Below are 121,725 nucleotides of genomic sequence, written 5' to 3' on the forward strand. Positions count from 1 at the left end.
TTTCATCGTTTTACGTTTTCATCGAAAGTCAAGAAAGGAAAATACAAGTGTGGCATTGTTCAGTACCATCTGTGCTTGGTTCTGTAATAGTCTCGATTGGGTACAGTAACTATTTGTACAGAATCAATGTCTGGGCAAACGGCTAACTTCTTATAACTACAGCCTACGTAAGTACGTATTAATATACGGTGGGCAAATATTAAAAAAAAAATTAAATATACGCAATTTAATAATAATACGAGAGAGAAAGAGAGTAAAACTAAATGAAAGAGCATGTGAGGTCTCATCATGATCCAACTTAGTGCATGCGCTTCGATTTTCTACAGGCAGATACACCCACGTAGCCCCCTATGTCTGTTTTTCGGTTCCTAGTTAAAACGTTTTTTTGTAATTAAAATGCAATCTGTCGAATACACCCAAACATATTCTTTTCAAGTTCTATTCTTTTCATAAAAACCACTTCACTCAATTAACTACACTACGATATTACGAGGTTTCTTCTCGCGCCACCACTCGAAACATATTTCTTTTGCATCACGATTAGGTAGTTCTACGACGCATGTATACATCATGCGTATATATGAATTACGGTACAAGCAAGTTTTTTCTGGAATTTGGTTTTGATTTTATCAGGGATAGTATCTCAAATCGATAATTCAAAGAAATCTTAAATAATATATAAAGAGTTACGGTTAATCTACTAAATCCATTAATATTAAGTTAGAATCCATAATAAATCAAATTTAATATAGTATCACTATCAGAGTTCAAATACTAAATACTCTAAATTTCTAGTTAATATAATCCTTTAGACCATTATAAAGATTATGATTAACCCTTCCGACCGAGTATAAAAATCGTGATTAATCATTCTGATCGACTTAGTTGTTTATCTGGTCAACACATGTATGTTAGTTATCTATTATATATCAACTTAGTTGTTTATCTGAAATGGACTCATATAATTTTCTAGTGGAGGGATATGAAAAAATGATTAATCTAACACTAAGCATTAATAAATACCACATTATGTAAAGTACTAGCCCTATGTAAACTAATGAATGGCATTTTATATTTGACTGTCCGGTATCTCCTTGGCTCGAATCCTCTGAAAGGAGAGAGTTCTAGGACCCATAAACATTATACATATGCAGTGCTCTTTCCTCAAAGGCTTTGGATGCTTTCATAATAAGGGAAGAATAAAAGTATAAATAGAGTTGGTAGTTTGGGTTGCTGAGAAAAAAGAATGTCAAACCTTTTAATTTGACAAATATCTATCTTTACAAAATATAATTGGCTTTATTAATAGTATATATTTTTATCTATTTGTGGTGCCAACTTTTGTTTTAGCAAGAGCATGGAGCAAAAGAGTACCCCACTGGGGCAAATCCACTTACTATGTGTCCCATGTCACACACTACATACATTGCTTGAATTCAAAATTTTGAATGTTTTTTCTTTTGAAAAAAAAATTATTTTCATTAGTTGGTCTCATTTTCCACCATTGATATACCTCCTTTTGGAGCTCCATATAACAGACATTGAGACAAATCATATAAAAATGCATACATACATACAAATGGGCATGTAGCTCTACGTTGTATTCCGTTTCATTTTTGCATGTCTTTTTTTACAGAAGATCATTTTCTTTTTATTTGTCAATGGTATTTTGACGTTCGAGGTTATAGATGCCACCAAGAAAACCCTAATTTCATGGGCCAAGGTTCGAAAAAACTTTGAAAATGATATAGATACTAATATGATATTTTTGAATAATTGATATAAGTACAATGAATCTAGCCTAGTGTATAATTGGGATTTAGACTGATCAGTGTTATTAATTAATTATGATCAGTTGAATTGAAACTTATCTCACAACCTCAACCCAACATTTGTGCCTATGGAATGGCCGCGTTCATCTAAATATATAAAGTCATCACTTAACAGATAACATCGAGTGGGAGAATGAAGTTGATTAGGTGATCGTACCATCGTTAATACTTAATTAATCTCATTATATTCTTAATAAGTACGATGCAAAGTATATAATGGTTGGTCAGAGTTGGATCGAAATCAGAGATCAATTTGCGCTGACACTACTTTTGCATTATATCACTACAAGATTTACATGGATTTGTACGTAACTTCAAAAATTGGTTTACATAATACTAAAATAAATCTCTATAATAATAAATGACGTTTTTAGTTACTGTAAATTAGCACGTATCAACTTATTCCGTTAGAATTATTGTTATATAGTTTATAAAATTATATACAACAACAATGCATCAATAATAGCTTATCAAAACTTTATATATAAGTAACTTGTAATGTAGCTTATAAACTAGAGAATTAACAACAATAAAGCATCATAATAATATATAGCTAATAAGGCTTTATTATGAACTCCATATATACAATACAAAGTAAACGGAAAAAAACATGAGTTTGCTCCATAAATGGAAATCGACGCAGCAATGATATTGAAATCACATAGTGGAAAGGAAAAGCACAAGTGTCTTTTACACCACTCTATGGATGAAATGAAAGTTAATGAAAAAAGTCAAATGAAAAGCCCTGTGTTTGACACAGTCACAATTGTGTTCTTCTTGCTTTGCTTCAATCTCACATCTTTCTCTCTCTCCTCCTGTTCCTATTGTTTCGGAGAGAGAGAGGTGGAGAGAGGGACCCATGCATGGGCATGATAGAGGTGTAAAGTCAGGCATGGATAGAAAGGAAGTCTCCAAGTTTGATAGGCTGCTCATGCATATATTGTATCCATAATATAATATCCATCATATTCGCCATATATACATACAACTATAAGTTGATCCAAAAAAATACTACACTATAAGTGGGATTAAAGGTTGTGGATATAACTCGCCATGAGGTTAACAATTGAGCTTACAAAAGACGTAGCACAAATATAATTTCTCCATTACGTCATATGACATCATCGAATTTGATTTGAAGAACCACGAAGAAGATTAGAAGAGGATCGTTTCCATCAAATAATGGATCCGTTAGTCAGAAGCTTTTAATATTCTATCAATCAAATAATGGAACCCTCATAGACTCATAATAATCACATAGCCATGCATTTATATCTACGAATCTAGTCTAACCGCTGATTAATGGTGTGATCTCACATCTCAGTAAATGATATATTGATATACCAAGAAAAATTGCGAGTTGGTTTCAGTTTCTACTAGTCTTAACTATGCTCTCTCTAATCTAACAAAAAGAGATTGCGAGTTGGCATCATCACATATATATCAAAACCAGAATGTTCTTAGCGCCACTAAAATGTGTTTTTATCAATATAACATAGAATCGAGATGCAGATTGTGCGAAATGGTATGCTGCTTGATGAATTTGGACAGGAATTGAGAGAAATGTATCTAAAGGAATAATATAGTAGACCTTCCATCGTACGTATAGATCCCACACCTCAAAACCAAAGAATATGACGAAAAATGCGTTATACTGTGCTCTCTTTACCTATATGAAACTTTCTTTGCAATCATTCCTATAATCTTGAGTTATATATCTTCATCCACACCAAACTTATGTACCATACTTTTCTACACACACATTGACACCACTTAATCGCATGGGTATGGGACCTAACTTAGAATGCATAGAGCATTAGAGCTTTTGATGCAGTCGACATTTGGAAACAATTCAAAAATATCTTGTATATTCTTGTTATTTATTTTCTGTTAATTAACATAATTTGCTTTCTTTTCTCTGATAAGAAAAAAACATTTTATTTTCATTTGTCTAATACTTTTCTTTTAAAAAGAATTATAGTACATATTTTTATGTCATGTATCTTAAGGTTTTCAATTTTACGGTTCACTAGTTTATATGAATTGTTTATGTCAACGCCAAATCTCTCAGTGAAGTATTACATATTTATGTCATATTTTGGATTTTTTTCTAAAGAACATCAATCATATCATAAGTTTGACATGATTAGTCAGCAAATTGATATATCTATTTATAACTTTAAGAGAACATTTCGTAATTGTCAATAATTTCCTTAACATAGAGACTCGAGAAGGAAACACATGTGTATACATTACACTAGATTACTTTAGTTTTGTTTAAAAGTCTTTTAAAATTGCAACTGTCTAACTTCAAAGAGAGTAGTAACTAAAAGCGCAATAAGCCAACAACCCAACCTTCAGTCAGAAGCTGTCTGAAAAACAAAGCAATGCTTTTAAGAAACCTGATTAAATCAGAATTTATAAATAAATACTACATAGAAAAGGAGCAAGACAACAAAACATGAGTTGAAAAATATAAACTGTCTGGAAATGAAATGATTATGCTTAGTGCACAGTGAAGTGACAAATTAAGGTAAAAATTCTACCTAACGGATATGGTAGAACAAAAGATTCAAATTAAGGGCAACCTCATAGCCGTGGATTTTTATTAAAAAAATTCTCTGAAATTAATATTAGTATTTAATGAACTTTTTTTTATTAAACTTTGTTTTTTACCGAGTACATCAATGAATGAGAAAATGACTGGTACACATCAAAGAGACAAAGAGTAGTAAAATGTTCTAAACACATCTCTTTAAAAAAAATTTATCTTCTTCTCTTTTCTAATTTTTCTGACGATTAATTATTTTTATTACTTAAATACTCAATAAAAAACGCTGTTAGCCTTGCTCTAAGAATGAATATTAAAGTCTTACTTGAACTAGTTTTATTATTTCCATCAACTAAATCAAATAATTGTTCTCAAAACTAGTAAATTTTATTTTAGAAAAAGTAAATTTTATTTTAAAAATCATTTAATCTTTGGTTTTTGATTTTTGATTTTAAAATACCATATTTGTATTGTGTTTAACTTTAGATTTTCTTAACTAATTTTGAAAGTTTAGTTTTTTAGTTTTTGAATCTTGAATAATAAAAATAGTTTAAACGGTACAGATCAAACAAATCAAACAAATTATTTCAGTTTTAAATAGTAAAAATAACTTAAATAAAACATGTTATACATTTAAATTATAAATTACAATTAAAAAACTAAACACGCACATAATATATATATATATATATATATATATATATATATATATATATATATGATAATAAATATTGCACTAAACCATATTATTATGATTTTAAAATCAAAATATGAAGAAAAACAATAGCAATTAACGAAATATATATCTCTTCTATTAGTATACATATTTAAAATACAATATTATAAATATTTACATAATACATATTATAATTAAAACACACATTAAATAAATATAATAGTTTAAGTAAATGTAAAAATTATATGATGAAAATAAAAAGGGAACTAAAAAGACAATAATAATTTTGTATTGTTAAGTTGTAAGTAAAATTTAATATAAATATTATAGTTGTAAAATCAGATAAATATATTTTAAATAATTATTTATAACATAATCATTTATTGACCAAGAAAAAAAAAACAGAAGAACAACATGAAAAAATGGAAAAATATTGAATACATGTAAATCTCTCACCAAATACATTTTAAAACAGAAAAAAAAAACCTTAATAGTGAGTTTAATACGGGAGGAATGTGCATATGGACTGCACTTCTCCCACTACACGATTCGAATCCTTAGGAACCATAAACTATTGCATATACCAAAAACTAAACCTGCAACGCTCATGTTTCCTTTTCTTTTGTGCCTGCAACGGATTAGTGCATAGTGACCATTCAAACTCTAAATTTAATCCTCAATCAAAGTAAAAAATCATAGTAAACAAAGCTAATAACATTGGTTAAGTTTTCCAAACATCATTCATTGCCAAAGAATATTTGTTTTGGCACAGACAATACATTCAATCACACTATTCATTTCCTGCTCAGTTTTATTTCTAAACACTAAAACAAAACCACCACCCTATCTGCTCCAAGCAATAATAAACCTATACACAGTCTACAGAGAGTGTCCAAAACATAAAAACAATATTCCCTGATACAAACATCCACCCAAAATACAAAACTAAACTTGTTGTTGTGCAGGAGCCTTTACTCAAGATCTACTGACATTAGGACCCATGGCTGCTTTCTCAGACCTGATGCTAGAACTTGCTTCTGAAGTGTTCTCATCAGAGGTTGCCTCCTCCTCCTCTTCCTTACGGTCTCCATTCTTCTTCTTAGCATTGAGAAACCGGCCTCCACATCCCCTTGGACGGTTTATCGCATGCAAATGCCGAGACTCATGCATATATGGCTGAAACACAAGTAGATAAGGACACATATCAGGGAAGTAACCAACCAACCAAACATATCAAAGGTTTTACTTCACCTTTTTTGACTTGATGGCTCTGTTCCGAGCCTCAAGTTTTGCCCTGGATTGCCTACGCCTGAGTATACCGTGGTATTGCTTTGCGTTAACAAACACAGGCTCCTCGACTGCATCACACTGTAATGGAACCACTTGTTGATGCATTCCCATTAACTGCATTTGAACCTGCAAAAAATAAAAACTTACAAAAGTGTAAAACAAAAGCTTCAGAAGGCAAGACATCGATGCTGAGGGGTACTAATACATACCCCAGGAAATGGATGTGGAAGATACGCTTGATGTGCAAAGACGCTTCTGTAGTAAGGATCTGGATACGGGTAGAGCCCATGCGCCTTCAAAACAAACACCTTAGCATCTCAAAATTCTCAGCTAGAAAAGGTTGAAAAGTTTAGCATGCTTGAGATTCAGTACTATTCATTGCATCTGAGGGCTGTAGTGTAAAGCAGTCAATGTTTACAACAGGACGAAAGAAATCAAAACATTCCTGTCTGTATTATTACCTCAATTTTTATTTATTTTTGACATTGCAAGTATCAAAATATTGCTTCTGTTGTTAACTGTGTTATATGACAAAGGCAGGAGAATCACTTGAAACTAAACCAAACAGCACATAACAGGAAGCAAAATGACACAAAAGACTAACCAAACATCACATAACAGAAGCAGTATCACACAAAAGACTAAACACAAACATCACATAGCAGAAGCAATATCACTTAGTCCGGCACAAGTACTTATAGGGATGAGGGAAATTACCATCGGCTCTGAGTAGACGGAGCTTGTATCTATAGATTCAGAACACGGTCCTGAAGGAACCGGTGGTGGAGTTTGGGAATCTGGACGTTCTTGCTTCTTATGACTTTCATTGTTATCTGGCAAATCAACATACCCCACCAAGAATCAGATCACGAAAAGAAACAAAACCAGAGCATAAGAGAACTAGGAAGAAATAAACAAAACCTGAGAGCTCATGCACTGAAGAAGTCATGTCTCATGAGACAAACTGTAACAACAACAATAACAACAAAGCACAACAAAGTCAGTACACGAATGAATCTCTTGGAAGCTAAAAGCTTGAGAATTTAATCGCAACCCATCAAGCTAAAACCAAAAAGGGTACCAATCTTAACCTCTATTTTCACAGCAAAAGCTTATCCAAGAAGCAGTACAAGAACACCAAAGCTAGAATTTTTAAAAAATCGTGGTTGGAAAACAACAAAAGAATTACCTGGATTTTATAATAAATGTTGAAGCTGATGCAATCTCTGGATCTTACCCTCACAAAATCGATAAAGGTCTCTCCTTTTTCTTTTGGCTCTTAAAGAAAGAGACGAAAATGACAAACAGATGGCCTGCCGTTTCACAGATTAACCTTTACACTTCAGAGCGTTCTTCTACACTACTTATAGACACCATGTCGTTTTGACACTCTCACTGGATAGGTCAACTCTGGAAACTACGAAACATATGGAGTGAGAGAGACGATACGTAACGCTGTGTAATAAAATAAACCCAAGGCAATTGCCATTAGGACAAGTGGCGAACGGAAGAGACAGCCACTAGTAGGTAATGACGGGCAGATCTTGAATAGTTGCCCGAATATCTTCTCATTTTGTTCATCTCCACTAGTTTCACTCGGCCCCATCTCTGCCCGTTGCCCTAGTCCCTAGCAATACACCTTTCGCTTTGTGTGAGTCATCCAATCATGGAAGCTTCCGGTACGGTTCGGTTTTTCATTTGTTCTAATTTGAGGTACATTAAAACCAGGTGTGGTGTTCAGTATATCGCTTTGATGTAGCGGAAACTTTATAAAATAGAATTAGAGATCTGTTGATTCTTAGAATATCTAAAAAACTAGAATAATCACAAAGATCTTATTTAGTCTAAGAATACCTAAGATCAATGTCTTCTTAAATTCGTTGAGATCATCTATGATCTACCGAAAACAAGGAACAAAAGAGAAATCTCTTAACTTTTATTAATAATCAATCATCAACTCAATACAAACTTAAGCCTAGACGGCTATATATAATAAAACCGTAAAACGCTAAAACAATAAAGATAATTATCTAAAATTAATATAACTAATAAAATAAGCAATAAGATATTTGAAAATATTTCAAATACTTATCTGCATCATTCTCTCCGGGTTAGAGAAGATTCGTCCTCGAATAACCGTAAATAAACAACTATATATAGTAGCATCATGGCTAACAGGTAGTAACATCTTAGATATTTGGTGTTTCTCCTGATAAATTTGCAATTCTAATCATAATTGTAAATTTAGTTAAAGGCTGGAATGATATTGTAACGCTCATGATATTATTTCTCATCTTTTATTTCTTAAATCATATGTACATTCTTGATATCTTGTTGCAGAATATTTTGTTATGGTCCTTGTCATAAACTGAAAACTATCACCGAGTCTTTTTCATCTTAGAATACTATTGGATTACACATTTCCTGATTCAAAAACATCTTCTAACCAAATGCAAATATATTGAACCGTAATCTTAGAATACAATTGTTTCCATATATTATAAATTCTTAAGTCTATTGGAATAACTGATAAATATTGCTACAAAATTGCATATAGAGACCCTATCCAACAAACTCAAAAGGATTGAGGACTAATGGAAGGTCTGATTACAGAAGGCATTTTCAAAAGCCTATCTCTTTCCATCTCGTTCATGAAAGAATGCTTAGGCGTTATGGACATCTTGTCCATGACATGATCAACATCATCTTCCTCCTCTTCATCACTCTCCTCATCCCCATTCACAATGATCTCAACATCTTCCTCATCATCTTCGTCATAGGTCGGTCTCACCATCGACCAGTAGATGAAATTCCGGGAGATAAAGCTTCAATATCATCCAAGACCACCATTTAAGACACATGATTCATTGGGAGAACGAGCAAAAGAATCAGAGAAAGTGTTCAAAACCTGTTAGAGCTTTTCAGCAAGCAAGGGTCAAAGGGGAAGAATGCATCAAGCTTCTTAGACCCACGGGAGAGCTCAGACTCAAGTAGCTTATCGAAAATGAAGGAGTCTGAGACGACAAACAGACCACCTGCTTTAGCTTGTTTAAGGAACTCTGCAACTACCCATGGAAGGCATTCCTATTCTCAAAAACAAAATCGGTTGCAAAGCTTATTATCATGCGTTTGATACTTAACAGTTGAGTTTAGGTGAAAAAAACAGATGGGACCAGAGTATATATAAAACTCACCTTTAACGGGTTTAGTCTGTGCATTAAAATTGACTCCAATGGTATAAGCTCAGACCGAAAGCGAGGAACAGCTACGATAGATCTCATCCGGAAGCAGAGCACATACATGATCGCCTGTGTTTACAGAACATGATCTAAGCAAATGATCAATGTGTAATTTTGTGACTGGTAGAACTTGGGATTGAAAGCAGTATATACCTGGCATCCGGAGTAGAAAATCTGATGCGCATCAGAGTTAATATCATCATTGCAAGTTCTACAGTGATCCGCACACTCATCTACCAACCTAAAAATTTTAGACAATAGACACAATTAAATCAATGTTGCAAACAGACTTAAGTTTTCAATTAGATCATACATTTATGTTTTGAGGTATTAGGAGTCGTTTCAAACCTTTTTAATATGCTAGCCACATAGGAAACATGCAAAAACTTCCCACGAGCCAAGTAGCTAGCTAGATAAGCCATTGCACTCATCCTGTTATTTAAAAAAAAGGAAGAAACAAAACCACAGACCAAGTTTGTCAGAATGAGATAATTTAGACCATAGAATGAGAAGGTGAAACTTGCCTTGTAACTGGCTTGTTGCTGAAGAGGAAAATGTCCATCAGCTTACTCGCAAATTTCACACCACAGTTTTCAGGATCCAGTGAACATGCATAGAACATCAGAAACTGCAGACGAATTGCAAAAAGTGAGTCTAAAACATGAGTCATCTGCATGTGAGGACCGTGATATAGCTGTGTAGCCTACCTGCGAAACTTTTGTTTTGTGTATATCCATAATGTAGTGCTCAAATGCCTCGAAGAGCTTTTCAAACACCTAGCCAAAAAGCATTTAAAACAGATCAGCAATGATAAATTCATGAGCACGTAAAGGCAAGGAAGTTATTATTTGGTGACATACCTGATCCAAACGACCAGCAAGTTTACAGGATTCAAGATGATCAAAAGATAAGACCATCAATTTATCCAAAGACTCAAAAATTACATTTCCATCCGATGTTAGAGATCCCACTTGAAACTGCAATAGATATTATATCAGATTCAGAGGCTAGCTTTATAGTCAAAACAAACACTGAGCCTACCTCGTCTCCTTCATTCATCGTATTGTCTTCAACTGCATCTTCAAGTTCCATATCAAACAGGCCTCTGCTTGAGTCATCTTGTGGAATACCATCCCAATCAATCTCCAACTAAATGAACACACCAGCACATCATTAATTTAAATGGCTTTATGTGTAATAAAACATATTATGTAACTTACATCCATATCTCGCAGCCTCTCCATCACCATCATAAAAATCTTGCTGCCATCATCTTGTCCCATTAGACTATTCTCCAGCTTTAATAAGTTCTCCACAAATATCTCTACCACCTGCATGACGGTAGCATTGTTTGTTTCCGCTGAGTTTTTCTTCAGCAAAAGCTAGCCACTAAATCAAATAAAAATAAAAACTCACTTGGCCCTTTTTGTTTATTTTGGGTAGCATGTCTAATATTCTCGAGGGAGCACGAGGAAACAAAATACAGATTTTCAGAAGGGCTTCATGAACACGAGAAAGAACTTCCATCTTCTGTTTCACTACACGGTGCTGCGAAAGTCTTCTAATCACCCAATCCGGTGGCAAAAAGTGGCGTACGAGCATATTCAGACAAGGGTCCAGATACTTTCCTGTAGTGACAGCCTGTGATGACAAAACAAAAACTTGGCTACCTCCTCATACATGTTAAATAAAAAAGTCCAGCGTGAGGGTGGTAAGTGTTGAGTTGTGTACCAGTGATATGAGTAGACCCACCAAAGCATCCATGACATGAGGTTTGAGATCCCACAATGACATTCTAAAAAACCTGTAACATAATAATACAATTATCTTAAACTAAATTTAATTAGAAAGCAACTGTAAGCTTATAAACTTACCAAAGAAAGAAGCTTTTCATGGTGAATGATATCTAAGTAAGCCACAGAGCTTGACAATGCTTTCAATGCTGTCTGCCAAACCAAAAAAAAAAAAACACTTAAGCAAAAAAGGGAAGACGAAGAAAATACTCTCGTTGAAAGAAAAAGGAACAACACCACAAGCTGTGCTTCAAGATCAGAGTTTTTGGTAGCTTGCATAGTTTTAACAAGCTCATCGTAACGGTAACATTCCCCCTAAAAGCATAAAACACAAAATAGCATCAACATATGTAAAAACACATAAGCACAAGAAAGAAGCATACATACACTCACGTTTTGGACAGAAGCAAGGGTGTTTCTCACGGTAATAACCATATCCGTGTCAGACAAATCACCGTTGCCCATATAGTTAGACTCACATAGGCTTGAGGGATCAGTTAGAGTCTCCGCTGCTCCCATACTCTGTGCTGCTACTTGGCCAAGATTATCTTTTTACAGTACCTACTCAATATTAAGACACTCTTATCAAAAAGACAAACTTCTCTTTAAATTTCTAAACTATGGAACGAGAAACATTCAGACACAGTCTACAGAAAGGTTTCACCGTGAAAATTTTCAAATTGCTAAAACAACCCTAGATAAGGATCCGTCAGACTACATAAAGGTTTCACCTTTACTAAACCTAAAATATCCATTTGATTATAGCTTTTCCGACAACAAACCACCGTAGAGACACGAAACTCAAAAGCTAAGGGAACTTCACCTGCTAGGCTGAGAGTGGGAAGAGACGGAGGGGAGGCCGGGAGGAGAAATATTTGTGTCTGTCGGCAAGAGCTTTATAACTTCTCAATCTTATTCTATTTGTTCATGTAGTCCTTTTAGTTTATAATTTTGTACATTTTGGGATTTATTTCCTATAAGTTTACTTAAAACTCCTTTTATATTCATTGCTTCAAAATTTGTCAACATAATAATATTTTCTATTAAAATCGGTTTTTAGACGGCGATTAATTGGTTATTTAAGCGATTAATTGGATTTTGTATAAATCCGTTTAATTATACCGATTAGTCGAAATCGCAGCGTTCACAACCGTCAAACGCTTAAGCAAACGTATATTCGGCTAGGCAGCCGCGTTTTTAAATAGAGGTAAAACAGAGCTTAAAATCAAACCTTAACAATATATATAAACCGAAACAAGAAAGATCAGGACCAAAACGGCAAAACCTCATCTTCTGTTTTACAGATTCACCCACAAATTAGTTTTCATTACAATTTACACCCAAAACAATAAAGATCAATCAAAGCCAGCGAAATACGAAAACAAACTTAACGATCTAAAGATCTCAAGCCTCGAGCTCTTCCTCTTCCTCTTCATACTCCTCCTCATCCGCTGTAGCATCCTGATACTGTTGATACTCAGCCACAAGGTCATTCATGTTGCTCTCCGCTTCAGTAAACTCCATCTCATCCATCCCTTCTCCTGTATACCAATGCAAGAAAGCCTTCCTCCTAAACATCGCCGTGAACTGCTCGCTCACCCTCCTAAACATCTCCTGGATCGAAGTCGAGTTACCAACAAAAGTCGACGCCATCGAGAGACCCTTGGGAGGAATGTCGCAGACGCTGGACTTGACGTTGTTGGGGATCCATTCAACGAAGTATGAAGAGTTCTTGTTCTGGACGTTGATCATCTGCTCGTCCACTTCTTTAGTGCTCATTTTGCCGCGGAACATCGCTGACGCGGTTAAGTAGCGTCCGTGTCTTGGGTCAGCTGCGCACATCATGTTCTTGGCGTCCCACATTTGTTGGGTCAGCTCGGGTACTGATAAGGCGCGGTATTGCTGGGAGCCGCGGGATGTGAGAGGTGCGAAACCGACCATGAAGAAGTGGAGACGAGGGAAGGGGATTAGGTTGACCGCTAGCTTGCGGAGGTCGGAGTTGAGCTGACCGGGGAAACGAAGACAGCATGTTACACCGCTCATGGTTGCAGAGATCAGGTGGTTTAAATCTCCAACTGAGAATGTCCAAAACAGAACACAAGTGTAATGTCACATGTAATAATTAAAGCTTGATGGTTAGAAAACCAAAGTATATGTTTTTGATTAATGTTTGTTTAATGATAAGACATGAGACCATTTGAGACTACTTATTATCTTACAAGAGACAAGAACAGGAGAGCAACCCAACTAATACCACTAATGAATGTGTAACGTCATATTATATAGTCAGTAACGTCATATTCCATCTTTAACATTAATTAACATTTTTAGTTTCAAAAAAAAAACATTAATTAACATTTTAATATATTAGACGCATGCTAGAGGTCATTTGATGGAAGATATGACTTACAAGTTGGAGTGGCAAGTTTCAGGGTGCGGAAACAGATGTCGTAGAGAGCTTCATTGTCCAAAACCATGCATTCATCGGCGTTCTCGACAAGCTGGTGGACAGAGAGAGTAGCGTTGTATGGCTCAACGACTGTGTCAGAGACTTTAGGAGATGGGAAGACAGAAAACGTGAGCATCATACGATCTGGATACTCTTCTCTGATCTTGGAGATGAGAAGCGTTCCCATGCCAGAACCAGTTCCTCCACCCAACGAGTGGCAAACTTGAAACCCTGTTCAAGAAAATCACGTCTACCTTTACAAATCATGTAACTATGAAAATACAAAGTTTTTTTAAATATTTACCAAAACAATAGGAAAAAAGAAACAAAATGTTTTCAAATTCATAATCTATCTCGGCACTGAACAGAGCGTAATAATAAAACATCCACCTTGGTAATTTAAAAAAAATAATATACATAAATATTATGATCACCAAATATATTACTATTTTATTATAATTTAAGTGTTATTGTCATCTAAATCTAATGCTTTTATTTACAAAAAATTAAAATATCTTCAAAGATCATAATTTTTAAAATCTTTGAAGAGAGAGCATTGCTTAGCTGATTCTGAGATTAGACGACTATAACACTTAAATTTAAATAAAAATATTATATTTTGGTGATCATAATATGTATAATTTACAAGAGTATGTTCATCAAAACCACTGCTCTAGACAAGCTTGATCGAGGAAGAAAGGGACAATCAGTTTACGTCTTACCTTGTAAGCAGTCACAATTCTCAGCTTCCTTTCTAACAACGTCGAGAACTGAATCAATCAGTTCAGCTCCCTCGGTGTAATGACCCTTGGCCCAGTTATTACCTGCACCGGATTGTCCGAAGACGAAGTTATCCGGTCGGAAAATCTGTCCGAAAGGACCGGATCTGATGGAGTCCATGGTTCCCGGCTCAAGATCCATCAGCACAGCGCGTGGTACGTACCTTCCCCCGCTTGCCTCGTTGTAATAGACGTTGATCCGCTCCAGCTGAAGATCGGAGTCGCCGTCGTACTTTCCCGACGGATCGATCCCGTGCTCGTTGCAGATCACCTCCCAGAACTTGGCTCCGATTTGGTTGCCGCATTGTCCGCCTTGTATGTGAAGGATCTCTCTCATTTTTCCCGGGAAAATTTGAAAATGGAATCTGCTTTGTGATAAATAATTTTTTCTGAATTGTTTCAAGACGGATGAGAAAATAATTTATGCAGAAAATTTGGAAGGGTACCGATTAAGTTCTGGATGGTTCCTGCTTATATAAGAAGAGGAGGACAAAGAAATAGGGGCACTTTTGGAAAATCCAATATTTGTCCATTATTGATTTTGTTTTTGTTTTAAAAACAAAAAATATGGTTGTTGTTCTGTCTTGGAATGAGCTGTAATAGTGACTGTTCATTATAGAAAGGATAAGATGGTTATTAGATTGCAATCAGTTGTTGTGATCTTGTCACACTAGCTTGAACAAACTTTAATTATTAGGTCATTTTCAATGGAGTATGTTAGTGTCTTAAACCATTTTTAAAATCAAATAACCAATTTTAGTTGTAAATGAGATAGTTTATAATTAGGCAATTCTCTCGAATAACATTTTTAAGTTTTTGTTACAAAATAACCCTAAAAACAAAAATAACAAAATTATCTTTTTTATTTTGAAAATTTTAATATTTATTTTTTATCTCCAAAGATCCACACTTTAGCTCTAAATCTTAAATCTAAATTAGTTAACTCTAGGGTAAAATGTATTTTTACGTTTTAATAAAAAAAATTGGTCATTTTTTTCATTGATAACTATTTTATGACAAAAACTTAAAAAATGACTATCCTAAAGAATTTCTCTTTATTATTAATTTGTTGGTGAGCATTTTGGTCTCTACTTTTATAGTTGGTTAAAATACATTCTTCACGCCCATAAACGTATTAGCAAAATCAGTTTTTATTGTCAACCTGTTTATTTATAGTTTTAGTATATATAAATGACAATAATTAGGTATGACATCATTATTGTTTGATATTTAAGATTTATCATGTTCTTATTGAAGAATGCAGCATATGAAGTGTTCCTCAAATGAAGAACTTATCTCTCAAGCTAGAATAGGCAGGCCATTGAAATAATGAAATGAAAATTGGCTTAGTTTTTTTCATTATCAGTTTTATTTGGTAAATCTTTGATCTTAAGCATTAGAGAATATCATTTGTTTTTCTAGCAAATAAAATAAAATAATTATAATAAAAAAACTTAGAGACAGCAGCAACGGAGGTTGTTCACGTGACAGTTGATACTGACAACCTATTAGTGGTGAATCATAAGCTTAATCAATTTTAAGAGGCCGCATCAAAGTCCTACAAAAGCTTAATCAAATTTTAATCATTACAAATAATGTGGATTTTACTCAACAAACCGTCAGAAGTATGATTACCATCTTTTTTTTTTTCCCGTCAAAGTTTTTAATATTAAAAAGATCGGGCCCAGCCCAGAAACCGATTACATAAAAGCCCAGAAAACATATACCAAACCGGCCCAATGATCCACAGAACCCGTTACACGGGCCAACGGCCCAAACCATCCCCGGTGTGACGACGACCGACTCGAGCGTCAAGAAGATTGGACGCCGGACACGTGGATGCATCTCCACCCATCAGAACTGCACGCGTCGCATCCGCCTCACCACCGGAATCACCTCACCACCACAAACTTCAAACGGAGCTCATAACCGAAGAGCCTCCGCCGAACCCATCCAATACTTTCCACTCTATCCACCCATCGGAGAGCCTCATCTCTCCTGGAGAGCTCCTCCGACAAAGCGAAAGCTTGAAAACTTTAAACCTAAAGCGACAACCAAGAACCAGACAATCCCCACTCAAACCCAGAACTAAGAAACCATAACTACAAAAAAAAAACCTAAAGCCGGCGGCGGGAAGCTGAGGAAGCCTTGACACCCCGGGGACTTGAGCCGACGACGGCGAAGCCAAAGACGCTTCCACCTCGCAGTAACAAAAGCCGGCGACGACGGATCTGTGGAAGCCTCCATCTCCCGGGAACGAGATCCATACTACGCGCGTCCTCACCGCACCATCAACTCACCACCAACCGCGTCTTCACTCCAAGATCCGATACATCACGGATGATGATGAAACCACAGCTCAGACAAGGCGGTCACTGAAAGGAGAGGAGGATGGGACAAGAGCCGGACGAATAAACTGAAAGACGACGAGCTCCGGCGCCGGCACGCGCGCTTACGCGCCGACCGGACACCGAAACTCCAAGATCTACTTTTTCTCTCTCTTTTTCTCTCTCTTTTTCTCTCTCTTTTTCTGTTGGAGTATGATTACCATCTAGCGGCCAATATTTGATTTTAATATTTAATCGTGAAGATATCTTTCTGATCTGGTCTAATGAAGTCGTGATTTTTTTTTTTTTTTTTTTAACTCAACATCAACTTATCATTAGCCAAATGTTTTGATACAAACAATTGTGACCACAATGCCTCAAGAGGCTTTAACCACAATGTGATATATGGAAGTAGATGTAGCATCATCTAAGATCACTTATTTGGATCCTACATTGCCTCATCTAACTACCTATCACTTTGACCACCATGGAAACAAATTCACTTTACCAAAATGGTGAAAATGAACTGTCCCTTAAACCACTAATTACACGAGCATTGACTAAAACTGAAAACTAGACTTAACAGATGAATTCCAAACTAAGACCTTGCTGGAGATCACCACTTAATTGACATTCAGAACTTGGATCATACCAACTCAACGCCAAGGCGCATACTTCACCCTCAAGTCCCGTCCAGATATCAGTCGTACTCCAGCCTTATTATATGGATTCCAAGCCAAAAGAACCACATAATGAGAAGATACCTTAGTTGCAGATTTCTTTTCAAACACAGAAACGGGTTCCCCACCAAACTGGTGCGTAAACTGCCACACAAGACCTTCCATCACGAGTTCCTAGTCTTGACTCCAAAACCGAGCCGCCGGAACAGAGCGAAACAACATCTCCAAGAGCATGAGTTTCAGTTCTTCCGGAATGAAGAAAAGACGGGTTCAGATGTCGAATCCAACCGGAGCTCATCCACTAACGCCTGCGAAAGAACACTGAAGCTCGGAGGAGAGCGACGACGGCACAGATTAGACATCTACGGAGGTACACGGAGCGACAAGGGGAAAATAGCTCCATCCAAAATCCAACCCTAAAAGCCGACCTCCGATAACGACACCTTCCTGACTCAACTCGCTGTGACTCCAGAAACTCGGAAACCGCACTACACGGCCAGATCTGAGATCTGAAGAGCCGAAGAAGCCAGAGTTCACACGCATCTCGCTGAGGGGAAGGGACGTTAACGAAGGCAAAAGGAAAAGGAGAAAAAAGAAGGTAAAGGGTGACTCTCCGGCGACGACACAGCGACAACGCCGCCGGAGAAACTCGGCGGGCTAGGGTTTCTACTGACTCTCTCTCTCTCTCTTTATCGTATTTTAATGAAGTCGTGATTTATCATCACCTTTCTCGTGGGTTCTATTAGAAAATGATTAAAGCTAGTTGCTTGGTATTAAATATACGAATGCACAAACCGGTTACCGCTTATCCTTTACTCTTTTGTGGCCATGCGACCGTTATGTACCTTACGGCCGATCCGCAGTGGACATGTTCAGCAAATTGATCATTACGATATATCATGTGTGAACTGTATTTTTTGTTAGAGAAAAGAAGACATGTGCTAAACGGTTTTTTTTAATTACTAGTTCAGATAACTATTTCCCATTACAATATACAGCAGTTCGATTACGTAACCCACTCACTACACCAAGTGGAAAATGACGACTAAGTTAAGTAATGAGAAAAAGACTAAGATAGCACCAAACCAAGTTTTTGTTTCCAAAGTAGCACTCAAAATTCAAAGTCACAAAAATATGTTTCATTAAAGAGGTAAATATACACTTATACCATTTGGGTTAATTAATCCAAACCTTAGGGTTTAGAGTTAAGGGGTGGGGTTTTGAAATTAGAGTTTAAAATTTTATAAAAAATAAATACTAAAATAAAAAATATAAAAATTTTATAAAACAGTTTCAAAAAGTATTTTTAAATTATAAAAAAAAAATTTGAAAAAAATAAAAAAAAAATTTTGAAAAAAAAATTTCAAAAAAAGTTATAAAAATTTCGAATCTGAAAACATATAATCTGAAACTATAAAAAAATTTCATTTTTTTTATTTTTATTTTAGTTATTTTTATTTGTTTATTTAATTTTAAACCAAGGGTATTAGAAATATTTTGCCCTTTAATGAATGTCATTTTTGTGACTTTCTCCTTCTAATACTATTTTTGAGACATAAACTTCAAAATGTGCTATTATTGACAATTGCCCTTAAGTAATCCACATGACATGCATTCTAATATCATAACAAATGACTTTTTTTGAGCAACTTACAATTAGAGAAGAAAAAAAAACTTACGTTTTTGGCTAACTTGTGCGTAGATGTGGAAACAAACAGCTAATAGTCTTTGGAAGGATCAAAAGAGAAACAACAACCTGGTACAGCCGTCGTTGGCTTTGACTCTCCAATTCAAGATTCGTTGGCTTTCAAGTCTTCACCGATATATACGGCGACTCTCCAAACCAACGGTCCAGATTCGATATATAGGGCCTGTTTGTTTCTCCATTTGGATGGATCATCCGGATGAAGATGAAAGTTTTGTTTGTTTAGGCACTAAAAGTGCAATTCATTCAAATGAATCATCCCGATGACTTTTGGAAATTTAGGCTTAATTTTAAAGTTCATTCAGCTGAACCAATTTGGATCATTTGAATGGAGATGGTTCATTCAAAATGGTATAAAGTCTATTATGCCCCTAATGTAATTCACAAATTACAAAAAAATGTTTTCACGCCAACACCCCAAAATACATTTTCCGCCAAAACACAAAAAACATGTTTTTCCGCCAAAGTCGCAAAACGAGTTTTCCCGCCAAAATTGCAAAAACGTACTTTCCCGCCAAAATTGCAAAAACGTACTTTCCCACCAAAACCAAAAAAACGTGTTTTCCCGTCAAAACCAAAAAACGTGTTTTCTCGCCAAAACCGAAAATTTGTATTTTCTCGCCAAAAGCGAAAAATCTCGTTTTCCCACGAAAACCGTAAAAATGTGTTCCCGCCGAAAACGTGTTTTCCCGCCAAAATCGCAAAAAACGCATTTTCCGCCAAAATCGCAAAAACGCGTTTTCCCACTAAAAACGCAAAAACGCGTTTTCTCGCCAAAACCGCAAAAACTTGCTTTCCCGCCAAAACAGCAAAAGCACGTTTTCCCGCCAAAACAGCAAAAGCGCGTTTTCCCGCCAAAACAGCAAAAGCGCGTTTTCCCGCCAAAACAGCAAAAACGCGTTTTCCCACCAAAATCGCAAAAATGCGTTTTCCCGCCAAAAACATGTTTCCCGCCAAAACCGCAAAAACGCGTTTTCCCGCCAAAACCGCAAAAACGCGTTTTCCAGCCAAAACTGCAAAAATGCGTTTCCGCCAAAATCGCAAAAACGTGGTTCCCTCCAAAACCGCAAAAACGTGTTTCCCGACAAAACCGCAAAAACGCGTTTTCCAGCCAAAACTGCAAAAATGCGTTTCCGCCAAAATCGCAAAAACGTGGTTCCCTCCAAAACCGCAAAAACGCGTTTCCCGACAAAACCGCAAAAACCTGTTTTCTCGCCAAAACTGAAAATTTGTATTTTCCCGCCAAAACCAAAAAATCTCGTTTTCCCGCCAGAACCGAATAATCTTGTTTTCCGTTAAAACCGAAAAATCTTGTTTTCCCGCCCAAACCGCAAAAAAAAAGAAAACTCGTTAATTTTGAAATAATTCTAATGTAAATATATTAAATTAAATAATTAAATATAATATAGTTAAAATTAATATCAAACATATGATTAAATCAACATAAGGGTATTTTGATAATTTGTTTGCTAAACTCATTTGAATGGAAATGAAAATAAAGAAACAAACATAAGATCCATTTAGATGATTCATCTAGATGAGCTATGTGGATGGACAAACAAACAATCACAAAAATCTGAATGGATCATTTGAATAGATCATACAAATGAATCATTTGAATGGAAATGACAAATGGTGAAACAAACGGCCCCATAGTACCTCTGCCTTGGAAATATATTTAATGCCGACATTGTCCCTTAATATACAACAACCCCAACAACAAAACACAAACCACAAAACAGGGCTCCGGCGATTCTCTCGTCTTCAGACGGCTGTCGTTTCGTCAGAGTCACTGAGATCCGGCATTTCAAAGTTAGGTTTGTTGTTTCTCTTTCTCTCGCTCGTTCCTTGCTTCGTGTTTTGTTACCTCCTCGATTTCCATGTAATTTGAATAGCAAGGTTGTTTATTTTGATTTGGTGTTTTAAGTGTTTCTGATCGGATACTTTTTGCTCCATCCTTGGAACAACGTACACAAAAGCATAAGTCTCTCTTAAATTTGATTATGCATTGCTGAAGCCTACATGGTTGTCACTAGGGCCGTGCATGGATCAAATATCCGGGTTTTTGGAGATATTTGTGATTTGTTTTGTATGTTACGGATATCAAATTTTTCAATTTGCTTTGTTCCGAAAAAGTACGGATATCCAAAAAACTGGATATCGAGAAAATATGCAGATATTTGAGGATATTTACGAATACTTATGGATATATCATTTCTTTTTAGTCAAGACAAATAATCTAAAAAACTGAGATACATTTGTTCTTAAAATATTTTTACATGATATATAAAATAAAAATAAAAGAAGAGTGAAACTCTATGTTTTAAAATTAGTTATAAGAAAGACAAACTTAAGAAAAAGTTATAGGTATCATAAAAAAGTGTACATTTAATCAATATATATATGTATATATATAGCTTTCGGAGCATAGCGTATATGTTCTTAAAATTTTAGTATTTGTGATTTGCTTCTTTTTTTTAAGGGATATTGACTTTTATTATTTGCTTATTTCAAAACTTTACAGATATCCGGATTTTTTTGATCGAATCGAATCAAATTTAACAAATAAAATGTCCCGTCCTAGTTGTCAAGAAGAAGGTGTCTCGGGATGTGGCTAATTATGTAATAATAGGTGGTACACGTAAAAATTAATTTCTTGGTTGTGAAAACTGTGAATGGTTCAATGATGAGAATAAGAAGAACTTAGATTAACAATCATGGTTCTAGGCTAAGAATATTTTGGATTTTGTTTATCAAATCAACAACCATGAACTCATGTTTGTAACCAGGATGCTACTGAGCTGTATGTTTTTGTTTACTTGATGTGTTAATCTGTGACTTGATTTGACGGTGCTTATATATGTATTTGGTGGTGGTGGGGTCTTCGGAGTGACAAGCACACATAAGCTGTGTCGTATCTTGTAGTTTTTAATGATTAATAACTAGTTTGTATTTCATTTAGATTTCAACTAGCACTTGCTTTTCTGCTAGGATTTCATTTGTTTTCTTGGGTTTTCTCGTGGGGCCAAATAACATAACTTGTGTACGTGACTTAGGTATAATATTCAAGAACAACAAAGTTTAACTATCTTCTTAACAAACAATAGACCCATGATTTTTTTTTTCAATAACACGTCATGAATAGATTCAGGCATCTAATAATCTGGCTCTTGAAAAATAACAAATTTACATTTATATATTTGTCTAGTTGAAGAAGCTGACATCAGGTGTTTCATTATGTCACACTATGCGCTCCTCTTTAAACGAAATACGCTACTGTCGTAAGAGCGTTGCACCTTCTCTGTCTTTCTCTTGATAGTCTTTATATTCCATCTTTTCAGTTTAGTAAAAGGTCTGCAAAATGGTTGCTCAGGGATTCTCTGTGGATCTTAATAAGGCCCTTGTATTTCAGGTAAATACAACTGTTTAGTAAGGATTTTAATAGTCTACTAGTTGGAGACCCGCGCACCTGCGCGGGGTGAAAGTATATGTAAAAGATAGGAGTGTCAAGTCTGGATTCCAGTTCGATTTTTTTTTCTTTAAGTATTTCAGTTTATAAAAACATATATCATTTTAAAGTCGTATCTAAAGTTTGGTTCGATTTATATATTGTTGGTTTTTGGTTTATTCAGTTTTATACCAAAAGCCATAAATTCATATATATTTTTTATAATACTTTTTAAATTTTACTTTATATGATTAGATAATTGTTTTAATAAAACATGAAGATATTGTGATTTTTAAATAGAATATTTATTACTTTTAATATTTAAAATAATTAGTAAACATATTACATTAATAATAATAATGGTTCCAATAGAATAAAAATAAGAAAATTAGTAATATATAATATTATTAAATAAGTAAATATTATCGCACATATTTGTCAATAAAAAAAAAGTAAAAATCAATATATTAATTATGAAGATCATATCAATAAAGAAAATTTATGTTTAAAATTATTAATTATATTAGTATTATTAATTACATTAATTTATGTATAATTATACTGTTATATTTTAATTATTTGGTTTGATCGGTTTATTTCCCAAACCATATCTATATTCCGCGGTTTCTTAAAAATAACATCCAATTCAGTATGTATTCGTTATTATCAACTCCAAACCACTTTCTTTATTTTGGTTCGGATCATAACCATACACGGAAGAGTTAATGGCTGAATATACTATGTATTAACTACGGAAATCATATTTAAAATCGTAAGTAACTCTGTTATTCAACTTTCCTTAAACAAATTATTGAAAAGAAATCTATAACTATGATATTCCAAAAGAAGATGATCTTATACTTGCTTGCAAAGTTATGAATTTATGATTGAGAATTTTCATATAAAATTCAAATCTTTATGTGAATCTTATAAGGAATATTCACTTTAAAGTCAACACCCTTGAATGAAATGTTACGGGTTTTCCTTCTTTTGTTTTTTTTTTTTGATTTTCCTTTCTTGTTTACACCACATTAAAAGAGTATTGTATAGCACGTTTACGGACAATTCAAATTCATTTTTTTTTGGGTTTCTGGTTAAAGCTTACCAATTAGAACCGGCTTACACAAAATTCTCGATCGGTTATTTGGTTTCATAATTTAATCTTGATAATCTTATTCTTGTGCTCTCTTTTAAATATTATACTGGATCACAAATAAATTTTGTATTGAACATATGATATATATGGACCATGCTTGATTAAATTGCATTACATTCGTAGGGGTCTACGTCTACCACATGTCATACTGCTGAATTTCTTGAAGCCAACAGCAGCCAATAAGAGATGATTATATGAATGATTTGTTTAGATTTTATATTTTAAGGGATAATTATATGAACTTCTAGAAAGTTAGGAATTAGGATTAATCACTTAACTTGTGCCTCCTTTATAAGCTTCTTAGAGTAAAATTGTATGGACAGTGACCGAATGTATGTGAGAATGGGAGTTGTTAAATTGTATTGGCAGTAACCATAGAGAAATCTGTATTCATTTAATTGTGTTTGTCAATGTATATAATTAAATGCACGTCGGCGAAATCCTTACTAATAAAATGGACCTTTTGAGGCTCCATAGAGCGTCCACATCAGCAAAAAAAACTTCTCCCGAAAGATGACATGTGGCATAAAATATAGTTTTATACTTTAATATTACTAATTTTCGCAAATTATAAATAATATGTAAACATACAGCATAAAAATAGAAAAACTACGTTAAACATATGTAAGATTACCATTTTTCACTTGAAAAAAAGACGGCTTATCTCCATAATCCTTACAAATAAAAGGAACCTTTTGAGGCTCCATAGAGCGTCCACATCAGCAAAAAAAAACTTCTCTCAAAAGATGACACGTGGCATAAAATATAATTTTACACTTTAATATTACTAATTTTCGCAAATTATAAATAATATGTAAACATACATCATAAAAAATAGAAAAACTATATTAAACATAAGTAAGATTACCATTTTTCACTTGAAAAAAGATGGCTTATCTCGATAATGTAACATTACCATTTTATAAAAAAAAAACATTATATATAATTTCGAAAATAATAAATATATGTAAACATACAACATAAAAAATGGAAATACTACATTAAACATATGTAAGATTACCATTTTACATTTTTAATTTAAAAAAAAATAATATGTAAACATACAACATAAAAATCCTTACTAATAAAAGGAACCTTTTGAGGCTCCATAGAGCGTCCACATCAGCAAAAAAAACTTCTCTCAAAAGATGACACGTGGCATAAAATATAGTTTTACACTTTAATATTACTAATTTTGCAAATTATAAATAATATGTAAACATACATCATAAAAAATAGAAAAACTACATTAAACATATGTAAGATTACCATTTTTCACTTGAAAAAAAGACGGCTTATCTCCATAATGTAACATTACCATTTTATAAAAAAAAAAACATTATATATAATTTTGAAAATAATAAATATATGTAAACATACAACATAAAAAATGGAAATACTACATTAAACATATGTAAGATTACCATTTTAAATTTTTAATTTAAAAAATAATAATATGTAAGCATACAACATAAAAAATAGAAAAACTACATTAAACATATGTAAGATTACCATTTTTAACTAAAAAGAGACGGTTTATCTCCATAATGTAAAATTAATATTTTGTAAAAAAAAACATTATATATAATTTCGAAAAGAATAAATAATATATAAACATACAACATAAAAAAATGAAAATACTACATTAAAAATATGTTATATTACCATTTTACATTTAAAAATAACAATAATATGTAAACATACAACATAAAAAAATAGAAAAACTACATTAAACATATGTAAGATTTTCATTTTTCACTAAAAAAAAGCGGCTTATCTCCATAATGTAACATTACCATTTTATAAAAAAAGAAAAAAAACATAAATATAACTATTTGACTATTTGTCCAACTTCTTCTATTAAACATTGCCGTTTTACATTAAAAATGTAAAAATACATTAAGATTTAAACATCTATCTTAAAATATAAAATATAGATATTAACTAAATATAAAGTATAAGAAAAAGAAAATACTCAATATATAGAAAATAAATAATAAGTAAATTTTATAAATATATAAATATACGAATTATATATACAATAATAAGTACATGCACAATTTTTAAAAAATGGAAAGAGTACATTAAATATTAAACATCAATCTTAAAATGTAAAATATAGATATTAAGTAAATAGAAAGTATAAGAAAAAAAATACACAACTTAAAAACAATGGAAAAAGTATATTAAGATTTAAACATCTATCTTCAAATATAAAATATAGATATTACGCAAATAGAAAGTATAAGAAAAGGAAATACACAATTTAAAAAATGGAAAAAGTACATTAGTATTTAAACATCTATCTTAAAATGTAAATCTATCTTAAATTATAAAATTATTAGTAAATAGAAAGTATAAGAAATAGAAATACACAATATAAAGAAAAATAAATAATAAGTAAATATATAATATAAGAAAATACCCAATTTAAAAAATGGAAAATTACATTAAGATTTAAAAATATATCTTAAAATTTAAAATATAGATATTACGTAAATAGAAAGTATAACAAATGGAAATATACAATTTAAAAAAAAGGGAAAACCTACATTAAGATTTAAACATATATCTTAAAATGTAAATCAATCTTAAAATATAAAATTATTAGTAAATAGAAAGTATAAGAAATAGAAATACACAATATAAAGAAAAGTAAATATATAATATAAGTAAATACCAAATTTTAAAAATGGGAAATTACATTAAGATTTAAAAATATATTTAAAAATTTAAAATATAGATATTATGTAAATAGAAAGTATAACAAATGGAAATATACAATTTAAAAAAAATGGAAAACGTACATTAAGATTTAAACATCTATCTTAAAATGTAAAATATAGATATTAAGTAAATGAAAAGTACAAGAAATGGAAATACATATACACGAAAATAAATAATAAGCAAATAATGTAAATATATAATATATGAATTATATATGTAATAATAAGTAAATACACAATTTTTTTAAAAATGGAAAAAGATCATCAAGCATTAAACATCTATTTTAAAATGTAAAATATATAATATAAGTAAATACACAATTTAAAAAATGGAAAAGTACATTAATATTTAAATATCTATTTTAAAATATAAAATATAGATATTACGTAAATAAAAATATATGAAATGGAAATAAACATTTTTAAAAATGAAAAAAGTACATTAAGATTTAAGCATATATCTTAAAATGTACTTCTATCTTAAAATGGTAGTAAATCATATAAAAATGGAAATACCACATTAAACAAAAAAAAATGTATAGTTTTTCATCAAGAAAGTCCCTATAAATCTCATTATTCTATCCACATCAACCTCACACTATTAAGGAAAATTTCAAAGCACTCGAGCAAAAAATGGTTTCACCATCAACTCTTGCCGTCCCAGAAACCTTTAATGACCTTGAATGAGATTTTTTTATAACAACAAACTTTTTGTTAGGTGGATTCATTATTGAGAAACCCGCAACTTCCAAAAGCCAAACTTATTCATGGGAATTGAATTGCTTTTCATAGACTCAAAGGTATTCTTACAAATTTAAATTAATCTAATCCATAATTTTATTGTTAATATTCATACTAACTCTTTCATGATCAAACCATTTCAGTTAATAACCATTCAAGCGTTTATCCCGAAACACTTCTTTCCTCGCCGAATCAGGTATTGGTTCATGTTGGTTTAGTATTGTTTTTGGTTTACTAACCGGTTTAGGATGGTCCTATTGTAAATATAATTTAAGTTGGTTTAGCATATATTATGTTTAAAATAACTTAAATTAAATAATAATAATATCATGCTTAAAATATAATTTTAGAGAGCTTTCAAATATAGTTTACAGAACATTATAGGTGATGAATTTAATTTATTAAATTCGTTTATTACTTAAACCTAAGTTTTTTAAAAAACATATTGAGTTATAAATATCAATGATGGATTGGTGAGTATAACATGAAGACAAAAATATAAATATCTGATTTTCAAGATAAGAAATTCAGCTTTTATTCAGATACTCAATATATAATATTTTAAATTATTTTTTAAAAAATATACATAATTTATATATATAGATTAATCTTCCAAACTTAAACTATTATATTATATATGAATAATTGTTTTAAATAAAAATAATTTCTGATTTAAAATAAAAATAAAAACAATAAATTGTTATTTTCAAATAATGGATGTAATTTACATTATACTATCATTTAACAAGTATTAGATACGTTTTGATATATCATTATTTTCTATTTCCAGAACACAATAAATTGTTAAACATCAATATCATCTACGTTAAGTATACGAACAACACAAATTCAAACATCACAAAAAATATTTACATAACCATTATAATACAATAATTTAATCAAAAAATACAATTAAAAAAATTAAAAAGAATAGTTATATACTTAATATTTGAAAATAAAAGATATTTTTGCTAAAATTGTACTTACCTGGCCAAGGAGATCGACCATCTTTTTACGGATCGATCGAATGTTGAGCATGTGGTTGATCCGAAAATACACTGCAGTTTAATAAAATCTCTAAAACATTTATTCCAACACTCAAAAGATAGTTTTGCTAAATATGATAACTAGATAGCCAATAAAATTATAAAAAAATATTTAAATAGTAAAAAATATGTTAATTTAACGTGTTAAAATTTAAAAATAAATTTTAATTATGACATGCATTTAACATTTATATAAATATATATCATAGCCTAAATATAAATAATTTAACAACTTAAATTAGAAAAAAATAAAAATCCCGGGCGTAGCCCGGGTTAATCCCTAGTATCTAATGAATGGCATGGTCTTGTAATTTTTCTAGTAAACAAAAGGTCTTAAATATTTGAACTGAGAAGAGCTGTGGAGCTGCCACGTAAACACTGATACAAAGATTGTAACTTAAAAAATGCTTCACAAATAATATATAAGGGATATGTAACAAATAATTGCTTGGTAACTACTCTAATATTTATTGCTCATAAGTTCGAGACTTATGAGACACTTTTATTAATTAATGGGATTATGCGACATGTTTTGGAAGGTTTCTTCACTAAAGTTAAAACACTTTGTAGTTCTTTATTATACCTATATTATACGTATAATGGTGGTGAGAAATACGTTAATGTTACGTGCATGGAATTAATATTATACAAAACCTTGGAGTAATGTTCTACACATGCATTACTGTTACGTGCATGTAGTTAAATGTGATACAAAACTTTGGAGTAATGTTCTACAAATGCATTCCAAATTTTGTAAGACATCCTATGTAGAGTGTTTGAGTATTTTGATTTGATTCTAGAGTACCAATGTAGAGTGTTTGTTTTGAAGATTGCTGGCAGGCCTAATCTTCTACCTCCGCGAACTGAAGCTTTGTCAAAGTATCATAATGTTAGTTCTACTCTGCAAATTCTGGATAATGTCGCACAAGAAGTACCCAACTTTGGAACTGAGCAGGTGATTGTTGTATCCCTCTTTATCTGTTGTTCTTATGCTTCTAGTAAGTACGCTTAGTGTTGCACAAAAAAAAAAAAGTAAGTACGCTTAGTTTTTTCTTTCTATGTCTAGGATAAAGCTCATGGTCCTTTTCATTTAAAGACTGGAGCTTGTCTTTTTGGCTTGTGTTGCAGCAGATCTTCATTTCTACCCCGACAAATAGTGCACTATACTTATGAAGAATATGTATAATAGTCGTAGCATTGCTTGGGAACAGGATGAGGGACTTGAGGTATGTAAGCGCTGCCATCTTATGATGCTTGTATTTAGTTATTCTCTACTACTCTTAGCTTATTCATTTTCTGAATCAAATTATCAAAGTCCTTCTCTGCCTTTTATTTCAGGCATGCTCTGGGTTTGCGGAAATCTATGGTTTGTTTCTTTATTTTTGTTACTATCTTCTTTAACTTCCATCAGACATTGATGGATTCTCTTCAGTGGAGGTGCATGATTATAACCTGGCCCGGGTTGAGGTTGCAGTTCACTTTTTATCCTATTTGACTGATAGATTATGCACACTTTTTCCTTGTATTAGTGCCTCTTTCTTGCTTTCATAGCAATACTCTAGAAAGCCTTACTTTAGTTTGATGTATTGTATATTTGTAGTTACTGATTTCTAAAATGTTGTGCTATCTACCAATTCTTTGTCAGTATTTCATTTCTCGTGCTTTGAGAGTGTCCTCTGATTTCCTCGTGGGGTTGAGCAATATGTGATAAATGATTCATCCGAGTCTTCTCCCTTTCATCTCTCCCTTTATAACCCTGATCTCCAGTTTCTCCACTGCACTTATCATACGTTCCATCAACCTATCAGCCTCAATCATCTCATTTTCGCTCTTCGTCATTGCTTCTTCGTACTCGGTTAGCTTCTTATGTTCGAACTCTTCAAAGTCATCAGAGAATACTTTTTTATCAGAGAATACTTGTTGTTCACTACCTCGTACTTGACAGAACACCGTTCTTCTTCAGGGATAAGCTTATAGCTCGGTATCATTTGGTTTAACCGAATAAACATTCTCTGTTTCTTCATCAGTCTCCTCACCAAGTGCAAGTTTCTTCCATTATTTCCCTCCAAGTCCATCTTTATGAGCACATCATTCAAATTATTATGCTTCCATCACTTTTTTATAGTCTGTCAAAGAAAAAAAAATTAAAACTCTTTCTAAAGTTCCCTAACATACCAAAAGTTAACGAAACAAAACATTTATAAATTTAAAATATCAAAGAAACTTTAAGAGCACATTGGTAACATATTTCTCAGACTCTTGCTCCTGAAACATATTCTCTATGGTTTTCATCAACTTTAATAATATCTCCACCATCGGCTCTAATCTTTAAGTTTCCATAATGAATTGGATAAATTTTAGAGCTCTCATCTAATTCCAACATGGGATCCTATCTTTAGATTACCATGATGAATAGGATACTCTTTTAAGCTCTCTTATACTTTGGCCCTAACCACAAAAACATGGTGTTCTTGGATTCCACCGTTTTCAAGTTCGGTATCAACATGGTGTTGTTGTGTCTTTGCATGATTCTTAAACAAAAGGTGAATAGAGTTTCTGAACACGCTATGTTTGATTCTGTTCTTACAAAAAATTTCAATCAAGGAATTTAATGTTTCCATTCAAGGAATTTAACGTTTCCATTCCCTGCGGACTCAGTGCCTCAGTGATCTCATTACACAAGTTTTTGAGTGACTTAAGTTCACCCTCGCCCACGGACGCCATCGCTTCTAAATCGCCTTCTTCCTCACTATGTATGTTTTGTTTGTTCAAGTCTTCTTCTAGTATATACATAGGAAAAAAAGATTCCTTATCATCACAGTCTTTCCTAATCACTTGGTTTAACCGCATAGACATTCTCAGTTTCTTCATCAGTCTCCTACTCGCGTGCAAGTTGCTTCTATTATTTACATACACGTAAATCTTTATGAGCACATCTATATTATTAAAGTTGAAGTACACATTGAGATTGTTTGGCAATATGGATAGGAGTTAAAAAATAATACTGTTTGGAAACATGGATAGTAGTAACTTAGAAAAAAAAATGGCCTTATGCTACTAAAAAATTGGAAGTCCATTACATTATATCAAAAAGTAATGAGTCTATGTTACTTGATAATATATATATTCAAATCAAAATAATAATTTAAAATTGATTTATATCAAAAATTCATTCAAAAATAAACATATATTCAAAATTTGATTTTTACTAACATATTTTTCAATAACTATTACAAAAATGTTTTCAATATATATAAGAAAAATACAATACAAAGCCTAATTTCAAACACCAACTTAAATTATGGTTTTAAATTTCACATTAAATTTTAAAATATAATTTATGTGATTATTTATATGATTGTACATATAAAATATTATTAATTATAAAAAAACTTATTTGATGGTACGTATAAAATATGATTATATATGATAACACATATTTTGTAACCTATGATGACACATATATGATATATATATATATATGACACATATTAGGGGTGGGCGTTTGGGTTCGTTTTCGGGTCTTTTTGGGATTTCGTATTTATTTCAGATCTTTGAGGATTTGGTTCGGATTTGGATAATCAATTTAAATAGGTTTGGTTTAAATATTTAGTAGAGAATTAATAATTATTTAAATATTTTTGGAGTTTTGAGTATATTTTAACTATTTAAGATATTTACGTTTGATTATTTGTATATATTTTCAAGCATTTAAGCAAACTTAAAAGTATCATATATATTCTGGATGTTTTTATATATATAAAATCTAAAAATAATTAATATATATAAGTATATAAATCTATTTTGGATACCCAAAATACTTCGGTTCGGTTCGGATCGGATTTCAGTTTTTCAAATACCAAAATTTTGAATAATTCAGATATTTAATCAATTCCGGTTCGGATTTAATACTACTTATTCGGATTGGGATCGGTTCAATTCTTCGAATTCGAGTTTTTTGTCCAATCCTAAATAGTGACATAAAAATCAAATAGCATCATAATTTTATTTTAAAAATACACCCGCACGGGCGTGCGGGTCAAAATCTAGTCTATCTTATTAAAACTCAAGTACAAAATTGGAGTGTTTGGAGACTTGAATAGGACTTTTAAAAATTTGGAGTGTTTGGAAACATTGATTGCAGTCTTTTAAAAAAAAATATTTTTGTTTGAAAACAAGGATAGTAGTATTAAGAAAAAAAATAATGGGCTTATGTTTTTTTAAAAAATTGAAAGTTATCTAGGCCACTTTTAAAATATACTAAAATGGGTCAATCTAATTCCCTAAATTTTTTTTTTCTAAACTAACCATAAAACAAAATTTAAACTTTATATACATATTTCAAATCAAAATAATAATTCAAATTTGATTTATATCAAAAATTGATTCAAAAATATACATATATTCAAAAATGGATTTTTACTAAACTATTTTTCAATAACCATTATAAAAAAATATTGTCAATATATATAAGAAAAATATAATACAAAGCCCAATTTGAAATACCAACTCAAATTATGGTTTTCATATTTCATATTAAGTTTTAAAAATATAATATATGTAATTATTTATATGATGGTATGTATTAAATACTATTAATTATATGATTACTTATATGATGGTACATATAAAATACGATTAATTATATGATGATAAAATACGATATATAATAATGACTAGGGATGGGCTTTTGGATACCCATACGGGTTTAGTTCTGATCGGTTTGTATTTTGGGTTTTCGGGGTCAAAGATTTCAGCCTTATTAGAATGTTTCTAAAGTTTGGTTTGAGTTCGATTTGGATCTTTGCGGGTTTGGTTTGGGTTTGGATAACTAATTTAAATTATTTTTAAAGTCTTAAATCATTATATATTTTAAATTTCTCAAAATGTATAAATAAAATAATATATTACGTATAAATTTGAATAACATATGTCATAATACTTAAGCTTAACATATCAATTGGCTTGATTTAAAATTTTGGATACGAAATCAATAATTATTTTAAGTATTTTTGGTGATTTGAGTATACTTTAACTATTTCAGATATTTACTTTTGACTATCTATATATATTTTCAAGTATTTAAACCAATTTAAAAGTATCATTTTTGATGTTTTATATACGTTAAATCTAAAAATAATTAATATAAATAAGTATATAAATTTATTTTTAGATAAATTCGGATACCCAAATACTTCGGTTCGGATCAGATTCGGTTCTCTAAATAACAAAATTTTGAATAATTAGAATATTTAATCAATTTATGTTTGGGTTTGGTACTATATCTTTGGATCGGTATCGGTTATGTTCCTCGGATTCATCCAAATCCTAATAATTACATGAAAAACAAATATCAACATATTTTTCAAAATATACACCCGCGCGCCTGCGCGGGTCAAAATCTAGTCAATAACTTATTTCTCAGAGCACGTTTAAAAACACGCAAGTCGTAAACCTTGAGCTTAAATTTCTATTAATATAAAGTTCTGTTTAAGGAATATTTTTGTTTGCATTAAATTCAAACTTTTTGTGAGGAGCGTTTTCTGCGTGACACCTAAGCGTTTTGCTAAATAAAAGCTTCTCATGAGGCCACGTCACACACATTGCCAATAATCTTTTAAGGTAAGTTTTAAAAGTGCTTCTCCTTTAATATATAGGGGATTTCAACGTTGCCTCTAATCACCCAATATTTTTTTTGCTCTTATTTATTAGTGATAATTAAAGTTATGTTCAACCCTCTTGTCATTGCTTTGGATGTTTTACAGGTTGGTCATCTCGGTGAAACCTACGAGGAATGGGTTCACCAACCCATTGTGACAAAGAAAGGCCCTCGTTTTTTCCACAGTGACTTTTGGGAGGTATATAAGTCTCTCTCTCCTTTTTCAATTCTACATATTTAAATAATTGGCAATGTCAATAAGCCTCTGATCTCCATTCTGTAACATATTTGCAATGGAAACAGTTCTTGACTCTTACAGTTTGGTGGGCGGTTCCTGTCATTTGGTTGCCAGTTTCAGTCTGGTGCATCTCCATGTCGGTAAGCAGGGGCCTTTCACTTCCAGAAATCGTCCCACTGATAGCCTTGGGAATATTTATCTGGACGTTGATAGAATACACTCTTCACCGGTTCCTTTTCCACATAAAGACAAAGAGTTACTGGTTAGTTACACACACACACACACTCTCTATTATGTCACATTTCATGTACATAGTACTCATGCTAATGTTATTGTGGAACAATTTCAGGGGAAACACGGCACACTATCTTATTCACGGATGCCATCACAAGCACCCAATGGACCATCTTCGACTCGTCTTTCCTCCTGCTGCTACAGCAGTTTTATGCTTTCCTGTAAACATTTGATCATCATCCACACTATCTCCACCATTATTCCTAGTTTCACACAAAAAAAGAAACTTAGATCGTCTTATTATTATCTTGTGTCACAGTTCTGGAACCTTGTGAAGCTTTTCACAACTCCTTCAGTCACACCTGCACTGTTTGGAGGCGGCATGCTTGGGTACGTGATGTACGATGTTACTCACTACTACCTTCACCATGCACACCCAACTAGAGCAGTGACCAAAAATCTCAAGGTAAAACAAAGTCAAGTCATTAAACAAGACTTTACTAATCGATCGGCTATAGAGAGTTTTTTTTTCTTAATGATTTCTTCAGAAATACCATTTGAGCCATCACTTCAGGATTCATGACAAGGGATTTGGTGTAACATCGTCGCTATGGGACATAGTTTTTGGCACACTCACCAAATCTCCCAAAAGAGAGCAATAGAAAAGGATATTGGCAATACAGTTAAATATTTAATTATGAATCTTCCCTCATGAGTTTTGAGATGTTTAGCTGAAGGGGTTTCATTTAAATCACTATATTGTAAATCAATGTGTCACATCCTAGTCTTGGTGTGTTTCTCAGCGAAAACAACCAACAATATATACTAACGTGTAAGACTATGTACAATGGTTTCAAAATTCAACATTTTCCATTTTATCTTTTAACACTCTATGCCATCTTCTCTTTCTTCCATATCATCATTCAACATACATTCAACTTTTATCCACTACAATGGTTTTGTTAAATAAAATTCAACACTCTATTTTATTAATTAATAATTATTTTTTTCTATATCCAAATTAAATAAACCTATTTTCTATTTATAGATAATTTAAAATGATAAATTTTAGTATAAAAATAAAAATAAATTATTTAATTTATAATGAGATTAATTGGTTTTAAATAACTAAGATAATATCAAAATATCAAACATCTTTAGAATGTAACATGTGTTGTCAACGATCTTCATTTTTTTCTTATTCAACATGTTGAATATTTTCAACACCAGTTAATCCACATCATCAAATTTTATTTTTCAACAATCTCATTGTATAAATTCAACTATTGAATCTTTTATTCAATACCTCCATTGTACGTAGTTTAATGTGTGTTTGATCTTATATCTTGTGTTACTCTTTCTCGTATGGGAATGCATAGGATGACTAACATTTGAACACATAAATGCCATTGCATAATCTGGTGACATACCAATTTCTTAAGATATTATTAAATTAAATATCAAATTTCAACTTTCAACTATTTAAGAATACTTAGGGGAAATTACTGGGAATTTGATTTATGTAGTTAGTTGAAAATTTGTGATTTACATAATGCTCGTTGATTTTAAAAGTTGACAAATTTAACAATTTTGTCAAGGATTAGAGAAAAATTTTTATATTGAGAAAAATTATGAAAATATCAAACTATAATATTTTCAAAGACCTTTTAACAATTTATTTCTATAAAAAAAATCAAGAGATGATGTATGTAGTATCCCTACAAAATCTTGTTTTATGAGTTAATTTGTTTAGAATACAACTATCAGCAACAATAATTTTAACAAACATATAAAATCACTAAAATCCAAATTTTTTGAATAACGTGGAATTTTAAATAGAATTAAAAGAGCACTAAACCACTAATACTAATGTTTTTAAAGAATGCGAAAATCTGTAAACCAATAACAATATAATCTATTTTTGTTACAGATCACTATAAATCAAACTTACACTACCACCCTCTAAATATATTTTTAAAAACTTAAATGATTTTTAAAACATATGTTTACTTTTCTTACTAGCTAATTTTATTAAACTATAGAATATAAAGAATACCAAATAGGAAAAAGTTAACATGTTACAAAAAAAAAAAAAAAAAAAAAGGAAAAAGTTAACATAAATTTACTGGGCTGGGCCTAGTTTTTTTTCTGATCAAATTGGGCCTAGTTAAATAATTCAACACTAGCTAACCGACTCTCGCCCGGAGATCCAAATGTTACTCCTCTTCCCAAACGCTACAGTCTTCTTTCTCGCTTCTTCTGCTCACTGAAATTAGGGTTCAGGGTTTTCGAATTTCGTTTTCTAAATCAGCCTCTCTTCTCTCCGCCTCTGATTGATGACGAGGAGCTTCCAGTCTACGTGAGAGTTCGTTAAAGAATCGGAGTCGTTCTTCCCGCAATGGCGGCTAATGCTCCACCTGAGCTGGCTTCAGGGAACTCTTGCTGCATCGCGGTATGTATTTTCCTGAATAGTAGATTTGGATCAATTCTTGTGTTTAGCGATGTTGTATTTACGTGACTGTATTTTTCAGTGGCAAGGGAAGTACCTAGGCATGAAGAAGCGGCGAGATGCTTGTAAAGAAGCTATAGAGATTCTCCAGAAGGCCATGGGAGCTGCTAACGATGAGAAAACCAATCTCCAGAAAAGTAAGTTGATTACGTTTCATCAGTTTATTCAGATTGGTAAAGATAGTTAGGACTTTGAAAGGAATATTCCTTTCACTACGAGTGGCATAGGTTTAGCTTGTTGGTTTTCTGATGTGTTGTGCTGTTGTTACTATTTGATTTTTGTTGTGTTACATGTTCCCTTGATATCTTGAGGTGAGCTATACACGTTAGAGTAAGTTATTGGTGTATTCCATATGTCTTTGGTTTTGAGTAGCGTTGGTTCTTCTTGAATGATGATTCTTTGGCGATTATTAACTGAATTTATTATCTAACTTGAGCTATTAGTGATGTGTGGGTTGGGTGGAAAGATGGTTTTATTACTATACCTCTCAATCTTGTTGTTGTGTGTTTTTAACTCGGCACTGCTGACATGCTATCTATATGTTTACAGAACTTAGGGAGATGTCGGATAGCATGGACACTAAGGAGAATGATTCAGGTGAAAAAGGATCTTTGGAGAAAGAAGTTTCTGATTTGAAGTCTGAGAAATTTTCTTTGCAACAAAGATTGGAGCGAAACATTCAAGAAAAAAGTGAAGAAATTAAAATTCTTCGTGATCAAGCTTCTAGCAGAGAAAAGGAGATCAGTGAACTGAAGAACCTCCTTAAGAAAGAAACATCAAGGGCTGATAATTCCGAAGAAGAGAGGGAACAAGTTTGTAAAGAATTGAACAAGGCAAAGGCTCTGCTGGTCAAATATGAGGATATCAAGCCGGACGTTCCTGAACTGAAGGAGGAAATAAATCTGGTTAAAAGTCTTCTTGTAAGCGAGAGGCAGAAGGCTGAGTCAGAGAGGAAGAAAGCTGAATCAGAGAAAAAGAGAGCTGTTCAGTATCTTTCCGAGTTGGAGGTTTTAAGAGCTACAGCTCATAAGACTAGTTCTGATCTGCTTACTTCGACATCCACTCTTGAGACACTGAAAAAGCAGCTTGAGTCTGAAAAACAAAAGACTCTGAAAGAGAGAAAACGTGCAGATATGGAGAGTGCAAAAGCTAAGGAACAGATGAAGCTGGCAGAAGGCTTGTCTAAGAAGTTTGAAATCATTAGAGTTAGAAATGAAGAGCTCAAGAAAGAGGCGGAACTGCAGACCGCTAGGAGTAAAGTAAAGTTTGCTGAAAACTCAGCGAAATTGGAAGAGAAGATGAGACTCCTTGAGATGAATAAGAAAACAGCCATGGACTGGAAATCTCGTGTTGATGATCTGACTCGGCAGTTGCAGGAGTCACAATTAGTGACCGAGGGTTTGAAAAAACAGGTGCATGAGCTTTCTCTCTCTCGGAAATCGACTCGCTCTGTTTCTCCTCATGAAGCCAGAGATCTGGAAAAGGCTGAAATGAGGCTTTTGAAAAAGGAGCTGAAGTTTCAGAAGAAACGTGAAAAGCACTTCAATGAAGTGGCTGAGTTTGAAAAATATCGAAGGGAGTTTCAGGCAGAAGAGCTGGGTCGGTTAAAACGTGAGTTCGGTGGTTTTACAAATCGCATGAATCTTCTGGGTGAGTATTTTTCTAGAGACGTTGAAGGTACAGCTGCTCTTGCAAAGGTTTGTTTATGCCATAAATTTCTTACTCTATTCCTTCCCATCTTAATTTAATATTCTGCTTGATGATTTGATATTTGATACTTTCTTTGCTCCCGGGTTTCAGACATTAGGCTACATGATGGATCTGTTCTGAATGACATGGTAAATTAAAAAGAATCCTGTTTTTCTATTTATCCTAGGTTTATGATTGTGGCTTAAAGCATTCTTAGTTTAGCTGAAATAGTCAGTTGAAGTTATCTGAGTATGAACACTTAGGCTCTAGTCTGTTGAAGTTGTTAGTGTCATTGAATCTTACTATAGGTAGATTATTCACAACATATATCGCCTTTATACTTTGGATCATTTTAATTCCTTACTACTTTACTTATGTTTCATTCCATTGCTTTTTAGGTGGAAGGCCGCAGGAAACCCCCAAAGAACCGTAGTGGTGAAAATAATTCTGACGCAAGATGCCATTTGGGAGCCAACCCTGGTTCTCAGGACCAAGCTTGCAAGTTTTCTGCCCAGTTAATCGCTAAAGCTGGACGGGGCGTGAGTGAGTCTGTCTCCGATCCTATTTCTCAATTGGATTCTCCTACTGGAGGGTCTAGAGAGTTACTGACTTCTGGAGTAGTTTCCAGCGCAATATCTTTTTCTGAGGGGGAGTTACTGGCCTCACAGGGAAGAGAGCAGTTCGCTTTTACTACTACAGCAGAAAATATCCAACCAACAAAATCAAGTATGTTCCAGAAAGTCGATACCGGGAAAAATGGAAAGCTCTGTTTTGTGGCTGAAAACTGTGTTCAAAGCGGTCAAAAAGATAGGCATGAGGTAGTTAATGAGCACTCTCGAAAAAGAAAAAGATTGTCAGAGGCAATGGAGTCACGTAAGCATCTGTCATCTGATGATAAAAAGAAGAATCTACAGATTAGAGAGAAGCTGGGTGCCTTGCAGTCTATGGTAGCAGAAACTGGGTACAAGCCTTTAAGAGAGAAAGAAACTTTGGTTTCTTGTCAGAAGAAGACAGTTATGCAGAATTCTATTGAGTTTAACCGGTTAACCAAGACTCGAGGTAATAAAGCTGAAATTACACAAGTGGCTGGGAAAACTATGTGCCTCTCTACTGCTAAAGGACATGACGCGGCAACATTATTTCTGGAGGAAGATGCTGCTACAGATTATATGAAATTGCTGGAGTTGGATCAACCAGAAGATGAAATTTATTACAAGATTGCAAGAGAGTCGCTCATGTCCCCTGATCTTCCGCAGGTAAACTTTTTGGGTGATGAGATTATGAATGAGGACAAAAATCCTACTACTGCTCTTGACTTGGTTGCTAGTAGTGAAGCTTATAGTCTCAACACTGAGAATGCTTCAGTGACAGTCAAAATGCCACCTGAGTCGCCAACATCGGATGGTCATATTCTTAAACACTTTGTTGTGTTTTCAAATACTGAAGACCAGAACAGTATCATCAAAATCTTCCATGCTGCAAACAGTTGTGCTCAGCGATGCCCATCAGTTGCTACAGCACAGTGGGCAGTGCCCGCGATTCTGTTCTCTTTGAAAATGGAAGACAACCTTTTAGCACGGTATGTTATTATCCTCTCTAATGTGTTTTCATTTCGTAATGTTGATATATAGTAATTCTTTCAACTCCATTAGTAAACTAGTGTTTGGGTGCTAATATATGCCTTTGTTTTTCTCAGGGAAAGGGCATGTGTGTTCCTCTCCTTGCTGCTTCATAACTTCTCTATGGTTTCCTCGATGAACATTGGGAACACTCTGGATCATGATTCTTGCGCCTGCTTAGATTCTTTCTCGAAGCATATATGTAGTGGTATGTCCCTAATCCCTTTTCCTTTTCTTGTTTTTCTTCTCAAAACTGAATATTTCAGTCTGCTATTGATTTGATGTTTAAATTAACTGAACTTGGAATTCTATTGTGTAGTTATGGCTGATACTGAAGCTGGAGGTATTCTAACCAAATTTTTGGAAGAACTCCTTAGCCTTCTTAAGGCCCTCCTTTCAGAGCAGAGGGTATTGTATTCTGCTAAATCCTCAGAAACAACTGAATCTGGTTTTAGCATTCATGTCACCTTGAATGGAGAAAATGTAGCTCTCTTCAGCAGAGTAGCTCTAACTGATCATTTGGTGGCTGGAAGTGCTATTTTGGCAGCAATATGTACTGCAGTGGATCGTGTTGGACTTATCCGTGAAGTTTCCTTTGAACTCCTGCACAGACACAGTCATGAGAAAACCCCAGTACCACTGACCATTCTTCACGTTTTTGCTTACATTGCTGGAGAGAAAATGATGTCCTCTAGTGATCATAACATTTCAAATGCAGTGTTGAAATCCATTGTGATGTTTCTAGAGAACAGACATTTTGGCACTGTGGAGGGAAGTTCTAAGTTGCATCCGGGCAAGAACAAGTGTCCATTCTCAGACAAGTCTTCCTCGCTGGAGGCTATGGGATCTATGCTCATGGAAATTGTTCAGGAGTTTGCTCACTCTAATACTGTGCATCAGAGCTTGATTGAGTTTAGGCCGGCACACAAAGGGTTCCAGTGCGTATTGGGCAGGGATCAAAGTGTTACTTTATATGACATTCTGTCATTGGTGGACCTTATTGCTTGTTACACGGTATGTAGTTAAAAACTTTTCAAAAGCATTTACAACCTTCACTTGATGTTTTGTTAATCTATTGTACCAGTTTGATCTTATATATTTATAAATGTAGGCATGGAACTGGACTAGTGCAAACATTGTTTCTCCACTGCTAAAGACGCTGGGAATGCCATTGCCAACAAACGTTTCTGTTGCAGTCATCTCCCTTCTTGGCCAACTTAGCAGGTAACATTTTATTAGTTTGTCTCTTTATACAGAACCAAAATGATGTAACAATATCCATTTCTCTCTTTTTGTTTTGGATATTGCAGTATTGGAGTGGATGCTGGTGGCTATGAAAATGAAGGAATATCAAACTTGAGAGAGAAACTGTCATCATTTCTGCAGTGTGAGACAACACTAGAAGCTGGTTTTGGAGTTCAGATAGCAACTGTGAGCTCCCTCTTGAAGACGCTTCAGCTGGATCTCGCAATAGTCTTTCAAGGCGAAACCACTAAGCTTCCGGATTGTGGCGACCAAAGCTCATCTGTTCCAGCCAATATGGTCGCCAAGTGGTTCTCTTTATTGAGCGACGAACAGCGAGCTTTCGCAACCGAGTTCTTACAAACCTGTTGTTAGATAATTCCTTAGTTGAAAAATTCATCAAAAGCAGTACAATTTTGGATATGTCTCTCACTGCTTGATTCTTCTTCTTCATTGACTGATGTTTTTTCAAGGATGGAGATATTAAAGAAGCTTGCACTGAGGTTCCAAAGTTTATACTTTTTGTATTTTCTTAACCGGCCTAAACTGAACGAAGAATGTTACGTAGGTTTGTTTTAATAGAGTTTAGTTTCAGACAAAACCTAATCAATCACACCACCACAAGCAAAGATTGTAATATCAAGATTCAAGATAGTAAGCACACAAACTAAAATGCTTGCTATCAAGATCCAAAACCCATAGACATCACTTGTATATATTTGTTAGAACATTTAATATGAAAACCATTTTCAATCCATCAACCAATCTTTGTTGGGATACTCTGTTCATGTCTGAAGAAATTCTCAGGATCAAACTCACCCTTAATCTTAACCAACCTCTCGAAGTTCCCCTTGAAATACTTAGTCCCCCACTCTCTAGCATCACTCTCTTCCTCGTTCACCCCCAAATCAAGATCCCTGTAATTCACATACGCACGTCTCGGGTTCTTCGACACATACTTCTCCATGTAACTATACATCTCCCTCATCCACTTCATATGCCTCTCGTCGCTTGCCTTCCCATCTGACCAAGACGATAGCCACTGAATCTTGAACAAGGTCCCTTTCCTGTGAGGGAATGGTATCTCTGACTCAGCAATCCTCGACATCATTCCTCCGTAAGGGTTCCATATCGTTAACGGTGAATCCTCTTCAAGAAGCTTCTTCCATAGTCCTTCCAAGCCTTCTACAGGTATTGGCTCTTCCACAAAGTCTGACTTGGCCTTGAAGTAGCTCTTGAAGAGTGATTTTCCATCGAGTAAAGCCTCCGGTGCTGCGCTGTTTGGGAATCCAGCAATGTACATTACTGATTTGATCCAGCTCATTTCGGTGCAGTCCTTCTTGGTTAGTCCTAGCTCAGGGAAACTCTTCTGCATCACCTGTTAAATAAAAGTCGGGGTCGAATTTGTCAAATTGAAAAGTTTACCACCCAAAAAGAAAAAAACATACTTTGGAGGTTTTACATTTAGACCCCTGAACTTTACAAAATTCTAATTTCCATCCTGTTAAAATTTTTACTCAGGTTCGAATTTTTTTCATATTAAAAAATTTAGTAGCCAAAAATAGGGGTGGGCAAAAAAACCGAACCGAACCGATCGAACTGAACCGACCGAACCGAAATTGATTCGAACCAAACCAAAGTCTATTTCAAATCATTCGGTTGAAGATTTTCCCAACCCGAACGGTTCAGTTCAGTTCAGTTTAAACCGAACCGAACCGATAAACCGAAGTGTTTTATAGTTATTTAAATTAAAAATATTAGTAATATATATTAAAATCCTAAGATTAAGCCCACGTAATTTCCTTTGCACGAAGGAAATCCTAATATAATTTGATTTCCATGACACTAATATAATTTGTTATACGGTTTCATGCTTTTGTGTAACCATTATTGTATTTCTCTCAAAGACGTGTTCTGTTTTCAAATTTTGTTAGTGAAAAGAACAATATGGAATCATGGGTGTATAGTTATAGTAAAAATATAGATAAATACTCGTATAGTATATGTATAACATATACTAATTATTGATTCGTTGCAGCTTTTTTTGATGATATCACATGGAAGATGATTCATTACATGTTTTTTTTAATTCTTAATGCTATAAGAGACAAAAATTGTTTTTTCTTTCTTTTTATTTAGTTAATTTTAGTTTGATTGAATTCTTATAAAGTTATAAACTATATTTGTAACTTTTTAAAAGGTTTTTATTTTGGTTTTATATTGAATTTAATTTACATACTTAATTTTTTATTATGACCAACACAATTATTTCATGACAACCATACATTTATATATTAAAACATGATTTCTTGTACAATAAATAAACTAAGAGAAATCCGATTAAACTGAACCGAACCGAAATACAAACCGAATCGAATATGAACCAAACCGAATATAAACCGAACCGAACATAACCGAACCGAAATCGATCCAAACCAAACTAACTATGGTTTACTTCAGCTGGAAAAATTCTAGAACCGAACTAACCAAATCGAACCGAACTCGAACCGAACCGATAAAATAACCGAAGTGCCCACCCCTAGCCAAAAAGATGTATATATAATACTTTGGAGGTTTTAAATTTAGACCCCTAAACTTTATATAATTAAAATTTCAACCCCATCATACCTGCATAAGCCTATTTGAGTCACCGAGAAACTGTCCTTGGTACGAAGTCGAGATGGTTCGGTTCCCAGGTTTGGTAGTTTTGCTCGCTGTCTGAATAATCACGCGAATGAAGAGATCTTCGTCAAGCTTGTCAGCGACTTGTTGCCATTTGAACAAAACCTTGGTACCGTCTTGCTCAAGCGTCTTCGTAACTGTGAATACAGTCACAGTCGCCGGAACGGGAACAAGTTTGATTTTCCAGGCGAGGATCACGCCGAAGCTTCCGCCTCCACCGCCGCGAAGCGCCCAGAAGACGTCCTCTCCCATTGCAGCGCGATCAAGAATCTTGCCGTTAGCGTCGATGATTCTCGCGTCGAGGACGTTGTCAGCGCCGAGACCGAACTTACGCATCATGGAACCGTATGCTCCGCCTACTAAGTGGCCGCCGATGCCGAGGCTGGAGCATAGACCCGCCGGGAAACCATGGGTTTGGCTTTTCTCTTGGATCCTAATTAAACCGCGGGAGAAGTAAAAAACTGTTAACTAACGGATCATTAACCAACCTTCAACCATATTCGGTTTGCTTTTACTTCGGTTTGGTTTTATCAATTGGTTGAATAAAGAAAACCGGTCATTTTAACCCTATGGCCTCTATCAATCAAGAATGAACAAATTGAAAAGTTCATAATACATTTTTGTTTGAGCATGAAAGCAATATTTTACGTAACCGGCAATAAATTAGGTGATCATAATGGATTTTAAACAAACGCAGCTTATAAATAATAAACATTTGAATTTGATCTAATTGCAACGTTTTGTAAAAATAAAATAAAAAGTAATCAACATTGTCAATACATAAACAGACGAAATATGAACAGAAAATTTTATCGTATTTGTTCATCAAAATTTTCTAATTATTTTGTTGGTTTTTCGTCAAAAAGTTCCTGACAAAACAAAATCATCTTATAAGCTAATAGCTTCTCATGAAATTCAAATTCCAACGGAAATCCATGGCTATTTATATATATTGAGCCACTACATTTAATATATTTTGTCTCTTTTTGGTTGTTTAAAAGTAAAGTAATTTATTTGGTATGATGCTTCAGTTTTTCTTTCTTGTGAAAAAAGACTAGTTTAGAAAATCATGCATGGGTGGATCGTCCAATAGTACAAATACATGCGTAAGCGTTACCTACTTACCTGTAGTAAACCTCTCCGACGGTGGCACCCGCGTGAGCCCATGCGCTGTTACTGTCCACATCTACGTCGATCTGTCTAAGCTTGGATAGATCAACGATCACAAACGGCGTTTCGTTCTCAGAAACGAAGGAGAGCCCTTCGTAGTCGTGGCCGCCGCTACGTACCCGCATGTGAAGCTGGAGTTTCTTGGCACACACGACGGCTGCTTGTACGTGTGTCTCGTACATAGGCTCGAATATGAACACAGGCTTCGGGTTTGACGGCGTCAAGTAACGGAGATTTTGTGCCGTTGATTCGAGCTCCTCTTTAAACAAAGTCGCGTTTTGGTCGGGTGAGTAAAACGCCGCCGTTATGGGGAACGATATGTCGGAGTTCTCGACGAGGCACTGCAAGAAATCTTGTTGTAGTGTGGATGAAGACATAGGAATGGAAACTAATAGTAGCGTCACCGCAAACGCCATTGCGTTTCGCTTTGAAACCGCAAACGCCATATTGTTTCTAAAGAACTATTGTGTGGTGTTTGTTTTTGGTTGCTGAGGTATGTGTTTGGGTTTATATAGGAGGTTGATGTGTGTGTGAAGCTGTGATTCTGTGAATGTCTTATACGTAAAGTTGGTGTAATAATTACATCAACATCTTCATTATATTCATTCATTTATTGCTAAAACTGTATAATTTTTTATTTCATTGCTAAACTTCTATCTTTTGTATTTTGACTACTTGAAAGATTAGGATTTTCGTGGAGTTTATTTACAAGTAAAGTTCGTGTTGTAATTACATCATGACTAAAAGTTTTCATTATGTTATATTCTTTCATTTGTTGCTAAAAATGTATCAAAATTTATTGTATTGCTAATCTTCTATCTTATGTATTTGACTACGTGAAAGATACAGATTTTCTTGGAGTTTATATATTCCTTAATTATGCATATAACCAAATAAATGTCTCGCCAGTCGCCATTCGCCAACCATACAGAAAGAAAGAAATGAATTGTAAATTAGAATATGACCAGGGTCGTTGCATTCCCTTGTACTTCATTGCTATATAATCTGAATCTTTATATATACTTTTGATGTCACATATTTTGTGCTCTACATATTTTCTATTTCTTTCTTATTTATCCCATTTAGCGATAAGATACTTGGGTTATGTTTGGTGAACTAGGCCGTGTTTTATATCCTCCTTCTCCACGGTAAAACGTTTGCAGATGCAATCATGAATCGAACCAGATCGAAATATAGCTACTGAAAGTCTGAAACTGCCATACTGCAATGTTTGCACCATAACTAAAACTATATATAGTTTTAAATTCATTGCTACAGTTACCTATTTCTTGCAATGTATGTACGATTAGTAAAACTATATCCGTTTTAAATTCAATTGCTATAATTATATCTTTCTTATTAATTGTACAGCCCCCAAGTTTTACTTTTAATATACTTGGATTTTTTCTTAAAGAAAAAATTCCAAGTAATTCGCTGACCAAATAGCCGCCAAATACAAAGTTTCGCTGACCATAAGAAAACAAATTATCTCTTTAAAAGTTACTTTAATTGTAACAACCGTTGTCCTAGAATGTATTGATAACGAAACCTGAGTTTTGTGTGTATATTTAAATGTATTGTATTGTGAAATTAAGGGTTCTGAAGAAATGAATGTCTTTTGAAAGTAAGGAAACAATACGCAAGAACTTCGAAGATACCAACACCGGCCACTTTCTTTACATTTCAACATCTAAAGATATCGATGCCATTTATCTTCAGTAATTGTAGCGTGAAGGTAAACACATTTTCTTGAATTGTAATATAATCTCTTATGTTATTCGTACACAAGGGTCCTTTCACACTGTGCATTATTATTGTAGGCGATTTCTATTTATTTGAAGTTTTACTAATCTGTAACTCTACACATACACGGCATTTTTCCACGATAAACCTGAAAATTACTAATTGTAATTGTAACCACGATTTATTAAAAAAATTCATAGTGGTATAAAATGTGATTGGGTTCAACTTCTATCTTCGTTAGACAAAAATCACATTATGTGTATTCCCAACATTAGTTGGATACATATAGATTGTATTGTGGGATTTTGTTGTCACAAGAAGATTGCGATAGGTAATGTGATTGATGATGATATTGAGAGATGTGTAGCTTAAAAGCAACAAAGTGACAATGTCTGAAGATTATGTAATAACCGTATGCGTCAAAAACTTGCTTCAAAGTCTCAATCTGTATCTACTTATATAACATATATACAACATTTGCTTCTATTATTTTCTACAACTCTATCAAACATGTCAATCGAGAGTTGAATTTGCGCGCACACATACTACGAAATATCTTTGACTCCGACGTTTAATTTAGGGGATCTGTAAGTTTACACAAGCTGCGGTCTCACAAATGGCTATATCATTGTAAATTCACATAATTTGGCTCCATATATAACTAAGTTACTAAACCATTGTAACCTACAGAAGAGTAGATTTCTCACATATCTTTTGGCAAACTTATTTGTATGACTGGTCAAATTTTGGCCTCCTTACTTACCATATCAAAGTGCATCTGAATTAAGTTACAGTCAAAATATATTTCTAAGAAATTTTGACAAAAATTGGCAACAAAGTACATGATGTCGCATTCACATAGCAAATATAGTCCCAACGAGGCAACGACTCTGTCAAGGCCATGCCCCCTTAGCCTACTACATATTCTTAATAGCTTTATATAAATTTGATTTTGACGATATTGTCAAAGGATTAAATTTTTATTATTTCATATGGAAAACATATAAGTGGATTTCCTTTTCTTTTTGATGTGTTTTGATCACTTTTTTAAAGAAAATATATAGTAAAATATTTGTTTTTACAGACAGATTTAAAATTTTACTGAGTGACAAATGATAAACAGAGTCAAAATATTAAATCCATCCCTTTTTAGTGAAAAGTTAAGTCTTTTTGTAGGAATATCTAATCCTAAGTTTTAAGTTAAATTTCTGACTGTTAAGAGAGGCTAACCCAATAAGTTCTTCTTCTTTTTTAGATTTAAGCCACACAAACATTTCAACAGTCTGAACTATACCAAATTGGTCCTATTTCAGTTTAAATTCAGATCTATTCATTCATCCTATAACCAAAAAGCCAAATGCAAAATATCCAAACTGAACTGCACTGAAACTCAAATGCCAGATCTAGTTATTGTTTTTGGGAATATATATCGCTTCATTTTTTTGTGTGGACAATATACCTAAACCTCATTATGGGTTCAATATAGAATGTATGCACTGAATGAGCACATTGTTAGGATTTTTTTTGTAAAGATGGCAGTGACAAATGACAATTATCACCAAAATCAGGATATTTTACATGATATGATATTTTTTTTAAATATCACCTAAAAGGCTAAAATTACACTTTATGTATTTATGAAGTTTTTCCCACGTTATTTTGCAAATAAATCTCCAAGATATGATTGTTTAACAAATTAACTATGTAACTATATAAATGAAAAAAAAAATCACTAAAAGATAGGAAACCACGAATCTTATATATTAAAACAGAAGTCACAACCTTGATTCATGTGTGATTTTTTTAAAAATGGACCTAATGGACCTATTCATAGAAATTCAAAAATAAAATCTAATATGTTGGTAAGATGGGTTAACATTATCAAACTATATAATACATGTATAAAAATTAACATGTATTTCTTTAAAGTTAATAATATAAAATCTTTGTAACTACTTTAATCATAATATATTTTCATTTTAAATATAATATATATTTATATATTATATTTTAAAATTTTAATAAATCTGTGTAATATTTAAACAATAACTTAATGTATTTTAAGTTATCGTTTAGAAATGAAAATAAATAAATTATATCCTATTTTATCTACTTTTATAGTCATGATCATGTTAAAATATAATTATTATACTAAAATAAATATGATAAAATTATATTCAATTGATAAATTTATAAATTTTATTTTCATAAATATAAACTATTTATTTAAAATATAATATGATGATAGAACGACTTAAAATTAACAAACTATATAATACATGTCTAAAAATTAACATATCTTACACTTTTATATATACAATAATAAATTATCTAAAATGAATAAGCATAAAAATATTGGTAAAAAGAAATCCAGTTTTGAAATACAGGTCAGAATTTAGCATAAATTAAATAAAAAATATTTTTTAAATATATTTTCTCATGAATATATTAATTTGCTTAATAACTAAATGCAAATACAATAAGATAAATATATTATAAGAAGTGGCAAATACATAAGGTTTAAACAATTAATTAATTATAACATGTAAATTATAAAACTATTGTATTTGAAATAGTTATATAAATATTTAAGTATATGATTAACATTAAAAATATATACCACTTATGTTCTAAAACAATAATTTATGTATAGAAAAGTGAAAACAAACACCCGTGCGGTTGTCCGGGTCAAAATCTAGTTTTTGTTTTAAAAGTGGAGTAGTTAAATAGATGTGTGTTAGTTTATTTTGGATTCATACTAGTGTATCTATTTTCTATATTTATTTTGCTAGTTCCACTACAAAAAAAGTCTACATTGATAGCACATTGTTATAGCACGTTTTACTGAACTGCTGTCGTAGATGATTTAAATATTTCTGTATTATATTATAGCATTAGATAAACGCTATGGTAGAGTAAAACCTAAAATAGCACTTAATTAATGTTATTTTAAAAATTAAGTGAGCGAGAATATAAAGTCACAGATACCGCCAACACTTAGTGAAAATTAGATTTAAGCGCCAAAGATATTTTTAAGCGGCTTCAACAATGCTATCAAAGACATATAATAGCATTTTTATAACGCTAAGAAAAGCTCTTTGAACCCCTAAACTCTAAACATAGTTTTAAACTCTAAACATTGTTTTAAACCCTAAACTTTAAAGACAACCTTTAAACCTCTAATTTTTTCATACTATAACTTCAAATCTTAAAATTAAAATCAAAATTTAATCTTTTTAATCTTAATCTATAATTTCCTAAACACATATCTTTAATCTTTAATCAAACTCTATATCTTAAATCTAAACTTCAAATGTAAACTAAACATTCAATACTCTAAATATAAACTTCAAATCTAAATTATTAAATATTTAACTACAAATCGTCTAGTATTCAAATCTATTATTTTCGAATCTTAATCCAAAACACTAAATTTTAACCCTAAACCTCATATTCCAACATCAACACCTTAAATCATAAAACTAAATTTACTCTTAATCATTTTTTTTTTGTAAATCATAAATATAAATTTAAAACTTTTCAAATTTTGAATCAAACATACAAATTTATAAACGGATTATAAATCAGATTTTTATAAACATGCAAATTTAAAAATGATGACCAAAATCATAATGATGATATTAATCTAATATTTTCAAACTTAAACATCAATTCATAAAATAAATATCAGTTTATTAGGTTCAAAAAATAAAAAAATTAGACTTAAATTATAAACTACAGAATATTAATTTTGAAATAAGATATAACTAATAAAAATCACTTACAAAACAAATTATCAAATATGGAAAGACAAAACAAAAATAAAAATAAAAAAACAAAAACAAAATTGTCTGGGCAATCAGATTAAAGTACATGGATCACACTTTTGAACCGTTAGATTAACTTAGATCTGAAGGTTAAGATTTATTCCTTTAATTTTTATTTTTATTTTCTCCTCTCCCTCTCTCTCTCTCTCACTCTCAACTCCACGGATCTGGTCTTCATGTTCTTCTCCTTCATTCTCATCTCTCCCATCCCTCTCCAAGCTTACTGTTTCTCTCATCTCTCCTATCTCTCTCCACGCCTCTCTCATCTCTCCCATCTCTCTCCCACCGCGTCTCCTCCTCGTCTCACCACCACCAGGGTCGCCCTCTCACCACCACCACCACGGTCGCCCTCCCACCACCACCACGGTCGCACTCCCACCACCACCACGGTCGCACTCCCACCACCACCACGGTCGCACTCCCACCACCACCACGGTTGATCTCTCTCTCTCTCTCTCTCTCTCTCTCTCTCTATCTCTTTGTATCTGTGTATCTTCTCTCTGTTTCTGTAGTATGAATCTGATGTTGTTTTGTTTTGGTAAAGATAGTTGGGGAGGCAAGGTTCATGGTGGCTGGAGGAGGCAAGGTCCATGGCGGCTTGAGGACGGAAGTCTCGTGGCGGCTGGAGGAGGCAAGGCTCATGGCTGTTGGAAGAGGGGCAAGGTTATGGAGGAGGCGGCTGCAGTCTTTTTTTTTTTTTTAGGTTAAGATTTGGTTTAGTGTAACCGGGTTAGAAAAATTGTAGTGGTCTGAGTTTGCTGTTATAATTTCTGGTTAGTTTTGTAAACCAGGATTAATTTGTAAACCAATTTTAATATATAAATAAAATTTATTTTAATTTCATTATAAAACAATTTTCGGTTTAATATTAATTATTTTATTTCGAATTATAATTAATTTTAGTTTATTGCAGAAAGATCTATCATAGCACGAAAATATAAATCGTAACCAATTTATAACAAAAAAATAATGTTATGTTTAAGTTAATAATATCATTCAAATATTGCTATCGTATCTGCACAATTCATAGCATTTAAAAAAATGTTATCGTAGAGGGGGTACCTATGATGGCTGCCGATGACATAGCATTTCAAGTTTCGCTATAAAAGCCCTACCATAGCGTTTATCGTGTGCTAAGAATGCGCATATTTCTTGTAGTGTTCTTATTGGTTAGAATTATTTGCCTAGAAAGTTTATAATACAATCCAGCGACAAAAAAAGTTGGGTAGGTTAGATGGTTAAGGAAATTGAATGTATTTGTTTTAAACAAAAGTTATGTAAAAAAAATTCTAATTGTTAGGGTGTTAAATGGGTCTGACCAGACTAATGAGCCTTAACAAATTTGGTCCGCTGAAACCCTAGGTTTGTTTCATGACTAACCATCATTATCTGTATCTCTTTTTTTTGGGCCAACCAATATGTGCATCTCTTTTTCTTTTGAATTTCTTTTTGTAACATTTTGGCATCTCATTGTGTGTGCAATGATAAGATATGAAGATTTACATTGATGACAAACAAAAACGGCATCCTCTCTGGCAAGATCTCAGATCCATTTATCCAAGACGTATTTAAATTTGTCTCATTCATTTTGGCATCCTGTTCGATATTAAGAATTTAATAGATAGGTCTTTATTATATCAGTCAAGCACACATGGGAAAATCATTTACAAAACTGACGTTGATTATGAAGGTAGTTGGGGTAACTGGTAATCAGAAGAAAGAACACATGAGCAAGATGAATCTATTTTTGTGAACAAAGTTTGACTGGAATAGTTTGAGTGCAAAGTGCTCCAAGTAGTTTTAGAAATCCCCTTTCGTGATAATTATTGATTATATGAATTTTCCAACTTTTTTTTGCTAAACATACTGAAATTTGTAACTTCTACAGGAAAACTATAGTATCGAAAAGTGTGTTGGGGCCCTTTGCCTCGAACGAATTATGAAAAATCTCTGATTGGTAATTATCGAGTGACTGCAAGGGACTTGTAAATTTTATAGAACGGTTCAACATCAGGCTATAAGAGGTTTTCTTATAGCCAGCATATATTCTAAGAGCAAACCCACTTAAGGGTTTCTAAAATTTTTTAATTCTTCTTTATTTTTTTTCTGTCTGATTAAAAAAAAGAAAATTAAAAAGCGCACCAATCGCGGACCGTCACGTGTCGGTGGGATCCGCGAACAGTGCAAAAAAACCACCACAAGGGGTCCTTTTTTTCTTTGTGCAACCTTTCATTTCATTAACTTAAACTTCAAACATACAATAGATAGAGGGAATTATCCATCCTCTTTGATTACAACAATAAAACTTAAAACCATAGGAAGTTAAAGTAGATAGATTCTCCGAAGAGATTGACAGCAAAAAAGAGACAATGCTCAAATGCGTCGATAGGAGATTCACGGTAAAACCGGATTCATAAACCATAGTCACCATATGTTGTATATGTTGTGACGTTGAAAACAAACCCTTACCTCCAGAACACATCACTAAGACAAGTCTGGTTGCATCTTCTGATCCTGTACAGACCTCTAAACAAGATAGCAAAATGGTGAAGGGGTTGAAAAGCTTTTCCGATATTGCAATCGGGATAAGACGATCTCTTACAAAGAGGGATGTTTGTAGAATGATTCTCTCCTTTGAGAAGGAGGAGGTGGACAAGGATCTCTCTCTGCCCTGTCGAGAGGAAGGTTGATGAAACTTAACCATAAAGGACAGTTTCAGCGGGCTGTTTGTTTCGAGCTTTAGGAGTCTCAAATTTGGAGATGAAACTGAGCACTGACTTGGGGTCGAGGTAGCTAACTGTGGTCTACGCATACACTTCGGGAGAGTAGTCCAGAAGCTGATGGTGGAGAAACTGCGACTGTCTTGTGAGGACTTCAAAAGATGTTCTGTAAAGCATTGAACAAGTACAGTCAACCCAGAGATATAGCTACCAAATATAATGCCACGCTCACACCAAAACATAGCTGAGATGGTTTTCTCCTGAGATAACTCAGACATTAAAGCACTTGACTCCTTCACACGGATGAACAGAGAGGTAGACTTGACTTCAGATTCCAAGGGAACAAGCATTGATTCTAAGCAAAACATGTGGACTCCAGCATTACCGTGTTGGATCCATGGAGATTTTTCAGAGCCAAAGCTGAGCCCTTGGTCGTTGTTCTCTAACAAGCTTTGAAGGGGTGAGCAGTCGTCGGAAGGAGCAGCTACGAGCGGTGTTCGTGGTGAACAGAGATTAGTTACTGGGTCTTTGAAGAGGAGATTCCTCGCCGGAATAGTTTGATAGTAGTGTTCAGAGCCATTGAGACTTATAGTTCCGACGAGAATTGGACAAGGAGGGCTGGTGCAGGAGCCACACTCACACCAGAACCTGACAGGATAGATCTTCCCCGAAGGGAGAAAGTTCATCATCTTAGGAGATGAGGAGAGTAACGTACGTTGCAGCATCAATAGATCTGAGATCTGAGAAGATTCAACTAGAGTAAGAGAATTGCAGGTCATAAGAGTCAGATCTGGAACTTGTGCCGTCAAAAGAGATGAGAAAGGGCTAAACAAGAGCCAAAGGATATAAAGACGGCACCGGCAACTTCTTCTACAACTCGCGACGACTAAAGAGGTGAAAAATCCCAACCACACAAGAAACTCGTGGAGAAGAAAGGTAAAAAGAAGAAAAGGAGAAACAGAGAGATGGGAAACGGTGAGAAGACGGCGACGCCGGCGAGCTACGAAGCTGCCGGCGTCGGAATCCATGGATGAGCGAGCTGCCTTGGTAACCGTGCCTGAAGCGTTTTAAAGTCGTTCCGTTTGTTGTAAAAAACATCCACAAGGGGTCCTTATTTCATGATTTTGGGGACTGGTTTTTATGGTTTGGTGGGACCACACATTGAGTTTTTGAAAGAAATTCCCTTTTAGAAATCCCAATAATAGTGCTCTAAGGTACATGGAATGCATCATTGATTGCTTACAACGGATGTGATTGTTATTAACATGTATTCTTATATATTAAAGCAGAAGTCACAACTTTGATTCATGTGTGATTTTTTAAAAAATAGACTTAATGGACATATTTCTAGAAAGTCATGTTACATTTAATCTCTAATTTTATCATTTAAATTTTGGGCTTACCAAAAAAATTTATTGAGCTATCAATAATTGGATTTAAACAATAAATGATTCATTAGATTTATAGATAGTATAAATTAAATAGATATAATTTAATATTGTAATACTATACCTCTATATGTTAATTATTTATATATTTATTGATGTTAACTTTTAAAATTATAAAGATTTTTTTAAATAACAAAAATCATATTATCTAACAATGATTAATCTTCACTACCTTAAACCAATGAAAACAAATTTTAAACTATATAAACATTAAACAAAAACTAAATGTTTAATTATTTACTCGATAATATAAATCTATGAAGGGAAAAGTTTATTTTTTTAAAAGCTTTCTAAATTTGTGAAATGTTACAATATCTTTGAATATGACAATAAAACAATATTTTACTAATCTTTATATATATAGTTACAATTTTAATAATGAAATAATAATCTGAAAATATATATATAGAAGAAGATAAAAATACATGTAAAAATTTGAAATAATCTATTCAATGAAAACATATACCGTAAACTTATTTTGTTTTAAAAATTGATAGACACATATATATTACAATATATACCGATTTAGAATTGAAAACAAAATATTTATATAAAAATAAATGAAAATAAAAACTCGCGCGGTTACGCGGATCGAGATCTAATTATATTTATAGTTGATTTAGTATGAGTTAATATTTGAATTCACTAAATAATATTTCTAATAGAAGTGTTTTTTCGGAGAAATATCTCGTCTGATCAGAACTTTGTCTAACCAATTCGACAGCTGACAAAAAAAAAAATAGAAGTGATTGAAGAGAGCATTTTGGTGCATCTGTGTGTTTCTTAATTTCTACAAGATATTTGGTTACGACACCTAAAGAAATTTCTATTATTGGATATTTAAAAGTAATGGTGCACAAAAAAGGATAATTTAAGTAATTATATATACGGTATATAGTATACTACGTACATTGTTTTGGGCAAACGGGTATATAGTATATCTGTATATATACTCAAGGGGTTGTTTATAAACAGATCTTATAATTCCATGAACAGAGAAGAAAAATTAGCTAACCAGGCCATAATAACTAAAGAGAAATTGCTTAAAATGCTCTACATTGACTAATACTTTTTAAAAATACATCCAATCAAAAATACTTTAACATTTGAGTTTATAGTCGATTGCACTATATTAAAACGTGTCCTATAATTAAGTGAGGAACAACATTTCTACCTTCCCGAATATACTCTTTTTACCTTCTTTAATATGCCCGGAGGAGAGGATATAGTCCTAAGCTGAGAATGACAATTTCTTTCTTTCGAAATCATATATATATACAGTAACTTGCCAAGTGACGGTAAGCGTTTTCTTTATCTTCTATCTGTTGAGGTGGACGTAACTCGTAAGCTACTCGATTAATTGACTGCATTGGATGTGTTTTTCATGATCTGAAGGAGGAGGAAAGTCTCTCTAATATAACCGATGAATATGAACAAGCAAACAACAAGTGTTCTTGGGATTTATCTGCACGACCGCAAAGGTCAGGCATTATCGGCCGGTAGGGTTCAAGGAGTACAAGATAAGCGACACAACTCTGAACTCTCAAATGCAAAGCCTTTTGTCACACCTATGTTTAGGGATATTTTTTCGGTTGATTTATTTATAACAATATAAAAATGCAACTTGAATGATAGATAATTAGATACGCAGCCTATTAGGGTGATTGGTTAACAAATAATTTACAAATGATTGCTACGTTCGTTATCACTACTTTTGCACCAACCCACGTTTGGTTTGATCTTTACCTATCGTTTAGCTGTTATACGAGATTCTCTGTAAATTTTGTCGTAAGGTTTCATATCTTAGTTGCAATCGCATATTCGTAATTGTAATATATTTGGGTACGTGTAACAGCAAAACATGCGATGCAGAAAGGACGTACGTGTAATAAGTTGGACCGACCGCTCTTCTCATTATCACATTAGTTATTGAATATATTATTGTTCTCTGGTCAAACAACGATATTAAATAAAAACCACACAATTACGAAATAATCCATGGAAATACAAAATGACATTACAGAAAGAAGGAGAAAATCACAATAATTGGAAAAAGAACAACCACTTATTTTTGATTTCGACTGGTAAAGCAAGTAAAACGACAAAACTCAAAAAGATAGTTGTTGTTTGATTGATTGTCCTTTCATATTCGTTTTATTATAGAATTTCTATTGCTAAATTTTCAAAAGATATTTCACCCAAAAAGTATAATAAAAGAATAGTAAATAAAATAAAGAGAATTTGCATCAATAACCAAACAAAAATCCAAAATTAACTAACTAACCAATTTTACACTCTCTCTCTTATTTTCTCTTCCTATCTCTCTCTACCCTTTCTCTACGAAACTAAATTTTTTTTTTTGATTATTTCACAAATAACCCTTAAAATAAAATTTGCGGTAATTTTTGACTAGGAATCTTTTGAATATTTCGGACACACATATCTTAATATATGTGTGGCTACATTTTATCAGTAACGATAAATAAGTTTTGTGGTTAAATATGTTAAAAATCTCAATAAATATTGATGAGAGGGTATCTCATCAATTAAAATTTTCTTAGTGTTCTTTTCAAATTTTATACATTATTTTGTTTAAGGTGCTGAACAAATAATCGACAACAAAAAAAAACTAACAGCACTTCCAATCAAAAATTTTCAATTGGGTGTCTTAAGAATAAAATAAAAAAAATAAAAAGACAAGGTTTATAGTTTCTCTGTACCGAGCTTTTAAGATACTCTCTACAGTCAATTCTGACATGTGTTTGTGTTCTATTGGTTTTGATTTTTGTAAAAATTAAACTTTGGTTAGACAAATTATGTTTTGATAAAAGACTAATTAATACTTTTGTGTTTAGACACTCATGTGGAGATGTTAACCGATGAGGATGCTCTAAAAACAACCTATCACTCAACCAAATTTAAGTAGGGTAGTAAGTAAATTAGTTTATTTATTTATAATCCAATATATGTTAAATGACTAAATGGTAAAACCATTATAAAGATGTCGTCAGGTTTTAACACGTTTGAACATATTTTTTTGCATTTTGCATAATCATGTTGTTTTATGAAATAACATGCTTTAAATAAATAAGTATGGTGGCCAGTATACATGTAAATTTATTGATGCATGCCATAAAAGATATTCATGTTACTTATTAGAACCAATCAACACACAAAACTGGAAGTGGGTGAAGAGATAATAGATATAAAATCCGTCAAACCTTTTGGTTTCGTATAAATGAAAAAAATTAGTTTGATCGCTTTCTTCTCACGTTTTTTTCTTCTGTTAAATCGTCCAAAGTAGGATCATAAGAGGTGACAGTGTGTTTTCCAAGGAAGTTTGATCGTCTAGTTAATAATCAAAATGTGTTTCTTTAATGAAAAACAATCAAAAGGTTGTCCATACAGTTTAGGAAATAACCTAGGATGTAATCTGAATCATCTTAGAAAAAAATCACTTTTTAATTTTTTTTTATAGATCACCACTATATAATATAATTTTTTATTCCCTTTCCATATTTTTAATCGTCAGAGCCATTTAATTTAAAGGGCTTTCTATTTTTTGGCAGATATCCCAAAATTATATTACGGGTCACAACATCAATTAGGCGCGTGCGGATTCAAAATGCCAAACCAAAAATTGTCATAATGTATTTTAAATGCTACTAGATCTTGATCTATGCCTCCGCACGGGTATTTGTTTTTAATTTTTATAAAAGTTTAAAAATTAAATATATATATTATTGTACTAATTAAATTAGAAGATGCTAATTAATTAAATATAACTGCGTTAATTTTATTATTCTGAAAATTTTAACCGATTTTGATTAATTTAATTTTTAATAAACCAAAAAATTAATCTGATCATTTAATCTATTTTATAGTTTTTTATGGATTACAAAATTAACTTTTTGATTTTGATTTTTTTAGTAAATGAATAATTGCATTTCTTCTAAATTTATTAGGTAGCTAAATATTAGGTAATTTCATAACAATTTTTATAGAAATTGCTATTTATAAGGTCAGTGGCATTGGATGGTAATTATTGAAAAAAACTTATGGTTAAGATTTATTTGTACTTCAATATTAATAGTTTAGATAGATTAATATTAAAGCTAAAGTCAGTTCCTAAAACCCAACCAATCACCACCCTTTATTTTAGTTTAATACTTTAGAGATTAGTTTTACTGCTTGTTCTTGCTGAAATAATTGCTAGACTATCTAACAATTACATAATTTAAAATTACAGCAAAGTATTAATCTATAGTTTAGTCTATTTTAAGTTAGAATTCATATTCTCATTTTCTGTATCAAATACACTGATGTCAACAAAAAAAGAAGCCAATTTAAATACGCAAACATGATTTAAATTAAACGGTCCTTTAAAAAAGAGAATGAAGCAACATTTTAATTTATCTGCTATAAAGCCACCGATATATTAGGAGATTACCACTTTAGTCAAAATACTTCACGATATACTTGAAATACAAATAAATTTAGATGTAATTTCCTAAAGTCAGAAAGAAATACCGTCACATGTCGTATTTCTTTCTTCTTTACCTTCACGAGATCATAGACAAACTCACCGATCAAAAAAATGGACGTGTATGTGAAGAGATTAATGTGGACCTACTGGACTGTTTATCCCAATATATCATATTATTTACTCATCAACCAACAGTATAACAACACGTGTGTGTAATCCTTCTTACGTAGTTCTTCTGCATTTGATAGCCTTGGATTCACATGCAACAACTATTATAGGTTCCCAAAAAAGAAAAAAAACCTAGTCTATAAATACACACAAATATTACACTATTCAAAACACAAATCATCACAAAACAAAAATGAAAATCTTGTCACCTATCTCCATACTCTATCTCATCTATCTTATCACAATCCCACGAGTCTCCTCATCATCACCATCGTTAACCGTTCCCCACCATTTCCTCCAATGTCTCGACACTCAACCCTCCGACCACGGCAGTCCTAACTCCGCAACCGCCGTCATCCCCACAAACTCATCATTCTCCGCAAACCTGATGAGCGCCGTCAGAAACCTCCGGTTCGCTTCTGCCTCCAACAGAAAACCGGAAGCCATCGTCGCCGCCCTCACCGAGACCCACATCAGAGCAACAATCTCCTGCTGCAAGCTCCTCAACCTCGAGCTAAGAGTCCGCAGCGGCGGCCACGACTACGAAGGCTTCTCCTACACCTCCCCGGTCCCCTTCGTGATCCTAGACATGTACAACTTCCACAAGATCGACATCAACATGGCCGACGAGACCGTGTGGGTCCAAGCCGGGGCCTCTCTCGGGGAGCTTTACTACAACATTGCCAGCAAAAGCAAAGTCCACGCGTTTCCCGCCGGAGTGTGCCCCAAAGTCGGCGCCGGGGGGCATTTCAGCGGCGGAGGGTTCGGTAACCTCATGAGGAAGTACGGTTTGTCGATAGACCATATCATCGACGCGCAGATCATGGACGCCAACGGGAAGGTCTACCGCGACAGACGCTCGATGGGAGAAGACGTGTTCTGGGCGTTACGCGGCGGAGGCGGCGGGAGCTACGGCGTGATCCTCGCGTGGAAGATAAAGCTCGTTAGGGTTCCGGAGAAGGTCACCGTCTTTAAACTTGAGAGGACGGTGAGAGAAGGAGCCGTTGACTTGGTTCACAAGTGGCAGCAAGTGGCTCCGGTTATCGATAGAGATTTATTTATCCGGTTAGAGATTAAACCGATAAACCGGAAAATATCCAAAGGAAAGACTATTAAAGTCTCATTCATAGGAATGTTTCTCGGTACCCCGGAGAGACTCTTAAACATAACGAAAAAGAAGTTCCCGGAGCTACACTTAACGACGTCGGATTGCTTGGTGAAGAAGTGGATAGACTCGGTGGTCTTCTGGGCGAACTACCCCGAAAAGGCACCGATAGAGATTCTCCTCAAGAGGATCTCAGCGAACGAGTATTACTGGAAACGAACGTCAGACTTTGTTCAAACTCCTATCTCAAAAGAGGGTCTGGCAACGATTTTTCAGACAATGATCGACCACTCGCCGCTTCCGCGGCGAGTGTGGATGCAGTGGAACCCATGGGGAGGGAGAATGGGTGAGATTCCCTCTGATGCGACGGCGTTTGTTCATAGAGGAGGTAACTTGTTCATGATAGAGCATTTCATGAACTGGTATAGACCTGGGGATGAGCTTGAGGAGAAGTTCTTGGCGATAGCGAGAAGCTTTAAAGAAGCGATGGCTCCTTACGTTTCCAAGAACCCGAGAGAGGCTTTCTTTAACTACAGAGACGTTGATATTGGTATCACGACGCCGGGGTATAATGCGACATACGAAGGAGCTAAGGTTTATGGGGAAAAGTATTTCAAAGGGAACTACTTGAGGTTGGTTAAGACTAAAGCCCAGTTCGACCGGACTAATTTTTTCCGGTCTCAGCAAGGGATTCCGGTTCTTGCTTAGTTTGGTGATGAGTTGTTGGATTTGGGACTTGGGGGGGAGTATTATAAGAAATAAAATATGGAATTTGGGACTGGATTTGTCTTATTTTCGTGGTCAAATGTATTGTTATACAGTGATTTATTTTAGTCTCTAGGATAAGTCATCGTTGTAACTTCAGTCTATAATAAATGGAATGTGTTTTACTGTTAATATGCGAATCTCCAATGATGAATATATATAAACAGTATATGCGGATCACAACAGCGGATAACGCCAACGAAATGAACTTTTTAATTTCAACATGTGTAAAAAAATTTAATGATTCGAAAGTTTTGGAGTGAAGTTACATCCCCAAGACCATAGCAAGGTATATGGTTCCATCTTAAGTGTCACTTCATTTTATATTTTTTGGAAAAAAATCTAATTAAGCTAGCAACACGGGTGGTGTTTGGTGTAACTTGTGGTTATCTAATTTCTGTAGTTTTGTAATTCATGTGATTGAATTATTTTATTATTATTTTTTTTTTATTTCTGTGTGAACTCTCCCTATAAATCCTCAATGCACATGCTCTTAGATATTGCCCTAGAGATTTGACCAATCACTTGGTGTGTGTCTAATATTTTAAATAAAATTTATAGTTCCATGCCGGTTCAATATTTTTTGGGTTCCATACTTCCATGTACTTGGTAATGTGATAACGTTCGTCGCCAAAGTACGTTGTAGATCTCATCGGGTCACGGTTCCAATTCCTTATTTTTTGTGTTCCATACTTCCATGTACTTAACAGTTCCCAATCCCGACCAGGTTTCTTGTTACAAAAATATACTATTAAACTGAACATCAAAAAGTATTGAAAGACAATCACACAATTGTGTCTCAAGGCATCAACGTAACTCTTTTTATTTTCATATTCAACAGACGCATCCACATCCACGATTTCCCCATATCAACATGCACAGATTATATCATTTTTCTCTGGTTTCAATATTCGATATAGTTTCCTACTATTTAAGAAAGATAGTGATTTAAACGTTGGAGAATCTTAAAAACCGGTGTCTTATAGTACTGCCACGCAACTCGTCTTATTTGCTAAAAGGATTTAGTCTTCAACGGATGGGTCTACGTCATCTATTTTCCCACTACATGCATGCACGTTTGTTACAAAAACATAACATGCATTCACCGATGCACGGTTTCGAATTGTGATTACAAATGGTTATTTGAATCTCAAAGAGAAATTAACTATGTTTAGCCTCTAATATTTTTAGGGATAAAATCAAAAAATTCAATGCATGCCTTTATCTATATATCAACCAAGCCGTTGGTACCATTGCAAAGAGTGGTTTAAGAAATCTTCGCAAAAGGTCACAGTGAAACCACTTTTTTTTTATAGATTGAATATTGACATTTTGGACAAGACACGGGTTGCGTGGTTCCAATAAATGTGATGGGGCCTAGATTTTATTAACAGTTTTGTTCTATGATACCGACAGCTTCAAACTGGTCCGGCTTTGTGATATGGTTAGTTACAATTTATTATAGTCCAATAAATTACACGTGGGGAAATGCAAGATTTTCTCACAACAGTTGGCGAAAACTCATTCAAAACAAAGTTGTTGAATCGAGCAGTAATTCAAATAGAGCTAGCAGATTTTATATTCTAATAATCAACAAATTAATCAGCCATTTATGATTAAATTAATCAAACTTCAGCTCCATCAAGTAGGCACTCGATTTTTAGCACGTAAGATTTACTTTAACTCATATGACAAGGAAGAGTACTTTGAAAGTTGACACATTGAGTGGCCTATCTTTGAATTTTATGCATCCATCATAACGCATCACCGTGCCATATTGTTTTAAGAGATCTGAAACAAATAAAATTATAAGTTATGATTTTATTTGATAATCATAGAAAGATATCAATGAACAAAAATATGTAACTTAACAAGAGAAAATCCTAAACTAAAAGGCTAAAAGCTTTTGAATTGATAAAATTGTGAATTTGGGACAGTAATCTCTATCATCCAAGTAGATATCTCTTTTTGTTTTCTTCATTTTTAATTTTGCGATTCTTCTATATATAACATATTTATATTATTAACCTTAAGAACTCCGTATTGGTTTTATTCCTCAGATTTACGCATTAAAGATGGAGCCGACTTCGACAATGAATAGCGATAGTTAATAGAAGCCATGTGGACAACATGTGAAGGTTGGATGATGGCATAAGTGTAGGTGCAACTTTGTATCCGGGTTTTGAGTAGAAGCTTTATTAAACTTTGGATGATGAGGCTAATAATTTGAATAACATGAGCGAAGAAAAAAGTAATAACAACTTATAAGTTACCATTATCCTCCTTAATAGATTAAAAGGTTAAGTATGCATGAGAATAATTTATGTTTTGTTTTATCAGAAAAGAAAAAAGAAAGAGCAAGCAAAAGGTCGTGGTATATGATTTGAGATTCAATCTTCTTGAGCTAACAAATTTAACAGAACATATTGAAACTATGTTCCTCGCCTAATTAATATGATCACAGCATGGGACACAAATGGACATTAAGATCGTAATAAATTCACATTTAAATAGAATGACTGATTACCGAGTAACGTTCATCAAACTTCAAAGTTATACAATACTTTTTCTTCAGTCAAATTTAAATGGAACAAAATCGAACATTACTACATTAGAGCATGATTAATGGAGGAGACCCATTTTGGGTTTTTATAGCATGATTTGACGTTTTTCGGCTAAAAAACATCTTTTATATTTCTTATTTAGGAGACATTTCTTAGTTTTCTTAGTTAAAAGGTCAAAAACGTATCTATATTACACTAAGAACCCCATCCTAATCCCATTGATCATGGTCTTTAAAAAGAGATGCTAATATTTGATCTTGTCCACCGTAGAAAAAAATAATATATATATATATAAAATCTTTTTTAAAAACACAAAAAAAACAATAATTTCATTTTCATTTTACACAAAACTAGACCCAATCATAATACACCAGAGTCACAAATTCAAATTAAAGCACAACGAAAAAAATACTGAACATGAAACATTTCAACAACGTACAACTCAAAGTACTATCAACCAGTGGCGGAGCTAGAATTCAATCTTATAAGGGTCATAATTGATTTATCATAGCTAAAAGAGCCATATCTGAGTTTGAACTCAAGACATGGGAGTCAAAAAGAGAAGTTATGACCACTTTACCACAGCAAAAACACTGGTTACAAGCCTAAATGCTTAATTTTATTTATTTCATAGGGGTCACTTGACTCCCTACCTTCAAGGTGGCTCCGCCACTGCTGTGAACCACAACAAAAATAAACCATGAAAATAAAAGAGACGTTTACACTCAGAGACACTTTGTGTCTTTTGTTTACGCTCAAAGACACATAATGGATATGACACACATTGTTAGGACAGGTGTCTTTGTGGTGGACAAAAATACCCTCAGCTTGTTAACCAACGTGAATGGGAAAAGGATGTTCCCTTTAAAGAACCAAACCAAATATTCCTTCTGGTTGGAATAAATGAAAGAAGCTAAAAAGTAAAAGTAGTTGTAAACTCAGATTTTTGGATTAAGCATTTGTGGACAAATGAAATATGGACATATATATTGTGGATAGAAAAAAAAAGTGGATTAATGAGTTGTGAACACGTAAATTACAAATGAGTTGTAGAAACAAGAATTATGGACAAGCAAACTAAAATCTGTTTAATTATCTTTTTACTTGTTATATATACATAAATATAGTAGAAAAGTTAAGTAAATCTGAAAAGTCATTGAGCACAATCAATAGAAAATTTATGGACATAAAGAATGTGGACGCAAGAAACGTGGACACTTAACAGATACTTATGGATGGATATGTATGGACGCAATGGTTGTGGTTACGTGAACAGTTGACAGGGAATAAACTATTCTTCTCCCTTCTCTGCTAATTTTAGAACAAAAAGACGAAAGTTGAGATATATCTTTAGAAACAAAACAAAGATAAAATGGTTCGATTTTGAAGCAGAAATTGCACCTTGCATGTCAAGTGTTTGTGGACACGAAAAGTTGTGGACGAATTAGATATGAACATACACATTGTGGATGGTAAAATTATGGACACTGGAAAATGTGAACACATGAATCAAGGTTTTGTGGATGAAGATCTTGTGGATGGGGTCTTATGTTCAAGGTTTTGTGGATGAAGATTCGGCAGCCACCTCCACCAACCACCACCATTGTATCCATACTCACGTCTTCCACCATTGCCTCCACAACCACCACCGCCTCCACTGTGGTATCCACCACTTCTTCCACCATGCCCTCCACCGCCACCGCCATTGTTTCCACGGGACTGAGCCTCGAGAAGAATCAGAAAATCAAAGAGACAAAGGTCTGGGGATGTTTGATTTGGACCGCAAAGCTCAAGAACATCTGGGTCGAGAAACGGAACTCGCGATGATTGGGTTAAACAGAGAAGCGTAATCGGAGAAGAGAGTCAGAAAATGAAAGAGACAGGATTAGGGTTCATCGGGTTCGTCGGCGTATCCGGAAAAAAGAGAAAGTTAACAAGAACCGTGAAAAAGGAAAAAGATAAGGTAAAAGGAGGGTTTGTAAAAAGTAAAAGATAAGGAATCTGTTTGGTTTTGGTTAACTAGATTGGTCTAGTTGGGTAGGATTTCTATCTAAGTGAAGATGACTCTAGTTGAGGGTTATATTAGTAAACCTAACATAAGAAAGTGTGCTGTATCACAATGTGTCTCTTAGTGATATTGAGAAGACAAAATGTGTCTTTGAGGGTAAAAATTTCAAAATAAAACATAACTCTGCCAAGGATTATAGGAAGGAGAATGGGGATAGTAGGGTTAATCATGTTTCTCATAAAAGGGTTCATCCTCTTTGGTATTTTTTGTTTGTTTGATATTTTCTGATAATGGGCTTTACCAAGAATTAATCAATTAGCTTGGTATCCAATTTAACGGCCCAGTTATGTCATTCAAGCCCTGGAGGATAGTAAACTTGGCGGCGAAGTAAGGACGGAGGAATGTGGAACCGCGAAACCTGCTTTACCCGCCAAAGTCGCCGTCTTTTACCAAGTCCACAAAGGAAAACAAACAAACAAATAATTATGGAATAATTTTTGTTTACAATGGAATATTTAGTTATTTAGGAAAATTAAGGATTAAAAATTAAACGAGAGGATGCAGTTATTGAGTGAGGAGTAACCGTAAGCAGAGTAAATATAAATTGATACACGTTAACTATAAATGCCGGCCAAAAATAACTTAAAAAGTGTCTGTTACTCTTATAGTAAGATATGGTTCCAAACCATACTTCCATACTAAAAATAACGCTGCCAAAATTATAGTAAGATATGTTGTTTTTCTATTCTATGAAAATTATTATATTTCAAATGTCTAATTTTCATATTTGTTTTTTTGGATCAACTTTCATACGTTTGTATTGGCACTTATTTACGGGTCTGGCAATTTTCAAACCAAAACAAATTAATGCGTCAATTAGTGTTTTTTGCTGAATTTTGGCAATGACTCTAAATTTAAAATAATTTTAATTATTCCCTTATAATTAGGAAGGTCGTTTCAAAAAAAAAAAAACTAAAACCAAGAGTAACCTCTCCTTTATTTCCGCTCTAAAACCCTAAACCCTTTTCTTTCTCATATAAATGCCTACGAGACAGTTAAGTAAACAACTTACAACATTGAAGTCTACTTGAATTAGAACAAAGACACGACATTATCCACTATAACCAAATCTCCAGGTCTTCGATTCTCTCAGATATCCTCTCTTGTCTTTTCTTTTTTATGTCTACTTTATTATTCTTTTAGATACAATCTTTTAGCTCGTTACTAGTTATTAAAGCTTAATTAGCTTAATAATCATCTTTTTAAAACTATTGTAACTCCTTCCTGATTGCTTCACCTTCTTCTTTTCTACAGGTTTCATCTTTTCAATGTCATCAATGGATTGTTTAAGCCACTTCTTTGACTGGGATCAACCTATCCAGCTCCAGGATTGCTTCATTCCCGATGTGGATATAACTATCCTCGAAACCGACAATTTCTTCTTCCAATCTCAACCGCAACTGCAGTTTCAACAGCCATTGTTTCAAGAAGAAGCTCCTTTAGAGCTAACTGACTTGGACTATTTCTGCGACCAGTTTCTTCCTCCCCAAGAAACCTGTCTGCCTTACCCTAAAAGTGAAATCTTCAACGAAACACACGACCTAGATTCGTTCCTCCCCGCGCCAAAACTCCAGAAACTGGTTAACTCAAGCTACCATTGTAACCCTAATTTCTTTAACTATTACCAAGAACTTGATTTAGCTCCAGAACCTTCCATCTTCCCGGAGTTTCGAGTTCCAGATTTCCCCTTAGAGTTCAAGGTAGACCGAGGAGATGAAGACCGCAGTCACGGCACCAAGAAACCAACGCTTTCATCTCAGAGCATCGCAGCTCGGGAGAGAAGGAGAAGAATTGCGGAAAAGACTCACGAGCTCACGAAACTCATCCCAGGTGGTCAGAAACTCAACACAGCCGAGATGTTCCAGGCCGCCGCTAAGTATGTCAAGTTCTTGCAAAGCCAAGTTGGGATTCTCCAAATGATGCAGACCGCAAAGAAGGTAATAACAGACTTCAAAACAACATTATGGATTAATTTGAACTATAATCATGTTTTCTAACAAGATGTTTGTTAATTTGTAGACGCATACGTCTGATGTGGAAATAGAAACTCGTGTTTTGCTTGGATCACAAGCAATCCAGGAGAAGCTATCAACGGATGAAGTATGTTTGGTTCCGTGTGAAATGGTTCGGGATCTAGCAAGTGAAGAATCCATTTGGAGAAACCCTATGATTTTTCGAGAGATCAACAAGTTACTGTCTACAAATCTGGCTAACTAGTTTTAATGTCTCAATGCCCAAAATGCGTCTGTTCTTGCTTATTTGTGTCGTTAGTTTATGTTTTGTATTGTTCACTAGTGGCTAATCGTCCTGGTTAATCTCCTCTTAACTAGGAACTAATACTTTGTTTGTATTAGTCTTATGTATTAGCTAACGTCTAGTTGTCAATGTATCAGCTATCGTGTGACATTCTAGTTAATGTATGTCGCATGTTGGTTGAACTTTTACATTAACAAATGTTGGGGCTTTATTGCTTTGTGTTGTGGGTCTTGCAAATTTAAAGCCCGGAACAATCGGATTAAACCACTCTCCAATCCGCGATCCAAAGGGGCCGTTGAGTGATTAATGCCTTGGTTTTTGGGGGTTTGCCAGTTTAGTTTTTTTATAATTTATCATGGTTTTAATTACTGTAAATTGGTACTTTCTTTACATGTGTTGGCTAGAACTTTTTAAGAAAACAGCCGTAAGATACAAAAAAACACAAACTTATGGAAAAAGTCAATTTTGATGTGCATATGTTCGATGGAGGAATCTATCGTTACTGTCTCATACAAAAATCATTGTGACATATGAATAAAAATATAATCAATATTGACATACACCAATCTTCTCCTACAGTCATACTCCTTTCATCGCTATAATTTTGGGTAACATGGTTAATTATATATATTGAAGAGATTAGTTTTGTAATTATTAGCAAACTATCATTATCACCGGCTTATTCTTCTTTTTTTGGATTTAAGGTTATGACGAATCTAGTCTATAACGCTTTTCGGATGGGACTTAACCCACTATACTTTAATCATATTCTTACCTTTGAAATATAAATTCAAAAAATTCCCATAATTATGCCCAAAATATAGAAAAGGTAAACATTTTCACTAATCTAAAAGAAGGTAACGCCAAATAGTACCATCCATAAGCCAAGTTTCCCACTAAATCTTCATCCAAATCCACACTGGCCTCTCATTCTCAATGTCCGATCGTGAGAGAATAAAAACCATAGAAAAGTAAATATTATGATAATTAAACGTGTAATATTCGACTGTTCTTTTCTCTCAGCAAATCGAGTACTTGTGATGCAACTTTTCTTTCTATCAATCAGAGTCCGATGGATTTGACAAAACTTAAGGTCACTATTTCCAGAATAATTTTGATCACAAGTTGAGATCTCACACACACTCTCATAATCCTTTCACTCTAACGGTGATTAACATTCAAATAATTATTCGAATTAAATAAAGTATGTCTTACAGAAGTAAAAAAAAAGCTAGTTTTTCCCTTGATCAAACTCCAATAATTATTAGATGGCCTTTATGTGTAATAAGACGGTACTTAAATGATGCAGTTGTTTCCCCCCCCCCCCCCCCCCCCCGAACCAGTCACAGACTCACAAGGCAGAATGAATAAAAAACACATTATTATATCAATTTGTCATAAACAAATTATTATATCAATTTGTTAAAAACACACTATTATATTAAACTATTATAACTATTATTACGGGATTCTCATTTATATCGGCCCGTAGGAAAAGCCATGAAACTAGGGTTTTCTTCCTGCCTTCCAAGATCATCCACATGCATGGTCAGTATTATTCTCACCATCATGACCAGTTTTCGTAAACTAGTATATACACATATTATATGAGATTGGACAACTCTAATCATCATGACGACATAACTCTATTCCCATACATCCAAATATATGAAAGAAATCTGAATCAGAATGTTCAATCCGTATATATATAAATATATCATTTACTGTATTTGATTTAGAGTAAATGGGTTACAAGTGATAAACAAGTAAATGGGTACATGACCCCAAAATACATTTATCGTCTTCATAAGAAGATCATAAGTGATCACCTCTTTGAATATATTGTAACTAGCTCGAATGACTTGTATCGAAAGTCAATTTTGAGGTTTTCTTATTACGATTTCTATAAGAAATTATGTACTGATTACCTTTTTTGGAGCAACTATGTACTGATTACCATGCATTGATGTTTCGAATGAATAATATATAATTTTTCACAAGCTTTATAATCAGTCTGGATTATGGTATGTGTCTTCATGTTGAAAAATAATATATATAGTTTTGATAATTTTAAATTTTTCAAAAGCATTTATAAAAGAAGAAAGGCACATGGAACTCATAAAACCAATGAAATTTTGTTTTTGACTATAGGAGATGGATCCCACCATTAAAAAATTGTATGGTAAATGAAGAGATTACCCTCATCGACTACAGATGCCTGTGATGTACACCAGGGCTAATATATGCATTTAGCTCAACCGAATTACACGAAATTCATGAAAAATTCATTTCTACATATGTATACATTATACGAATTTTTATAACGACCTTGAGGAGTCGTCGTCAAAGAAATCGCTAAAAACGTCGGGAATCGTCGTTTTGTTCTCTAGGTTACCTCCACCTGAGAATCCTTGAGAGAGTAACATAGTTAAAGAATCTTCCTCTAGCTCGTCAAGATCGGCGAAGAAACCCTCCGGCTGATGTTGAAATTCCGGTCTATAGGTATTGTCAGGATCATTATCGAACTCCATTTTGTTCTGACGCTCCTCAACGTCCTCCTCCTTAACAGCCGCAGCCACATAAGGAGAAGGAGGGGTGGAGGAGGAGGCCAAGTGGGACTTATTGGGTTCGTCTTTGTTTTGAGAGACTCTGGATGAGGAAGAGGTAGTTGCCGTTGCGATTGAAGTTAAGGATTTGGAAGAAGGGTTTGAAGAGGAGGAGATAGAAGAACGAGTAGAGCCAGCGAGAGCGTTGCGTTGAGTGGGCCATGGATGGTTATGCTCAGATGTATAAGTAATGACTAACATGTTTGGATCGGTGCGGCTACGTTCCACTTGTTTCCTAGCTGGACAACCTTTCGAGCTGCTACATCTGTAGTAACCCCTGAGGAAAAAATGTTTAAGCATTCAATTATCTATCAAAGACTTGATTAGCCATAGTGTAATTAATATGTATAAGGATTTTGTTTTTGCTTGACAAAGTTTATATGTTATATACATATGTCTGTGTGTGTGAGTGTGTGTGAGTACGTAGCCTTTCCTTGAGAAAAATCACTTTTCCAATTAAACATGCATGCGCAACACACAATTAATCGCAGAATAGCACAACATTTAAACGATATCCTAGCTTTTTTTAAGGAATATTATGATTATAAGATATGTTAACATCAAATTTCACAATAAGGAAATTAAAGGCTTATGTGCGCCGAAAAAGATGGATGTACTTTATACTTTATATGCTAATGATTGCACCTGCAGTATTGCTTGTCAAAGGAAAGCAAAGTTGCAGATTAATGTGAATTTATTCTCTCAAGAAAATTCACTTTCAGTATAACATATCTACGTTTTTGTTGAAAAAATTGTGAGATGACAATTAATGTGTATCCAGGGACATAGGTTTTTTTTGGACAAAATCAGGGACATAGGTTTATAATTCTTATATATAGAGAGAGAGAGGTACATGAATATGTAAATATTGTATATATATATGTACCTAGGATAAGGAGAACCTTTGATTGGTTTTTGACCGTACTTACGCCAAGCCCACAGATCAGACGGAACTACTTCCCCACTGGACCGGCTGTTTATGGCGGCTGGAGCCGGTATGCACACCACTTTCTTTCCCTGCCCCTTCCTGCATTTGTCATCAATATATATCATATACAGTCTAGACTTAATTTGACCCATGTGAATATACTTGCATACATGTTAGCTGTAATTTAAAAAGTAATTTTGTGATCAATGTTATAGCGTGCGGCATAATGAGTCCCATTTGAGATGTGATGGAAGCGTAGCTAATGTTCATGGTCTACACTCCATAAATATAGACTCCTGCTCATACCCTTTTAAGTTTGAAAGTAAATATAAATATATGTTAACAAACTTATAAAAGAAAAGTGATGATCGTTTGAAAGATAAAGGAAAATAAGAAGTTATAACAACAAAAGCCAACTAATGAATTTTTTTAAAGATGAAATAAAAGAGACATATACATAAACAAAATGAAGCCCTAGCTAGTTCAGTTGGCCTCTCATGGTTTCATCTGAACTCTTAGAAAGGTGGAGAAGAAATAGTATGAAATAGCAATCACGAACTTAAAAAAAAAATACAATAGATAAATAACGTTGTAATGAATAAATAGCGTTTTATTATTATTCACTATATTTGCTGACTCATGTGCAGTATATAGATCAGATTATTTTTCAAGAGAGATAAAAAAAACATGAAACTTTGGTGATTAGCACAATCAAGTTTTCAAATATGAAAATGGTACTTAATTGATAAAAATCTTGAAAGAGAAAAAAAATTAATCACATGGTGTCATTATATTTTTATCATGAACCTAGCATTAAATGATCTCGTTTAATCAAGAAACACAAATGATAATTAAATCATGGAGATCGGATTGTAATAAATTCACCTCTTCTTTATGCCAAGATTCCGAGGGGAAGAAGAGATCTGAATCTGCGAAGAAGATGACGTGTTGTTACTATTATCGACCATTGAACAGTTTCTTGGACTGTTAGTGCTGACAACGTTGATCATTCCCCACGGCGAAGCTGCTGCGACGGCGGAGGAGACGGCCATAGCTGGGGAACTACACTTGGAGGCATCCTGGATGATGTTGCTTTGTGAGATCTGGATTCTTGGGAAGACACTGCATTTACTCTTGATGTGATCATCCTCAGAAACCTCTGGAAAGACTTCGAAGCTGTTGTTGCTTTTGTTAGCCGTGAGGTTGAAGAGAGGATCTGCCATGCTTACGAACGGGTCGCCGAAGGGATTTATCTGACAACTAGCGACGGAGGGGACATCTGAAATCGGTGGCGGAGACAAACTGCTCGGAGATGGCCCAGTAGATGATGAAACGTGTCCTGACCCGATACCTCGTACAACGTCTGTTAGGTCTCCTTGGAAGTTGTCCATGTCTAAAGATGCAGAGACGCTGCACATAACATGTATGTATAATCCGTTTGTGTGTGCTTATATATATGTATATATGATATATATACACAACGAAAATAGCAAATTAAAAAAGAATGGGAAAAGAATGGTTGCTAATCAGTGATGTTGGATTATTCTCCTGGGAAATTTTTGTAATTTTCTTGGAAAAAGTAGGAGAATAAAAAGTAGAATGGCTGATGAAACGAGAGTAAGAGACGCTGACTTTTCAGAATGTAAACATCTTCGACCACTTCTTCATGTTAAAGAAAGAGGAAGATCAGATTTGTACCCTCTTTATATAATGAACAAATTATAACAATATACATATTCGAGGGTGATGAAGGATATAAGTAACTTTATATTAATATAGAGAGTCATGGATCGAGATATATACGGCCAAGTCTTGTACTTTTAATTAGATAATCTTATTAGTTAATTATCGAGTTCACCATTAAGTTTTTGACCTTGAGTATAAAAAGTGGCTTTGTAGTTTGTATTATCTTCTTTCGGCCATGCCGTGTTACAATAAATATCTCACTAGAGTATAAGAGAACCTCCTATCGGAATTCTACCCATTGGAATCCTGAACACATATATATATATATATATAATTATTGGGTCCATGGTTTTGTGGAAAAACCAATTTAAAGTTATTTAAAAAAGAAAATAGATTGAATTTTCTATAAAATTAGACCCCACAATTATATGTACATATATAATATATACATATATATATATACGTATGTTTAGGATTCCAAATTTCATTGAAGATGCTCTAAATACTCGACCAAAGCATCAATAAATCAGATGTGTAATATGTTACTGTATTAGTTACATGACTGGTATGGTATTTGCTAGTTAAGCAAGTAAACAAAAAAAGTCTTACAATCACATTTATTGATGTAGATATGTATAATAAAATCATATTGTGAAAGAACATAATGAGATGCTGCACTTGTAAAAAACAAGTGATTCTGAAGTAAAGAGATCGGCAAACAGCCGCATTTCTCGGAGTACGTTTCATCATCATCCAATGCCACTAGGACACGTAAACATTCTAAAATGCATTTTACAATTGCTTTGAATTCCAAAAATTCTATTTGTCTATGATCAATTTTAATTTATTTGTTCGAATTTGTTACACTCATATAAGTTTTTTTCTCTAGAAAATGAATGGTATAAGAGTTCGTTTTATGAAAATATTATCTGCCACTTTGTCATGGGAAGGATTATAATTGATATCATATGCTAACTTTTGCCTAACTGTTTTTTTAAGAAACTTCTTTTATTTTCTTGTGTGTTTCTTTCAACCCACCTGTATTAAAAAAATGTTTTTACACTTTTGGTGGGAATCCAAACATTGTAAATAGTATTTTTCAACTTGAATTGAATTCAAGTACCACTAGTTACATCTACAACTCATTTACCAGTAGGCCAATTCAACTTTGATTTCAACCCACCTATATTTGTAGTTATTGACTTCCATCTTCAGACTTCAACGATTATATAACGTCAAAAGAATTTATCCTTAACAGATATTATCGTCCTCGTTGTATGACCAGAAAAGTCTACGTTTAAGTCAACGGTTGTTGACTTTTGGCTTTCGTAAAAATGTTGGCAAAGAAAAGTAACAACAAACCCCAGAAAATAGACCAATAACTAAATTACTTTCAAAATTAAAATCTGGATGCGTTTACTATATAGTGCAGAAGGTTATAAATGGGTTAACTAATCAAAAAGAAAGCACTAGCTGCCATATTATATCACAGCAAGAAAGACGAAAGACGTGGAGGAATTCGTTATGTCAGAAAATTCTGACTATAATTCTAAGTAAACAACAAAATTTAATTTATATAGTTACTACCTTACAATCTAATATGTTACTGTGACAAAAGTATAATAGTAACCAATATGGTTACTGAATGATTGTGTAGTAAAACAAAAGCGACGTGTAATGACATTCACGTTTGGTGAAAAGTGTGATATATTTAGAAGTCGTAAATTAGAAAAATATTAATTGTATATATGAGTATTAGTTAGGTCATTTTGATTGGTAACGTAATCCTTTTATAAAGTCCGATAAAGTTCAACGTTTATATAGACTGAATTATGATAATTAAGAAATTAAATAACAAATCAACTAGAGTGGTAAGAGTTCAAAAAAAAAATCAACTGGAGTGGTAGAGATTAGATAGGAATATTGGATCAATGGTGATCGGTGCGTGGATGCACATATTATTTTGGATTTATAATCACGTAACATCTAAAACTTCATTGCTCATGTTAGCCTCTCCCTCTACTTTCTTGTCACTCTCCCTTATCTTAATGACACAACACTAACTCCTCTCGCTTCGCTCCTCCACGTATATGTGGACACCTTCCTCCGTTGCGGTAAGTCTTTTCCCACATTTTCGACTAAATTCTTCTACTTCCATGGATGTTTCTGAGTCTCATAAGACCATGTTGATTCTTGAATGCTACATAATCCTCAGATTATCTAAAAAGTGGCCGGTCATCGATGTTGTATTTTACTATGGTAAAGTATAGAATATATCATTTATACTTAACATTTTATATGTGCAATCATCAGTCGGAAAATGTTTAGCAGTGTATACTTTTAATATGGTAAAGTATAGACTTCAGGGGACGAAAAATGTGGTATACACATGAAGTCTGCATAATCTCAGGTTTACTTGAGCCAAATTGATCGGGTGCAGTATTTACTCCAACAATAAATCTCCACTCCACACAGGACCACGGATACTTGTTATATATGGATCATAGATGAATGAGTATATGATTAAACCAAGAAAAGAAAAAATTAAAAATCAATTATTATATTGATACTATTTGTTACTATTGGATACGAAAGAACTGCGGAATTATATACGAATACATAATTTATAATCTATACAAATCTCAGTTGGTTTCTTAAAAAAAAAAAAAAAAAAAAAACTCAGTTGGTGTTGTGTTGTATAGGTTAGGCTGTAGACTAAATTAAAATCAGTGCCAACTAATTTATACGTTTGCCGTTATCTCATTCTAGATTTGCCATATTGTCGTCAACTGTTTATATGCCACCTTTTTCATATATTTATATATTATTTACACCAGTTTTTTAAAATACCATAGGCTTTTTGGTGGATCGCATATATACGAATTTCCTTGTATGATACTAATTAAAAAGGCTAAAGAATGAGAGTTAGATCATGGGTAATAAATTCCTCACATGGTATTAGCATGTGTTCTTATTCATGTTGGAAATAACTAAACTAATTTTATATTTATAATTTAAATTCATAATTGTTACTATTGGAATTGATGCGCATCCTACAATCTCACCTACTTGGTTATTTTTCTGTTGGCTAGGTGGTTGACAACAAACATTTTTTGTATAAATCAAACAGAGGAGTTTTCAAACTAGCAGCTAGAATTGTATTGGTAAAATTAAAATAAGGCATTTCTCAGCCGTTTAGGATATAATAAGACATAAATTGTTTGTATATAAGTGGAGAAAAATAAAATAAATATATATATATATATATATATATATATATATATATATATATATATATATATATATATATGTGGTAACCCCCGCTGATATGGTACAAGTTCCTCTCGATGTCAAAGAAAAGAACAGAAACATACGTCCCTCTTAATCATTAGATGTTGAGAATAAAAGTTGTATAAACCGCACCATATATCATGTATATATATTCGATAAAATAAGTATTGATGTCATAGTTCAAAAAAAAAAATTGATGTCAGCGGGTAACAAATTAGCATTACAAAATAATTATACTGTAAATGTCAGTTTAATAAATGCGAACTGAATCGATATTTAATACGAAAACTAGGAATAGGATGGGATAGAAAATATTAGTGATGAGCACAAACGTGGAGCGAAGTGTTTGTCATGAAGCCGACCAATTTATTCACATTCCAATTCTAGGCAATTCGTTAGTTTATCGGGTTTTTTTAAGGAAGAAAATGTTAATTTCGTTTTATTGGGGGAGTAAATAATTGACCTTTTAAGTTTATTTTCTATAATCAGGTAAATTTTATTTTCTATATGAAGCATGTGAAAATATATATCTTATATGTATACGCAGTTTTCTGATTTCCGGACCCGTTGCTTTCGCTATATATGAATCCAACTATATAGAACAACAATCACTACCCATATGAAGCAGGCCATCTTCTCTAGTGGCAAGCAGATTCAGTTTATTATGTAACGATAGGGACTCATGTATTGTTTATTTCAGTAAATAGACTAGACGGTGCAATAAAGAAAAATAAGCATGCCTCCCTCGTTCTACGGTGACGCATGTTGAAAGGATTCAATAATTATAAATTTATAATATTAGTAACTAATAATGAAAACAAAATAATACTAAATTACTGTAAATTATTGACAAAGAAAGATAAACATAGAATTTGGTTGGTAACCACGAAAACATGTGTCTTTATATCTGAAATATTTGTTTACTTGATTTAATATTTACATATAAGCAGTTTTAACCAACTGTGTCATTGTTTTTCAATGTTACGAATTGATATTCTGTATTTTCCAGAATTTAAAATTTCACAAAAGGTAACAGTTTTTAATAATAATCCTAACCTAGAAAACAATACGTATAGCTGGAATACAAATAAATAAAAATAGTATTGTAGTAAATAAAAATGTTTTTTATGAAATAAAAACAAAACTGAAAGAGCCTGCTCCAAGAAGATACAATTACATTACATCTAAAAGGTGCACATAATTACAATCTATGACTAACGAAAGTTGGTAACACATCATCTTATAGTATTCTAATACAGCCAAAAGTCTAAAAGTATTACATTGAGAATTGCAAGATGGTCGCATAACTAGAGTTTTACGTAAACATATTTTTGTGATACTTATAAAATTGATTTGTGTTATTGGGCAGTGTAGCGCGTGGACGTCTTCGCACATGAGGGACTTTACGTAAAATCGACCATGCCCTTTAAGTGCTCCCCAAGTTCACAGAAAAAACAATAGTCATGACCCTCTTTTATGTATATATACTAGTTGATAATCCGCATGCGCGGAGTAAATTTTAGTTACAAACGATGGCTTCATGTTAACTTCGTTCTTTCTAGAGCAATTATATCATATCATAAGTCCAAATAGTGTTACCTGTTGTAAACATATACTATAATGATGATGCATATCGAACCAAGGTATTGATAAACTGGTTTCGTAAAAGCTCAATTAATTAAGCATTGTTAGTTCCTACTCATATGATTTTATTAATATTTTTATATTTTTTGTAACAAAAAATTAAACTATTAATCAAAATTTTCAGTGTGATATTTTTTATTTTTTTAAGTAATTTATAATCGTTTTAAAAAATTCAATACAAATTTAAAAATTAAAATATTCAGGCCGCAATACCTTTTTAGTTAAATTTTGAAATTAACATATATGGTATATAGTTTAATTTAAGTGATATTAAATATATATATATATATATATAATTTGATATCTATTGAATGATACTTCATATTCATATGATTTTATGATCATTTGTATATTTTTATAACAAAAAAATAAAGCCACTGTTCACCAATTTTTCATACTTTTAACAATTTAGTAATTTATAGTCGTTTAAAAAATTAAAATATATCATATAAGAAAAAAATCTAGATTTTTATTATATGGTTAATGTGATTTTTTATTTTTTAATGATATAAATTAAACAAAAATGATGGAGGATACAAAAACTATTATCATATATTTATTATTCAAAATCATTAATTGTCATATATATGTTAATCTTCGTAGATTTTGTTTAAGGAAAAAATGAAGAATATCTTTTCATGCACTACTAATCAATATGGTAGTTAATTTAATAAAAAATAGTATAATCTACATTTAGATAGACCAACATATTTTCTAAAAATTTGAGAATCATTATCATAATGATAATACAATGATAATACGTGTCTACACTCAATAGTTATAATGTTTAAGGATTAATATATATGAGATATACATCTAAGTCATGCAAATTTTGTTATATAGGCATAGTTCGTTCAACCAGCTGTAGTACTACACTAATTCAATCATGTGGGAGATGATTTCAAGTAGTGATTATTATATATGCTTAAAAATGTTCAAGTTTCTGATCGAGACATAGGCAGTCCAAAGATCATATCATTAAAATATAGGCCCACTGTAAAAAGAAAACTGATTTGTTATTTTCCCGTGAGGCCCAAATCAAATATATCGACTGTGCAATTTAAAAAATGTGGTTGTTATGTATAAAAATTTGTAACTTAAAGGGTTACAAACGTTTTGTCACAAAAAGAAAAATTAGTCAAAAAAAAAAAAATTAAGGGGTTACAATTTAATTAAACCGTATTATTCCTTGATCTTGAATAGCAAAGCAGTTTGATGTATGCAAATGAAATGAGTAACTTTGATGAAGCTGAAACGCACTGAACAAGGTAACTAAACATACGATCAACCTCAACCACAATAATATATTTGAGAGGTAATCATTAAAAACAGGTGCAAACGTTGCATGAGTTGCTGCTCCTAGTATTAACCTAAAACCATTATTCCACAATACAAAATCTCTATATGGATATAAATACTATAATACCTACTAATAAGTAAGAACACATCATCTTCTTCTACTCCCTTCACTACCATCTAGAACCAAGACTCTAATCTCTAGCCATATCATCTACCAGTGAAAGGAGTCCTAGAAGATCAATCACCACAGACCAAACAGAGAAAGGTCAGTAAGCAGAGAACAAGGAGGTAGAAGAAAAAGAAGAAGATTCATAGCCATTGCGGTGAAGCTTTTGCCATCTCCATGCAGTCTCCAAACTCTCTTTAAGATTTGTGTGCTTAGCTGTCCAGTTCAGCTCCTCTTTAATCTTTCTTGGATCGCTGTAAACCTCTGCGTAATCTCCTGCTCGTCTCTCCAAGTAATCGACCTTTATATCAACCCCTGTCGCCTTCTTGCACGCTTCCACAAACTCCTTCACCGAGCTACCTGCTCATACAACCACATTCTCAAAAAAATTAGCATCACTTTATTTTCATATAATCTTTGCTGAGACTGAGAGACCACTTGCATACCTTTCCCGGTACCAACATTAAAGATTCCAACTCTGCTAGGTTTCGCCTTTTCAAGAGCTTTAACATGAGCATCAACAAGGTCTGTGACATCTATGTAGTCACGTACACAAGTCCCATCAAGGGTCTTGTAGTCTGTTCCCTTAATCTACGGACAACAAAACCAAAGAAAAATCTATGTAATGAATCTGATGACACAAAGAAAAGAGAGTGATTATTACCTGTAGACCGGGAATGATGCCACGTGCAGCATCAAAGCAAGCACCAGAGATCCTTCCATGCTCTCTGAGTTCTGGTCTTGGAGCTTCACCCAGCGCCTACCCTCAGGATCAGACCCAATCACATTGAAATATCTAAGGATCATGACAGCCATATTGGAGTTTTTGGAGAAGTCCAAGATGATATCTTCTGCCATCTTCTTAGCCTTTCCATAAGGATTAATAGGAACCTGAGGAGTTTCCTCTGTTATTGGCATCTTCTCAGGCTCTCCATAAGTAGCGCATGTGCTTGAATATATCAAAGTCTTCACACCATGAGCAGCCATAGTCTCCAAAACCACCAATGTGTTTGATGTGATGTTGTGGTAATACCTGCAAATGAACAAAACACTCAGCTACTATATATGCTTCTCAAGGTAAATTCTTGTTTGATGATACTCACTTGAGAGGGAACTGTGTGCTTTCTCCAACATAAGCAACAGCTGCGAAATGCATCACAGCGTCAAATGCATTCTCTGAGAATATTTTGTTAACCTGAAAGAACTTGTTAAGAAAAACCAAAAGCTTGCTACTCCCTCCGTTTTTTATTAGATGATGTTTTAAAGTTATGCACATACATTAAGAAAACCTTTTTTTTTTTACATTTTTTACACAAAAAACATTAAAATTATTCACCTAGCTAACTTCAAATCAACCAATAACAAAATAATTTTCATAAAATAAATGGTCAAACAACATAAAAAGGTAATAAATTTTACATTATAAATTGAAAACTTTATCTAATTTCGAACAATTTTTTTTTTTAACATAAAGTATTAAAAACGGAGAGAGTATTAATTTTCAGGGGATTATATCTAGAATTAGAATCAAGGATACAGCATGTGGATCTCCAAGATCAGCGTAAATGAACTGAAGCCTTCCAGGTTCATGAAACAGCTGCTGGAGTATCTTGACTGCACCGAGGTTGCCACGTGATAGATTGTCCTGCCAATTAAGAATGATGAAACACTGATCACATAGGTTTAAGTAAAGGCAATGAAGATATATAACATATACCACGATGGTTACACGGTATGAGTCTCTGAGAAGGCGTAAAGCTGCGTGTGATCCGATGTATCCTGCACCACCAGTGACTAGAACGTGTGTAACTCCAGGCTCATGTTGAGAGAACTGAAAAGATGGAGAAAACATACAACCCACTCAAGAACATTTACTAGTAAGAAATGAGATATTGTATCAGGAACATCATGAGAAGTAGTAATACCACGCTTGGAGTATCGAAAGTTGGAGATTGCTTGAGCACTAGAATGCACATTGCTGTTAGGGAAATAACCAAAACAATCTTCCCCGTGTAATCATTGTTCTTCTTCTGGTCTGCGTAATCTAATCCTACACTCCATAAACCACCAAGATGTGTGAATTTTTGAATCCAAAAGTTAAGAAACACAAGAAAATATTCTGGAGCTAGCAACCTCTCATTCAACTTATCAACTAATGATGAGAAAGATAAGCTAAAAAAGATTCAAAAGAATGAAAGCATTAGTACTGTGTGTCCATCTCTCACCTTCAAAAGACATGGATCTGTTTTGCCTGCCTTGGATTCTTGCTCTACCAAGATTCAGCATTTTTGATTCCGAAAGCAGAAGGTTGTTTTTAGTTCAGCTGCAAATGTCGGTCATTAATAATGATAATAATATATAAAAACGACATATGCGTATAATCACACCGACACAAAGAGAGAGACTTCCTAATGAAACAGACAAAATGTTGACGAGCGTGGAAGGGTTATTCACAACTCCAAAACCAATCAGACACACAAGAGAGAAAGAGAGATGAACATACTTGATAGAGAGAGAGAGATAAAGACTTGAATTTTTTTTTGTGGGTTCTCTTTAGAAAGGTGAGGTGATGTTAGTAGTAATGGCGCCTTTACGGTGAAAGCGAGCCAAGGGAACACATGACAAGAGATGTAATAATTTAATTCAAAATTGATTTAACTTTATTTTGATAGAAGAGAACAGGGGGGAGCGAATGAGGTTGCAACAGATATAATAAGAGACGCGGTGATTGGAACACGGAAGCTCCGGCAGCTGTGAGAACCGACAAACACGGTTGCTGATTTGTCGGCAAAAAGTTTCTACGTGGTTTTCACTCTATGGCCAACACTTTACTACCAGTTTGACCAAACTTTTTATTATACTACTACAGTACAACATTTTTGAAAACAAATGTAATCAATCTAATTATTTTTAATTAGAACAATAACATGGGAGAGTTTACATCTTTCGTTATGTATACTTTTGGATTTCTTCTCGGTCATAACTTTTGTTTTAACATCTGATTTCTATCATAACTATAACGTTCACTTTGATTGCCACCTTATGATATGGATTTTTTTTGGTATGTAACTGGTTTAACGATTGATTACCTAAACAATTGTTTTGACTCTTGCTTCCATGAAAACATCTTTTTTTAGCTCAACATCAACTTTTATTAACCTCTTAATTATCCATATAAAGGTTTATCAACCTCCACTAGAACCACTACAGATTTTAACCACAATGGCATACAGTATAACCTGGGAACATTGAATAGTATGTTGTGCAACATACTCTTGTAATAGGTTTGCAATGATTAACTGCAATTTTAAGTGGTGATAGTCTAGTGGTGATTTTTTAGACACAGTGTTTACACATATCAGTTATGGATTCGATTTTTTCTAATAATTATATTATCATTATTTGGCCGGTAAGGATGTCAACTAGGCGGGTTGTCCATGGGCGGTCCGTGTTCAAATTATTATGGGTTAATATGGACACACTCATAGTAGACCAAATTTTAAAAGGATAAGACCATCTGAATATTGGACATCCCAAATAGCTAAAATATATAGGTTTAGGAAATTAAGAAAAAAATTACAATTTTACTTTGTCTTACCAAAATAATAAAATCGAGTTTTCGCCAAAAGCAAAAAATCGTAATTCCGTAAAAATTGCATTTTCTCCGTGAAAACCATAAAATCGTGTTTTCTCGCTAAAACCGCAAAATCACAATTTCCCGTTAAAATTACCTTTTCTCAGTCAAAACCGCAAAACCATGTTTTTCTGCAATCGAAAATCATATTTTTTCATCAAAATCACAAAAATCTCAAAATAAAATTTCTCGTCAAAAATTCAAACTACAAAACAATAAAGTTTAAGTCTATAATAATATATATATGAATTTTAGTATACTTCCATCTTTGACAATAAAAATTAGGTTATTTGTACTAAATGGGCATTTGGACCCCGTGACAATCCAACTAGTCATGGTTCTTTTTGGATATAATCTTATTTGGATATGGTCCTATTTAGGTGTCGACCAAAATTGTCCAGCAAAAAGACATTCTCAAATGTCCGAATCCGCCTATTTGATATTTTTATTGGCAAGTTTGGATTTGGACTTCGGCCTAAGTATATGGTAGATCGTAACAGACGATTAGTTCAAACTCGGATTATATGTTATGGTACGCTTTCGGAACTCTCAGCAGTAAGTGATTTATTAAAAGAAAGAAAAAAGAAGAGTTTTGGTTTCACTTGATTTATAAAAAGAAAGAAAAAAGAAGAGTTTTGGTTTCACTTTCACATAACGTTCCTATGTTTGGGCTTGTTTTTTAATTGGGCTTTTGTTTTTGAAGAAATCATGTAATCCCGCTGGACCCATATATTTCAAATAAAATCCATGAAAGTATCTCTCACATTCACATCCTATAAGATAGTTAAAGGGTGTCTGGTCCGCCAGTTAAATTCATGACCGCATACCGAAAATGGAAGCATCATCTCATCTCTTTGCACTTCACTCGCGTCTTCTTCATACACCTGCTCCGTTGTTCTGTAACATCCTCTCTCCATAGCTCCCTAACTCACTTTCTGACATTGTTGACATTATTATCCTCGTGTTTCATTATAGTCGCACCAAACCGGAATCGAGTTCGTATTCGGGCCAAATCATGTCCGGAGGAGAATCAGAGCTTCGACTTGGATTCTTCCTCGGATACTACCAACAAAACCCAGGTTTAATAAATCGATAAACTACTACCCTTCTTCTTCCTGCAATATCATTCTTGCTGGTACTCTGTTCCTGAGGTAACTGAATATTCAGTTCTCTGTTTTTATAAAAAAAAGTTCGTATCTTTATCTTTATCTTCCAAGCTTTCAGTGTCAGCTGCAAAAGTTTTCAATTGATTGTTTCGACTCATCGGAGCTTTTTTTTGGTTATATGTCTTTGCTTAAAACATTTTTACTCTGTTTTTAATTTATCTGATTCATTACCAGTAAGCAAATAAACAAGTAGGTAGTTAAACTTACAATCATCATCTAGATGATCTGGTTCACATCCACTAGCTATGCTATTGGCGCTTATACTGTTTCTTAAAATCTGTCTAACTTGTAGCTGAGATAATCTTTAGTTATGCTAACATTTGGATTTGCTCAGTAAGTAAATTCTCAGAGTTTTTAGCTGGCTTGACTGCAGGGGGATGAAAAATCGATGTCACGGAGACAGTGGATGACGACATGTGTTTGCTTATCTCCAGCTTTGATTACCAATGCTTACACATTTGTCTCTGTACAAACCGCAGCCGCTTTAGACAAGAAACCAGGAGTTTGCCGTAACTGTCAGGGCATTGGTGCTGTTCTTTGTAAGCCAACACTTCTTCCCCTTTTGTTGTTATTATGCTTTAGTTTCTAAAACAAACATGAAGTTTTATAGCTATATATGATGATTACTCTGTTTCGTGTAAGATGACATCTTGCTATGTTTGTTTAGGTGATATGTGTGGGGGTACAGGAAAATGGAAAGCTCTCAACCGAAAACGAGCCAAAGATGTTTATGAGTTTACTGAATGTCCTAACTGCTACGGTTTGTCTTCTCTTTCCTTATGTATTTCCTTAGTGTAGTTTTGGTTTGGTTTACCTGATTAATTTGGTGGCTCCTATTTACAAACAGGTCGAGGCAAGCTTGTTTGTCCAGTCTGTTTGGGCACAGGTTTACCGAACAACAAAGGCCTTCTCAGAAGGCCTGGTGCTCGTGAGCTACTCGACAAGATGTACAATGGTCGGCTTCTCCCCAATTCGTGAGCAGGTTTAGGGTCCTTTACATCTCCAAATGTACAGTATTGGTTCCTTTACTAGTTTAAGGCTTGACACGCTTCTCTCCCTGATCCTTCTATCTCTTGTAACTCTCGCAGATTGTTATTGCACATCTGACTTTAAGCACAGAGCCAATATACATGATTATAGAAAGCTATAGAAGGATGTGATTCAAGAAGATGTTTTGTAATGATATTAGCTTTTGGGCTGTACATTCTTATAAACCTATAAGTTCTCTTCAATAAACCTATGTAAACTCATAAGTCATAACCTAACGCCTCAGCGGTAGAAATTAGTTTCAAACCAAAAACCATGATAGATTCTTGTGGGGTAAAAATGGGATTAACTAACATCATAATCCCAAAACCAAACCAATCTTCATTGGCCTTCATGCATCTTAGACACCAGTCTCTCAAGTGTAATCATGAGCGAGATCAACCTTATTACAAGATATAAAGAGAAGTTAGTATAAAAATACGTAGGAAATGCAGTGCTATCTACACGCAATTTGTAAGACTACCAAACTACATCAGTACTTGAAACAATTCATGCAACAACTCTAGTTAAAACAGTTCAGCACATATGCATAGCCATGAAAATTTACAACACTTGTTTATGCCTTATAGACCTTTGTATTCATGTCTTTCTTGGCCTTGGTTACTTGCGGCATTTAGGTCTTGTCATGCATATATACTTATTTCCTTTAGTCTCTCATCGACTCACACTTAAGAAGCTAGCCTTGTTGGCTTTATACAATCACACTTTCTCTTTATTCCTCATTACACTTGACACACATTTACTATCACACAACATTCAACAATACTTGCCGTGTTTTTTTTTGAAACACTTTTTTAACTTTTTTTGAAACACATACTTGCCGTGTTTAAAATTGAAAAAAAAAAACTAAAAGAAAATAGCCATAAGTAATTGTTTACAAAAGGATTTCAGATGACAAAAAAATAATAATAATAAGATAGTGAAATGTAAATGCTAAAGAGTGATATGTAATTAGACGAATTCAATGAGCTCTAACCAACCTGCATGGGAGACACATGTTCATGCGCATGCCTCTATATTTATCAGATTTAATTAGTCAATTTTCATCTTTCTCTTTTTCTTCAACCAATTATCCTGTTAAATGACTTTCTTACTGGAAAGTATGCAACAGCCAACATGCGATACACATGCACTGTAGTTGTTAAATCAGTCAACCTAGTTTTGAATGGTACACATATTTGGCACCAATTAATTGTATTTATGTGTGTGGTTTAATTTTGTCAATAAAATTACTGCAATTTACAATATGCAGGTACATGGTTGGTAAAACATACTGAACGATTTTAAAATAAATTAAAAGTACGTTAAGTTGTGTGAAAAAGTCCTATATATACTCATACTAAATATCTGCTATTGCAACAGAAAGAAGCATACAAGGAAAAAAAAACACATAAACAAATGACTTCAGTGACCACTTTAGCCCTAACACTAGTTCTGATATTCCACCTCACGCCGGAAATAACCGAAGCTCGCCATCTCAATGATCAGAAGCCTTCAGATGAAATGAAATACCTCTTTCCACCTGGGTTGCCCTTCACCGGCGTTCCTCCGTTACCGTCACTTTTTCCTCCTTTCCCTGGAAACGTTCCACGTTTTCCGTTTCCATTACCGTCACAGTCATCACCTCCGGCACCACTTGGTCCACTTCCCGGTTTTCCTGGCGTTGCCTTTCCTCCCCTGCCATTCCCGACGCCGCCACCTGAGTGATTCTATAGGTTAACGCTGCCGCTATTATGATAATTATCCCGTTGGAATAAACTATGTACGTGTAACGTACATGGTACTATGGATCATAATCATGTGTACTCGATGATATAAAAATATTAGTGTTTTATGAAAGTTATTAGTGTAACACAATGTTGATCTATATAATAAATAAATAATTCGACTTGAGTTCCTAGCAAAGGAAATTTTCCCCTCGATCTCTCTTACTCTTTCGTACTCTCATGTCCATGAAGTTTACGAGTTCTAGTCAGTGATGTGAAAACAATAAGTAAAAATGAATGTATACATTAATTCAAAATAAAATAAAATGTGTGAAAACAACCATGTACCTTATAAGTAAAAATGAATGTATACATTAGTTCAAAATAAAATAAAATGATTGTACACATTAATTGTATTTTTGAATGGCTCAAGTTGAATACGTTGCTTTCATAGTTTCAAAGTAGTTCTAGTTGATATATATGTTTGATAGTTGAAATATATGTTTGATCCAAACCATGATATTTGGAAATAGTTTCTCTCCTACTTTTCACCAATTCTTGCTTCTCTTATCCTCAAAGTCAAAGATCATGAAACTTATATGAGTGTTTTGATCTGTTTTTTATTTAACCAACTATTTTAACATATGAATGTAAGTGATGGATCTTACACTTCACAGTTTTACAATTTGTATCCTTAGTATTAAAAATGTTAAAGTTATAGAATAGTTGTCAGAATTATTTTACAAGGTTTATTTAGTTTATTATGCATAGCATTTTACATTTACTTATATCACTCAGAATCAAAATAAGGATTGCCGTTTAGTTTACGTCGGCTGCTCTTTGAAATCTGATGGAGATAGAGGTCATTGTTATGTCTTACACTTTTCTGAGAGGTCTTGTTGGTTCCATTACAAAAACCATTTATTGGATCAACCCTTGTTTCATTGCCAAGTACCACATGTTGGTTGTTGTCTTGTTGAATGGAGACTGGAGTCAGGACTGCATCTAGCTCACCACATGCTGCTGCTATTAGTCCTGGAAACAAGAATTGTAACTGATTCAAAGTTGCTGAAAAGATAAAAATGTTTGGAGCTTTTGCTATATAAATCATAACAAGAACTCTGACCTAAGAACAACGGAGATACTTTCCCGGGTCTTGATTTGAATTCAGGATGGAATTGAGCACCAATGAAAAAAGGGTGGCTTGGTACTTCAACAATCTGTTATATCACCCAACAAAAAAAGAAAGATTCATATAACAAAACCGAGTTTAAATTAGTTTAAACGGTTAGACAAAACCAACCTCTATGCGTTTGCCAGTTTCATCTTTTGCAGCGAACGAGAGACCTGCTTTCTCGAGGCATACAGCCATATCAGGATTCACCTGCATGAAAAGAAGTTAGTTTCTTGTGCATCAAGAAACCTAAATGCGTATTCAAATGTCATTACTACCTCGTATCTATGGCGATGCCTCTCATCAACAAACTCTTTGTTCCCATATCTACAATAACCATAGAGTTAACATAAATAATATTCAAGCATTCACTGAGTGATTCTGGATCGGTGATGGTTTCTTACAGTCTTGCAGATATGCTGTCCTTGACATGGAAGTAAGATCTTCTTGAGCCTAATCTCATTGTTCCTCCCATGTGAGTCGTGGAGCCCTCAGGCATGAAGACTATGCATGGATGTTTGGTTTCAGGTTTAAACTCTGTGCTATTTGCATCAGGCAAGCAGAGAACTGAGCGTGCAAACTCGATGACAGCGACCTGCATCCCAAGACAGATACCTAGGAAAGGGATATTGTTTTCTCTAGCGTATTTGGCTGCAAGAATCTTCCCTTCCACTCCTCTATTACCATACCCTCCAGGGATAATAACTCCATCTGCACCCTGAAGAAGAAACACGCCTCTTGAGGCTTCTCAGAAGTGTATTAAACTACTAACATTTAAAAAAAAAAAAAATGTTAAGCAAACCTTCAGTAACATCCACGCAGCCTTGTATGCGGATGAGTTCTGTCCGAAAGAAACACAGATTATGCTTTAGAGTTTTCAAGAACAAAGCAGAAGCATGAATGAAATTAACCAGATATGTGTGTACCTCTTTCATTGTGGTCTTCTCAAGATCAGGAGATGGAACCAAATCAACTACAAGCTTTTTGCCAAAAGCCACAGAAGCATGCATGAGGGCCTATACAATTTAACCAAAAAGCAATGAGGTTCAGGTAAAGAACTCACTTATTAAACCATACCAATTAAGAGAATAATGTGCCATTGGAGAAAGTGATGACTATGTATAAGTTTTACCTTCGAGACTGATAGATATGCATCTGAGAGGTCTGTATATTTCCCCACCACAGCTATTCTCACCTGTAAAAGTTGACTTGGTGGAATTAGAAAGACACATTGAGGCTATATACTGTGTGATTTATTTGGTAGTGAGACCCACCTGTACATGTAAGTTGTCACTAATTTCCACCATTGAAGCCCATTTTTCTAAAGAAGGTTCTTCAGCTATTCCAGCAAGGTTCAGGACTTTTGAGATTGGTTCATGAGCATTCTGATCCTGTTTCAAGGAGCAAACAGAAGTGTTGCCTTCGATGAGTTTCTTAATAACTTACAAGATAACCTGGTCGTTGAATAATGATACCTTGAGCAACAAGGGAATGTGCCAGATGTTGTGAACATCATGGAGAGATAAGATATTCTGCACCTGAAAATAACAAGCATTGGAAGCTTATTAGAAAAACAAGAAGTCCAGAGATTTCAAGTAAACTAGACAACAAGAGGGAACCCATCATACCGGAACATAGCAAAATCGAGATAGCTTTTCTTTTACATTCTCTTCAAGTACCTACCGGAGAAAAAAAAAAGAGAATTATAAGAGTTTTGATTATGTATAGTAGAACAAGAGGAGATGACACCAAGATGAGCAAGTAAACCTTTGTGCTTCGGCAAGCTATAATATCAGGTGACAAGCCCAGTCCTCGTAGATCTCTAATGCTGTGCTGTGTTGGTTTTGTTTTCTGAAGTAACAAAAAAATTTAAGTTTCTCCAAGACATATAATATATACTTCATTACTGTAAATATATATACATACCTGTTCACCAACAACACTGAGCACAGGCACAAGGGTGACATGGATCAGACAGAAATTCTCAGGTCCTGAACATTGAAGCAATTTCAATTAGATTGATATCTTAAGATTTGTTGTGAAAATCCCCGAACAAAACTCAAACAAACAAGAAAATTGGAGACCGGAACTTGATGCAAATAAAAATGTTGCTTTTTACTGGTGCATCGAGATTTAAGTCAACTTCCAGAATTAAAACAATATCGCAAATGATGTTAGAGAAGGAAATTTTCTTACCTACACTGTATGATAATTGGCTAAGTGCATCAGTGAAAGGCCTAGATTCATTATCTCCTAGGAAACACAAAGATTTCTCTGTTTAGATAAACATAAGAAGCAAACAAAGATATCGAAAATTTTGATGTTGTTCTTTTGGGTTTATTTTTACCTATAGTTCCACCTAATTCGATGATGCAAACATCAGGAGGACCTTCCTTTCCATCTACAGGAATCATGGCAACTCTCTCCACCCATTCTTTTATTGCATCAGTGACGTGAGGAACAATCTAGTTTCATTACCAACCAAAACTCAAAACTCTAGCTTATGGAAAAAATAAAATAAAATAAAATGTTAGAACTTTCTATTGTTTACCTGAACAGTAGTTCCTAAGTAATCTCCTTTCCTCTCTCTATCCATTACTTGCTGTGGCAACAATAGATGTTTTGTGAGTTGTTGCACATAGATCCTAAGTAACAAAAACAGAACATTATGTACTTAACCTGCTGAATCTTTCCAAGAGTGATATTGTTATCTCGGGTTAGTGTGCAACCTAGAAACCTCTCGTAGTTTCCAAGATCAAGATCCACCTTTTGTCCAAGCCCATCAAACAAAGGTCTTTTAAGTCTTTAAATCCAAAATGGTAGAAGAAGACAAACAAGTTGGTTTCTTATTTACCTCACTGCCATCCTCTAAGACAAACACTTCACCATGTTCATAAGGAGATATGGTTCCAGCATCATAGTTAAGATATGGATCTAGAGATGAGTATGAGAAAAGAAGTTGGTTGCTCCGTAAGGAAATATCACTATATTGAACACAATGAAAGAAAGATCACCTATTTTGATACAAGTAACACGAAGACCACATGATTGAAGAAGAACACCAATACTACTCGCTGTGATTCCTTTTCCTAATCCACTCACAACACCTCCTGTTACAAGCACGTACTTCATCTTCTTCCTTTTTCCTGAAACACACAGACAGAGCGGGTGGGTACCAGGACGGGAGAGACAAGAGGAAACAGTATGTGTAACACAGAGGGCTAAAGAGAAAAGCCAGAAGCCTTGAAGCTTTGAGTTTTATCTTACCAAAAGTAAAGAAAAAAATATATTTTAGAGCCCAACAGATTCTATGATGCTATCTCAAAACCAAACATGTACTTGGTTATAAGGGAGAAGGAAAATGAAAGCAATTTATAGGGGAAGATGAAGCAGTGGCAATTTCCCTTGGCTACCTAATTAACTTAGATTTAATTTTTTTTTTAAATATATACTTTTACATTGAACAATAAAAGACTTAGAAAATCTTTTATCAAAAAAAAAGACTCTAAAGATACAATTATTATAAGCCAGATTGTATATTGTTATTTGTGTCCTTGACATTATAATATCTTTTATGTTTATCAGCCATATGTATCTATTCTTAATGGTAGGCATTTATTAAAAATCTAAAGCATTTATAATGATGGTGGATATGAGGAAAATTGTTAACATTGCATGTGTTTAGCTTAGCAGTGTTGCCATTTAACAGGCATATCTTTTTATTGAACATTTAATATTTTTGTGATCTGAAAATTTAAATACCAAAACTAGAGACATAAAGAAAATTCCAAACAAAAAGGAAAGTTCAAAAGAAAGACTAATCAAATATATATATATATATATTATAATTATTAAACGTAAATGTAAAGTCAAAAACCATTGTTCAAAATTCTTATTTACTATTGTTGGATTCTAAAAGCAAATGCCACTTTTCAAAAAATGTAAAACTAGTGGCGTTGGACTTTACGTTTTTTTGTGGTATAATAGAGAAAGATCACTATTTTTTCTCTATATTTTATTTTAAAATAGATTAATTATATTATAGAATTAGATTTGCTTCAAAGATTTAATTCTATAGAGTTTTTCTAATATAAAGTAGAATATCGAAGATTGTAACCACTTTACTCTAAAAATATAGTAAAAATATAATATATCTCTATATTTTACTCTATAATAAAGTAATTTAATTATAAAGTTAAACCATTGAAGTATATCTAACTTTATCATAGAATTATTTATTTAAAAGTAAAATATAGTAAAGAAAATAGTATTCTACTGAAGATGGTCTAAGATAGTTTTTGCTAACCACGTATCGATAATTTAGTGATCGTCACTTTTGAAAAGTTAATTCTGTGTGATTGTGAATATGCAGTAATGTTTTGAACCTCATATTAATATTCGAAAAAAGTTTATACGTGGATTGCATCTTTAAAAAAAAATGTAGTCATTCCATAAGTTCATGATTTTTTAGGTTAATAAATATAAAAAGGATATTTTAGGTTAATAAAAATATGTTGTTTACATTTAAACTCCCGCAACGATAAACAAGAATTTCGAACGATGGTTTCACGACGTCATCTTTCTCTAAGATTTACATTTTTTGATTATAATGATTTTAGAAGTATGGAATGTGACAATGCAACCCACAGGCAACGCAGGAGTATGGAATGTGACTTTCTTATCGAGTTCGAAGGTCAGTCCCAACAATGTTACCCTACATGATACATTACTCCACGCGTCGTGTTAACCACAGTTCAACGGTCAAATGTTGCATGTTCTTTTCTTTTGTGGCTCAGCTTGTCCTACGGGTTTTAATCAATGCCCTTTTAAAAGAACACTGTCGACAAAAAAATGGACACACACGTTAATTTGCTGTTTGTAAAAATAAGAAATTTTTATATATATTTTTTAATTAAGAAGTTTGATAACATATTTTGCTTTATACGATAAGAGATTTTATTCTGAAATACTTGTTTGTTATGAGATGTTACCATACTATATGATGTGTTTACATTTATATATACTTACTTTTAGTGCTTTCTTTCTTCTATAATAAAACTTTGATCTAGTACATTTTTGAACACCAATCTTATCTATTTTAATGTGTGAAAAATCATGTCCATTTCATCTAATGGTAGTACGTGACGTCGCGCCGTATGGATTAGTTATTATTGTCGCTGTTAAAGTATGGCTGATTAAACTTAAAATATGTAAGAAGTATAACCATATTTTTATAACTAAAAATGTGGTCTTGATTCCAAAAAGAAATGTGATCTTCAGGCGGAGATCTGAATAATAAATATCTTATGGTAGGTCAAGGTCAAGTCTTCTAATCTACATATGTTTTACTATAAAGTACAAACTCATTCTTGGTAAAACACTTTATTTCAAACATTTGTCTATAATTCAGTGTGATATTATTATAGGTGTTACTGAAAAATAAACATGTTTTCTCAATATTAGTATTTTTATTTCATAGTAACAAACGTTATGGAAAAACAAACACCAACAACATTTTAATTCAATGGATCTTTTAGTTTCAACTGGTATAGTGAAAATTATACCAATGATATTGATATGAGTCTGCGTCTCACTATATCCACTAATCCACAGCATTTAACATGGCGGATTGTGCATTTACAAAGAGATTAAGAACTAACGAATATGAAACCTTTTAATCAATCAAAAGGTATATATAAATGCGCACAGGCAGAGATTAAGAGATGTACTTTATTGGATATGGTGGAGGTTGGTGTCAGTTATTGGCAGTTGGACCACGTCACTGACACGTGGTACATTGTCATTTTCAACTGTTTTACGTTGAGGAAGTTGTGGGTCCCATCCTTCTGCTGACCAACTGACACTCGACTGTTATAAGCTTTTTCTCGTACGGCTATTGGTCCTACCTATGACTCACCACAACTCTCTCTGGACAAATCTTCTTGTTTATGTATTTTATCACCTGCCTACACTATGAAGAAAGAGTCAAATTAATCTCAATAAGGACATCTCTCCTAGCATATCATCTTCATCATCATATAATAAACTATATAACAAAAAGTTAGTGTTTTAATAGGCTGAAATCTGCAAAAGACATATGGGCTCACGTAGTAACTGTCATAAGAAATACATTTTTTTGTCAACTGTCAGAAGATATCCACATGATTATAGAAACATGATTGTTTTCAGTGGCGGACGTAGTAAGGGCCGTACGGGGGCATGTGCCCCCATATAGTTTTTCAATTTCTTTGAGTAATTAAGCTTAATCAATGACAGTGCCCCATAATGAATTATAAAATATAGTGAAAAATGTTATGTGCCCCCGATTAAATCCAGTTCTAGATCCGCCCCTGATTGTTTTCATTTTAGTTAGTTAATGTAATACGTGGCCGATTCCTTCATAAATTATTCACTAATAATGTCTAACAAAGCCGTGTTAATGTCGTGTTGATGAATGATTTATTTGCTTCGCCACATGAGAATCTTTTGTAGGGTGAGAGAATATTTGATGTGTTTTACACTTTTACTACGGTTGGCACGCGCAAAAGGTTTCTTTTGAGATTTTATTTTTCCTTTTGTACATCAATTAGATTGAGTACTATCTTTTCTCTTCTTTTTGTCAAAGGATTGAAAACAAACCAAGCTTACTCCAATTAATATTTTCTGCCATTAAATTGTAGACCTCTCTTCATACTGTTATGCTTATCTACTTGTCTTTCACACCATTAGTATTTATGTCATGTGTTGTCTAGAGGATATACGTAATGCGACGAAATTAGAGTCTCATAAATGTTTGGAACAACATAAAAACGTAACTAATTGTGTAAAGTCACTACACCAAAACTGTAAAGGGCTATGGTTTTGCAGCTACAAAATAATTTAAAACTAAAAGTGACTATTATATGGGGTTTCTCCTAGTTAACTAACTATAAGCTATACTTAAATCTGTAGTATTTCGAAGAAAATGAACCATAGACAAATTATGAAATCAAACCATAAATAGTATCGTAGTTAAATCGTGAAAAGAAAAAAAATAATCATGTTTGAATATTGATATCCACACCACACATCCAAGCTACAAAATATATTGTGGCTATATATACTACCTAAATAGCCACGGAATATTGTTTGTAGTGTCCGGGGCTTTCAAGGTTTGGGACAATGTGTAGGAAGTGGGTTTTCCTCGACCGACACCTGTTAAGGTGGTGGTGGGAGAGAATGATAATTGACAAAACTAAAATCAGAAAGTCACTTGGACTTGGTCTGAAACCACTAAACTTGACGTCCCTTATTCTCCTCCTCCATAAGTGCTGGAAAGTGGGTTTCCTTCAGTCTCCATACGTGATAAATTGATAATGATTTATTTGTCAGTAAACACAAATGCACATAAAACATAATTTGAATCTCTGTGAAGCTAAGAAAAGAACCACATCTTTCTAAGAATGTAGATATCATCAGAGGTTAATTAAAGAGTGTAAGATCAAATTCAAAACGCTTAGCCTATGTACTTGTTACCACCTTGGGAATCAAGAATGAAAAAGGAAGAAAACTAGATTATGGTCATGAGATTGTAATAGAGATGTTATTCAACTTTCCTTTTTTTATATTTGTTAAAAATGCTATAGATTTTTTGAAACCCCGATGCGCAATGGAACTAGGAAGTCTCTAATTCAGATTGATGTTCACCAGTTTCATCTGCGGGATTAACTTAACACACATAGATTAGAGAGAGAGAGAGAGAGAAGAAAAAAAAAGAAAGAGATTCAAGCCTTCTTGGCTTTTTTAACTTTATTAGCTTTAATAGCTTCAGTGATCTCTCTCCTTCTTTTCGCAGCGGTCTTGTTCATCTCTCCACCATTATTGTTGTTTCGTGCGTTTGTTCCTCCTCCTCCAGAGCTTTTGTTAGCTGCTTTCAGTGCTTCTTGCACAAACACCTTCAGCCTCCACAAAGTAACATCACTCTGTTCACACAAAAACAAAACAAAAAACCGTTATAACCATTTTCACGCAACAAAGAAACTGAAATCAATGAATGTTTTGGTGTTTACCTGAAGATCAATGTCAAGCTCCACTTCTGGTGCTCCAGCCGGGAAATGCGGGTTCCCCTCTGAAACCATTTTCAGCGCCTTGGACAGATCCTCAGGAGAGAGACGACCCAAAGCTGCAGAAAGTCCTTTCTTCTCTTGAGTGGAGAGCTTTCTGTTCATTTCAGAAATCAAAACGAAAATAAGAAGCAAGAACATTCATTAAGGGTTCAATGATTAACAGAAGAGATTAGTTAAAACCTGCACTTCTGAACCACTATCTCCCTAAGTTTCTCAAGCTCCTGATCAATCTCATACAGCTAAAGACACAAGCAAAAGACTCATCAATGCCCTGAAACAGATAAACAACTTTTATAAACGAAAGGGTCTTGCATTTGCTTACTTCGTTGCTTAAATCTCTAGCCTTCTCTGCTTGAGCAGCCTCAACAGCAAGCTGCTTACTCGCACGATCCTGAGCCTCTTCCTCTGCTTGTTTCTTTTCCTGTTTCATAACAAAAGCAGTTAAACACAGTCACTCACATTACAAAGACAAGAATAATTAGAAAATGTACCTCTTCGACGAGTTTAGGCATAATGGTAAGCCATTTCTCCTCAAACTTCTCCAAGAGAGATTCAGCCATCACATAGACATCATGCTTCTCTTCGTTATATCTCATCGCGTTCTTGAAAACTAGCCTGACATCAGCATATATCTCCCGGACATTGCTATACTCAGAACCCTCCATTTTGGTTCTAATAGTTCCCAAATCCATTGGCTTCTCTATAACCTGAAATATAAAGAAAGATTTATCAAAAAAAGAAAAAAAAAACACTCATTACACGAAGTTCCAAGGAAGGTTTGAATCGTAACCTTGTGATAATCATCGAGTCCTAGCCCTTCAACATCAACAGGTTCCAGAAACGGCCACGCCCATTTTTGTTGAGCAATCTAAGAGGTGTATAAGAAGACGAAAGGTTCAAATAGAGCAATCCAAGATCCAAGCTTCAAAGTTTCATCATTATCTTTTTTTTTTATGCTTACCTGACGAATAATGGTTGCAAACTGACGCATAAGTTCAGGGCTGGAAACATGTTTGCCTCTTGTTTTCTCTTTGCCAGCGGAGCTACACTTGGAGGGTTGAGATATAGCAACTTTTTTCCCGCCGGAGTTACTCTTGGAAGTGTTGGTTTGACCTGCTCCGTCTTTGGTGGAGTAAAAATGTTCAACCTCCACTACTTTTTGCTCAAGCTGCACTTCCAATGTAGAGACGTAAGAGACTTACAAGTAATGACGATGCAAAGTGAAAGCGATTGTTACCTGATTCACTCTCTCGGTTATAACATCTACACAAGTCCCATAATCCTCAAGCTTACTCTCCTCATCTCCGTTGAGAACTTCGAGCTCTGAGTTCTCGACGACATCGCAGTTAGGGACAAGCACAGGTTCCTCCTAAACAATGACAGCACAACCTTCAGAACAAGCTTTTCTTTCTTGTTACTTTTTTTTAGCCTTTTAAGTAAAAATAATAACACGAAAGGATTAAAGCTTGTTCCCTAATCCACCAACTCCAGCCTCCAGACCAAACATGAATTGCATCTCTTTACAATCATTCTCACTAAAATTGAGTAAAGGTGGAGACTTTCTGATTACCCTTTAATCTAAATTAAGGTGGTTTCTCAAAAGAACACAACTTGAAACCAAAGGTAAATCAAATTCAATCCTTTAACAGAGTCTGTAGCTATATAAGGAAGTAAGAGTATGTACCTTGACGTTTACGGACATTGGAGAAGCGTGGTACTGACTCGCGAGCTTTTCGACGGACCAGGAGACACAGGAAGGAAGGACGAAGAAGAGAAGGTCAGCTTACCCTTTTTTTTTTTTTTTTTTTGCTCTTTTCCCGGTTTAGGGTTTGGAACAAAAAGGCTTTTCGAATCTGGGCTTATGTGTTCGGCCCATTAATGATTTTACCTTTTTTTTTATTTTCAATAACATTCCAAAATTAAATATTTTAAAACTAGAAAATATAGGTCTATTTTTTATGAAATTAAATAAAAACTGATTATGCAGATGTTAAACGTGTATGGCATGTATTAATATGTATAGTTTACTTGTTGAACAAATAAAAATGATGGTTTTGGTCGATTCTTAGGAACCCCATATAGTATATGCTTCTTTTTTTAAGAATAGGTAAAAGCTATGAAAACCGAGAAAAACTAGTTTCCCTAACTTAAAGAAAACTTTTCGAAAATCTTGAATGGTCAATAAAATGGCTTTTAGAAAGGAAAAAAGAAAACAAAATCTATAGCATTTTTACTTTGACAACATTTGTTTCTTGTTCTTGCCAAGAGTAAACTTCCAATGATCCAACAACAACAACAACAAAAAAAAAAATTGTATTTATTTCTAAAATCAGTTTCTAATATTTTTGTCAAGATTCAAAATCATTTGATTATACTCATCCATTTTCTAATATTTTTTGGCAATATTCAGAATTAGTTGCTAAAAAAAAAGAGGCAATATTCAGAATTCATTTGATTATCCTCGTGACCTCATCATGTACCTCATCATTCACATACACTGCTCAGAAAAAGCCAATGGTCATATATTATCAGGGGCGAATGTAGAGATATTTTTTTGTGGGTGCATAACTAATACAATTAAAGTAAGAGACATAGTTTGATCGAATTCGTGCTATTAATGGGTGCACAAGATCATTAAAACCATCTATCCTAGCTGATTTATTGTATTTTGCATACTAAAATATAAAATCTTGCAAATGTTGTGGGTGCACGTGCCCCCTTAATCACTGCCCTGGCTTCGCCACTGTATATTATCATGCATCTTCTTGATTTTTTTTATAAATTCAAATATTATCATTCACCACCTTCACACCGCCAACACCCCTACATGTTAGTCACCACTTCTCCACGCCGCCATAGACGTGCTTTCCACTTCTTCCCCGTTTTATATATATATCCTATGAATTCTACGTTTCTAATCCAACCCTAAGCATCTCACCTCTTACTTTTCATTCACCTTTGTTAGTATATTACCTTAGATTACTAAGTTTATTATGTCTCCTCCAGCGTTGATTGTGTTAGAAGATGGTCTAACCAACAAATGGAGCAACGACGAGTGGCAGCGTCTCAGCGTTTTCCCCGGAGAAAACCCTAACCCTACTTTCAATTTCTTAGTGAAGAACCAGCTGACAGTTTCACCGGTTCTCTCCCGCCCATCTGTGAAAGATGAAAGCTTCAGAATGGTCTTACCTCTGGCTATGTCTCCGCCAAGAGACAACGCCGTGCCGCTTCCTGTTCTTCCCGAGCCGATGATGAAGCCACGTAAGAAGCTTGGCACCCAAGAATCCATGCTTTCTGTTGGAAAAGCTAGGTATCCCGTAAAAAAATTTATCCATGAAGATGAAGAAGAGTTCAAATGCAACGCCTTCTGTTTATCCCTCCCTGGATTTATGAAGCAAAAACATGTGAGGTCACCGAAAAGCAGCGATGATTCTTCTGTAAAGAAGAAGAAGATGACCAAAGCGTCATCGTTTTCAAACTCCACAATCTCCCTAGGTGACTCGTTTGAGAAATTCGAATGTGGCTCATGGGCTTCAACAACAACGGCTCTAGCCCGAGAAAACAACCGGTTGTACTTTGATCTACCAGTGGAGATGATCAAGTGTGGCCGTGGAAGCGGTGGAGATGTCCAAGAACCAATGAGTTTGGGTTTCTTCTTCGACAAGGAACGAGAAAGTTTACCTTTGAGAAGTGTTCTAAAGACTTCTCGGTCGGAAAGGCAACAAAGGGGTTGTTCGGCTGAGACATCACCGCATCGCCGTGTCAGGTTTTCAACCACGACCTCGGTTTCATGCCCGACTTCACCGCGGTCGTGTATCACCCCACGCTTGCTTAAAGCTAGAGATGACTTCAACACGTTCTTAGCAGCACAGAACGCGTGAAGAACTTAAGAAAACATAGCACTATAATAAGACTTACTATAATATATGTTCGTATCTACAAGTAACCGGTATGTATATAACAATGATGAAGGATTACGATATTGATCCTCCACATGTATCACCTTTGATCCGAATATTAAGCTTTCTTTTTGGTACTAATTTTCCCATCATTGTTTTTATATTGGTACATAATTAATAAAACGTATAATATAAACGGTAAATACTAAACCTTTCAACATCGTACAAACTTGATGGAAGGAAAGTAAAAAGGTATATGTGTCTTTACAAGAAGAAGAAAACTTCAACGTCAAGAAAAGAGTTGATATGAATCTCTGAGGCAGATCCGAAATGCAAACGCCCTCCAGTCAAACGTAAAAGCAAACAAAGGAAGAAAAAAGGGTGGGTTATACAACAAACAAACGTGTGTAAGGTTAAGGTGAAGTATTGTTAGCGTTTTGAACCGTTGGTTTCATTAGTTGTTTAGGTGCTTGAATCGAAGAAGACGCGAACAACGTCTAGAATCTTAGCACGACAAATAGGGCATTTCCCGCCATTACATTGTAGCTCGTTTGCGCATCTTAGGCATGTGCACATGTGTCCGCACCTAACCGCAACAAATTTGTAGGAACGTATAAACAAAGTAAAAAAAAAAAACTAGTACCAAATTTTTTATCAAAAACCCTGAAAAAGACAAAACTGAAATGTTTTTTTTTTTAATAGCCAAAGGATTAGGTGAGTTGGTTACCTGTATAGAAGTGTTTCAACTTGCGATGCGTTACAAACGCAGCATTTGCGTTTCAGGGGATTTTCGCGGTGAACTGACTTTTGAAGGGTAGCGTTTACGTCCAAACACGTTTTGACAGAGTCACGTAGCTCCGACATATCTAGCTGGAGCTGTAAGATCTGTGATCTCAACTCGCTTATAATCTCCATCTCCTGAAACATTTTTGGTGACATAAAAAAATGTCAGATCTCATCAAAATTAATTGCTGTTTTTCATTTTTGTGACATGTCAACAAGAAAGCAAGACTCACAGTGGATTGAGGAGTGTGCAGTGGTGATAAGTCAGGTGTGGAAGAAACTCCTATGTCCTGAGAACTCCATGATCATGCCGGTGATGGGGCAAATAACTGCGATGACGTGTGGCTCAAGTCATCTCTGACTTCTTCGTCGTCTTCATCTTCTCCTTGGCCTATGTCACATTCTTGTTCCTCTTTACCAGCTTCCTCAATTCTCTGAACCGGATGTGTCTGAACACGGGACATCATGAGCTTGTCGATCTTCTCTCGCAATTCGCTCTGGAGGAAATCAGAAACTGTTCTTCTGTATGGTCAATAGAACGGATGTTAGGTTATAAAAAGATGTTTTGAATTAAGAAATATGATGTTACAAAAAAATAAAGAAATATGAATTCTTTTCATTTTGTTTTACCTCTCAAGGAGTCTGCATATATCGTCTTTGTCAGATCGAGTGTTCATCACTTCCAAGTAGCGCGATTTCCTCAGATCTTCCCAGTAAGTCCGAGGCCGAGATATTTCAGTAAACCAGTCGTTGCTCGTTTCTCCATAATAAGATTGTTCATCCTCATACTCTTCTTGATATTCCCATACAAACGACGTTTCTTGCGACTCAAGGAACGGTGTTTCATGAGTTCCATTTTTACGGCTTTCCACAATGTTCGCCATTTCCTTCTCCGGTGTACGCGGTTCTTGAAGAGTTACGATGGTGTGGGGGCTTGTGTTATCAATTTTTCTTTTCAAAGCTTCTTGCAGCTGACGGTAACTCATCTTTGGTTCGGTTTCTTTCTTGCGTGAGTTTGCTTCCTCTATCTTGTGGTTTCGATGGCTAAACCGCTCTGCGGAAGACGTTTCTAGAAGAATAGTAGTGTCTTTTGGCTTCATGCTCTCGGTACTTCTCTCTGTTTCTAAGGTAGTTTCTTGTCTCTTCTTCCGTTCTGCTTCAGAAGTGGCGTTTGCCCCGAATCTTTCCCTATTTAACGATGTAAAGATTGAGAGCTGAACTTGTAAAAAGAGAATAGAAAGGTTCTTGATCTCACCTTAGGTTAAGAACTGTAGAACCAAATTCAAAGCGACTCAGATCAGGTGTTTCTGCGCTAGAAAGATGACGGTCTTGAATCAATAAGCCGCGTTTGAGAGTCCTTAGCCGCAACATTGACTGTGTTATCAAGAAAAAGCGAGAGAGTTTAAACTCCGAAAATGGGTTTATTTTGTAACTTAAGAAAGTTATGAGCTATATTTGTAAACATGTGGAAGTATAGGGTGGTTTCTCAAAAATGCAAGTGTACCTGGAGACGACCGCGTTGAGAAAACTTAGAAACTGCGTTGCGTCCAGCAAGCGACTCCAGTTCGCGATGACGGTCGCGTTCCAAACGCATAAGCAAATCGGAGAACGCTTGCCGTCCTCGTAGACGCGGCGAGCAAGTAACCGCCCGAAAACTACTTTTCTCCTGCTTCGGCGTTTTAATGTTCAGCACGTCGGCGGCACGAACATTATCTCCGGCGGTTAGCTTCAGTTTCCGGATAATCTCAGCGACTCTGCCCCATTTGCTCTCTCCGGACTCAGGAACCGTACCGAGAGCACCGGATTCAACCTCCACCGTTGGATCATTATTCTTAGACACGTTCTCTGATTCAGACTCTCCGTCGGTAGATGGAGCCGAAAGGTTGGTTTCTTCTTGAATCGGCGATGAGTTTCCGGTGCTAGATCGGTTCAGCCTCGCCTCCCATATCTGCACAAGAGAAGAAGCTCCTCCACGTTTGTCGTTTCTCTTCGTGCTGTCGGAAAAGTTATTTCCTTTGCCGGTACGTGGTTTCTCCGGCGACCCAAGACGGCTTTTGTTCTTCTTTTTGAAAACGGCGTCGTGGTTGTTCTGCCTTTGGTTGCGGTCTCTGAGGATGATGCATCCGAAGTTAGATCGCAAAGAGGCGATCTCTAACTGAGAAGACGCCATTTCGTTAACGATCAAGAAGAGGAAGACAAACAACATAAAGACTCATCTTTGATCGGATCTCGATCTTGTGAATATGTTTGTCTCTCTCCAAAAGGGGAAAGAAGAAGAAGAAAAAAAGGAAGAAAAGTTCGTTTTTTTGTAACTAACTGAAGATACTAATTTTTGGTGTTAAGACAAAGGTAACGATGAAGAAACAGAAATTCAGTGCAACTGTGTGTTTGTTTTATCTATTTTTAGAAGGTTTTGATATAACGACGACCAGTAAAAAGAACAGAACTGCGAGTCCTTGAACTGTTTTGTGTTTCATCCTCTAAACTTGGAAACGTGTCGGAGAAAAAGGAAAGAATACAAAACAGAGTGTAAAAGTTAAGGAAAGACAGATTCGAGATGAAGACAAGTAGTTAAGTTGAGTGTCTCGAGGAAGCTTCTAAAATAAGGCGTTGGGAATGCAGAAAGCGTTCACTTGGGGGAATTAAAAATGTAATCTTTTGAAAGTTTATTAGCGTTGGAATTTATGAAGGCGTGGAGGGCCCTAAAGCGGAGAGTCCAAAGGAGCCGTTGGCAATTGGGGACCATTGACTAGATTTTTAACATTTGGATCAACTCTTGATTTATTTTCATTAAACTGTTTTTAAAAACCTGCATAATTTTCTAGATCAAGATTCAGAGATTTTTTGCGCCAAAAATAATGTATAGTGTTTGCTAAATCAAAAATGTTCTACTGTGACATAAAACTATGATTCATCGACATATAATTAAATTACCAAAGCAGAGTCTGAAACCTACGGTAACAGAAAGATATAAATTCATATTCTATAGTATTAAGTTTTCCTTTCCTCGGTCCTATATGAGTTCGTTAACTAAGAATTCAATTTGTCGTAAAATATGGTTGAGATCAACAATCTTTTCATGGTTTCCTCTTTAATGAGTTACACGAAAGGCGGGAGCTGAGTCAAACCAAACCAACTAACTAACCAAAAATTGAATATTAATTGTTCTTCCAAGACAATGGATAGTATATGTTTGGGTACACAATCGTGTTCTTAAACTATTGTAGGATAAATGGGAGATCCGTGATGTTCTTCTACAAGGTGGGCTCAATGCTAGTGAGCAACATGAACTTTCCAAAGTATGGTTAGGGGATCATGGACTATAGTGTGGTTATCTGAAGACGTCCTGAGAATCCAAGTCGGAAGAGTCAGAAAACATAAAATATGAAATAGTTCATTTTTGAGCTGGGCCAAACAAGTAGAATAATTTAATATGTCGCTTGGTGAGTTAGGTATCAATCTAATATGTCGTTTGTTTTAGTGACAAAAAAAAAAAAAAAGGAACACTGTTCTTCAGAGAGCTCTAAAATGCTTTCAAGAGAATGGATAAATATCATGAACTGACCAAATGACTGAATTAATGTCGATGAAGAAACGAGCAACAGACTTGAAGATGGATGAACTTATCACGAGGGTGGAAAATGCCCAAAATAATGGAAAAAAAATTGTGATTAATTTTAATATGCACATTAAAGAGGGTAAAAATACATATACTTAACATCTGACATAAAGGCTATCTCAACAAAATAAAAGAAATTGATAGGTTTGCACCGCATAGATCAATTTCAAATTTATGATAGTTATGACCGTCATGTGAAAATACAAATATTCAACAGTGATCTATGTTAGACTAACAATTTAATTAGTAGTATATGAAAAGATGTACCTGTGGATGTACATAGATCAAGAAATGCCGTTGGACCAGTGATTGGCGAATTCACTATATCCTGAAACGAATTCATCGATTGGCGAAAAGTTACACATAAGTTTTAGTGGACATTGTGCAATTTTTACCAAATAGTAATTCTTTAGAGGGCATTCCAAACATGCGTCCCAACGACCAACGTATACCAACAAGTGGAGTTAATGTTTTTTATCATGCTCTCTTTAGTGTGTGATGATGTGAAATATTTTTATCTGAATTACTGACTAAATATTGAAATGTGACGGTAGCCTACAATATATCAGAGAAGTTTCATGCACCAACACCATAACCACCATCAGACGAGATGCCATTGCTCTCGTCAAGGTTTACTTAAGTGAATGCATAGGGCTACCGACACACTATTTTCATTCACCTTGAAATGCCAAAGATCTCTTATTCATTAGCCACACGACATCGCAATTTTTTTTTAAAGATTTAAAATATATTCAATAAATACAATTTGAAATTTTTTGACATCCAATTTATAAAATCAAGTGGCAGTTGAGGTTGAATTGTTCTAGGAAAAAATCCGCTTCAACCAAATCTGATATATATGAGAAAAGAGAACACCACTACTTTTCGCTTCTTTGGCAAGAGAATACACACATATTCTTGGATCTGCAAAAATATATGAGATGCAAAATCCCAAAAAAACTATCTCGTAAAAGGTGAAATGAAACTAACTCAAAATCAAACGTTGAGGATTTGTAATTATGTTCACCAAGTCTGAGAAATCTATCTCTACTTGTATCGTAGTGATATGTAAATTTTGTAATTAATTAGGACATTGTCTATAGAAATTCTTCTCTCTTTGCATGGAGAGTTGAAAGATTTTTGCGACAACTTTGTTATCCAATACATTCCACTTCCATCTGATTTATATAGGTCCACGCTGGTCTACTAAATGTACCATAATTGACCGACCCATTAAACATTAATTTGGTAAGTTGGGATACGGGATTCCATGGGAACAAAATACAATTGTATTAGTGAACAGAATAAATATTTAGTTTAATACAGTATAGTATTTACTATATAGTAAACTCTTCATCTTATTGTGAAACTGATTTTTTACCTAATTTAGGAGAGTATACTCGGGAAGATCAAACAAATCTTTTGACAAGTGATATAAAAGTGTCCAAATAGGAACATGACACTGATAAATCTTGTCATGGAATTTGGATGAGACTCTTTGTCCTTTGTGGCTAATTTTCCGTAAATAATTTGTTCTCGTTCTCCTTTTTCTTCGCCCCTTTTCCTTTTCTTTTGTTTGAATTTTCTTGTTAGCTGATTAGAATCTCGTATGAGATGAAAAAACAAAAAAAATGATCGTCGGCTTGTGTTTGTCTCGGAACCTCCAAATCAAATGGTCAAAGTCGATAGCTATCTGTTCACCTATAATAATAAGCTCTCTCAGTGATGTAAATTATAATTAATATTTTCAAGAAGTATATAATATTATTTAACCAAAAAAGAAGACGATGAATTTAGTATCGAATGGAGAAACAACCGCAGTGAGAGAGCATAGAGAGAGAAAGCAGAGAGAGAAAGCAGATCTGGTTTTGGGTCCGGCGTACGGCCGGCGCGTGAGCGTTCGTGCCGTCGCCGGAGCCCATTTTCTTTAGGTTAAAATCGTTTCCCGACTTCCTTTTCACCTCCTCTTCCTATTCATTTTGTCGGAGCTCTGTCCAGTTCCAAACCGGAGTGGTCAACTCGGGGAGTGAACAGATCCACATGGTGGCGCGGTGGCTGGAGTAACGACGCGACTGGGTGAAGGGTGAGGTGGGGTGATGTCGGTTTGTCAGATTAGGGTTTCCCGGGAGGTGGAGGCTCCTTCAGATCCATCGCCGCCGGTCTAGTTTCCGGGAGGCGGAGGCTTCGTTAGCTCCGCTTTCGCCGGCTTGGGTTTCCGGGGGGTGAAGGCGGTCTTTGCCTTGCGCCGCCGGCTTTTAGTCCCCTAGGTTTGTTAGGGTTTTGTTTTTATCTCTGGTTTTTGCGGTTTCAGTTTGGTCTAGTTGGAGGAGTTCGCGTCGGAAGCCGTTCGAAGTTCTCCGTTGTTGAAGGTGTGGTTCTGCCGGCGAAGCTTTCTTCCCAGTTCCGGTGACGAAAGGAGGCGGATGAGATCTCGGTTTACCGATTGATCTATCCACTATTGGGAACTCGCGGTTGGAAGTGTTTGCGGCGATGAGGCTTGGAAGCCAGTGAGTTACGGTTCTTCCGGTGGATCGTCGGTTTGATCACCGGGGACGGCTGGAAACGGGGGCACGCCGTGAGCGAACGGAGGCACCGTTTTTAGTTTTCTCTAGGGTTTCGTTTGGTGGACCTTGGGCTTTTTTGTTGTAATTCTGGGCTTGGCCCTTTTAGTAATAATATCAACTCTTGACGGAAAAAAAAAAAAAAAATTTAGTATCGAATGTTTAATATAAAAACGGACACCATATTTAAATATGCTGTACCCTTTTTGATTTTTCAGTCTCCATCAATCCTCAAAGTTCACATTCAGACTACAGACAACGTAAATAAAAAGGCGTACCATCTTTGCTTTTTCTTTTTATTTCCTCGCGCACTTTCCACGCATTATTACACCAAAAGAAAAGAAAATCTGCATACACAATCTCACACATCTCTCTCTCTACGAGCTCTAGATATCAAAACTCATTTCTTGATCTTCAAAGAGCTCCTCAGTTCAAAATATCAAAGAACTTTTTTTCTGTGTTGTTGTTTTGTTGTATTATTGAATACACATACAATCCTATATTTGGTATAACATGTGATGAGATCTCCTCACATCATCAATCCACTTCTTCTCTTCTTCTTCCTTTCTCTAGTCCTTCAAAGCCATCAAAGAACCACTGATCAAACTCATAGGACCGGCTCCACTGATCAACACGTCAATGATGTGGCGGTGACTTCGCCAGAAGGGACAAGAAGAGAGAAGTTTCGAGTTCGGCGGCCCATGACCGCATGGCGGAAGGGGAAGATGCTCAATGACAATGAACACGGAGTCCCAAGTGGTCCAAATCCCATCTCCAATAGGTAGAAATGTGTAAAATGTTTATTACAGAGCTTGTTGTATGAATATTTTGCCTAGTATTCTAGTGTATCTCTTTGCTTATGAGGTCGCACGTACAAAAGTCATCGAATGTTACCTGACTTTTATTCAAAGTTTCAAACTTCCAATTTTGCAAGAAAAAATGTTTTGTGGGTGTTACATGAATATACATACATAAAAAGAAGATATATATAAATATACATATCACATAGATATATTATCAGTGTATCCAAAGTTTGATTTCATACGTCTGTCTAAACAATCCACGACGGGGTAGTGGTTGAGTTCTTTAAGCGAGTTAATCTCTAAATGTATCTGCGAGGAACTACTTTTTCTTTAAAAGAATTATAATGAGATCCTAAAGTGTATAAAACACGGCACCAGTAATAAAACAAGATTATTTGACAGAATATTAAAACTTTACGTGAAGTTTTTACATTCTTTAAAACTGAAATATATATCTTATAAGTATATTTTAGCATAGTAAAGAATTATGCAAAAATAGCAACAAAGAAACAATTTTAAAACAAAAATACGTCCACATGCCTGGGGATCCCCCGGGTTATAAGAAAGGTGTAGAAACAAATATGTACACACGCATAAACATATATAGACAGACGTGCTTATAAAGGGTTTGAACCATTTTCCAAATTCAGTATGCTTTAATTTTCTTTATTCCTAATAAAGTTTCAATCTCCCATGCAAATAATAATGGCACTCACACTGTCACGTATATATATATATATATATATGTGTGTGTGTGTGCGCTTTTCGACCCCCTTGAAAGATTCATCATATTAGAAAAGTAAAAACGTGGAACACCGAAGAAATTAATCAAACTATTTGTTTTGATTCTCGAACAGGCCATTAAGCAAAATGAAACAAAAGACAAGAATCTTGAGATATAGAAGAGCTAACGTGGGTGGATCCACACACTTAGAGCACTTGCAACGGGGGATGACATCGAGTCCGTTAGCCAGGTCCGTTGCACTTTTTTGATTTTTTAATTAATATAAACCCAGTCCATTTGACGGATTGATCCGTAAATAGCATCTTGACGGACCCGGTCCGTGGGCGACGTGGCGGAGAGAGATTGGACGGAGGAGCGTTTGTGTTTGGTAATGGGGAAAAAAAAATTCATTTCGACGAAAGCAAAGAAAAAAAAAACCTCTCAACTCTCTAGGGCGATTTGTCGGATTCCACCGTCGCGATTCAACTCCGTGTGATCCTCAAGGTAAGTCGAAGCGTTTTCTTCTATATTAATCGAGCTAGATTGTTTCCATTTATATTCAATCGAGTTGGGATCGTTTGTATCAAAATTAGGGTTCGCAAAAAAGCTGCGATTTGGGGATTTTTTATATTAGGGTTTGAAAACCCTTTTGGGTCTCGGTCGCTTTAGGGGTTTGAAAACCCTTTTGGGTCTCGGTCGCTTTAGGGATTTGAAAACCCTTTTGGGTCTCGATCGATTTTGGGGATTTGAAAACCCTTTTCGGGTGTCGATCGAATTATGGATTTGAAAATTGTGCATTTTTCCCATTCGATTTAGGGTTGCCGCTCTATTTAGTGTTGATAAGTTCGTCTTTCTTATTGTTTATCAACATTAGTGCTAATCTTTGCTTTTTGCTTGTCTCTTTCTTTGCAGGTTAACAAAAATGGGAAGGTATAGCTATAGCCAGCCGTCCTCATCATCAGCGTCCGTCGACATCACCTCACTTCTCGAAGCTGAAGCTCAGATCTACGCCGATGAAGCTCAGAGTAGCTTCGGTAATGGAGAGCCGTTTCAGAACCAACCTCAACCTGAGGGGGATGATGGCATCCCGACGATCTGCTACTGTGGGAGTGAGCCGGTTGTTGCTACAGCCTACACGAAAAAAGATCCAGGCCGTAGGTATTTCACCTGCAACAATGTCGTTGATGGAGCCACTCACATCTGGAAGTGGTTGGATGACGCGGTCTTGGAGGAGATGAGGGACTTTCAGACGGAGATAAGAAGGCTTAAGGAAGCAGTTGCAGAGAGAGAGCAGAAGCTGCTGCTGCTAGAGAAGACTTTGTACGACGCAGGAAAGGAAACCACACGAGTTAAGCTAATGGTGTGCCTGCTAGTGGTCATAGGTTTGGTAATCTTGGTTCTACATGGTAAGCTCTTGACTTATTTGTATTTCATTTTCAGTTTATGCGTTTGTATTAAAACATTTGACTGCCTCATGTTACTTATTTGCAGGAGTAGCTGCGAAGGCTTCAATGGGGACTATTCTATCACATGTCCAATGGCGAAAAAAGTAAAGGTACTCTGCTTTTCTTTTCTATCCGTTAAAAAAAAATTCAAATAGGATTGTAGATTTATTGAATGGTTTTTGTAGGTAGATAAAAACCAGTGTGATTTGATTGGTTTTAAATGTTCTACGTTTAAATTGCTGTATAATTGAATGGTGTTTGGTTAAATAGCTGTTATAGTACATAGGATTTAATTAGACAACCTAAATAACTAGGACTGTATTAATAAATGCTACTGATATTTGTTAATTGCTTTTAGTTTGCTTCCTATCTTCCAAACTGCTCAGATTTGATAGGGTGTTATTGTATAATAAATTAGAACTTGTATTACTTAAGGCTCTGTGTAACTACTTGAGTAACACAGAGCATTTTTAGAGCATGTCGGGTTATAGACACCTTCTGTTCAGTCAAATGCCAGTAGATCTTGAATCACCCGAGCCTTTTTGGCTTGGGTCTCAAACTCCTGATGATTCTCCTAGCGAAATCTCTCCTGAGTGTCCTAGCCAAATCCCTCCTGAGTGTCCTAGTCAAGTCCCTGGTCAGTCTCGTAGGCAAGTCCCTGGTCAGTCTCGTAGGCAAGTCCCTGAGGAGTCTGTTAAGACCTTTCCAGATAGAAGGAAATATACACCCAAAGAGGATAGGATCCTTATTGGTGCTTGGCTTAACACCAGTAAGGACCCTCTCGTAGGCAACGAGCAGAGAGCTGTTGCTTTCTGGAAGCGTATTGTAGACTACTACAACGCCAGCCCTCAGCTCGTTGGGGAAGTACCGCGGGAGGTTACTTCTTGTAAGCAGAGGTGGTCTAGGATCAATCATGAAGTATCCAGATTCACTGGTTGCTACAACCAGGCGCTGAGGGAGCAGAGAAGCGGCCAAAATGATGATGATGTGATCAAAGCTGCTTACGACATATTCTTCACCAAGTACGATACCAAGTTCACACTCGATCACTGCTGGAGAGAGCTCAGGCATGAGCAGAAATGGGCCTCCACATATATGGCTAAGGATGGTGGAAAGGAAAAGCGGAGGCCGGTGGTGGATCTTGACGGACCAGAAGAAAATGTTGTTGGAGAAGATGAGGATAGACCCGTCGGGGTAAAGGCTGCGAAAGGTGCCAGTAAGAAGAAGAAGAGTGGTCGAGATGAGGAGTTGTCTAAGCTACAAGGCGTTTTGGAACTTAAGGAAAAACTTTCTAGAAATAAAGTCCTTGATCGCTTGCTGGCCAAGAAAGAGCCATTGTCTGAGATTGAAACAACACTAAAAATGAAGCTTATGTCTGAAATGTTATGATGTGTACTGTGTGTTCTTTGAGGTCACTTGTAGGAAAAGTTAGTACTTGTTGTGTGATGTGTGTACTTGCTTAGTTGTTACAGCTAAACTAACCATTTTTTAAACGTGTTGTTGCAGGTAGTTCTTTGAGGTCACGGGAGTTGTCACGGGTGGATTTAGAGTACTGAGAGCATTTTGGCATGTAGCTCCTGCTCATAAGTCACGGGTTTTCCCTTCTTGTAGTATAAGTACTCGGATATGTATGTCTTTCTCCTCAACATCAAAAACCTTATCATCAAAACCTTTGTAATATTTTGGAACGAAAACCATTGTAATATTTGTCTGCTACTTGCTTCTCTCAATCCTTTGTATCCATCTCATCAACTTGCTTCTCTGTACCATAACCATAATCAGGTTTCGGTTGTTGTTTCATATGGCTTACATGCATTTTGTTTCAGTTTTACATGCATTTTGCTCGCTATCGTCTTTGGCATCTTAGGTTTTACATGCTTGTTAATATGGCTTACATGCATTTTGTTTCATATGGCTTACATGCATTTTGTTTCAGTTTTACATGCTTGTTAATATATGTTTTAACTTTTAACTAGTTGTATCAGTTATAAGAACGGCTATATTTATTCTCACTTTGTTTCTAGAATTTTCTTCATTTATAAAAACTAGAATCCCAAACTACCAAAAATAAGAAAAGATTTAAAAGTAGAAAAATTCAAAATATTTTTAACTTATAAGAAAAAAATAGAAAAGATTTAAAAGTAGAAAAAATCAAAATATTTTTAACTAGAAAATATTTAAAAGTAGAAAAATTCAAAATATTTTTAACTTATAAGAAAAAAATAGAAAAGATTTAAAAGTATAAAAATTCTAAATATTTTTAACTAGAAAATATTTAAAAGTAGAAATAACCTAAATATTTTTAACTTATAAGAAAAAAATATAAAAGATTTAAAAGTAGAAAAATTCAAAATATTTTTAACTAGAAAAGATTTAAAAGTAGAAATAATCTAAATATTTTTAACTTATAAGAAAAAAATAGAAAAGATGTAAAAGTAGAAAAATTCAAAATATAAGAAATCTTCTAAGCAACTTATTATTTATCCACCAGGATAAGCAATGTCGTCATCTTCATCTGATGAAAATGATGAAATCGAGGAGAGATTGGATGATATTATCGAAGATTTCATTGACGAAATTTACGACGATATAGTGGAGGCCGAACCCATACCGCAAAGAACCCGTAGCTATACTGAACGACACCGCGAAGGAGGACAGCACCAGCTAAGCAATGACTACTTCAACGACGACCATTCGACATATTCGATACAAACTTTCAGACGCCGATTCCGCATGAATAAGGGATTATTCATGCGTATTGTCGATGGCCTTGAACAATTCTTTCCATTCTTTCAGCAAAGAAAAGATGCAACGGGGAGGTGGGGTCTTACTGCACTACAAAAATGCACGGCAGCAATTCGTCTACTTGCTTATGGAAATTCGGCTGACACGGTTGACGAATATCTCCGACTTGGTGAGAGCACTGCACTTTCTTGTTTACATCATTTCACTGATGGGATAATACAGTTATTCGGAGATGAGTATCTGCGACCACCCACAGCAGAGGATCTTCAACGACTACTCGATATGGGAGAGAAACGAGGGTTTCCTGGGATGGTCGGGAGCATTGACTGTATGCACTGGGAGTGGAAAAATTGTCCAACCGCTTGGAAAGGACAGTACGCCCGTGGCCACGGAAAACCGACTATTGTTCTAGAGGCCGTAGCTTCACAAGATCTTTGGATTTGGCACGCATTTTTTGGTCTTCCAGGTACCTTAAATGATCTTAATGTCCTCGATCGATCTCCTGTGTTTGATGACCTTTTAGAAGGTCGAGCTCCCAGTGTGAGGTACATGGTCAACAACCACATGTATAAGTTGGCATATTACCTCACAGATGGTATATATCCAAAATGGTCAACATTTATCCAAACTATCGCACTCCCTCAAAGTCCTAAACAACAGTTATTTGCTCAAGTTCAAGAATCAGTCCGAAAAGATGTCGAACGGGCTTTTGGAGTATTGCAAGCTCGGTTTGCGATTGTGAAAAACCCGGTTCGTACAATGGCCAAAGAGAAGATAGGGAAGATAATGAGAGCATGTATCATACTACACAATATGATAGTTGAAGATGAACGAGATGGTTATTCAATGCGGTACGATATTTCAGAATTTGAAGAAGGAGAATCTTCCAGAACTTCGGAGGTCCTAAACGCAAACCCTACACTAAACGAAATCCCGACAATTCTCAATAATATATTTCCCAACCGAAATGATCTTCGTGATAGGCAAACTCATGAACGATTGAAGAATGATTTGATCGAAAACATTTGGAATAAATTTGGCGATGAAGATTAATAATTAGTATCTTTATATTTAAACCTTGTATCTTTTAATCCTTGTATCTTTAAATTGAATCCTTGTACCTTTTATTTTAATTATGCAATTAATAAATTTTCAATTTCAATTTTTTAAAAAAAAAATAATAATATTTTAATGTTAAGGACTCCGTCTTCGGGATCACCATTGAACGAGCTTTTTGGACTCGAGTCCTTCACTGTTCAAACAAAAACAAAAAGCAAAAAAATTTATAATAAACAATTCCCAAGGATCCCAATGTGGGGATGACCATTGCAAGTGCTCTTATTGACTTATTTCCCAGCCGGTTCAATTATTAATTTAGAAAATACTAGCGCAATATGTATAAAAGTCTTTGGGTCATGCTTGTCGCATCTAATAATCACAAACCAACCATATAAAATGTGGATTTTGCATAGTTATAACTTATAAATATAGTACTTGGTGAGTTCAGAGGCACATGCCTCCGCGAACCTGCATTGGCTGTGTGTCAACGAAAGCTAAGTGATGATGAGTAGTACTGAAAAGTATACTTTTGTTTGGGTAATAATCATATTGCAGATTATAGGTAATGATGAACAAACCCAATGCACTTCTAATTCTTTGCTTTAAACTAGTTTAGAAATTCGTCAAATTAGACAGAGTTCATTATAGTCTTTTTCGCTTCAGTTTACTCGGTACGATTACTCTAGTTTGCTAGAAACTTACTGAGCGAAGTAAACTTATCTCGATTTGGTTTGATATTTGATTTTTTCTTTATTGTAATACAGTCTGGATTATTCTTACACACCACCAAACAGTAGTTACTGCACATGAATTTGTCATTATATTCTTCAAAACTATGTACTGCATGCTAAAAAGGCAAAATAAAACTGGAAAAGAAAAAGATGAAAGTGGCAAAATGAAATAAAAATGAAATCTATAAACGGTATAGTTTTTGCGTGTAAAGGAGGAGAAGACAGACCTGGCATCCAAAGCTGCGTTGAACCATCATTTTCTTACTTTCCCCCATCGTATTACATATCTTGATCCTTTATCCATTTAATAGTAACAAACTAATAGCATGTTTCTTATATTTTTAAATGATCGGTTTATGTATTTCTAACATGGACGGAAATACGTTTGGTTGTAAAGGATGCCAGGAAAAACTATCATCATTACATGTCGAAATGAAGAAGAGTCTACGTTTGGCTATGTCGTACCTAAGAAAAAAAAACATTCATTCAGCCGTTTCTGAAACAGATTGTACGAATATTTTTTTTTTGGTAAAATTTAATTTTTTTTTGATAGGATTACAAAAGATAACAAGAAGAAAATAAAAAAATTTAAGACTAAACACAAACTTAAACTGTTTTAACAGGAGCATACACAAGAACCAGAACCTACCGAGAGGCTCGACCAAGTCCACACCATCCACTTGCCACGAAAAATGAGCCAAGTTCAAAGCCGGAACCCGGTAATTTTGGCTTCCCTAATGAATCCACTCTTAAAAATAATGATCTATCTAAGAAAAGCTTGCCGAGAGCTTCATAGCACCTATCCACACAAACAGACAGTCAGTGGCGGACCTATGTATAAAGAAGGGGGTTCAGCTGACACCTCTTAAATTTTATAAATCTAGTTTGTTAAATATGTACAACTGAATTTCGCTAGTTCTAGTGGTGTTCTGACTTCGGCTGACACCCCTAAACCAGGGTTCAAACTGCTCTTGACACCTTATTTTCTTTCTTTTTTTAGTTTTGATTTTAACGCTCAATTAATTTCTGACCCAAGTTTATAAAAATCATGGGTCCGCCACAGTAACTGTAGCGGCCAAGCATACCCGCATCAACTAAACTGAGCATTTATTAGACCGGAGACGAACAGAGAGCACGAAGTACAACACCCCCAAATGTCAAACGGCCAAAGACCGGGTTGAGATTGCCACTGAACTCTGAACAGACAATCTCTGAACCTGCACAAAACTAGCTAATCACCCAACCCAAGATGATCAGCAGCTTAGGCACTGGGATGAGTACGAATATTTATACAAAATGACTAAAGAATCCATAGATTGACACAAGTTCAAAGCAGATTTGGAGGAATTCACCCAGTACAGTGATTTTTTAGATTTACAACTTTTAATATATGTCCTGATTCTCTTGTTAAGAGAACACATGTACAAAATTCTTTATCATCTCATATAATTCATAACCAGTTGGTACTATCGGATTCTCCCTAAATCCATAGCGATGGCCAAACTTGATTTAATTTGTATGGGTCCTGTTAAAAAAAAAGAACCGCGGAGTTCTTGATATAAATCATAACTATTTTGGTGAGGCACTATTTGCAAAACATGGAGAAGACAAAAAAAACTTACAACCAGTAAATAGTGTAGCTTTACAAAAAGCTTCCCCCATACTTATAAAACAAAGCGCCAAGTCTCAGCTTTTGAAGCTATTCCAAACTGATACTAAAAACTTACATTGACCTTAATTTTCTGAAGTTCCAACTTCCAATAAGTAAAAAGTAAAAGCAATGGTGCCAAAAATTCTTAAATCAGTCAGTTAAAATAGTATGGGCTATGGTTTGTAACTTTGCAAGACACCAGCACCCGGTTGGTTATACATACTTAATCAACCTACTCATAGCACCAAGTACCAACACATCTTAGTTTCAATACCTTTCCTAGTTTCAATATTTGGTTTAGCTTGATATGTGTGAAACATTTTGTGATCAAACAGTGATGGAAGTTAAAGGAAAAAAAAAGAGAATCAAATAATTAGCTGATTATATTGCAAAAATTAACTTTTTAAAAATATGAACAAGGTGATGGCTCATCACCTTTATCTCTTCATACAGGAGAGAAGAAAAGGTAAGAATAATAGCAAAAGCTAACTCATGCTGCGATCAATGTCAAAAGAGAAGAAAAGCTTTCTTAACTGAAACAAAATATCGCATCATAAAACCATGAATGTGAGTGACTTTGTCAACAACTAAAGTATAGAGGTCTACTTTGTCAACAAGTAAAATATAGAGGACAACTTTGAAATATTTCTCAATTTCCCACCGCAAGGGGGTAGAATTGGAATTTGATAAAAGCACAAGAGAAATGGTTTCTCGTTCAAATGTTTATAGGATTGATTTGTCTTCAGTGGCCAAGTTCCTGTAAGTGGATACAACTTGATCAGCTTAGAGCTGATAATTTTATTATTATTTTGGAATGATCAGGTACATTATCTTTGTAAGGTACTTCTTAGTACCGTATATTGTTGTTACTACAACATTCTCCTAGGACATTTTTTAGGAAGTGGTTTCCCACAGAGTAACTCATTTCCAATGTAAACGGACGGATCATCAAACTTCAGAAGCTGCGGTATCCTCCCCTCCAGTTTATTGTACGAAAGATTCAGCTTCTGCAGAGAAGATATCGCTGCCAAGCCCTCAGGAATGGCACCAGACAACATGTTCCTCGATAGATCAAGCGTCTCCAACCGACCAAGTTTCGAAATCCCCCGGGAATCCTTCCCGCCATGGAGTTTCTTGATAAATTCAAGATTCGAAGGTAAGAGAGGTCCAAGATCTCCTCTGGGATCTCTCCGCTTAAGTTGTTTCCCGAAAGATTGATGCTGTTGACAATCTCTTGGTATTTGCGAGCTCTTGTGACTACGAAGACAAGGTTCTGGAACACCTCGAAGTTTGTTGTTCCGCGAGCAATGGCTGTGAGGTTGCTTATGCATTTCGGAACCGGGCCTGAGACTTTGTTCCCCGAGAGATCAAGAATGTGTAGATTGGGAACGCTGCAGAGAGTATCTGGGATTTGACCGTCTAAGGAGTTGCTTTGCAGACGAAGCATGAAGAGAGAAGACAGCTTACTCAGCCACGATGGCACTTTCCCACTCAGCTTGTTTCCTCCGAGATCAATGTTTGTAAGACCGGAGCAGTTCTGAAGAGTGTCTGGGATTCTACCTTGTAAAGCGTTCTGGTTCAGAAGCAAGACGCTGAGAGAAGGCAACGCGCCGAGAGAGGCTGGTATCTCGCCTGATAAGCTGTTCTCGGAGACGTCGATTCCGTAAAGCATGAAGGAACGGTGCCAGCAGTTTGGGAAGCTACCGGAGAAGCGGTTGTTTCTTAGGGAGAGGATCTGGAGACCGGAGACTTCGCATAGAGACGGTGGGATTGGTCCGGTGAAGCTGTTGTGAAAGAGGTACAGCTTTTCCATTCTCGGCATCAGGACGTTAATGTTGAGTGGAAGAGGACCTGAGAAGTTGTTCTCGTAAAGACGAAGCTCTGATGCGTTTGTTGTCCAGAGAGGGAAAGGGCCTTGGAAGCTGTTGGAGCTTAAGTCAACGGTGTTTAACTTTGGGAACGCGAGGCTTTGAGGTAATGTACCTTTAATTCTGTTGTTTGCTAGAATCAGGTACGTTACATCAGAAGCTATATTAGAGAACCAGGTGTGTGGTATTGCGTCTGCAATACCAGTGTTCCTGAGTGTGACGGAGTTGAGTTCGGTTTGTACCTGAAGCCACATTGGGAACTTAGGGCCGATCCGGCAGTTCTCGATGTTGATCAGCTCCAGTTTGAAAGGAGGAACCCATGTAGACGGGACCTTAAAGACGAGAGATCTGTTTGGTTCAGTTGTTAGACGGAGGCTTTTCAAGCTTCTGAGATTGGCGAAATGAGACTTCAGGAGAACGCCTTCCCATGTGTTGGCCATCAAGTCTAGATCCACGAGCTCCGCAAGCTTCCCCAAGGTTTCCGGGATGTTCCCGTTCATGGCGTTGAAAGAAAGATCGAGTTTCTTGAGTGACAACATGTTTCCTATAGAAGAAGGGATCGAACCAGTGAAGGAGTTGGATGAAAGATCAAGAATCTGGAGATTCCTCAACGCTCCGAGAGACTCAGGTAATGTCCCAGCCATCTTGTTGGAGCTAAGATCGAGAAAGACCAAGCTGTTGTATTTGTTTTTGGAGAAAGCGTCTAGAAAGCCATTGATTTGACTGTTGAGTTCGTTTGCAGAGAGGTCAAGATACTTTAGCTGAGGAAGCTCTCCAAGAACCGGTGGAACTTCTCCAGTGAGTCCAAGATTATTAGACAGATCTAATGTCTCTAGAAGCTTCAAGTTCTTGAATCCAGAAGGAATAGATCCTTGGAGAAAGTCCCATCTCAGGAATAGCTTTCTAAGGCTGGTGAGATCAAAGAGCCAGTTGGGTATGGGCGAACTGAGAGAGTTTTCAGACAAATCAAGAACTTCAAGAAGCTTCAGATTCGCAGAGGAAGACAAGGAGGGAGGTAAGTTCTTGATCTCACAGTTGAACAAATGCAACTCCTTCAGCTTCGTGAGTCTAGTGAAGTCCTGTAACCAGGTCTCACCGGCGCCGCTTAGATTCACATACCCCATGTTGAGGTAAGTCAGTGAAGAAGGCAGCCACTTGAGGTCGCTTGCGCGCAAAGCAAACGGACCAGAGTCACTAAACGACTCAGCGTACAGGTCAAGAAACTCCAGCTTCGACAAGCTCCCAAGACTCGCGGGAACTTCACCGGAAAACGATGAGGAAGAAAGATTCAAATACCTCAGAGTAACGATGTGTCCGATGAACTCAGGGATCACCAGGCCGTTGAAGTCGTTTGAACTCAAGTCAAGGTAGCTCAAGAACTTGAGACGGGTCAGAGACTGGTTGATCTTACCCCGTAAGCAACCTCTTTTGTACTCATCGGAGTTCACTGCTTGACTCGGGTTTCTGAGATCAATATTGACGACGTGACCGGTCCGGGCGTCGCAGAGAACACCAGTCCAGTTGCAGCAGTCTTGTCCGGACCAAGAAGAGAGCGACCGGAAAGATCGGTAAGTGACTGTTTGAAGGTGAGAAGAGCTTCTCGCTCGGTGGATATGCATTTAGGACTAGCCGCTGATCCGGAATCAAAACTATTGAGAAGAAAGATGAGAATAAAAGAGGAGAAGAAGAAGCTTGGCCTGAGTTTGAGGTCCATACTTGAGCTATGTTTTGTTTGTTTGTTTGGTTTCTTTTGTCAAAACGTTTATATAGACGTTGAAACGCAGACGTATTAGACCAGCATTTTGTATAATACACAAACTGATTCATGTGTGTATTTTTCTACGCGTATATCTGTATCAGATACGAACGCGTTTTATATTGTAATGTAGTATTATTTAAATATGAATATGGTTATTTAAATATGAATATGGACACGTGAAAAATGGCTGGCGTGCATCGAGCTTAGTGCAATTAGATATTTGATCATTACATGGCTCGTGGTGGTGTTTTGTGGGACGACCACTCTTGTGGATTCATACTAGAGCTTTTAGATATTTTTTGGGATCTTGTCTATTAGTCTCATGTTTAACCGAGGCAATTACCCCAAATGGGCTTCTTAGGCCCATAAAAAAATTTGTAACATTTTTGGATGTGTCTCTATGGACTTTAAAGGCATCCAAGTGTTACCCTCGCGAGTCGCGACGATATGCTACTCGTTAATTACATTGACACCGGCTTGTGCAGGCAGAAGAAGTGGATGGTTTTTCACAATTGTGGTTTCAACCGCCATTGCAGGCATGTCATTTAGCTGCTTATATATTCTTCAAGTACCATCTTCTACATTCTGGCATGTCATTTAGCTGCTTTATATATTCTCAATATATTCTGCTTATTGAGGTACTTTTACGCATCAAATTCATAGAAACTTATCCTTTTCTAATCAAAACTATAATCCAGTCTAGCATGGATTCAAACATAGTGTCTATTATGTCTCAGTACATACCACTCAATAGCCAAAACATTAACGAAATCTCTGTAATGAAGAACTCTAGCTGTCTGTAATAAAGACTGTTGAATCTTGGTAGGGTGTATTATTAAAGGGTAAAGGAGTCCCTCTGAGTCCCTCCTTTTTTTCATAATCAAACCTTGAAGCGTTAATATAATAGTTTTTGGGAAAGTTGACATGCAATGCAAAATAAAATCCAAAAAATAAAACTAAATGCTTTCATTGAGAGTTGACACTCAAGACCTCCCA

The 121,725-nt window shown here is 34.7% G+C and overlaps 16 protein-coding genes, 2 long non-coding RNA genes and 3 pseudogenes across 27 annotated transcripts; 11 read left to right on the forward strand and 10 right to left on the reverse strand.

Annotated features, from left to right (window-relative positions):
- Positions 1-5,755: 5,755 nt before the first annotated feature.
- LOC125600621 (nuclear transcription factor Y subunit A-4-like) lies at positions 5,756-7,843 on the reverse strand. Of its 2 annotated transcripts, none has more exons than XM_048773250.1 (6): positions 7,441-7,554; positions 7,271-7,313; positions 7,067-7,182; positions 6,559-6,642; positions 6,311-6,475; positions 5,756-6,235 (listed from the first exon to the last, which is right to left on the reverse strand). In XM_048773250.1, exons 2-6 carry the CDS (start codon positions 7,296-7,298, stop codon positions 6,035-6,037), a joined length of 594 nt encoding a protein of 197 aa, XP_048629207.1. In that variant the 5' UTR covers positions 7,299-7,313; positions 7,441-7,554; the 3' UTR covers positions 5,756-6,034. The 2 variants fall into 2 exon arrangements, with proteins under 2 accessions (XP_048629207.1, XP_048629206.1); XM_048773249.1 differs by having other exon boundaries at positions 5,759-6,235; positions 7,539-7,843.
- Positions 7,844-8,789: 946 nt separating this feature from the next.
- LOC111213843 (RNA polymerase I-specific transcription initiation factor rrn3-like) lies at positions 8,790-12,450 on the reverse strand. The gene is made up of 16 exons (XM_048773248.1): positions 12,205-12,450; positions 11,775-11,942; positions 11,619-11,696; positions 11,463-11,534; positions 11,320-11,415; positions 11,005-11,229; positions 10,809-10,919; positions 10,630-10,737; positions 10,449-10,565; positions 10,296-10,364; positions 10,113-10,216; positions 9,937-10,020; positions 9,742-9,829; positions 9,544-9,657; positions 9,258-9,433; positions 8,790-9,174 (listed from the first exon to the last, which is right to left on the reverse strand). The coding sequence occupies exons 2-16, from the start codon at positions 11,898-11,900 to the stop codon at positions 8,925-8,927; spliced, it is 1,818 nt and encodes a 605-aa protein (XP_048629205.1). The 5' UTR covers positions 11,901-11,942; positions 12,205-12,450; the 3' UTR covers positions 8,790-8,924.
- Positions 12,451-12,600: 150 nt separating this feature from the next.
- Positions 12,601-15,063, reverse strand: LOC111213844 (tubulin beta chain). The gene is made up of 3 exons (XM_022715678.2): positions 14,553-15,063; positions 13,792-14,061; positions 12,601-13,456 (listed from the first exon to the last, which is right to left on the reverse strand). Exons 1-3 carry the CDS (start codon positions 14,944-14,946, stop codon positions 12,786-12,788), a joined length of 1,335 nt encoding a protein of 444 aa, XP_022571399.1. The 5' UTR covers positions 14,947-15,063; the 3' UTR covers positions 12,601-12,785.
- A 5,864-nt stretch (positions 15,064-20,927) lies between these two features.
- On the forward strand, positions 20,928-24,354 carry LOC125600623. Its single transcript, XR_007333893.1, has 3 exons — positions 20,928-21,138; positions 22,663-22,733; positions 24,049-24,354. It is a non-coding gene; the product is annotated as an uncharacterized LOC125600623 (long non-coding RNA).
- A 3,898-nt stretch (positions 24,355-28,252) lies between these two features.
- Positions 28,253-31,755, forward strand: LOC125600624. Its single transcript, XR_007333894.1, has 3 exons — positions 28,253-29,393; positions 29,570-29,664; positions 29,777-31,755. It is a non-coding gene; the product is annotated as an uncharacterized LOC125600624 (long non-coding RNA).
- A 2,030-nt stretch (positions 31,756-33,785) lies between these two features.
- LOC125600622 (dihydroceramide fatty acyl 2-hydroxylase FAH1-like) lies at positions 33,786-35,455 on the forward strand. The gene is made up of 5 exons (XM_048773251.1): positions 33,786-34,296; positions 34,401-34,597; positions 34,685-34,790; positions 34,889-35,035; positions 35,118-35,455. Exons 1-5 carry the CDS (start codon positions 34,165-34,167, stop codon positions 35,229-35,231), a joined length of 696 nt encoding a protein of 231 aa, XP_048629208.1. The 5' UTR covers positions 33,786-34,164; the 3' UTR covers positions 35,232-35,455.
- Positions 35,456-36,759: 1,304 nt separating this feature from the next.
- Positions 36,760-42,144, forward strand: LOC125600618. Its single transcript, XM_048773246.1, has 8 exons — positions 36,760-37,021; positions 37,101-37,215; positions 37,628-38,775; positions 39,166-40,346; positions 40,464-40,594; positions 40,706-41,400; positions 41,498-41,610; positions 41,697-42,144. The coding sequence occupies exons 1-8, from the start codon at positions 36,968-36,970 to the stop codon at positions 42,001-42,003; spliced, it is 3,744 nt and encodes a 1,247-aa protein (XP_048629203.1). The 5' UTR covers positions 36,760-36,967; the 3' UTR covers positions 42,004-42,144.
- A 73-nt stretch (positions 42,145-42,217) lies between these two features.
- On the reverse strand, positions 42,218-45,989 carry LOC125600619 (berberine bridge enzyme-like 15). Its single transcript, XM_048773247.1, has 3 exons — positions 45,436-45,989; positions 44,257-44,743; positions 42,218-43,006 (listed from the first exon to the last, which is right to left on the reverse strand). Exons 1-3 carry the CDS (start codon positions 45,924-45,926, stop codon positions 42,386-42,388), a joined length of 1,599 nt encoding a protein of 532 aa, XP_048629204.1. The 5' UTR covers positions 45,927-45,989; the 3' UTR covers positions 42,218-42,385.
- Positions 45,990-59,867: 13,878 nt separating this feature from the next.
- Positions 59,868-61,874, forward strand: LOC125600625 (berberine bridge enzyme-like 16). Its single transcript, XM_048773252.1, has one exon. The coding sequence runs from the start codon at positions 60,066-60,068 to the stop codon at positions 61,683-61,685; it is 1,620 nt and encodes a 539-aa protein (XP_048629209.1). The 5' UTR covers positions 59,868-60,065; the 3' UTR covers positions 61,686-61,874.
- A 165-nt stretch (positions 61,875-62,039) lies between these two features.
- Positions 62,040-69,940, forward strand: LOC125600626 (annotated as a pseudogene).
- Positions 69,941-70,836: 896 nt separating this feature from the next.
- On the reverse strand, positions 70,837-76,956 carry LOC111213148 (probable WRKY transcription factor 35). The gene is made up of 3 exons (XM_022714817.2): positions 73,050-76,956; positions 72,123-72,263; positions 70,837-71,513 (listed from the first exon to the last, which is right to left on the reverse strand). Exons 1-3 carry the CDS (start codon positions 73,580-73,582, stop codon positions 70,949-70,951), a joined length of 1,239 nt encoding a protein of 412 aa, XP_022570538.1. The 5' UTR covers positions 73,583-76,956; the 3' UTR covers positions 70,837-70,948.
- Positions 76,957-80,069: 3,113 nt separating this feature from the next.
- On the reverse strand, positions 80,070-82,938 carry LOC125600627 (annotated as a pseudogene).
- Positions 82,939-84,636: 1,698 nt separating this feature from the next.
- LOC125600628 (protein PHOTOSYSTEM I ASSEMBLY 2, chloroplastic-like) lies at positions 84,637-86,282 on the forward strand. Of its 6 annotated transcripts, none has more exons than XM_048773258.1 (6): positions 84,637-84,783; positions 84,860-84,963; positions 85,424-85,589; positions 85,718-85,810; positions 85,898-86,058; positions 86,139-86,282. In XM_048773258.1, exons 1-5 carry the CDS (start codon positions 84,717-84,719, stop codon positions 86,026-86,028), a joined length of 561 nt encoding a protein of 186 aa, XP_048629215.1. In that variant the 5' UTR covers positions 84,637-84,716; the 3' UTR covers positions 86,029-86,058; positions 86,139-86,282. The 6 variants fall into 6 exon arrangements, with proteins under 6 accessions (XP_048629215.1, XP_048629214.1, XP_048629213.1 ...); XM_048773257.1 differs by having other exon boundaries at positions 85,898-86,032; XM_048773256.1 differs by having other exon boundaries at positions 85,898-86,282.
- A 1,173-nt stretch (positions 86,283-87,455) lies between these two features.
- LOC111210396 (formin-2) lies at positions 87,456-87,987 on the forward strand. The gene has a single exon (XM_022710748.2). It carries the CDS (start codon positions 87,496-87,498, stop codon positions 87,802-87,804), a length of 309 nt encoding a protein of 102 aa, XP_022566469.2. The 5' UTR covers positions 87,456-87,495; the 3' UTR covers positions 87,805-87,987.
- A 516-nt stretch (positions 87,988-88,503) lies between these two features.
- On the reverse strand, positions 88,504-92,418 carry LOC111210395 (CTP synthase 1). The gene is made up of 20 exons (XM_022710747.2): positions 92,245-92,418; positions 91,992-92,123; positions 91,832-91,911; positions 91,657-91,743; positions 91,529-91,579; positions 91,325-91,442; positions 91,174-91,230; positions 90,904-90,968; positions 90,745-90,828; positions 90,606-90,656; positions 90,453-90,515; positions 90,252-90,368; positions 90,110-90,172; positions 89,904-89,993; positions 89,780-89,818; positions 89,382-89,695; positions 89,256-89,304; positions 89,107-89,187; positions 88,930-89,023; positions 88,504-88,838 (listed from the first exon to the last, which is right to left on the reverse strand). Exons 2-20 carry the CDS (start codon positions 92,107-92,109, stop codon positions 88,594-88,596), a joined length of 1,866 nt encoding a protein of 621 aa, XP_022566468.2. The 5' UTR covers positions 92,110-92,123; positions 92,245-92,418; the 3' UTR covers positions 88,504-88,593.
- Positions 92,419-96,557: 4,139 nt separating this feature from the next.
- LOC125600630 (transcription factor GTE1-like) lies at positions 96,558-98,919 on the reverse strand. The gene is made up of 9 exons (XM_048773260.1): positions 98,767-98,919; positions 98,320-98,451; positions 98,044-98,250; positions 97,873-97,950; positions 97,574-97,789; positions 97,405-97,503; positions 97,263-97,321; positions 97,026-97,176; positions 96,558-96,938 (listed from the first exon to the last, which is right to left on the reverse strand). Exons 1-9 carry the CDS (start codon positions 98,782-98,784, stop codon positions 96,741-96,743), a joined length of 1,158 nt encoding a protein of 385 aa, XP_048629217.1. The 5' UTR covers positions 98,785-98,919; the 3' UTR covers positions 96,558-96,740.
- Positions 98,920-99,676: 757 nt separating this feature from the next.
- LOC125600631 lies at positions 99,677-100,963 on the forward strand. Its single transcript, XM_048773261.1, has one exon. It carries the CDS (start codon positions 100,076-100,078, stop codon positions 100,961-100,963), a length of 888 nt encoding a protein of 295 aa, XP_048629218.1. The 5' UTR covers positions 99,677-100,075.
- Positions 100,964-101,155: 192 nt separating this feature from the next.
- Positions 101,156-105,594, reverse strand: LOC125600629. Its single transcript, XM_048773259.1, has 6 exons — positions 103,269-105,594; positions 103,020-103,138; positions 102,395-102,952; positions 101,998-102,286; positions 101,709-101,899; positions 101,156-101,567 (listed from the first exon to the last, which is right to left on the reverse strand). Exons 1-4 carry the CDS (start codon positions 103,968-103,970, stop codon positions 102,070-102,072), a joined length of 1,596 nt encoding a protein of 531 aa, XP_048629216.1. The 5' UTR covers positions 103,971-105,594; the 3' UTR covers positions 101,156-101,567; positions 101,709-101,899; positions 101,998-102,069.
- Positions 105,595-107,036: 1,442 nt separating this feature from the next.
- LOC125600632 (CLAVATA3/ESR (CLE)-related protein 42-like) lies at positions 107,037-108,864 on the forward strand. The gene has a single exon (XM_048773267.1). The coding sequence runs from the start codon at positions 108,463-108,465 to the stop codon at positions 108,727-108,729; it is 267 nt and encodes an 88-aa protein (XP_048629224.1). The 5' UTR covers positions 107,037-108,462; the 3' UTR covers positions 108,730-108,864.
- LOC111213888 (glutathione S-transferase T3-like) lies at positions 108,597-115,851 on the forward strand. 4 transcript variants are annotated; one of them, XM_048773263.1, is made up of 5 exons: positions 108,597-108,725; positions 109,605-109,721; positions 109,792-110,877; positions 110,963-112,698; positions 113,408-115,851. In XM_048773263.1, exon 5 carries the CDS (start codon positions 113,416-113,418, stop codon positions 114,712-114,714), a length of 1,299 nt encoding a protein of 432 aa, XP_048629220.1. In that variant the 5' UTR covers positions 108,597-108,725; positions 109,605-109,721; positions 109,792-110,877; positions 110,963-112,698; positions 113,408-113,415; the 3' UTR covers positions 114,715-115,851. The 4 variants fall into 4 exon arrangements, with proteins under 4 accessions (XP_048629220.1, XP_048629219.1, XP_048629222.1 ...); XM_048773262.1 differs by having other exon boundaries at positions 109,792-112,698; XM_048773265.1 differs by lacking the exon at positions 113,408-115,851 and having other exon boundaries at positions 110,963-112,646.
- Positions 115,852-117,866: 2,015 nt separating this feature from the next.
- On the reverse strand, positions 117,867-120,719 carry LOC125600620 (annotated as a pseudogene).
- Positions 120,720-121,725: the final 1,006 nt, after the last annotated feature.

The sequence above is a fragment of the Brassica napus genome, unplaced genomic scaffold (assembly GCF_020379485.1).
Source record: "Brassica napus cultivar Da-Ae unplaced genomic scaffold, Da-Ae ScsIHWf_232;HRSCAF=398, whole genome shotgun sequence".
NCBI classification, from domain to species: domain Eukaryota; kingdom Viridiplantae; phylum Streptophyta; class Magnoliopsida; order Brassicales; family Brassicaceae; genus Brassica; species Brassica napus.

What these genes read in the sequence shown, in the direction of transcription:
- LOC125600630 (XM_048773260.1), bottom strand. An exon ending in TAACCGAGAGAGTGAATCAG is followed by an intron (nt 98,251 to 98,319) that starts GTAACAATCGCT and finishes TTGGAAGTGCAG; the next exon opens with CTTGAGCAAAAAGTAGTGGA. An exon ending in TGCCTAAACTCGTCGAAGAG is followed by an intron (nt 97,504 to 97,573) that starts GTACATTTTCTA and finishes GTTATGAAACAG; the next exon opens with GAAAAGAAACAAGCAGAGGA.
- LOC125600621 (XM_048773250.1), bottom strand. Translation starts at nt 7,298, where the DNA reads ATGACTTCTTCAGTGCATGAGCTCTCAG. An exon ending in TTCCACATCCATTTCCTGGG is followed by an intron (nt 6,476 to 6,558) that starts GTATGTATTAGT and finishes TATTTTTTGCAG; the next exon opens with GTTCAAATGCAGTTAATGGG. An exon ending in GAGCCATCAAGTCAAAAAAG is followed by an intron (nt 6,236 to 6,310) that starts GTGAAGTAAAAC and finishes CTTGTGTTTCAG; the next exon opens with CCATATATGCATGAGTCTCG.
- LOC111213888 (XM_048773262.1), top strand. Translation starts at nt 113,416, where the DNA reads ATGTCGTCATCTTCATCTGATGAAAATGATGAAATCGAGGAGAGATTG.
- LOC111213843 (XM_048773248.1), bottom strand. Translation starts at nt 11,900, where the DNA reads ATGGGAGCAGCGGAGACTCTAACTGATCCCTCAAGCCTATGTGAGTCT. An exon ending in TTGCTGGTCGTTTGGATCAG is followed by an intron (nt 10,365 to 10,448) that starts GTATGTCACCAA and finishes CTTTTTGGCTAG; the next exon opens with GTGTTTGAAAAGCTCTTCGA. An exon ending in GTGGCTAGCATATTAAAAAG is followed by an intron (nt 9,830 to 9,936) that starts GTTTGAAACGAC and finishes TAAAATTTTTAG; the next exon opens with GTTGGTAGATGAGTGTGCGG.
- LOC125600628 (XM_048773253.1), top strand. Translation starts at nt 84,700, where the DNA reads ATGACCGCATACCGAAAATGGAAGCATCATCTCATCTCTTTGCACTTC. An exon ending in ATACTACCAACAAAACCCAG is followed by an intron (nt 84,964 to 85,423) that starts GTTTAATAAATC and finishes GCTTGACTGCAG; the next exon opens with GGGGATGAAAAATCGATGTC. An exon ending in GGGCATTGGTGCTGTTCTTT is followed by an intron (nt 85,590 to 85,717) that starts GTAAGCCAACAC and finishes ATGTTTGTTTAG; the next exon opens with GTGATATGTGTGGGGGTACA.
- LOC111213148 (XM_022714817.2), bottom strand. Translation starts at nt 73,582, where the DNA reads ATGTGCAGCGTCTCTGCATCTTTAGACATGGACAACTTCCAAGGAGAC. An exon ending in AATCTTGGCATAAAGAAGAG is followed by an intron (nt 72,264 to 73,049) that starts GTGAATTTATTA and finishes TGACAAATGCAG; the next exon opens with GAAGGGGCAGGGAAAGAAAG. An exon ending in AAAGGTTCTCCTTATCCTAG is followed by an intron (nt 71,514 to 72,122) that starts GTACATATATAT and finishes TTTTTTCCTCAG; the next exon opens with GGGTTACTACAGATGTAGCA.
- LOC125600629 (XM_048773259.1), bottom strand. Translation starts at nt 103,970, where the DNA reads ATGTTGTTTGTCTTCCTCTTCTTGATCGTTAACGAAATGGCGTCTTCT. An exon ending in CTCAACGCGGTCGTCTCCAG is followed by an intron (nt 103,139 to 103,268) that starts GTACACTTGCAT and finishes TTGATAACACAG; the next exon opens with TCAATGTTGCGGCTAAGGAC. An exon ending in ATATGCAGACTCCTTGAGAG is followed by an intron (nt 102,287 to 102,394) that starts GTAAAACAAAAT and finishes TTGACCATACAG; the next exon opens with AAGAACAGTTTCTGATTTCC.
- LOC111210396 (XM_022710748.2), top strand. Translation starts at nt 87,496, where the DNA reads ATGACTTCAGTGACCACTTTAGCCCTAACACTAGTTCTGATATTCCAC.
- LOC111213844 (XM_022715678.2), bottom strand. Translation starts at nt 14,946, where the DNA reads ATGAGAGAGATCCTTCACATACAAGGCGGACAATGCGGCAACCAAATC. An exon ending in GAATTGTGACTGCTTACAAG is followed by an intron (nt 14,062 to 14,552) that starts GTAAGACGTAAA and finishes TTTCTTGAACAG; the next exon opens with GGTTTCAAGTTTGCCACTCG. An exon ending in GAAACTTGCCACTCCAACTT is followed by an intron (nt 13,457 to 13,791) that starts GTAAGTCATATC and finishes GGACATTCTCAG; the next exon opens with TTGGAGATTTAAACCACCTG.
- LOC125600631 (XM_048773261.1), top strand. Translation starts at nt 100,076, where the DNA reads ATGTCTCCTCCAGCGTTGATTGTGTTAGAAGATGGTCTAACCAACAAA.
- LOC125600622 (XM_048773251.1), top strand. Translation starts at nt 34,165, where the DNA reads ATGTTCAACCCTCTTGTCATTGCTTTGGATGTTTTACAGGTTGGTCAT. An exon ending in TCCACAGTGACTTTTGGGAG is followed by an intron (nt 34,297 to 34,400) that starts GTATATAAGTCT and finishes CAATGGAAACAG; the next exon opens with TTCTTGACTCTTACAGTTTG. An exon ending in CAGCAGTTTTATGCTTTCCT is followed by an intron (nt 34,791 to 34,888) that starts GTAAACATTTGA and finishes CTTGTGTCACAG; the next exon opens with TTCTGGAACCTTGTGAAGCT.
- LOC111210395 (XM_022710747.2), bottom strand. Translation starts at nt 92,109, where the DNA reads ATGAAGTACGTGCTTGTAACAGGAGGTGTTGTGAGTGGATTAGGAAAA. An exon ending in TGTTACTTGTATCAAAATAG is followed by an intron (nt 91,912 to 91,991) that starts GTGATCTTTCTT and finishes ACTCATCTCTAG; the next exon opens with ATCCATATCTTAACTATGAT. An exon ending in AGAAGACCACAATGAAAGAG is followed by an intron (nt 89,819 to 89,903) that starts GTACACACATAT and finishes TCTTTCGGACAG; the next exon opens with AACTCATCCGCATACAAGGC.
- LOC125600625 (XM_048773252.1), top strand. Translation starts at nt 60,066, where the DNA reads ATGAAAATCTTGTCACCTATCTCCATACTCTATCTCATCTATCTTATC.
- LOC125600618 (XM_048773246.1), top strand. Translation starts at nt 36,968, where the DNA reads ATGGCGGCTAATGCTCCACCTGAGCTGGCTTCAGGGAACTCTTGCTGC. An exon ending in GAAGACAACCTTTTAGCACG is followed by an intron (nt 40,347 to 40,463) that starts GTATGTTATTAT and finishes TGTTTTTCTCAG; the next exon opens with GGAAAGGGCATGTGTGTTCC. An exon ending in ACCTTATTGCTTGTTACACG is followed by an intron (nt 41,401 to 41,497) that starts GTATGTAGTTAA and finishes TTATAAATGTAG; the next exon opens with GCATGGAACTGGACTAGTGC.
- LOC125600632 (XM_048773267.1), top strand. Translation starts at nt 108,463, where the DNA reads ATGAGATCTCCTCACATCATCAATCCACTTCTTCTCTTCTTCTTCCTT.
- LOC125600619 (XM_048773247.1), bottom strand. Translation starts at nt 45,926, where the DNA reads ATGGCGTTTGCGGTTTCAAAGCGAAACGCAATGGCGTTTGCGGTGACG. An exon ending in GTCGGAGAGGTTTACTACAG is followed by an intron (nt 44,744 to 45,435) that starts GTAAGTAGGTAA and finishes CGGTTTAATTAG; the next exon opens with GATCCAAGAGAAAAGCCAAA. An exon ending in ACTCAAATAGGCTTATGCAG is followed by an intron (nt 43,007 to 44,256) that starts GTATGATGGGGT and finishes TTTATTTAACAG; the next exon opens with GTGATGCAGAAGAGTTTCCC.